The 144,179-nt window shown below is 41.1% G+C and overlaps 1 protein-coding gene, 1 long non-coding RNA gene and 1 pseudogene across 11 annotated transcripts; 2 read left to right on the top strand and 1 right to left on the bottom strand.

Annotated features, from left to right (window-relative positions):
* Positions 1-15,212: 15,212 nt before the first annotated feature.
* On the bottom strand, positions 15,213-108,018 carry CYSLTR2 (cysteinyl leukotriene receptor 2). 10 transcript variants are annotated; one of them, XM_045052852.1, is made up of 6 exons: positions 107,972-108,018; positions 107,649-107,751; positions 107,106-107,260; positions 63,124-63,234; positions 53,101-53,175; positions 15,213-18,772 (listed from the first exon to the last, which is right to left on the bottom strand). In XM_045052852.1, the coding sequence occupies exon 6, from the start codon at positions 18,721-18,723 to the stop codon at positions 17,734-17,736; it is 990 nt and encodes a 329-aa protein (XP_044908787.1). In that variant the 5' UTR covers positions 18,724-18,772; positions 53,101-53,175; positions 63,124-63,234; positions 107,106-107,260; positions 107,649-107,751; positions 107,972-108,018; the 3' UTR covers positions 15,213-17,733. The 10 variants fall into 10 exon arrangements, 7 of the variants coding, with proteins under 7 accessions (XP_044908787.1, XP_044908791.1, XP_044908790.1 ...); XM_045052856.1 differs by adding an exon at positions 24,733-24,803 and having other exon boundaries at positions 107,649-107,989; XM_045052855.1 differs by adding an exon at positions 46,342-46,457 and having other exon boundaries at positions 107,649-107,989.
* On the top strand, positions 55,982-56,661 carry LOC101101100 (annotated as a pseudogene).
* On the top strand, positions 95,876-118,147 carry LOC109497974. The gene is made up of 2 exons (XR_002154472.3): positions 95,876-96,404; positions 116,416-118,147. It is a non-coding gene; the product is annotated as an uncharacterized LOC109497974 (long non-coding RNA).
* The last annotated feature ends 26,032 nt before the right edge of the window (positions 118,148-144,179 follow it).

Here is a 144,179-nt window from a genome sequence, read left to right on the forward strand (position 1 = left end):
CCCAGCTCATCTGCAGGAAGCTCACAGAGTCTAAAGGGGAAGACACTGCCCCCCCCCAGAATTCCTTCGCTCCTCCACCCTTTTCCATCAGCTGAAACAGTGTTCTTACTGTTCATCTGCTTGCCACTCATTCTAGATTTGTGTTTTACCAGAGGATTCTCTTCCCACTGGAGAATTGGCCAATACGGCCTGGCACACCAGAGCAGTTTTGCTCCAGAGAAGTAAATATAGCCTTTTAAGGATGCAAATAAATGCAAGAGGGAAAAACACAGATTGTTTTATGGAGCTATTGGCCGAGTGATATAGTTAGCAGCTATCAGGCCCTTGAAATATGAAAATTAATTAAATTCAATTTGATGAATGACAATAATCACTTCAAATAGGATAATGTGATAAATAACCCCTTCCATACAGAAAGGAATCATTTTAGTGCTACAGATGCCTTGTTTCGAGGATGGCTGAAATGCAAAAAAATATGAGCTTATGATGTAAATGGTACTTATTATAATAAAATGCTGCCCTGTAGGCCCCACCAGTGAGATTTCTGCTTCTCGATACTCGGTTTGTTCTCACATTCCAGCCAGCTGGGGTGTTTTGATCCCCAGAGGTAAATACTCCTCTGAGATTCAATTCCTGTTGCTGCTGTAAAAAATTACCATAAACCTAGTGGTTTGAACAAATACAGATTTTTGCTCTCTTTTGGTTCTATAGATCAGAAGTCCTGATGTGGGTCTCACTGGGCTACAACGAAGGCAAAGTCGTGTTCCTTTTGGAGGCACTAGGGGGGGAATCATTTCTTTGCCTTTTCCAGGCTTTAGAAGCCATCTATATTTCTGGCTCATGGCATCCTCCTCCTTCTTCAAAGCCAGCAATGTAATAGCTTCAAATTTCTATCTCACTCTGACCCCTCTTCCAGTTTAGTATACATGCATCTAGCGTGCACACATTTGTCAAAACCTATAGAAAGTACAACAGTAAAAGTGAGTCTTAAGGTGAACTGTGGACTTCGGGTGGTTATGATGTGCCCATGTAGGCTCGTCAATGATAACAATTGTGCCACTCTGGTGCAGGATGTTGATAGTGGGGGAAGCCACACGAATCTGAGGGAAGGGAATGCATGGGAAATCCCTGTACTTTCTGCTCAATTTTGTTGTGAACCTAAAGATGCTTTAAAAAAAATTAAGTCTTTTAAGGAAAGAATGAGGTGAACAATGTTCTTGTAAGGGTTTAAGGCACTAGACCATAAGCTCCTTGAGACAGGAGACCGAACATTTCAACTTTATATCCTGAGAGCTGCATGAATGCCTGCCCATGGTGGCAGCTAAATCCATGAGAGAAGACCAGAGGGTGACCAGGGTGTGGTGAAGCTGCATGCAGCCCACGGCCACCCTCAGTGACAGCGACTCGTTTTGCATTGTGAGGGCTCTTCCTGCAGCCCAGAGTGGAAGTGGGAAACCAGAAACCAGCACTGGTCATTCAGCCCTGGGCCAAGTACTTCTGATTGTCCCACCTCAGGCTCAAAATAACCCTACAAGCTAAATATTAATATTTCTACTTTTGAAATTAAAAGAGTGGGGCTCCTACAGGTTAAGTAACTTGCTGAGCTACAGGTTAAAGGGCTTGCATTAAAATCTAGTTTTGTGTGGGTCCAAAGCTCATGCCAGGCTTCCTCCTCAAGAGACAAGTGTAGAGAAGAGCAGTTTGAGTGTTTTGAGCTCGGATGCAGGGGAATGATGCAGCAAAATGGACTTGAAACCAGGAGAGGTTCCCAGGGAGGATTCACTGTTGAAGGCAGCTTCATGCAGTCACGTAAAAAGACTAGTTGCCACTGGAGTAATTCCCAACACTTTTAAGATGCCGGCAGTGCCTGTGGGCCCTCCCCGTCAGCAGGAACCAGGCTAAGGCCTCCAGACCAGAGCAAGCAGTGCTGGAGCAGAGAGGGGCCAGCAGAGGGCGCTGTGCATATGTGGTGGCCCAGGTCTTTCCAAGGCCTGGCCTGGAGCACGTCCCCAGGGCTAAGCCAAGGGTAGAGAAATGTCTTTTAAAACTAAGTCGGTTTCCTTCCCTTGAGACAAAGTCATGCAGAGAATATTTTTCAGAAAGCATTGGAGAGTGAAGTTTGCCTCTTGCAGATAGCAATTGTGGTTTTCTTTCTCTGACATAAAATGTCCTTTTGCTACAGTAGATGTCAGGAGGCAGTGCAGAAAAGTGAGTATAGCAGCGAGTGAGCATGTGCAAACCTAGATCTGTCTCTTATTAGAGGTGTGGGTTTTGTTTTCTCTGAGGCTCCTTTTTGTTTTCTTTTTTAAAAATGTTTATTAGGGCGCCTGGGTGGCTCCGTTGGTTAAGCATCTGACTTGGGCTTAGGTCGTGATATCACAGTTTGTGAGTTTGAGTCCCGTGTGGGGCTCTTTGCTGAGAGCTCAGAGCTTGGAGCCTTCTTTGGATTCTGTGTTTCCTTCTCTCTCTGCCCCTCCTCTGCTCACACTCTGTCTCTCTCTCCCTCAAAATAAATAAACATTATAAAAACATTTTTTTAAATAAAAAAAAATAGAAATGTTTATTTTGATAGAGAGAGAGAGAGAGAGAGAGAGAGTGTGTGTGTGTGTGTGTGTGTGTGTGTGTGTCTGTGAATGAATGAGCAGAAGGGGGGCATAGAGAGAGGGAGAGAGAATCTCAAACAAGCTGGGTGCTGTCAGCACAAAGCTGGTCATGGGGCTCGAACCCATGAACTGTGAGATCATGACCTGAGCTGAAATAAAACCAAGAGTCGGATGCTTAACTGACTGAGCCACCCAGGCTCCCCCTCCATTTTGTTCTCTGTATGCTGGAAATCAAAGGCTTTATCTGGGGGGGTCTGTTCTGTAGGCTAAAGATAATGTACAGAAAAGATAAGTACATGATCTTATGAACTTTGCAATCATTTCGGTCTTACAATCCCTTTACGCTCTTGCAAGTTATTGAAGACTCAAAAAGCTTTTGTTTATGCATATTCTACCAATCAGTATTTTCCACATTAAAAACTGAAATTTACTTTTCAATTAAATTTCTTATTAAAATATTTATTTCAGTAGAAAAAATAATAATAGTGAACCCATCACATGCTCACTTTCTTTTAAAGTTTTTATGAAAAATAACTATATTTTCAAGATAAAAAAAAAACTGGAAGAATGACAGTGTTCTCCATTTTTGTAAATCTCTTTAAGACCTGTCATTTGCATATATGTTCTCAGATTATGATATCACACATTGTGTAGCCTCTAGAAAACTCTTTTTTTTTATTTTTAAAATATTTATTTATTTTTGAAAGACAGAGCACAGTGGGAGACAGAGAGAGAGAGAGACAGAGAGAGAGAGACAGAATTCGACGCAGGCTTCAGGCTCTGAGCTGTCAAAACAGAGCCTGGTGCAGGGCTCAAACCCATGAACCATGAGATCATGACCTGAGCCAAAGTCAGACACTTAGCCAACTGAGCCACTGAGGTGCATCTAGAAAACTATTCTATACTGTCATTGAAGACATCTTAGTGTTCTACGAAAATAGTTTTGATCCAGGCAATCAGTAAGGGATGGTGATTACTTTGTTTGCTGAGTGAGTTCATTACAAATTTCTACGTAGCAACTCCTGACTGAGCTCACAAACCTTCCAGTGTATGCCAAGGTGAAGTCTATACTGAATATACAAAATCGAGAAGTCACTCGGAAAGCAACTGGTTAACTAGACACTTTACTTCAAACTTACATAAAATCTGCCTTTCAGTGACTTCCAAAATGTTTCGTTTCCTTCCTGCTTTTGATGATGAGATGCATTTACTGTGTTTCCATCTCCTCCCCAGCAGGCATCCAAGTCTGATGAATCCTTGTTAACGAACTTCTGCTTCCTGCAGAGACCTGTGAGACTTCCATGGGCCTTAATTGCCCTGCCTCTGCCCAGGTGGGCACGGGGCTTCCCCAGGCGCCTTCTGCAGGGGTGGGGGTGGGGGTCACGCCAGCCAGAGGGGTCAACGCTTCAGCATTGAGGCGGAAGTTTCCTCCGTCCGCCCTGCCCGAATCCTCCCTCCTGACCCACTGCTCTCTCCCTGTCCAGTGCCACCTCTCCATTTAGCCCCTTCCTCTTCCCTCCCCTCTTCTCCATGCATTGCAATAGAACACCTTCATGTGCTGGGGCCATGCTGGGCTCTCTTGCATGTAATTCAGATCCAATCTACAAAGTAAATAGCATTTGTACTCACTTTCCCAGATGAGAAATAATAAGATACAAAAGAATTAAGTGGCTTACCCAGGTTCCCATAGCTAGTTACTGCTCAAACCAGAGAGCGACCCTGTGGCTGCCTGGCTTTCCATCTCATCATTGATGAATTTTTAAAGTAGCTTCTTCATTTGAAGCTGTCTGTGTTGGCTGTCTTTCTCACGTGCCACTTTTGCTACGTCTCACCACACACACCCCTACAATGTGCCCTCTGGATGCGTCTTCAAATAAACTACAAATTCACCGGGTACCTGTGATGTACCGGGAGCTGCTCTAGTCTGCAGGGAGAGGGCAGTGAGCGGGCCTTATCTCAGGGCGCTTTCACTCTCTTCCTTTCTGCACCGATAGTTGGGCCTGTTGAGGTTTTTTTGCTTCATCTGTCTTCTGTCTTTAGCCCAGAAACACTTTTATCTTGGGCACAAAATTTTGCTTTGTGCTTTGTCTTTGGCAAGCCCCTCCCAACTTTTCTTCTTGCAAGGTCACTGTCATGCAATTTCCCATTTTGTTTCCAGCCTTGAAGATGTTAGCTGGCCCCGAGCCACTCTTCTCTTCTTCACCCATGCCCTCTGTACCATTTCAGGGTAGATGTCTTTTCTGGAACCTCTCATGTGCTCATGGCAGCCTACCCCCCCCCCCCCCCACTGTCTGCTGAAAGCCGGCATGGCTATAGGAGCTGCAGGGTTGATGGCACGTTGGGGTCCACTGAGACACCAGTACCCATGAGGTCAAGGGCAGGACAAAGACCCCTGAGGGCCGGGCCTGAGAAAGGAAGAGCCAAGTTGGGAAGCAGTGCTCATTCAAGTCATTCATTCAAAATCTGTATTGAGTCACTTCTTTATTTCAGGAACTGATCTTGGCATGGTCTGTAGCAATGAATGAAACTAATGAACCTACCCCAGTGGAGTTTGCAATATATCGGGAAAGACAAGCCACAAACAGATAAATATATATAATAATGTCAGACGGTAATAAATATTACAAAGAGGAATAAAGTAGGATCTAGGGATAGACCTGATGGAAGAGAGGAGTGGGGGCCATTTCAGATAGTATGATTAGAGAAGAACTTTCTGGGAGGGGCAGCATTTAAGTAAAGTAATAAATGAAGTAAGAGAATGGGCCAAGTGAATACCTGAGGGAGACATTTCCAGGCTGAGGAAACGGCTGTTGCAGAGGCCCTGAGGTAGGAAGCATGCTTGTTGGTTTTGAACAGAAGCAGGAAGCCAGCATTGCTGGAGGGAGTAAGAGAGAAGGGGATAAGGGGTGAGGTGGGGAGAGCCAGAGCTTCAATCATGAGGGAGCTTATAGGCCAAGATAAGCTGTTGGGATTTGAACCCAGGACGTCTGATTCCAGCTATAGCGCTCTTTATGTTGCACCACACTGCCTCTTGAAGGGGTTTTCCTAAGAGATAGTCTAGTTTTAAAGGTCAGCAAAAGTGATGGTTTGGACTCTGTTGCCATTTACTTTCCTTCGGTTTACTCACAAGCCAGCAAACAATCAGAGGGAAAGTCATGTACAAGATCAAGAATACAAAGGTCAAATCTTCCTAACACCTCTCTTATTTTCCCCAGAGGTGTACCCTAAGTTCTGAGTTCTGAGGAGAGAAGAATCTTCCATGAGGAGGAGGCCAGAAGCATTGGGCCGAGGAGGGTCATGTTGTCTCAGGTGCATTGTATTCTTCTATGAACCCAACTGTGTCACCCCCAAAATTTATGTTGAGGCCCTAACGCCCAATGTGACTATATTTGGAGATGGGGCCTTTAGGAAGGTAATAAAGGTGATAAGGGTAGGGTCCTAATCTGATAGGACTGGTGCCTTATAAGAAGAGGCACCAAAGAGAATTCTCTGTCTCTGTTTCTGTCTCTTTGTCTCTCTCTTTGTGCACACAGAGAAAAGGCCATGTGAGGGCACAGTGAGATGGTAGCTGTCTCTACAAGTCTGGAAGGGACCTCATTAGTAACCAACCCTGATGGCACCTTGACCTTGGACTTGTAGCCTCCAAAACTGTAAGAAAATAAATATCTTTGTTTTAAGCCACACAGTCTGTGGTATTGTGTTATGGCAGTCTGAGCAGACTAATATACACTCTAATGAGTTCCTTCTGTTTTCTGTTCTTTATTGCATCAATGGGCCTCTAGCAGGCCTGACCAGGGCCTATGTCACCATCAAATTGGAGAGGAGCATTGCCTCTGACTTCTGGGAAGCACAGTTTTGCTTACAGAAGGGCCAGGAAGGGATAATTCAGAATCTAAGATGTCTTAACTTGTTTATGACTCTATTTCTTCATCTGTAAAATGGAGATCATCATATCATTGCTCTGGGGGAAGTTTTAGGTATAAAGTTCAATGTAATAAATAGTTGCTGACGTTCATTATGCATAAGGTGTTGTACTGGCAAGGATATAAGGGCACATGTGTATGATCCCTTATGGGAAATTTTTCTTCATAATAATGTACATGTATAAATCAGTTGTGAAAGCATTTTGGGAGTGTCACATTTTTATTATTATTTTTTTTTAATTTAATGCTTATTTGTTTTTGAGAGAGAGAGAGAGAGAGAAAGACAGAGCATGAGCAGGGGAGGGGCAGAGAGAAAGGGAGACACAGAATCCAAAGCAGGCTCCAGGCACTGAGCCGTCAGCACAGAGCCCAATGTGGGGCTTGAACCCACGTGACATCATCACCTGAGGTGAAATCAGAAGGCTTAAACCAACTGAGCCACCCAGTGTCACATTTTTACATAAGGAGGGGTTTTTTCTTACCATGTTAATAATCTTGTTACTTGTTTAATGTAAGTGCACTGATTTTTGTAATCATTATAATCTTCTAAGTATTATCTCTTAAGGTATTAAAATATTTATAAGATTAATGTATTTGTGAATTTAATTAAACATTTAGAAGTAGTGGATTAGGTTTGCAATATTTAAATATTTAGAAAAAAATTACTTTATTAAATGTATATATTTTGATTTATTATGTACCTAGTCTAAGAATATTTGGAGGGTCATTGACTAATGTTCAAAGAATTGCTAATTATTTAATAAATGTATACATAAGATTACAGCATTATGCACCCCTCCAAGGTAACAAAAAAGTGGAGGGAAGTAGGGGCTGTTAAGAATGCAGAGCAGGGTGATGTAGAAAGGCTCGGGAGCTGCTGCCAGATGTTTGAGAGATACAAAGAGAAGGAGAAAGATTGAAGGTGGGGATGGGGTGGGATAGGTTTCTGTATGCTAAGAAAACAAATCCTCTTGGGCATTTTCTTGAAGGGATGTATTAAAGATTCTAATTGCTTAATTATTCCTTAGTTGCCAAGCTGTGTTTCTTTGAATGTACCTCCATGCTATAACTGGAGCACACAACTACCTGACTTCACACAGGTTACAGGAGCAAACATGCAAGGTAAATGCACAGAATTATTAAAATGAAGCAGTTTTCTCTGCAGTATCATTCAAATAGAGCCAAAGTCTTTCCTCCTGGGAAGTCCAAACAGCCTATGCTTAAACCTTCTGCAAAGTGACTTGTCCAAGTTGGCTTACGGATGAAGGATGGTGTGTTTTCGGTGAAAGCATCTTGGAGAGGTCTACTCTGTACCCAGTACTTTGCCAGTTGCTTTTACATGTGTTGTCTTACGTAATTTTCACAACACTATGAGATAGATCTTAATAGTTTCAGGTTTACCAATTAGAAAATTGAAATTTTGAGAGATTGCTTCCCTTGCCTGGGAACTCCAGAGCCAGAGTGCACACAGGACTCCCAGACTGTGAACCCACAGCCTCCCTGTTGCACTAAAATGCTTCCCAGGACCTTAGCCTTGAGTCTTGTATGTTACCCATAGTCCAGTCCTCACCGATCTGTGATTTTCTCTTTCTTGTAGCCTTGTGGCAAAATGAAAACAAACCAACACAAAATAAAACCCCTAACCTTTAGTTTAAGCTTGTGAATTTCAACCATCCCTAAAAAACAGGTGGTCAGGACTGAGCTCAACCAGATTTGGGATATCCTTGATTTCTAGTACACATTTTTGATGGTCTAACATTTAACTTTTGAGATTATGGCTTTGTTCCCACATTTCTGGATATAACAAAATTTATTTATGTAAAAAGCTTTTTATAGATGTCTGCATTTGAGAGGTTAAGGAGACCCAGAGTTGCTTTGAGTCATGATGAATTTGCTTTCCATGACATCACTTCTTAAGCAGAGGATTAAAGTCCTTTGTTCCAACAGCCCCTGGGAGGGTCACCTTGGAGCAGTTCCCAGATGCTTGCTTCTCCCTCATCTCAAGGGTGAATTCTGACTTCTGGCAGAAGCGCTACATTATGCTCAGCATAATCACTGCATTCTTTTAATTTTTTAAATGTTTATTAATTTTTGAAAGGGAGAGAGAAAAAGAGAGAGAGTGCTTGTGCGCGAGCGAGTTGGGGAGGGGCATGGAGAGAGGGAGACAGAATCTGAAGCAGACTCCAGGCTCTGAGCTGGCAGCACAGAGCCCGTCGTGGGCTTGAACCCATGGACCATGAGATCATGACCTGAGCTGAAGTGGGACCCTCAACCTACTGAGCCACCCAGGTGCCCCACTGCATTCTTGTAAGTAGGAATAGGAGTATACCATTTTCAGAACACTCAAAATAACAAAATCCAAACGTGAAGAACAAATTAGGGACCAACTTATAATTAATTAAAACTAAATAATTAATAAAAACTCAATTGAGACAAAATATCTAGTAGCACATGATAGTTTGCATTTCTGTAGAGTTTTATAGGTTCCAAAAGGATTGGCATATGTTTTCATATTTTATTTTGTCCTCATGACTACTTTGCAAGATGGGGCAAGTATGTCAATTCTCATGTTACCGAGGAGAAAAACCAGGGCAAAGACAGCCAAGTCCTTTGCCCAAGGTTACATAGCTGGAAAGTGTTAAGAGCTGAGGCTAGGTCTCAGCTCATTTGACTCAGTGTTAAAACACTCTTTCCCTTATAAGCGCGCTTTTTCAGATTTATATTTTCCCTTGCAATAGAACTCAGATACTCAGGAGCTATTTTGACATGTATTCAAATTTGAAATGGAGAACAGTTTGTAAAAAATGATCTGACTTTTTCCAAAGAGGGTAGTGGGAGGTCTGAAATATTCTGAAAAGAGTCTCTGAAGATATATACCATCAAGAAGCACTAGCAAATCTTTTAAAAAACACAGATAATCAGGTCTGACTACAAATATATTCAATAAAAATTTCCAGGTCTGGGTTTGTTTGTTTGTTTGTTTGCTTGTTTGTTTTAGAAGCTAAAGAGTTGATTCAGCCCTAATTAAAAAGCACAAACTCAAATGTGGCCCACATGAGGCAATCTGAGGACTGGTGAAAAGGGTCATCAATTTTCAAAGTGAATGGCTCCTGTGCTCAAAGACTTATGCTATTTCCTTGCAGCCAAACCTAATAAAATTAATTTGTACTTATCTCCTCAAGCAGAGAAGAATATAGAATGAATCAAGTACAGTTGAAGATAATCAAGAGTAAATTCCGTTTGGCTGCAGGACATTGTTCTATATTTATACTGAAGATCTACTCTTCATGTTCCTTCTAGAGTAATGTTCCTCAGATACGAATGACTCCAGTCATTATGTAGTCTTCCTCAGAAGTCTCCCATGACTTCCCAGTGCCTCTTGAATCATGTTCACAATCCTCCATGATCCCACCCAACCTGCTTCCCCAGCCTTTATGCACTACCATTGCCCACCAGTCCACATCAGAGTGTAACAATTTTCAAAAAGCACTAGATTTGGTTGGGTCTTTATCTAAGTCCCTCAACTGCAATACCCTTCCTTTCTTCCTTCCTCATTGTCTGTCTGCTAAACTCTGCTCTTTCTTAAGCTCTGGCCTATTTTCCATAAAACCGTCATTTGAACTAGAATTCTTTATACTCTGTGTTCTGTTGGTGGTTCATCTGTCTGTTCCTTGTTTGTAACATCCATCAGTTTCTGACTTATGTCTTCGTGTTATGTGGCATAAAAAAAAAAAATCAAGTAGTAAATTTAATTTAATGTAGTCCCAGGGTTGGAATTCATCCAAGAACCTGGCGGAAATAAACATAAAACCTCTCTGGAGGAGAGCCAACATAAGCTTCAAAATATTCCCACTGATGAAGTTCCAAAGAACAGGGGCCCGGAGTCAAAAATCACAAAACATACCAAATCACCATGGATGACAGGCAGCAAAGATGATATAAATCATAATAATATTTCAGAATACAAAAGATAGGAGACCTCAAGACCAACCAGGAAAAAGTCAACTCACTTATGAAGCAGTATCACACTCCAGTTTAGTGTATGGTACTTAAGAAAATAAGGTATAAGTGGCAAGTGTAGTAGCTAAGAGCATGAGCTCTGAAAACACATTGACTGGTGGTTCTATCATTTGTAAGTACATTTTGGCAAGTGACTTTACCTCTCTGTGACTTAACATTTTCATCCGTAAAATATGATTAATAACATTTTCAGTTTCTTGTATTTCATGAAAATATGCACACATATTTCCTAGAAAAGTATCTAGCATTAATAAATTTTTTTAAGTTTATTTATTTATTTTTATAGACAGCACAAGTGGGAGAGGGGCAGAGAGAGAGAGAAGGAGAGAGAGAATCTCAAGCAGGCTCTGTCCTATTAGTGCAGAGCCTGATTCGGGGTTCAAACTCACAAACTGTGATATCATGACCTGAGCCGAAACCAAGAGTCAGACACTTAAATTACTGAGCCACCCTGGTGCCCCTGCTAACTGTTATTAAAGGAATGGGACAGCTGACTTCTCATTAGCAACAACAAAAAGCAGAAGATAGTCAACCTAGCTATCAGCCAAGAACTCCTGATTTACCCATATATTTATCTACATCTTTGTTTACTATTCCTTCTTGCATTTCAGAGTGTCCATCTGTTATCATTTTTCTTTTGCCAAAAGTAAAATCTTTAAGTTTCCTTTTGTGAGGGCTTATTGCTTGTTAACTCCTTAAGTGTAAATAATATATGAAAATCACAGTGAAGTATGAACGCCACAGTGGAAGTCACTTGAAACTCACCAGGTTTCAACAGGTTAAAAGTCTCACTATCTCAAATGCTTCCAAGGAGGTAGATGTATGGAGGTTCTTATACACTGCTGTCAGGGGGTTGAACTAGTAAAGCCAATTTGGAAGAGAGTTGGGTATTACGTAGAATGGTTGATCATGAACACATTCCTAAGTATATTATCAGACAAGCTTTAACATGTGTGTACTGAAAGGCACATTATGAGAATATTTGTAGGAGCGTTGTTCCAAATAGCCAAAATCTGACATTAATCTAACTCTTCATTAACAGAAGTATGGATAATTAAATGTTACATTCATATGAGCAGCAGTATCATGACTGAAGTTCAAAAAGATAAAGCTAAATGGAAAAAAATAGTTACTAGATTATTCCATTTATAAAAAGTACAAAAACATGCAAAACTAAATACAGTTGACCCTTAAACAATGTTGAGTATTGGGGGTGCTAACCTCTTACACTGCTGAAAATCTATGTATAATTTTTGACTCCCTCAGAACTTTACTAATAGCCTACTGTTGACCAGAAGTCTTACTGATAAAATTAAACAGTTGATTAATACATATTTTGTATGTTACATGTATTACATACTATATTCTCACAATAAAGTAAGGCAGAAAAAAGAAAATCTTATTAAGAAAATTGTAAGGAAGAGAAAATACATTTATGGTACTATACTGTAGATAGAAAAAAAATCTGCATATAAGTGGACCCAAGGGATTCAAACCTGTGTTGTTCAAGAGTCGACTATAATATGTTGCTTGGAGATATATTTATATGGTAAAAAGAGTTACTAACACAAAATTCAGAATAATGGTTACCTTCAAGATCAGGGGTACATAAATATGTGTGGTGGTACTAATAAGATTCTATTTCTTAGGCTGGTTAGGGAGTAAGAACAGAGGCAACAGTTTTATTCTTTAATTCAGACATTTTTATTTGTATGAAAGTCTTGTGAATAAAGTGTCATGCTTAGTTTTAAGAAAATTAATTTACATCAGACTCTAAGCATCCATTGCACAAGGCTAATAGGAAATTCAGTCTTGGCCATTACAAGGGTTATCCATTTTGAGAGTTATACAAGAGTTTGTTTTTCCCTAACTTGAGGGTTATGCAAAGGTCCTGATGTTCTACATGAGCCAACACATCAGGGAGGCCCTTCTGGTCCACTGACCCAGGCTGTAGCTTCCATTCATGTCACACGGGCCCTGCTATGTCCACTCTGCACTTGGAATGCAGGAATCTTTGGGGACAAGAGCAGGGGAGCAGGGAGGGGCCAGGGATCCCTGGGCTTATAATTTAGCCTCCTCAGCGGGTGCCTGGGTGACTCAATTGGTTATGCATCCAACTCTTGATTTTTGCTCAGGTCATGATCTCATCATTTGTGGGTGCGAGCCCCGTGTCAGACTCTGCACTATCTGCTTGGGATCCTCTCTCTCTCTCTCTCTCTCTCTCTCTGCCCCTCCCTTCCTCCACATGCTCTCACTCTCTTTCAAAAATAAATAACCTTAAAAAAAATAGCTTCCTCATAACATCATACAGCTAACCCTGCTAAGACATTTCCAACTTCCATGTAGTCTCCATTCTAAGCTGTCTATCTTTGAACTCTGGATTCTTATGTCAGTGCCATACTCTTTATTTACTAGAGCTTTAAAATACACACTAATTTTTTTAGAACAAGTTCTATTTCATTATAATTCTCCTGTGGCTTTTATTAGCACTAAATAGCTGCCTCTATCTACTTGGAGACAAAATGTTTCAGAGGAAGGATCTGTATCACCATATTCCCTGAATTACCCCCTCCCCACCTCACCCCCATTCTCCCTGGACAGGGCCTCTTTTTTCAAGCTCTTTTCCAGGAATAAAAATGAATTCTCTATAGAAAGCCCCCCCCCACCTGTTTTTGGCCAAGTTTGACATAATCTCTGCTTCAGAATAAATTGTAAGTCATCCTAATTAAATTTAAAACATAGAATTGGTCATTTAAAATAGTTATGAAATATAATGGCATTTGTTCTTAGGCCTCTACTGAAATAGCATGGTGTCCACTAAAGTTGACACAACAAAAATCCTTTCTCCCAGTTGAACAATTTATGCACTTGCTTGAGGGGATATCTAATCTCTCAAACAAAAAAAGAACTATATCTAAAACCTCAGGACCTTCTTGGCTTTAGCTTTGGTAAATAAAGGCTTCCATTTTGTTTTCTTCCTGGAGGACAACATTCTTTACCAGATGAGATGTTTCATCCTGACTAGAGAAAGGAAAAGTCTTGGAAAAAGAAAAAGTCATTAAGCATGCTCTCTGTCTCTCTGTCTCTCTGTCTCTCTGTCTCTCTCTCTCTCTGTCTCTCTCTCTCTGTCTCTGTCTCTCTCTCTCTCTGTCTCTCTCTCATGCACACACATGCACACCCACCAGAGATTTAAAGACACAAAGAACTCACAACCCCTCCATGACCGTTCATCCCAAGGACCTTGGGTGCTCTCGGTTATCACAGCTTTATCTGGGCTAGCTTAACCTTGGAGAGTTGTTGAGATTTCTAATCACCCTTCGAAAATCCCTGTGACTTTACAACATAAAGTCCTATTTTAGCTTTCATCCTTCTTCCACCAGCACATCATTCCCTCACCCTCCTCAGCTGCTGGGGCTGCTGCCTAGGTGCTGGCCATGCTGAACTTGGTTGGCTGTCTGGCTGGCAGTTCTTTTCCACTTCACTTGCAATGCAGAATATGTGGCCTCTGCAAATTCCATTTCAGTTTTCTCCCAGCTGAGGTTTCAGTGGGTTTAACCCTACTGCAGGTGTAGACTCTGATCATCCTCATTCCATCAGAGCAATCCCTTCTTTGGTCTAGTAAACTAGAGCTAGTGTGTAATCTGAGTAGGTCTGATAAAAGGGAAGCCCTATAACTTTATTAAATGCTTTGAGCAGGAGATACCCTGTTTCTTCTCCTGGAAATAATAAGTAAGGAAACGTAGCCTCAGGCTGTTTGCAATCGGCTTATTCCCACGAGGGGATTCAGCCATGGGACCAAGCCGATAACTGGAGAATAAGGCTCACAGAAGCCCCAGGTGAATAGGTCTGAAGTTTAACTTTTCTTTGGATATTACAGTTATGTGAGATAGTGACTGTTTAACTCACTTGGAGTTGGGTTTTCTGTTACATGTGACTAAAAAATATCCTGATGTACCTCTGACCCCAGGAAGTGACTCCATTCATCCCAAGAGGGGTCTCCCCTCCCATGGCAGGGCTGGGCAGGCCTCCCTCAGGGGCCCAAATCCAAGTCTAACCATTTCCTGCTTTCCTTTCTTTCCTTCTTTTTTTAATAAAGTTTATTTATGCATTTATTTAGAGAGAGCAAGAGAGAGTGCAAGCAGGGTAGGGGCAGAGAGAGACAGACAGACAGAATCCCAAGCAGGCTCCTTTCTGACAGTGCAGAGCCAGACATGGGACTCAAACTCACCAAACGTGAGATCATGACCTGAGCCAAGATCAAGAGATGGACACTTAACCAACTGAACCATCCAGGCACCCCACCTGCTTTCCTTTCATCTGTCAGTGTTCATTCAGTGTCCATTTCTGGTGGCCTTTCTTTTCTGTCTTGTTTCTTTTTTAATATATATTTTTCAATTTTTTTAATGTTTATTTTTGAGAGAGAGAGAGCTCAAGCAGGGAAGGGGCAAAGACAGAGGGGGAGAGAGAGAATTCCAAGGAGGCTCCATGCTGTCAGCACAGAGCCAGATGTGGGGCTCGAACCCATGAATCTTGAGATCATGACCTGAGCCGAAGTCATTGCTCAACTGACTGAATTACCCAGGTGCCCCTGTAATATTTACACAATATTTTTTTTAAAAAAACAAACAAACCAACAAAACCTGAAGAATTAATTTAAATTTTTAAATTTAATTTTAACTTAATTTTTATTTCAGCAATACATATTTACAAGTTAGATGATTAGTTCTTAAAAGGGAAAGAGAAATTGCCACCCTTTTTCCCACTCCAAACTCCCCAGAGGCCAACCTTGTCTGTTCTTTTCATTGTTTCTTCTGGGCTGTAGCCCCTATTGCTAAATAACATTTTTATACAGCTTTTATCATTCTTTAGCTTTAGTTATTGTGCATTTTCTGTGATTGAAGATGGGGACCTAGATTTCTTACACCCCTCCCCCACATACATATCCTCTCCTCTCATTTCCCAAAAAAAGTTATATCACAGCATTTTGTTATTTACATTATATTGTGTAAACATTAGTCACAGCTGAGCCATGTAGTGTACTATGATTATATTTCCTTTCTTAAACAACAGTTTCTTTTTGCTAGCATTCAATGATCACAGTGTCTTTTCCCATGCTTACTTTTCTATGTACTTTCACTAGTTCATCCCAACTTCTTCAAGAAAAATATAAATCTCTCCAAATTGATTGTTCAAATCAATTAGTTTGTTTTTCTGCTACCACCAACATCCTGCGTTGTTCACCTTTCCCCTGTACTGGATTCCTTGTGTCCTAGATGTCATGTTTTCCTCTATCTTGGCTTAATCACTTATTTTGGAGGAGCACATCCTCACAGTAGGTTTCTGATAAAAAGTACTTGGGTAATAAAAGTGTTGAGACCTTTCATATTGAAAATGTCTCTATCCTGATTTGTTTGTTGGTATTTTTTATGTTTGGACCTTTCCCCCCTGCCCATGTGTAGTGGTCATTGACTATTCATAATTAATAATGAGGCTCTAACAGGTTGACTAGATGCTCTCTGAATAGATTAGTTGCAGTGTGGGCTTCCCTGTCAGGTAGGTAATAAGGCAGATGCTGGCTTTTATGTTGGGGAATCCTCAACAGTCTGTATCTGTTAGTCTTTTTCTTGCATTTCCCCATAGGTGAATTCTCCAGTCTATTGTTTTGACAGGATATTCTGTCAGCATCCAGACAGAGGAGTAAGAGAAGGGTTCTGGGACTCTTGTTTACAATGAAAACATTCACTTCTTCCCTGACTTTAGAACACTACCTCCCTCCCACACTCTACTCTGCCTGGGATCAACAACTCTAAAGAGAAAATCTCATGACAGTGAGGAGGGGTAGGTGCCTGGTGGGGGGAGGGAACTCTTATTCAGATTTTCAACCAATTTGCCTGAAGATTTGTAGGAAGAGCGGTAAAGTAAGCACCTGGCCAACCCTTCTGCATGGAGATTTTTTAAACTCTTACAAGCTGTGTGAACTTGAACAAGTTTCTTAATTTCTCTGAGCTTCCGTTTCTTCATTCATAGAGTGAATGGCTTTAGTGTGAGGGTTAAACGGGGTTCCTGAATGTCAAGTGCCTGGCACAAGTCTGCCCAGCGTGGAGAGGGCATTCAATTGTTGGTGGTACAATGTTCAGGGAGGTAGTAGTTGGTAGTCTCCCTAGCTTTTTTCAGTGGACAGAAAGGATCCCTTCCCACTATCCAGTTCTTTTCTATACTCCCTCAAAAGGAAAGCCACCCTACGCATGTTCTGCCAAGATATTAATAGAATTTCAGGGGTACAACCACCTTTACAACTTACCCTCTACCCCACTCTCTCTTTCAGTGCCCAACCAAACCCTTAAAGCAACCTCCTCCATTCTGGCTCCCATCCAAATGGATTAATGAGCAGGACTGAGAACTGCAGTGCAGTCCAAACCCAAATCCTAAGAGTAATATTGACCCCCTCTATTCTGCTATTTCACACATAATCCCTCCACCCCCTAGGGTAATGCCCCAGTTCCTCCTCCTAGTCTTCTTATCCTTTCTAGCCCCCTGGCAAGAGAGACAAAGAGAACCTTCTTGCCTTCAGTGTGCTAGAGCCTCTCTCCCGTGCAAAATAAAATTTGTCTTTCTCCCTACTTCTAACCAGCTCTTTCTTGCCCTAGTCCTTCTCTCCCTTTTTCTCTCACCGTTCTTTTTTGGGACCCTGACTGCCTTGTTAAAGGACAGCCTTCTTCACAAAGTCTTTTCACTGATTCCTTAGGATACTTTTCTTATCTGCTCTGGAATCTCCTTTCGCTCTGGAACCTGGCTATATCTTAGGGGACTGAAGATGAAAGAGGAGCTGGAGAAGCTGGGGAAGTTGTTGTCTTAAAGTTAATTTAGATTGGCTGGTAGAACAGAGATCTGGTACAGAATCTGAAGAAAATAAGCACCCAGTGTGCTCAGCATTTTTTCACAGTCTAACATTTTAGGTTGCAAGACTAGTAGAGATTTTGCCTGCTACATTCTCATTTAGACTCAACCACTGAAAACACACCTAATAAAATGTTTGAAGTAGGGCTTATTAACAGAAGTCATGGTCAATTAAATGTTAGGAATTGATCTTTGTTGGAAATAATGTAAATACATGGTCATGTGACTGGGACTACGTGTGAATGAAGGTGGACACAAGTATACAAGAACAGGCCTCATTTAATAACCCCTTAAACTTGTGTTTCCTCTTTCAACCATATGCAGACAGGAATGCTGCACTTTGTCTTCCATGGGTGATCTTTTCTGAGTGCAGACCTTAGTCTGTCCTTAAAATTTTCCCCAGCAAAATAATAGAGCAAAGGATTGAGGCAGCTATTGGTTGCTGCCAACGTCAGTGTGATGACCACAGCTTTATGAAGATTGTCTTCGCATTTATCCACTTTCCACATGACCAGGTGGAGGGTTCTCAGTATGTGATAAGGCAGGAAACACAGAAGGAAGATGATCAAGGCAATGATGATGGTGATAAGTGCTTTCTTGTGAGAAACCCGCAGCCCAGATTCTGGGACCTTTACCTTTAACAGGACTCGAATGATTAGCAGATAACAGATGCTGAGCAAGCAGAATGGTAGCATGAAGCCTATCACCAAGGCAATGTAGTTCATCGTCTTCAGTTTAACAATTTTATTCATATTCAACTCTAAGCATAATGTGGTATTGCCATTCTGCTCAGAGCCATTGTTCAGAAGCACTACTGACGAAGCCATGATAAGGACCCATATGACCACACACAGAATCCAGGCACTCCTGATACTAGCCACATGGAGGAACCGGAAGGGATGAACAGTTGCCAGAAAACGCACAATGCTCAGCACAGTCAGGAAATAAATGCTGCTGTACATGTTGACATACATAGAATAAGACATAATCCTGCAGCTCAGGTCCCCAAATATCCAATTGGAGCCTCTGATGTAATAGTCAACTCTGAAGGGCAGTGTACTTGTGAACAAAAAATCTGAAATGGCCAGGTTTAGCATGAAAACATTCACAGACGTGGACTTCTTATAAGGCTGCAGGAAAACATATATGGAAAATCCATTTCCCAAGGTTCCCCAGACAAATATTATCAGGTACACGATGGGGTAAAAATGCCTTTTGAAGTTTTCGATTGAACAGTCCGTGTTGCTGACATTACTGCTGAAGGTGCCATTGGGTTCCATTTATGATGTGGAGATGTATAGAGGCAAGGGCATAAGTTTTCTCTCCACGCTGGATTTAAAAAAAAAAAAAAACACAGACACAAAAAGTTACTTCCTGCTCACTACTTACATCTTTCCAGGTTTTAATGAAACAGGGAGAAATACTAGCTTTTCTTTGAAACTTGAGTCAAAAATATCAGCAAAGTTTTTACCATATGCTCCATTATATTTCATGATACATTTCTAAAATACAAAATAAACATTCATTTACTTTGTTGAAGCAGAAGCCTCAAACTTGGGAGACCTTTGGTCCAGTGCTTATGTTCATACTGCAGTCCAAATCTACCAGACAGCAGGTGTCTCAACAAAATGTATGGAAGACAAAAGGAAGTGGCACAACATTTTCAAGTGCTGAAAGAGAAGTCTACCAACATTCTACTATGTTGAATAACAGTGGCAAGAGTGGACATCCCTATCTTGTTCCTGACTTTAGGGGGAAGCCTCTCAGTTTTTCCCCATTGATGATACTGGCGTGGGGCCTTTCATATATGGCTTTTATGATCTCGAGGTATGATCCTTCTATCCCTACTTTCTTAAGGGTTTTTATCGAGAAAGGATGCTATATTCTGTCAAATGCTTTCTTTGCATCTATTGAGAGGATCATGTGGTTCTTGTCCTTTCTTTTATTGATGTGATGAATCACATTGATTGTTTTGTGGATACTGAACCAGCTCTGCATCCCAGGTATAAATCCCACTTGGTCGTGGTGAATAATTTTTTTAATGTATTATTGGATCTGGTTGGCCAATATGTTGAGGAAGAAAAGTCTACAATTCAGAGTTCTATAGCCAGCAAAAATATCCTTCAAATATAAAGGAGAAGTCAAGGCATTCTCAAATGATGGAAAACTAAGAGAATTTGTTGGCAGCAGACCTACCCTAAAAGAATGACTAAAAGAAGTTCTCATATCAGAAAGGAATCAATAAAAGAAGGAACCTAGGAACATCAGAAAGTAAGAACATGATAAGCAAAAATATGGGTAAGTACAATAGGATTTTCTTCTCTTTTTTGAGTCTAAGTTATGTTTGATGATTGAAACATTGTCTGGTGTGATGAGCTTTAATGTAGGGGAATTTTTAAATTTTTTTTTTTCTTCAACGTTTTTATTTATTTTGGGGACAGAGAGAGACAGAGCATGAACGGGGGAGGGGCAGAGAGAGAGGGAGACACAGAATCGGAAACAGGCTCCAGGCTCTGAGCCATTAGCCCAGAGCCTGACGCGAGGCTCGAACTCACGGACCGTGAGATCGTGACCTGGCTGAAGTCGGACGCTTAACCGACTGCGCCACCCAGGCGCCCCTGTAGGGGAATTTTTAAAGATAATTATAACTATATTATAAATGGGGAAAGGTAAAAGGATACAAAGGAGGTAAGATTTCCACACTTCACTTGAGTTGGTAACATGATGATGCCAATAGACTGTGGTAAGTGATGTATGTGTAATGTAACACCTAGAGCAGCCATTAAAAAGCTATACAAAGAGATAAGCTCAAAAAACTAGAGATAAATCAAACCAGAATACTTAAAAGTGTTCAAGTAGCCAACAGGAAGATAGGAAAAAGAAAATAGATAATACAAATAGAAAAATAAAATAAAATGGCACAGTTATCCCTAAAAAATAAATAATTACAATAAATATAAATAGTGTAAATATACCAATTAAAATATAGATTGACAGACCAATATATCTATATCTGTCTATATATGTGTATATAAATTATATGCTGTATATAAGAAATTCAGAGTATTGACATGTTGAAAGTAAAAGGGTGAAAAACATATATGTCATGCAAACATTAATGAAAGGAAATCAGGAGTGGCTCTTAAGACCAGATAAAGTAAACTTTAGAACAGAGAAAATTATGCAAGGGACAATATATAATGATAAAAGAGTTTATCTACCAAAAAGACACATCAATTCTAAATGTGTATACACCTAACAACAGTTACAAACTATGTGAAACAAAAACTGATAGAACTGAAAGGAGAAATTGACAAGTTCATAGGTATAGTTGGTAATTTCAAAACCCTCTCTCAGTAAGTGATAGAGCAGCTAGACAAAAATCCACAAGAATACAGAAAAACTCAAATATAACATCAACCAACAGGAACCAATTGACATTTATAAAAAAATCCATTGAACCAAAGCAGAATACACATTCTTTTCAAGTGCCCACAAAACATATACCCAAATAAACCACATCCTGGGCCATAAAAAGAAAACCTCAACAGATTAAAAAAAAATTGAAACCGTACAGAGTGTGCTCTATAACTACAATGAAATCAAACTAGATATCAACAGCAGAAAGATAATAGGAAAATCTCCAAATGCTTGGGCACTAAACAACACTCTTCTAAATATTCCATGGGTCAAAAAGGAAGTCTCAAGGGAAACCAAATAATATATTGAACTCAATAAAAATGAAAATGTATCATATCAAAATTTGTGGGGTATATCAAAAGCATTGCTAAGAGAGAACTGCAAAACACTAAATGCATACATTACAAAATAGTTTTAACTCAATCATCTAAGCTCCCATCTCAAGAAACTAAAAATTTTTTAAATGAGATAAATCCAAATAAAGAAAAAGGGGGCAAATAATAAAGGTAAAAGCAGAAATCAAGGAAATTGAAAACAAAACAAAACAAAAATCAAGGAGAATTGATGAAAGAAAGAACTGGTTATTTGGAAAGATCAATACAATTGACAAACCTCTAGCAAGACAGACAAAAGTAAAAATAGAGCAGACACAAATTACCATTATCAAGAATGTGAAACAGGGAACATCATGATAGATACATCAAAAATATAATAAAGGAATACCATGATTACCTCTACAAGAATAAATTTGATAACCTAAAGGAAATGGATTAATTTCTTTAAAAAAAAAAACTACCCCAACTCACCAAATACAAAATGATAAATTTAACTACTGAGAAAATTAAATTCTTAATTTAAAGCTGTAAAAGGAATCTCCAAGTCCAGGTGGTATCCCTGGAGACTTCTACCCAAATCTACCATATTTAAATAAAAACACCAATTCCATGCAATCTCTTCCAGAAAACAGAAGAGGAGGATACATATCCCAGTTTATTTTACAAAGCTAGTATTACCTTGATATCAAAACCAGACACAGTATAAAACAAAAGACTACAGACCAATATTCCTTATGAATATAGACACAAAATCTCTTAGCAAAATATTAGCAAGTAAATTTTAGCAATATTACAAGAAGAATTATATATCATGACCAAGTATGGTTTATTTCATGCATTGAAGCCTGGTTCAATATTTAGAAAACAGTCAATGTAATTCATGTTAAGAGGCTAAATGAGAAAAATCATGTGATCATATCAATGAATGCAGAAAAAGCATATGAACAAAATCCAATACCCACTTTTGATCAAAACTCTTAGAAACAGAGGCATACAGGGGAACTTCCTCAACTTGATAATTATCAACAAAAAACCCCCGCTCATAGCTAACATAGTTAAGGGTGAAAGACTGCATGCCTTCTCCTTAAAATTGGGACCAATGCAAGGATGTCTACTCTTACTACTCTTATTTAACATAATGCTGTAAATTCTAGCCAGTGAAATAAGGCAAGAAAGGAAATCAACATCTTACTGATCAGAAAGGAAGAAAGAAAACACTCCCCATTTGCAGATGACATGACTGTTTACACAGAAAATCCCAAGGAATCTACACCAAAAAGTCATAGAAGTAACAAGTAAATTCAACCAAGTCACAGGATACAACACATAAAAATCAATTGTATTTTTATATACTAGCAATGAACATATGAACACATTGGAATAAGAAATACAGTACCATTTGCAATCATTCAAAAATAAAATGAAATACTTAAGTGTAAATCTAACAAGACATTCCAGAATTTATATGTTGAAAACTACAAGATGCTGATGAAAGAAATCAAAGTTCGAAGTAAATGGAGACACATACCATGTTCATGGATTGGAAGGCTCAACAGAATAAAGATGTCAATCTTTCCCAAATTGGTTTATAGGATTAATGAAATTCCTAATTAAATTCATGCAATACTTTTTTTGTTGTTGAAATAGATAAGATTTTTCTAAAATTTATGTGGAAAGGGAAAGGAATTGGAAGTGCTCAAGACTGTGTGATATTGAAGGGATAGACACATAAATTAGTGGAACAAAACAGAGTACCTAAAAAAAGAGTTACACAAATATGCTTAAGTAATTTTTGACAAAGGGCAAAAGAGATTCAACAGAAGAAAGATGGTATTTTTGTAGTGCTGGAGCAAGTGGACATCCATAGGCAAAAGAACGAACCATGACTTAAACCTAGTACCTTATACAAAAATTAACAAAAATGGATCATAGACCAAATTAGTCAAATGTGAAACTATAACTTTTTTAGGAAAAAAAGCATATGATAAAATCTTTGGGATTTAAGGCTAGACAGAGAGTTCTTGGACATAACATCAAAAACATGATCCATGAAAGGAAAAATTGATAAATTGGAATTCATCAAGATGGAAAACTTTTGCACTGCAAAAAGTTCTGTTAAGAGGATGAAAAGATAAGCTACAGACTAGGAGACAATATTTGCAAAACACAGATTCGACAAAGGACCCGTGTCTACAATATATAAAGAACTCTCAAAACTCAACAGTAAAAACCAAACCAACCAAACAAAACAAACAATCCGATTAGAAAATAGGCAAAAGACATGAAGAGATATTTCAGGTGTGTAAGATGACATATAGATACATAAAAGTTTGTCCAATAGCATTAGCCATTAAGGAGATGCCAACTATAACTACCATGGGATAGAACTACACATCTATTAGAATGGCTAAAAAAAAAAAAAAAATAGTGATAACCCCAAGACATTCTAGTTACCAATCAGACTTGTAAATGTAGTAAATTGTGACAATTGTTTCCTAAACTTCTAATACCCATTGTATAGTCTGTCTATTGTCTTGAGTGTTGTTTGCCCCTCAGAGGAAAAGTTTATAAGGAAAAGACAAGGAAAGATCCCACTAGTCCATCTTCCAGCTGCCCCAGGGACTGAGTGTTCAGAAGGACTGGCATTCTTTGCACAAATTTTGTCCTTTGGATCAACTTGGTGTAAGGTCATCATTTCAAAAATTGGAATGACTTCCTCTGTCATATCTTTGTGACCCTGAGATCTGCTTTGTTGTTTATTCAGCCCTAACTTGAGACAGGTGACCTTTGCCCAAATTTCAGAGGCAGAAGTGCAGACAAGCACCATCCTTACACCACCGCAGGTCTCCTGGGGCCCACTCAACTTCAAACTGCACATCTCCCAGGGCCAAGAGGTTTTTTTCAGCATTTCCTCCCTGTAAAGCACTCGTGCAACTGGCACAATATCACCAGGGACAATTCAGAATTGTAATGGCCGCTTTGGGGAAGTTTTGACATAAACAAGATTGTTTACATGAGAGGCACTCTAGAAACAAAAAGTGAGGCAACTTTCAAGAGGAAGTTGTCTAAAAGAAAGATTCTTTTATTTAATGTTGGTGATACCCCTTCCTTTACTTCCATCCGTTGGGGACTAATAAATGCTGGATTTTTTTTGTTTTTTGTTTTTTGTTTTTTTTAAATCAGTCATTGACAAAATTGGCAAGGATGTAAGCCAATTTTGATGTCACTCCTTTTCATGTATATATTTTGAAATATGTTGGGTTTTTTTTTTTTTAGATTTTATTTTTAAGTAATCTCTTCACCCAATGTGGGGCTTGAACTCACAACCCTGAAGTCAAGAGTTGCATGCTCCTCTGACTGAGACAGCCAGGCACCCCCCAAAAATTGTTTTTCTATATACAACCTTTCTTCTCAGAGGGAACATAATTGTCTTTTTTTAGTGTTAATGTCATATTCATCTAAAGGAGTTTCCTCTTCCTTTTTGTTTTTCATTTCCTCTTTCTCATTTTCCTTCTCTTAAGAAATAATGATTACTTGATTAAGAGTCCTTCACTCTTTATGTGTACATTTGAGGAATGTATAGTCCAGATAAATAGGTGAAATATCTGAAATGTAAAAAAAGACAAAGTTATTAAGATGTATTCCATTTGTGGACCCTAAAAGTATATTTACATAATAGCTTTGTTATTACACTTGTGAGAAAAGAAAGGGCATTACTTTCAAGTTAAAAGAAGATAACATTTTTAGCATGATTCAGAGTCTTTAAAAATTAGTTTAAAATATAAAAACTAATGTCAGCACAATATTTTGGTTTGTACAAAGCCAGGATTAAATTTCTTTTGATTAAACTGAATTTCCTGCATTGTTTATGAATTAAGCAATATTCCACTACTTCCATAACTTGTTTAAAATTCAAAATTATACATATAAAATTGTATTTAACTAAAATGACCGATAACAATGAATGCCTTTTTAAAGGTTTAATTTTATGACATTCTAACTTTGGGACAAAGCATAAGAATTTAATATTTTAACTAAAATTATAATTTCCTAAAATTATGATTATAATTTATAATTATAATTGTAAATCCTTAACTAACTTTAGGACCTTAGACAAATAATTAATAAATAATCTTTAGATGCCTAAACAGTTTCTAAATAAGAAACAGATACAAAACAGTGATCATTACATGTAATTTTTTCCTTAGTTTTTACAAGGGCAGTAGATGAACAAAATTTGTAAATGCCTTTGAATTATACTTTTTAATTATATTATACTTTAAAATTGTTTAAATTGCATGACATAAATGCTAGTAGATAGAAAAATATCTGAATTATTCTTTATTTTCTCTCCTCTAAGTTTTCTTATGCTTAATGAAAAAGAAGGTTGATTATTTTGGTTAAAGATGATAATTAATATAAATAGTTAATACAGAGAAATACAAATATGCATAGAAGATAATGATATGATTTTCTGTTTGTTTATTAAGAAAACTAAAATAGTTTATTCAGAGGGTAAATTTAATTTGATACACCCTTTGTTTTATTTAATAGATTTAATTTTAAAGCTATAGTTCAATACTTTAAATTCATTACTATTTGTGTATTTATACATTTGTGAATGCCTAAATGCATACATATGAGGGCATATTAATAAATCCTTTATTATAGATTGTTTTAGGAATAATGTACAAAAAAGTAATATTAGAATTAGTCTTTTTAATATAAAATACTTAGGTTATTTTATACTCATTAATAAAGATTTTTGTAAATAAAATATTCTGTTAAATTTCAGTGCTTCTGATATAATTTTAAATCATTTTTAAAAAGATTCCTTGCTTTCAAGATAAAGTTTCTAATAATTATTTTTGAGTATTTTTATAATGTTGCCTATAGTTATTTCTTGACTCTGAGTTATATCTTCTCTCATCAAACAATTATTCCTGATTCTTTCCCAAATCCAGGCCCCCAATTTAGGATAAAGCTATTTATATGCCATTTGTGCCTAAACCATCTTTGGGTTTTACTACAATGGCCAAGGGGTAACACAAGATTTGTTCTTTCATCCTATGAAAGAAAGAAAAAATGAGAATAATTAGATTTCTAAAAATCCTTTGAATTTTGATTAATATAAAGCATTATAAGAGTGTATTTATTAACCAAACTTAGTAATAAAAAAGCTCATAAATTACCATAAAAAAGGTTGAAGTCCCTAAGTTAATTACACTTAGGTAAAATATGCTGATACAAATATCTTTGAGGGATTCCATACTGTTTAAGTTAAAAGAAGCATGCATATGTTTAAATACAAAGATTTCTATAGCTGAGTATAAAAAGATTTTTTCCAGGGTTCTAGGCTCACAAACACTTTTTCCTTTTTTGGCATGACAAATCTCAATAAGCACTAGACTTTCTGAGTCAATCACATGGGAATCATCAGAGACCAACTGTTGATTTCAGTCTTTCATTAGATCTCATTAAGCCATCTTGTTTAAGACTGATAGCAACTCCAGCAGGCTTATAGAGGCCTTATATCCACTTAGTCAACTTAGTTCAATGGTCTCCACTAAACTTTTAACAGTCTCCCTGTCGGTGGTGTCTGGCTGACTCAGTCAGAAGAATATGTGACTCTTTTTTTAAAAAAAAATTTTTTTTTTAACATTTATTTATTTTTGAGACAGAGAGAGACAGAGCATGAATGGGGGAGGGGCAGAGAGAGAGGGAGACACAGAATCGGAAGCAGGCTCCAGGCTCTGAGCCATCAGCCCAGAGCCTGACGCGGGGCTCAAACTCACGGACCGCGAGATCGTGACCTGGCTGAAGTCGGACGCTTAACCGACTGCGCCACCCAGGCGCCCCGAAGAATATGTGACTCTTGATCTCTGGGTCATGAGTTCAAGCCCCACATTAGGTGTAGAGATTACTTAAAAGAAATAGTTTTCCTGTTATACAGACTCTCCTATTGATAGAAATAACCTGGGACTTCTCAGCCAATCACATAACTTCCTATATGATTTTGCTGGTTTCCCTTAAAACATCATCATCTGTTGCTTTAACACTAAACTAGCTACCCTCCTTTCCTCATCTATTAAAAAAAAAGCCCATGATGGGTTACCTCAGTAATGGAGGTATCCATACTTTGCATGGACCTTTTAGATTCTCCCTTGGATATCCCTGATTTAATTTTGTTTGTTGGTTGGTTCTTACTTTGGAAGAAAAACTAAAATTTCCAAGCAGGCTATGCTTGAATTTACCCTTGAAATATGAGTTTTACCTTGAAATAAAATCAATTCAGATGACTAAATTAATTGCCTTTACTCAGACTTGCTGACAAAAGGATAAAAGAACCAATATTTATACTTATACATGGAATATGATTTTGGATCCATCCATGAATTCAAAATAGTTTAGAAATAGAGATTTCCTGACACTACAAGACTCCCTATAAAGTAGACAATGAATCAAAGAACCTTGAGATGTCTTGCTCTTACCCAAAGAGAAAGAAAGCCATAATAAAAGTAGAGTTTAGCAAGCCCATTTCATGATTTACCTACAATGGCAGAGATAAACTGGCAATGATATTGAACCAACACTGGCAGGGAATTTGAAGGCTATTGCTAAGGACATTTTTTTTTTTTAATATATGAAATTTATTGTCAAATTGGTTTCCATACAACACCCAGTGCTCATCCCAAAACATTGTCAAATTGGTTTCCATACAACACCCAGTGCTCATCCCAAAAGGTGCCCTCCTCAATACCCATCACCCACCCCCCTCCTCCCACCCCCCATCAACCCTCAGTTTGTTCTCAGTTTTTAACAGTCTCTTATGTTTTGGCTCTCTCCCACTCTAACCTCTTTTTTTTTTTCCTTCCCTTCCCCCATGGGTTTCTGTTAAGTTTCTTAGGATCCACATAAGAGTGAAACCATATGGTATCTGTCTTTCTCTGTATGGCTTATTTCACTTAGCATCACACTCTCCAGTTCCATCCACGTTGCTACAAATGGCCATATTTCATTCTTTCTCATTGCCACGTAGTATTCCATTGTGTATATAAACCACAATTTCTTTATCCATTCATCAGTTGATGGACATTTAGGCTCTTTCCATAATTTGGCTATTGTTGAGAGTGCTGCTATAAACATTGGGGTACAAGTGCCCCTATGCATCAGCACTCCTCTATCCCTTGGATAAATTCCTAGCAGTGCTATTGCTGGGTCATAGGGTAGGTCTATTTTTAATTTTCTGAGGAACCTCCACACTGCTTTCCAGAGCGGCTGCACCAATTTGCATTCCCACCAACAGTGCAAGAGGATTCCCGTTTCTCCACATCCTCTCCAGCATCTAGAGTCTCCTGATTTGTTCATTTTGGCCACTCTGACTGGCGTGAGGTGATATCTGAGTGTGGTTTTGATTTGTATTTCCCTGATAAGGAGCGACGTTGAACATCTTTTCATGTGCCTGTTGGCCATCCGGATGTCTTCTTTAGAGAAGTGTCTATTCATGTTTTCTGCCCATTTCTTCACTGGGTTATTTGTTTTTCGGGTGTGGAGTTTGGTGAGCTCTTTATAGATTTTGGATACTAGCCCTTTGTCCAATATGTCATTTGTGAATATCTTTTCCCATTCCGTTGGTTGCCTTTTAGTTTTGTTGGTTGTTTCCTTTGCTGTGCAGAAGCTTTTTATCTTCATAAGGTCCCAGTAATTCACTTTTGCTTTTAATTCCCTTGCCTTTGGGGATGTGTCGAGTAAGAGATTGCTGTGGCTGAGGTCAGAGAGGTCTTTTCCTGCTTTCTCCTCTAAGGTTTTGATGGTTTCCTGTCTCACATTCAGGTCCTTTATCCATTTTGAGTTTATTTTTGTGAATGGTGTGAGAAAGTGGTCTAGTTTCAACCTTCTGCATGTTGCTGTCCAGTTGTCTCAGCACCATTTGTTAAAGAGACTGTCTTTTTTCCTTTGGATGTTCTTTCCTGCTTTGTCAAAGATGAGTTGGCCATACGTTTGTGGGTCTAGTTCTGGGGTTTCTATTCTATTCCATTGGTCTATTTGTCTGTTTTTGTGCCAATACCATGCTGTCTTGATGATGACAGCTTTGTAGTAGAGGCTAAAGTCTGGGATTGTGATGCCTCCTGCTTTGGTCTTCTTCTTCAAAATTACTTTGGCTATTCGGGGCCTTTTGTGGTTCCATATGAATTTTAGGATTGCTTGTTCTAGTTTCGAGAAGAATGCTGGTGCAATTTTGATTGGGATTGCATTGAATGTGTAGATAGCTTTGGGTAGTATTGACATTTTGACAATATTTATTCTTCCAATCCATGAGCAGGGAATGTCTTTCCATTTCTTTATATCTTCTTCAATTACCTTCATAAGCTTTCTATAGTTTTCAGCATACAGATCTTTTACATCTTTGGTTAGATTTATTCCTAGGTATTTTATGCTTCTTGGTGCAGTTGTGAATGGGATCAGTTTCTTTGTCTTTCTGTTGCCTCATTGTTAGTGTATAAGAATGCAACTGATTTCTGTACATTGATTTTGTATCCTGCAACTTTGCTGAATTCATGTATCAGTTCTAGCAGACTTTTGGTGGAGTCTATCGGATTTTCCATGTATAATATCATGTCATCTGCAAAAAGTGAAAGCTTGACTTCATCTTTGCCAATTTTGATGCCTTTGATTTCCTTTTGTTGTCTGATTGCTGATGCTAGAACTTCCAGCACTATGTTAAACAACAGTGGTGAGAGTGGGCATCCCTGTCGTGTTCCTGATCTCAGGGAAAAAGCTCTCAGTTTTTCCCCATTGAGGATGATGTTAGCTGTGGGCCTTTCATAAATGGCTTTTATGATCTTTAAGTATGTTCCTTCTATCCCGACTTTCTCAAGGGTTTTTATTAAGAAAGGGTGCTGGATTTTGTCAAAGGCCTTTTCTGCATCGATTGACAGGATCATATGGTTCTTCTCTTTTTTTTTGTTAATGTGATGTATCACGTTGATTGATTTGCGAATGTTGAACCAGCCCTGCATCCCAGGAATGAATCCCACTTGATCATGGTGAATAATTCTTTTTATATGCCGTTGAATTCGATTTGCTAGTATCTTATTGAGAATTTTTGCATCCATATTCATCAGGGATATTGGCCTGTAGTTCTCTTTTTTTACTGGGTCTCTGTCTGGTTTAGGAATCAGAGTAATACTGGCTTCATAGAATGAGTCTGGAAGTTTTCCTTCCCTTTCTATTTCTTGGAATAGCTTGAGAAGGATAGGTATTATCTCTGCTTTAAACGTCTGGTAGAACTCCCCTGGGAAGCCATCTGGTTTGTTGGGAGATTTTTGATAACCGATTCAATTTCTTCGCTGGTTATGGGTCTGTTCAAGCTTTCTATTTCCTCCTGATTGAGTTTTGGAAGAGTGTGGGTGTTCAGGAATTTGTCCATTTCTTCCAGGTTGTCCAATTTGTTGGCATATACTTTTTCATAGTATTCCCTGATAATTGTTTGTATCTCTGAGGGATTGGTTGTAATAATTCCATTTTCATTCATGATTTTATCTATTTGGGTCACCTCCCTTTTCTTTTTGAGAAGCCTGGCTAGAGGTTTATCAATTTTGTTTATTTTTTCAAAAAACCAACTCTTGGTTTCGTTGATCTGCTCTACAGTTTTTTTAGATTCTATATTGTTTATTTCTGCTCTGATCTTTATTATTTCTCTTGTTCTTCTGGGTTTAGGCTGCCTTTACTGTTCTGCTTCTATTTCCTTTAGGTGTGCTGTTAGATTTTGTATTTGGGATTTTTCTTGTTTCTTGAGATAGGCCTGGATTGCAATGTATTTTCCTCTCAGGACTGCCTTCGCTGCGTCCCAAAGCATTTGGATTGTTGTATTTTCATTTTCGTTTGTTTCCATATATTTTTTAATTTCTTCTCTAATTGCCTGGTTGACCTATTCATTCTTTAGTAGGGTGTTCTTTAACCTCCATGCTTTTGGAGGTTTTCCAGACTTTTTCCTGTGGTTGATTTCAAGCTTCATAGCATTGTGGTCTGAAAGTATGCATGGTATAATTTCAATTCTTGTAAACTTATGAAGGGCTGTTTTGTGACCCAGTATATGATCTATCTTGGAGAATGTTCCATGTGCACTCGAGAAGAAAGTATATTCTGTTGCTTTGGGATGCAGAGTTCTAAATATATCTGTCAAGTCCATCTGATCTAATGTCTCATTCAGGGCCCTTGTTTCTTTATTGACCATGTGTCTAGATGATCTATCCATTTCTGTAAGTGGGGTGTTAAAGTCCCCTGCAATTACCACATTCTTATCAATAAGGTTGCTTATGTTTATGAGTAATTGTTTTATATATTTGGGGGCTCCGATATTTGGTGCATAGACATTTATAATTGTTAGCTCTTCCTGATGGATAGACCCTGTAACTATTATATAATGCCCTTCTTCATCTCTTGTTACAGCCTTTAATTTAAAGTCTAGTTTGTCTGATATAAGTATGGCTACTCCAGCTTTCTTTTGGCTTCCAGTAGCATGATAAATAGTTCTCCATCCCCTCACTCTCAATCTAAAGGTGTCCTCAGATCTAAAATGAGTCTCTTGTAGACAGCAAATAGATGGGTCTTGTTTTTTTATCCATTCTGATACCCTGTGTCTTTTGGTTGGCGCATTTAGTCCATTTACGTTCAGTGTTATTATAGAAAGATATGTGTTTAGAGTCATTGTGATGTCTGTAGGTTTCATGTTTGTAGTGATGTTTCTGGTACTTTGTCTCACAGGATCCCCCTTAGGATCTCTTGTAGGGCTGGTTTAGTGATGACGAATTCCTTCAGTTTTTGCTTGTTTGGGAATACCTTTATCTCTCCTTCTATTCTAAATGACAGACTTGCTGGATAAAGGATTCTCGGCTGCATATTTTTTCTGTTTAGCACACTGATGATCTCGTGCCAATCCTTTCTGGCCTGCCAAGTTTCAAAAGAGAGATCAGTCACGAGTCTTATAGGTTTCCCTTTATATGTGAGGGCACGTTTATCCCTTGCTGCTTTCAGAATTTTGTCTTTATCCTTGTATTTTGCCAGTTTCACTATGATATGTCGTGCAGAAGATCGATTCAAGTTACGTCTGAAGGGAGTTCTCTGTGCCTCTTGGATTTCAATGCCTTTTTCCTTCCCCAGTTCAGGGAAGTTCTCAGCTATTATTTCTTCAAGTACCCCTTCAGCACCTTTCCCTCTCTCTTCCTCCTCTGGGATACCAATTATGCGTATATTATTTCTTTTTAGTGTATCACTCAGTTCTCTAATTTTCCCCTCATACTCCTGGATTTTTTTATCTCTCTTTTTCTCAGCTTCCTCTTTTTCCATAACTTTATCTTCTAGTTCACCTATTCTCTCCTCTGCCTCTTCAATCCGAGCCGTCGTGGTTTCCATTTTGTTTTGCATTTCGTTTAAAGCGTTTTTCAGCTCCTTGTGACTGTTCCTTAGTCCCTTGATCTCTGTAGCAAGAGATTCTCTGCTGTCCTCTATACTGTTTTCAAGCCCAGCGATTAATTTTATGACTATTATTTTAAATTCACTTTCTGTTATATCATTTAAATCCTTTTTGATCAGTTCATTATCTGTTGTTATTTCCTGGAGATTCTTTTGAGGGGAATTCTTCCGTTTGGTCATTTTGGATAGTCCCTGGAGTGGTGAGAACCTGCAGGGCACTTCCCCTGTGCGGTGGTGTATAATGAGTTGGTGGGCGGGGTCGCAGTCAGTCCTGATGTCTGCCCCCAGCCCACCGCTGTGGCCACAGGCCACAGACTGGTGTGTGCCTTCTCTTCCCCTCTCCTAGGGGCGGTATTCACTGTGGGATGGCGTGGCCTGTCTGGGCTACTTGCACACTGCCAGGCTTGTGATGCTGGGGATCTGGCGTATTAGCTGGGGTAGGTAGGCAAGGTGCACGGGGGCAGGAGGGGGAGGCTTAGCTCGCTTCTCCTTAGGTGATCCACTTCAGGAGGGGCCCTGTGGCAGCAGGAGGGAGTCAGATCTGCTGCCTGAGCTTTGGCTCCGCAGAAGCACAGAGTTGGGTGTTTGCGCGGAGCGAGCAAGTTCCCTGGCAGGAACTGGTTCCCTTTGGGATTTTGGCTGGGGGATAGGCGAGGGAGATGGCGCTGGCGAGCGCCTTTGTTCCCCACCAAACTGAGCTCTGTCGTCCGGGGGCTCAGCAGCTCTCCCTCCCTTTGTCCTCCAGCCTTCCCGCTTTCTGAGCAGAGCTGTTAACTTATGACCTCCCAGACGCTAAGTCGCGCTTGCTGTCCGAACACACTCTGTCCGTCGGGCCCCTCCGCTTTTGCCAGCCAGACTCAGGGGCTCTGCTTGGCTGGTGAGCCGCCCCTCCGCCCCGGCTCCCTCCCGCCAGTCCGTGGAGTGTGCACCGCCTCGCCGCCCTTCCTACCCTCTTCCGTGGGCCTCTCATCTGCGCTTGGCTCCGGAGACTCCGTTCTGCTAATCCTCTGGCGGTTTTCTGGGTTATTTAGGCAGGTGTAGGTGGAATCTAAGTGATCAGCAGGACGCGCGGTGAGCCCAGCCTCCTCCTACGCCACCATCTTCTTCCCCCCTCGCTAAGGACATTCTAATGCGTGCCCTACCTGCCATCAACACAATTCTAGCAAGTCTGTAAAGGTACAACATGGACAACAACAGCCCCAAGGCTCCTTTGAACATCCCCAGAAGATCTGTGAATGTGTTCTGGTTATTGTTTATTCTCAGAGTGTGTTAAGGCTTTTCTTTGCTAGAGAGCTCTGGCTGTATGGTAGAAAAAAAAATTGCTTAATTTGGGAATCCCAACCTGTCTCTTCAGTAAGAGACACACATTTCACTGACATAGTCATCAAAGAACTGTAAAGCTTTACCCTTTACTTAGAAACAATACTCCTTATCCACGGACAACAGGGAAAGTAACAACTAATGGAATTCTAAAATCCTCAAACTTCTAATGGTTGAAGTATTTCCATTGGCCTTGATTGCAGACAATGAGATCAGTCCCCTCTAGAACCAACAAAGTATCTCCTCCTGAGTATATAACAAGCTGCCTTGAGCATTTGGGAATTACTTCCAATCTTTGATCCTATCCTATTGCCATCTAACGTGATGACTATAGGAAAGCTGCATTTCCAAAGTATTCTCCAAAGCAGTCTCTGATCAGAAACCTAGATATTTGGTCTTCTGGAAAAGACCTCAGAGAAAAACTTTTCTTGATCCCAGATGGAAAATACCCTATTGTTATCTTTAACAACTGACATTGTATTAACAGTCCAATATTTTAATTTTTGGACTCATGTCTCCCAAGTAAAAAGACATTCAGAACTCCCCCCCCCCCCCCAACTACTGGAAGTCCATTCCTTTGAAAGACCTCAAACCCGGGGTGCCTGGGTGGCTCAGTTGGTTAAGCGTCCGACTTCAGCTCAGGTCATGATCTCACAGTCCGTGAGTTCGAGCCCCGCGTCGGGCTCTGTGCTGACAGCTCAGAGCCTGGAGCCTGTTTCAGATTCTATGTCTCCCTCTCTCTCTGCCCCTCCCCTGTTCATGCTCTGTCTCTCTCTGTCTCAAAAATAAATAAACGTTAAAAAAAAATTTTTTTTTAAAAAAAGAAAGACCTCAAACTGAAGATTTTTAGAAATTCTCCAGAAGTTGTTGATTTACAGAAGTGGGAAACTTCTGCCCAAAGCAGTGAAACAAATACTGACTGCAGAAGCAGATGGCTTTCACACAAGACAGAACAAAATTTTCTAATTCTTTAGCACCCTCTTCTTTCCCTTTACTAGTCATCTTGTTCATCATTGTACTTTTACCATATTAACTAATGTAATCTCCCTTATCTTCATCCTTTGACCTATTATAGTCTTTGCCACTTAAGAGAAAACAAAATTCTCTGGGTTGTTTTTTCTTAGGCCATAGCCACTGTTCTGAATTTAACTGATTACTGACAAAATTTAACAACTAAAAACTAGCAAACGGGTGGCTGGGTGGTTCAGTCCATTAGGCTTCTGACTCTTGGTCTTGGCTCAGGTCATGATCTCACAGTTTATGAGATGGAGTCCCACATCAGTGTCTGTGTTGACAATGGAGAGCCTGCTTAGGATTCTCTCTCTCTCTCTCTCTCTCTCCCCCTCTCTGTCTCTCTCTCTCTCTCTCCCCCTCTCTGTCTCTCCTTGGCTAATGCGAGCTCTTGTGATGTGCACTTTCTCTTTCTCAAAATAAATAAATAAGCTTAAAAAATAAAAAAAAACAAGCAAACAAAAAACAAAAAAAAACACTTCAAGAGGTAAATTTTCTTCTATATATCCCTTCTGATATTTAAATTTCCCTTGCATAATTAACCCCCAATTTCAGGCTTATTAAATTGTACATTGGCCCCATAGCAACAAAATGCTTCTGCTGAATTCCTTACAACCCTATCAGCAAAACCTGACACTTTGGGAGTAAGAACAAAGATTTGGTCTAACTTGGATAGAAATTGCTACTTTATTTTCTTTCACAACCTTCCAGCTTGCTGTGCAGGACCTGTTTGACTCCACTGAAGGAGAATCTGTCCATCTCAAGTGACTTTCCACCACAGATGCTCAAATAAAGAAAAAGGCTCATTCCTGTTTTGATAAATGATTCTTAAATTCCCAGTACCACCAGGTTACTTCTTATGTGGACATCAGGCTTACACCCACCTGCCACACACTGCCCTATGTATTCAAGATCATCGTTAGAGAACATCAGATATTTAAAACTACCACCCCTCCAGGAATCATGTTTCCCTAAAAAGAATACACAGAGACATCTGAAAGAGGCAGGCACAGGCTTATGAGAGAACTGTCAGGAAAGATTACTAAGTCCCCGGCATGCATACTGTGCAAGCAACAACTACCAGAATTGAAATAATCTAACTGGAAACAATTACTCATAACTTATCTCTGACCTTGGCAAAAATCTTAAAGGGTCCAACTTCTTCTCTGGAAGCTGACAAAAACTCTCTCCTTGATCAAACTCTAGCCAGGCTCCTCTGAGCCCTCTTCCTGACTGGGCTTCTACCTTGGTCTGTAAGGACTTGAATAAAGGACTAACAGGTTTTTTTTAACAGCTCAGGGTCATATCTCTAGGATGACCATAACCTTCCCTTATTATAGAGCCTGAAAAAACTCAAGGATGTCAAAAGAATTTACTATTTGTTCCAGCCAACCTGAAGATAGGGCTCCTGGCCTCCAGGCTCTGTGGGAGGGTAGAATCCTAAACTTCATAAGTGTCAGTTAGCAAATTCAGATGCAGTTTCCACTATTTGCAATTTTTTACTTCCCTGACTCTGCTGAGCTCCTGTTTACCACCCCCCGCCCCCCATTCCTTCATTCTTCCTTAAAAACATCCACTCATCTCTGTAAAAATCGAAGTTGAGTTCAGTTCATGTTGGAGTCTTTTCTCTACTGCAACAGTATAAAATCTGTCCTTTAGTATCTGGCTTTGCTTTATTTTTGACAAATCCTAGGTTTAAATGTAAATTCATGAGGCAGAGTTGTCACAGATAATAACATAGTCCTTAATTTCTTCTTAACTAGCCAAAGAGAAATTTATGCTAGAATAAACAAACACTTATTACTGCACCTGTAAATATTACATAACAACCTATGACTGGAGGTGTGTGTGGAGAGAAGCTTCCTGGAAGTCTAGAAAAGAACAGCTGGATTTGGGTAGGGGGGACATGTTTTCATTGTCTGAGTATGATGGTATGGGTTTCTGTTTTTCAGAGTCTGTTATAAGAACTAATAACCATTTTTGTTCCTACAAAGTCTGCTTCCTTCAATCTTACTCCCAAATTATCTGATGCAAGCATAAGTCCTATTATAATTCCTAACATCTTCTTTCTGAGATTCCCTAGTTTCCCTTTATGTGCATTCTCCTTTAACACAAGTCAATAAACCCAACTTTGTTCAACTGTAGGTGTGTTCCCAATTGCCTTTGACTAGAAGACACTGACTCTGAGAATCCACATAATGATCTAAAGGTATGGCAAAATATTAGTTAAATTAACATATCCAAAGAGATGGTTTGTAAATATATTTCTGAAGCAGCAAGGATGTTTTTCAATTCTCCTTCAGACACTTACATGAAAGTGTAACTCAGAAATCACATAAATGATTTCAAAAAACGAAAACCTTTTTTCTTTAATTCAGCACTTCCCAAAGTATCTTCCACAGAATATGAATTCCATGAGATGTTCTGTAAAAGACAAGGCTTCCATGTTTAAATCAGTTAGAGAAACACTGCAAGCTCTAGTATTCCTCTTTTGGAGATTCATAATGGAATTAAAGGCTCTATGGGGCTCTGAAGAAAGAAAAGAAAAGAAAAGAAAAGAAAAGAAAAGAAAAGAAAAGAAAAGAAAAGAAAAGAAAAGAAAAGAAAAGAAAAGAAAAGAAAGAAGAGGAAAGAAAGAAAAGGAAAGAAAGGAAGGAAGGAAGGAAGGAAGGAAGGAAGGAAGGAAGAAGGAGGGAGGGAGGAAGGGAGGAATGACCTTTTTACAAGAACAAGTCATTTGGCTTAGGGCCCATCTTAATCCAGTAGGACCTCATCTTAACTAATTACATCTACAAAGATCCTATTTCCAAATAAGGTCACATTCACAGGTACCTGGGGTTAGTACTTGGATATATTTTGCGGGGGGCATAATTCAACTCACAACAAGGATATATAACATCAATTTCATGGGGTTGTTGTAAACATTAAATTAGAGAGAGAGAGAGAGAGAGAGAGAGAGAGAAAGAGAGAGAGAGCTTCATAGAGTAGTTGGCACTGGGTAAGTGCTCCTCAGCTGCTTTACTGTCATGAATGAATGTAGGAATGACCTAGCTTCAACATCTGTCATCCCACTGACCATGAGGATGAGTTGATGACCTCAGTTCTCAAATTCATTTGAAGTGTAAAAAGTAGATTCCTGTTGGTATTTGCAAGAAAGGCATTCTGTACAGAAATACTGATAACCTTTAGATTATTCTGTTTATGATGAAAATCTCTTGATTCCACTTCACTCCTTTGCTTTCAGTCTATTCTTACCAGGGAACCTTCTAATAACCCATCTGCTTCATCAGTCCTTTCTGAAACGATGGACTTTGAATGGTGAACTGGAAGATTACAATAAAGGGAAAGTATAGTCCCCCCATTATACATGTGCAAACCAGAATAACCAGAATTCTGGGTTAAAAATGAATTCTCTGTGAGTTTGGCTTGTGTGAATTGATTTCTTGACAAGATGAGATTTCTTATACGCAGAGCTGAGGGCCACATCTTATTTTTGAGAGATGGTAGGGGCTTAGTTATGATTACACGGATAATGGCTCTCTGCTTTTGATCCATCTCAACCGCAAGTCTGAGGTTTCTAGCTCGGGTTATAGGGAGAATGGTGAGGCTATTAGCTAGGATGAGGAGCACACACTCTAGAATTCAGGAGACAGGTCAAGGATGTACATATGGTTCAGAAAGATCATCCCACAGAGGCTAGAAGTCTGTAAGCCTGACTTGGGAAAGGGAATACAGTAAAATGAGGAACTGGAGATAGTGTCTTAATTCAATGTTATAGAGAATTAAAGTATCTACTGGTTTGCAAGGCCAGGACAGAAGGATCGAACTTTGAATCAGGAAATGCTAGAGGTAGTACAGTCAACACAAATCAAGTCCATGAAGCAAGCATGAAGTTGGATTAGATGTCACAATTATGTCAGCTCTGGATGGGTGCAGCACTAGAACCAGGGTCAACAAACAGAGCCTTAGGGGACAAAGATACAAGACATGGTAAATAAGACTGGTATACGACCAGCTAGAGGAATTACTATGGAAGGCTTCCATTACAAATGACATTTTTTTTTTTGGAAAGGATGGAATTCTACCCATATGACCATACAGAACCTACTTTAGTCTTAAACACCCTGACTTTGGAGCCCAAATTCTGAAAGAATCTTCAGGAAATCTCATATCTAACAGACCAGGGAAGGATCTCAAAAAGGAAAAATGGACTTGAAAGCAATCAAGTCCTTAAACTTTTTGACCATGAAGACTACCACTTCTCCCATCTCAAGACTAACATGGCTTGTGAATTGCAATGAGAAGGGCAGCCTGGGAAGGTTAGGAAGCAGCCTGCACTCTTCCCTGACTAGGGTGTGGCAAGCCTTCAGGGACACTGTCAGCTATGGATGCTGAGAAAAGTCCCATCTCATAGGTAGAGCATGGAAGCCAGCAGGTACAACCACAGACAAGATGTCTCAATAGATAGTAATAAATGTTCCATCAGGGACTTGAGATGTTTGGGGGGACCAAAACCAGACTTCTAGCAACAGGGATTCCTTGAGCAACTGGGAAGCAAGGCAGAATTCATGGGGAAGTCCATCTGTAAGCTGCAAGACCCTTTACAGCCAAGCCACAGTGCAAGGAGAGGGTTTGGGGCCTGAGAGGAGGCCTGACCAGTGCAGGCAGGCCCTGAATCCTGGAGGCCCTGAGTCCTTGAGAGCCTTGGGTCCCAGAAGCCCTGGATTTTGGAGGCTTTGAGTCCTGGAGGCCCTAAGTCTGGAGACCTTGCGTCATTGAGATCTTGGGTCTTAGAGAGCCCAAGGGCTGTACAAAGCCTTGGACACAGAGACTCAGGCCAGAGATGCCAAGGCAGGGGTCCATTTTCCCTATTGAGGTAGAGACAAAATTTCAGGACAGGAAAGATGCCCAACTTCAGAGTCATGGCACAAAGTCAGGATCAGATCAGCCTAAGGGTAACACCGAGTTCCAGAATTGCTTCCATTCCTCTGCCTGAGATTGAGGTTGTTTCTGGGTCCTATAGGGGCCTGGAGGGGAGTGGGAGCGGTCGATGGCTGGCAAACAGCCTGTGCTTCAGGGAGACAATACCTACAGAAGCTGGAGCTTTGAGTCCAAGAGCATCTTAATCCATGGAATGCTAAAGAAAGAGAATACACTAATACCCTTCCTAGAAGCCTCATTTACCTAACAGCCACAGGCTAAATGCGGGACCAGCTCAGATCCAAAATTCCATTTAGCTCAACACTTTCTCTTGAGAGTCCTTTAAAACATTGATTGTTCTTTTCTGCCCACATAAAATATACCTGACCACATCACACTTCAACCTTTCACTAGAATGTAAAAAAAAGGAAAACGAAAAAAAAAAAAATGCCTGCTATCTGTGGCTGTAAAATCAGCCAGACCAATTAAGTACGTGACAGGAAGCTGAGAAATACATGAAGAGGTAAATTCAAGGAAAATTAGGAAATAAATTGACAGCCTAATTTCCACCGCCTTGGCAGGAGAAGAGAAAGAGCATGTGTACAGCTTCCTGTACTGAGAGGGGGCTTGAAACAAGGAAAGAATTAGGGCTTTGTCTCCTGCAGCTTTACTGGTGATCCAACAACAAAGAAGAAACAGTGAGAAGCAGCAGCAGATGGGGATTCCATATTTTAGTTACGAAGAAAACCAAATGTGCTGCATGACCAGATAAATCTGACCAGGATGAATAGCTTCCATTGATGCTTAGAATGTTTTCATGGTTGTAGCAAAGCTGCAACTGTCCAAAACGTCACAGAAAATATTTTCATCTATCCTTAGAAAAATACACATTTTTAAAGAAAAATACATTTGTGACACATTCACAGGTGATCATTAGACCCTGTCACAGAGTGCCCCCCCCCCACCCCAGTCAGCATTACTGTGTGTCACAGCTGCACTCACCTTCAGTTCTGGACCTGTCTCAGAACCTGAAGCCTGAGGCACTCAGACACACTGACTGTAGGTATACCCGGCAGAGCAGCAAAGGGATGTGCATTACACAACAGGATGCTGTGAGATTGTGATAAACTTCTAAAGAACAGAGAATCTTCTGGAGAATAAATGCCTGTGCAGTCTGCTTGCATCATCTTTACAAGGAACTCATGATGGGATTTTCAGCAGCACCTAATCTGTCAGCGCCATGTCAGGAGAGCTAGACCGGCCTGCCGGCAGCCTCCCATATTGCCACTAGGTGACGTTCTGGGTCCTCTGTTTGGCCACTGTCTCTGGAACTTCTAACTCCCACACTAAGAATGCTTCTGGCAAGTTAACATCAGGCCCTTGGCTGTCTGATTTCATCAGGCAACCTCCCTGCCCTCACTTCAAGCTACCCACCTTGGCCAAACCTGCCTAAGGGCTCTGGGAAAGCACACTTCCGCTGTTAGCCACCTCCACCTCAAGCCACAGATGTTTGTTCATTCGAAATAAGCAACAGCCAACCTGTATTGTGTTTACTCTGTGGTAGGCACTCTGCAAAGCTCCTTATGTATATTAACGCAATTAGTCCTCAAACAGCCCGAGGTACTCTGCATCAGCTATTGCACAGAGGAGAACAACGAGAGGGCAAAGGCGTAGAATAGCGTGTGTGCCCAAGGTCACTTGTGATTTAGTGGTGGGATGGGGCTGAAACCCAGTTCCCAGCTCTCTGTTCCAAAGCTGTTCTGTCTCTACTTGAGCCACAAATACTGGGTCCTGTGTATCTGACAAAGAAGAAAATACAGTCTCAGACCTACAGGAACCTCCACGGTGCTGACTAAATCAGATAAGTTAATAGATAAAGCAAGGTGAGAAGGGCCATCCAAATGAATGCCATAGGAACGGCCTTGGGGAACAAGGGAATTTTTAGGGTACTAAGGGGGAAAGGTTGACTAGGGAAAGGGGACAGGGGTTCCAGACAGGGGAGCAGGATATATGAAGACTGGTTGCTAATAGCACATGGCATGTTTGGGGAACAGCAAGTGATACAGTATAGGAGAAGCATGAAAGGGAGAATGAGGTGAACAGAGGGTGATTTGCGAGTGACCTACATCCACACTAAGGAGTTTGGGTTTTACTCTGAGGGCAATGAGAGCCCTCGAATTATGGAAAGCAGATCTGTACTTTAGACAAGTGATTCTGGCAGCAGATGGGAGGGCAGTTTGGAAGGAGGCAAGCTTAAGTTCAGAGAGACTGCAAAGGACACTCCTGTGATTGTCCAGGGCAGAGGGGGTGGACATAGTTGGATGGGACCAAGAGATATAAAGAAAAATGAGAGATGGCCAGAGTTGCAGATGGACCAGTTATAGAAGGGGGGACCAATCAAGGGAAGGGGGGATCTTCTCAGGTATTTGCAGTGAGAATGTTGCCTTACACTAATAAAAAGAATACAAGAGGAAGATGTTGTTTGGGGGAAAATGAGTTCAATTTGGGACATTTTGAGTTTGAAGCTTTTGTGACACATGTAAATGGAACTGTCCCCTTGCAGTCTAGAGCAGGGCCATCAGTGCTTAATGCTAACTGAAGCCAGAAAAGTGGATGACCTCACAGGGGTGTGAGAACAGAAAAGAATGTCAAAGACGGGACCTTGCAGGGACATCCACAATTAAGGGGCAGGCAGAGAACAGGAGCTGGAAAGATAATTGACAAAGGCTGGCCAAACCGTAAGAGACCAATCAAGAATGCAACATCAAGGAGGCCAAGAGAAAGACTGGTTGAAAAACCAGGTAGTTAGTGGAGATAAAGTCTCAAGGTTATCAGTGACCAGAGGGGTGGGGTGGAAGTCCAAGGACAGGGAGCTGATAGAGGTGCAGCAGTCGAGAAAGTTACCGCTAAGATGGGAGAGGACACTCTCAAGCTCTGTAGTTATGAAGGGGTGCATTGCCAGAGGAAGATTTTGAGTCAGGGAGGGAAGATGCATGTCTTCTTTTCTTTGGAGACATCTTGATTGTTACTCTTAGCCAACCTCCCTCCAGTGACTTCAGTCTCTTCCTCTCTTTGTTTCATCCACCTGAACCTCTAGACTAGAATGTACACTGTGCCTGAAGTGTAGCAGACCTGCTCTGACTCCCCATTCTCCCACATTCTAGTTGTAGAACTCTTACCCTTTGAGCTTCAGCTTCCTCACCTTCAAAATGAGGCTAAGAAAGCCTGTAGGACTTGCCTGTAGTTGCAAGTGAAAGAATGTGTTCACTATGCCTAGCAGGTGGTCAACCAAATGCCAGTTCTCTCTTCTCCTACTAATTCTGTGACCTATTCAAGTTTTCGTTTTGCTTGTCCTGTTACACCTTAACTCTCTGTACTACTGAGCTCACTGTTGTCATTTCTTTTTCATCTTCCTCTTTTTAATTTACAACAAGAGCTGCCCTGCCCCATCCCCACCACCTCCTGAGAGCCCCCTCTGAATCATACATGACTAAGATAAGGTCATCTGCGCCTTCTCACCAGCGCGTACTACTGCTGCCTCTCAGACTTCCTTCTCAGTCACTGTAGAATTTGTTCCTCGTGTCTTGTCTATGAAACATCCACTTCTCTAACTTCTGTGGTCCTGGGTACTTGTGGTTTTCCATTTCCTGATTGTTCAGTAATCCACTGTTAGTTCTTCTTTACCAGTTGTGGACAACCACTGGAGCCCCACCAGCCATCCTCAGCTCACCTCTCTCTAATCCCCCAAGAACTCACCCACGATGAAGACTTTACTCCATCTCTCTGCCTCTGACTCCCAGATGTCTTTTTCATATGAAAATATCATATTTCTAACTTATAATTTGCAAAAAAAATTTCCTCAGTTATGTCATTTGCTTCACTTGGCCTATCTTGTGCGATAGGCTGAGTTAGTATTATCTCAATTTTATAACTAAAGGAAAAAACCTCTGAGAACTAGAAAATTTTTAAGTGTTTTTTCCTGACTTCTAATCTAAGCCATATTCCTACATTTCCAGTTGTCTACAGGATAGACTTATTTGGAGACTCTGTCTCTGCTCACATCTTCCTTGGGTTTCTCCTCCCTCTCAAACCAATCCCACTCAGCTGGTGTTATTGGGCTGAATGTTTGTGTGCCCCCAAAATTTTTATGTTGAAGCCCCAGCCTCAAATGTGACTGTATTGGAGACAGGGCTTTTATGGAGTTAATTGATGTTAAATAAGGTCACAGGGTAGGGTTCTGATCCAATAGGACTAGTGTCCTTAGGAGAAGAAACACTCTCTGCCATGGGAGGACATAGTCAGATGGCGGCCACCTACAAGCCAAGAGGAAAGGCCTCAGAATAAAACCTACCTTGTCAGCACCTTGATTTGGACTTCCAGCCCCTAGAACTGTGTGAAATAAGTTCTTGTTATTTAAACCTCCTGGTCTGTGGTTATTTTGTTATGGCAGCTTGAGCAAACCAATACAGCTGGTGGCCATTTGGGGGATGTTTTCTTTAATTTTTCTTTATTGTATATCTTACATCCAATCAGTTGACAGAGTTAGCTCTACTACTTTTGTATGACGTGCCTTGAATTCTCTCCGTGTCTTACTCTCCATGTACAAAGTCATCACGGTCCTTGGATTTTGTTCACTGATGCTTAGAAACTGTTAGCATCTCCTGACCTGTATACCATCGTGAGATTAAGCCATCACAGAACCGTGGGATTTGATGGTCCAGGTGAATTCACAGCCCCATCAGACCTCTCCCTTTCCTCCTCTCATACATCTACGTCCTCACACTATGTCGCCGTGGGTTTGTAGTTCTCCACCGCATGCAGCTTCTACTTTAATAGCCACCCTGCGGTTCACTACTCCCCGACAATAATGCCCTTTGTTTCCTCTGTCAACTTTAGAGTATAATTTGGATTTTAGCTCCCAGGGCTACTGCAGACTGTGGAATAGCAAATAGGACATTCTTTTTATAGTTCATGGAAATGTTCAGAGGAGGGAGTTGGTATAAGATCGTGGAGCCAAATCTGCCACTTACAAGCCTGGGGATCTTGTGCAAGTGATTTATCTTCTCTGGGCCTCGGTTTCCTCATCTGGAAATGGCACAGGGAGGGTGGAGTATCTCACACAGTGAGAGCACTCAACGATGTTGACTATTATGATTAAACTTCAAATTGGGGGCCCAGAGAAATGATTTAAAAGGTGAAAAGGCCCTGGGGACATGAGTCACACTGGAAAAGCGAGGCTGAGAGATGATTTAAGGATAAAAAGAAATGTTGCCTCTGCAGGGAGGAAGCAGTGACTGAGCACTGGTTCTTTCACTCACTGGCTTTGTGAGTTACCCTGGGCAAGTAACTTCATCTCCCTGTGCCTCCATTCCTCCTCAGTAAAATGGGGGCAGTGATAGCACTAGTCATTCCGCCACGGGGCTGCTGTGAGGATGAAGTGGGGTGATGCACAAATGGCACCCAGGCCAGGGCTGGGACGAGAGAAAGCACGGTGTGGGAGCTGTTATTACTGCAAAGGGCCGCAGACTGAGCCCCCGAGGTTGTGAAGAGAGGATGCAACCCTCTGGATTGGAAGAGTCTGCAAAATGTTTGTCCCTTGAAATCCCAGAGGCCCCAGAGTGCTGACCAGATATGTCTCCCTGACTCCCAAACAGGGACGTATCATTGAGTGCCTGGTTCTTGAGATCCAAGACTGCTAACTTAATAGTTGGAACTGGCCCCAAATGTCATGGAAGGCATGTAAAGCTTCGTATACTTTCTGGCCTCCTGGGAACAGTTTTGTACTTTCAGATTTTTTCCAAAGGGATAACGTAAATTAAGTTCTTGGAGACCAAAACAGAAATACAGACAAAAAGAATGGAGGTGACAACATCTTTTGATTGAGGAGCTGGGCTGGTCCCCAGGTTTCCAGAATAAATGGGGGCAGGAAGGCCCCTTTTCCTTGGAGTCAGCACTTTGGAGCATTCTGCTGCTCCAATCCCTCCCTTTCCCTTTCTCCCCGCAAAGTGCCTCAAGGTGCCCCAAAGTGCAAGTCACTTCGCAAACCACCAGGCTAATGCCCTTTGCCTTCCAAATGCCATTTACCTCCCCAGGCCTCATAGCTGACAAGTCAGCACCTTGACCCAGATCTGTAAAGCAGTAAATGTTGAATAGTATTTATGGCTCTGGAAGTACCCTGAGGAGGAAATTCTCTAATTCATTTTCTCTGTACTGTAGGGATTCTCCTTAACAGCTCTGGGGCCAGAGGGACTTTTCAGCCAGAGTCCCGGGGCCTGATAATTCACCCTGAAGGATAATTGGAGTTTCTGCCCCATGGCCTACGCAGAGTTTTATTGTCTAATTCTTGTCCTCTAGTTAGGACTCCACATTTGGAAGTTGCAAAGCTCACAGAGCCCTGTCTTCCCAGGTCCCACCAACCTGTGTCTGATTCACCCTGGAACTCAGCAGGCAGAAAATTCAGTGTGTTGTTCATAGGCTTGTTGTGGGTTTCTGGAGTAGCTTGAAACCTCTGAGGAAGGGTCTTTGGATCTGGCCTGTGTTCCATACAGAGAAGACCTGAGTGAGCCCTTGCAGCAAGAGCGGGGAGGCTTTCACAAGCAATCGTCACAACAGACAGAGGATCTCTGTGGTGACCGAGTGCACGGAACACTTTCTCCCTTGTATTTGCCTAAACTAAGTGGTTTATTTTTATTTTTTTATTTGAGAAAGAGAGAGAGAGAGAGAGAGAGAGAGAGAGAGAGAGCGCGCGCGCACGTGAGCAGGGGAGAGGGGCAGAGGGAAAGGGAGAAAGAATCCCAAGCAGGCTCCATGCCATCATGGAGTCTGATGCAGGGCTCAATCCCACGACCCTGGCATCATGATCTGAACCAAAATCAAGAGTTAGTCTCTCATCTGACTGAGCCACCCAGATGCCCCCTAAGTGGCTTCTTTTATAACCAAAATTTCCAGCCCCCCATCGCCATCTCTCCTCAGATTCTTCAGGAACCCACGGGGATACTGAAGGAGGATACTGCGAATTGGTCAGTCTCCCTGACCTGCCTGCTGACTCAATTCCAGAATGTTCAGAGAAAGTTCAGAAACCCCCAAAATAAAATTTGAATTTCATTAATTTGATTTCCTATTTTAGCTCTAAAGACTAAGCACCTTATGATATCAAGCTTCCTAATCAGAATATTTTCCTAAAATCCTAGCAGTTGGATTGCCAACTTTTCAGTGATTTTGTCCAGCCGCTGATCCACATGTGCCCTTCAGTCTGCATCGGCCTTCCTCTCCTTTTAGCACCTTTCCCGACTCCTGTGAGCTTAAGGGAGCCGCCAGAGCTTTCCTGGCCCGGGCTCTTCCTAAAGCTGCTGGGCCCTCTTGAACTGTTGACTGTTAGGTCCAGTTTGGGAGGGGGGCTGGATATGTAGCACACACTGGCTGTGTTCCCACTGAAAGGGGAACTTTGCTCAGACCACAAAATGTGTGGTAAAATGACATCCACCGCCACAAATGCACAGGGACAGACAGAAGAAGCACCATAAGAAAATGTGTATTGCTAGGGCAATAGCAAATTGCCACTAGGGCAAAGATCTGTATGGATGAAAAGTGACCATTTGGAAAGCACTAGTGTGGCAAAATGTCAGAGGTCAGATGTCAGCATCAGACTTAGAGGTGAGCAACAGTTGCCTTTTTTTCTACCCCTTGCAGGTAAGCTTTTCTCCTCTGTTTGCTTGGTTGCTTTTCTCCTCTTGTTTATACATTCTCCTGTGACGTTCCTTTCTGGATAATTTTCCTGTGCAAAAAGGTGCCTATGAATTTTGGACACTTTTGTGGATAATTGCCCCTTCAAATTGGACTTTCTTCACAATTTCATTCTTTATTGTGTATTTGGAGGGTACAAATGCTTCCAGAGAGCAAATTATCCCCAGAGGCATAGCAGGAGCTGAAGCCTAGCAGAAGGTCGGCATCTGAGCATGTGAAGGGGCCTCTCTCTGCCCCCAGGAGTGAGATGTGTGGCACTATCTCTGACGTCCTCCTTCCACCTCTGTCTTTGCTTAATTTCCTTGTTTCATTCTCTACTATTCTCCCAAAGCTAGTTTTTCTTCCATGTTCTTCCTAACCAGTAACACTCAGCCAGTACAACAAACAAAGACAAATTGAACACAAAGAACCCCGAACACACAGGGACTACTCTGGGCTCCTTAAACATATAACTTCATTTTTTTAAGCATTATTTTGACTACGTGCTATCTTTTCTCTGGCTCTTATAACTTTTCTCAGCTCTTTGTTAGTAATAATGTTAATAATGTAATAATTCTATGACACGGATTGTGGATTTAATTTTATAAAAATACCTTGACAAATTTTTGTCCCCAAATGCCCTTCACCAGTGTATGCAGGAAGAATGGTGGTCTCTGTGATTTGCCCAGTTCCTGGCCTCAGGAAGGCCGCAGGGCCACTTTGCATCTGTCTCTGGTTCTCCAGTCTTCGAGTTGCAAAGACAGAAGAAAGACAGAAGCCAGCAAGTGTCATCTCAGAAGCCATTGCCCAACTCAGTCCAATAATTTCCTCATGACTGTGTCAGCATTAGGGACTTTCCTTGCCTGCAATGAAAGTGCCTAAGAGCCATGACTCAGAGGCTCCCTCAAAGCCCACTCGTTCAAAATTAAAACTCCCTCTCTTTCTCTTCCCTCCTACCGAGGCATCTCATATTTCACCATCAAATTCACTCCTTAGAGCCAAGAAATCATTTACAAAGGGAGCTTGTTAAATGTTCCTTGTTTCCTGGAATGATATCGAGGCATTGTGATGTCATAGAAAAACTTCAAATTGCAACAGGATCCAAATCCCAGCTCTACCCCTTGCTAACTGTGTGAACATTAGCAAGTACTCTACCTCTCAGAGTTATCCAGAAGACCAGGAGGCAACACAGGTGAAAGAAAGCCTCCGACACGAAGCTGCCCTGAGCCTGGCACAGTCAATGCAGTGTCATGACTAATGCAACTCTGCCTGTTGCCAAGGGAAGAAAAGCCTGAGAACTTTTTAGTATGCCGGATGTGGGATAATTGATAACAAATAGATAACAAATTGATAACAAATAGATAAATAAAAATAACAAATAGATAATTGATAACAAATAGGTGTGTTTTGATATGTATGGAAAAATGGAAAGCCAAGGTAATGGCCCAGGAAGGTGCCCTAGAAAGCTGCCAGTGGCACGGGGGCAGTGGACACCCGTAGCCTAATGAGGAGAGGAGCCAGAGCAAACCACGGGCTTTCCTCCTCCCCTGGCCTGTCCTGCTGTCCAGTGTCTTCTCCAAGGCAGGCCTGGACTCATTACCCTCCCGTCTATGCTCTGGTATAGACATTACAGAGGAGCTGATGGCGGTCCCAGTACAGGTTGTCATCTCTCATCTGCACAAAGGACACAGTCTCCTGAATGGCTCCCTGCCCCCACTCTTGCTGTTCTCAGTTCATTCTCTACACAGTGGCCAGAGTGACCTTTCCAAAAGGCATATCTGACCATATTACTCTTCTGTTTATCACCATCACATCAGAATCAAGTTCAACTCCAGGCACATCACAATATGGATCTTGTCATCTGGCATATTCTCTCCATTCCACTCCCCTCAGTAAAGTCCATTCCAGCCTCGTGGAACTTATTTCAATGCCCCCAACACACCTGGCTTTCTGTTGCCTATTCACTCTGAGCTCCAGCTCATCACCTGGCCATCTTTTACCCAATCTCAGGTTTCTTTATGACATCATTTCTTCCAGAAAAAGCCTTCTCTGCCCCCTGGAGGTCTTGGCTGGCTACTGCCCCACCTGGCCCTGCTGCCTCATGGGCTTTCTGTCCCAGCACCTACCCCATGGGCCAGCCATAGCTCCTGTCTATCCCCACCCACCAGAGTGGTCACCACTAACGGCAGGAGGAAGCCTCACTTGTTTACCACTGTATCCTCAGGCCCTAGCACGGCTTGTGGCACATAAACATGCTCAAATAAATGACCACTGAATGAGCTAATGAAGGTATTATTCACCTCCCTCATTTTATGTCTCACAATAAATAGCTTCTAAGGAAAAGAATCCCGATGGTCTTTTGTAACAAAATGACGTTTGCACATTTTTCCTCACCAACTTTCCACTTCTTAAATTCAATCTAGGCTCTGGGGACAGGCATACAGAATCAGTGGCATGGGGGTAGAGGGGTATTGACAGAAAGAACCCAAATAGTGCTCTGTTCTAAACACTGTAGAAAGGGACACTGTATCTCTGAGGGCTGACAGTCGTTTTTCTCACTTTGTGCCAAGTTCCCCGTAGGGATTTGTGTCTGCCAGGAAAACGGACTTTAATCCTCTCAGAGAATTTATAAGAGAACAAAGTTATCGTTAAGGTAAAACTCAAAATACAATGAAACCAACATCCTTTAAAGAATCGGCAATGCCCCCACGTACTCTGTAGACCATCATGTGTTCTGTACTAAACATGCAAAGACGGGAAATTGTTTTTTTTTTTAATGATAAAAAAATTCTTGTTTTTATAATGTACAATAAAGGTATGTATACTGGATCCTTTTAAATTCTTCCAGCTTAATTAATCTTTAAACCCCTGGAGCAAAGAGGCTGTGCTCCCCGCTTTCCCTCCACTTAATTCTTCTGTCTATCCCCCACCCCCACCCCTGTCCTGTCCTCCCTCCCTTCCCCTCTCTTTTTCCTTCTAGTTCTCTTCAAATCTCCTTCCCCTTTTCCTTGAAACCTCTCTTCAAAACACCAGAGAAACAAAAAGTTTACTTTCCTGACCCTGGCTCTTCTCAAGGACCCTTCCAACTTTTGAGATGCTTTGGTTCCCACTCACTGCTCCAGCTTCTACTAGCTCCCTTGTCAAGGGCATCAGCCTACACTGCCACTAAGTCATCTATCCGATAGGAAGAAGTTTTGCTTTAAATACTCTCAAACCTTGTACCGTTTTCTCCATGGGTCAGTTAATGATATAAAGAGGTTAATAGTTCAACAGAGATAAACATAAGCTATTAGCTAAACTCCACATTCATTAATGAATTAATATATTTATGCCTTCCCATCTAGTCTTTAATTTCATTTATTTTTGAGAGAGACAGAGAGCTTGAGTGGGGAGGGATAGAGAGAGGGAGACAGAATCAGAAGCAGGCCTGGCACTGTTAGAGCAAAGCCCGATGTGGGACTGGAACTCACCAACTGTGAGATCATGACCCGAGCCGAAGTCAAATGCTCAACTGACTGAGCCACCCAGGCTCCCCTACCTTCTCATCTATTCTTAACAGAGCTCATGTACTAGGTTTTCTGCAAGGACTCCATCCTCGGGCATTCTTGGTCAGTAGAAGGGTTGAGACCTGCACATAACTAACTCCAATACAAAGAAGGCAGTGGTCAGTGCCCCCAGTGGCCCTAGCACAGATATGGTGCTGGAGGTTCTGACATAAATTTGATAAGGTGCAATGGCAAAGCTGAGCAACCCAGACAAATGTTTGTCTTTCTCTCTTTGGCTGCTATGTTAAGGAGAGCCCACTGGGTAACTGTACAAGCTCTTGTTAGGCTTTTATCTTCCAGGCTTAGCCTTGGAGGACGAGTGTGCCTCCCAAGTCTGGTGTGTAAGACAAACTTGAAAAATGGGAGTCTCTGAATCCAGAATACACATGAGATACTAAAAATGCCCACGGTGATCCTGACACAGAGCAATGAGAACATTGCAAAAATATGTTATTTTTCTTCCAGAACAGGTGTTATTTATGTTGTCTTGTACCCTGATAACCCCAGGTGGGTAGGAAGGCAGAATGCAAACAGATGCTGGGCTTAATTTTTATTCATTTGGAACATTCTGGAGCCCCAACCTCCCTAACTTTTAACCAATGCACTGGAAAAAAATCCATGTCTTTATAGCATTAGTAAGTTGAAATTCATAAATAGCTTCTCATCTTAAGAGTTTATGTGGGTGAGGTGGATGATAGAAATTTCTAGAGGTTTTGTTCATTTTATGTTTCCCACAAATTACTTCTGCATTATTAATATAGTATTAAAAGAAAGATCTGGGTGGCTTGCCTGAAATTGTACCTCTCCTTCCCTTAATACATATTGATCTCAGGCATGGGTCAGAGACAGGAAAATGTTTCAAATGAGCTATGTCAGCTATGATTTTGCTGGCCACCCATTAGAACAATCTGGGAAATTTTTGAAAAACAAACCAAAACAAAACAAAAGACTACTACACATGACTGGCTTACCTCTAAAATCTAGGTTTTAGTTATTTTAGGGATACTTTTTAATTGCCTCAGAATCAGGTGATTTTGGCTGAATGTGCAGCTAAACCACTGAATCAGGTCCCAAAGAGGTAATAAACAGATTATACACATATGCTCTCAAACACACACACACTCTCTCTCTTTCTACCTCCAAGTAAAACCACTGACACCTACATTCTCAAATTTAACTTCCTCTCCCCCAATATATTGCCTCTCCCCTGAATGGGAAAAAGATACATTTTACATAATAAAATGACCCAGTTGCAGGGTGCCTAGGTGGCTCAGTTGGTTAAGCGTCTGACTTCAGCTCAGGTCATGATTTCATGGTTTGTGAGTTTAAGCCCCACGTGGGCTCTCTGCTGTCAGCGCAGAGCCCACTTCGGGTCCTCTGTCTCCCTCTCTGCCTCTCGCTCTCTCAAAAAATAAACATTAAATGTCCCCGTATATAAAAAATAAGAAAGATGCTCTATGGCCAAAAGCAATGGAATGCTTGAGTGAGATGTAGCAAATCTCCTCAATGCAACAATATCCAGCAATTTAAAATTACCATTATGAAGAATTTACAGCAATGTAGAAACAATTTATGCTCTAATGGGAAAAAAAATGATCATCAAGCAATCCACACTGTATGGACACAACAGTGGAGATCAAACTAAAACTATATGCAGACATGCAAAAAAAGAATGAAAAGAAATACCCCCCAAAATGTCAATAGAGACTAGCTCAGTAGTGGTTTTTATTTCCTTCTACTTTTCTGTACTTTCCCAACATCTTTTAAACTGCCATGTATATGGTAGGAAAAAAGTTTACACTAGAACAAAATTAACATACTTTTCAAAAGTCATTCTTCCGACTATGAAGTGATAAGCAAGGTCTAATTCTCAGTAATGAATTAACAAAGCAAAGATGAAAATGCTCACCCAAAGGTTTCTGTTTCAGCTGGCTTTGCTTCGGTCTTCTCTATTCCTCCCACCTTCCTCCTCCAAGTAATCCAGCTTGTTCAGAAGAAAAGTGAAAGAGCAAATTTAGTTTATAAACAGTTTCAGCTCACAGCAAGAAGATAAGGAACTTTGGTCAGCTGGTGTATCTGTGCTTTACAAGATTTGGTGTGGGTGTTGGTCTGGCTTCCTTCTCAGGAAGAAGAGGGAAATATTTCAGCTAGGGACTACCTCTAAAAGGAAGAAACCTTTTAGGGATTAGCCCTGTCTCTCTAACACTGTTTTTATTAGCATCTTTTCCAACAGATCCGGGGAATGTGAGGCGTTAGAGTCACCAGTATTAGGCAGCTATTGGTTCTCCTAAATGGTTTTTGTTCCCATGACAACACTAACATCAATGTCACCTCATATGCCTTAGAGGTATAGCACTTTAGAGTTGTTTAGAGCATTTCCCATTACCCACTTGCTTTTCCGATTTATCTGCACATGGGTGGAGGCCTTCCCCATTCTACTGCAAATACTGTGTTGGAGGTCACCAATGACACTCATGTAAAAGGTCCTTGCTCAGTCCTCATCTTCCTTCCCCAATTTGTTGCACAGTTAACCAAAGCCACTTTCTTGCAACTTTCTCCTTTTTGTTTCTCTGACTCTCCTTGTTCTTTTTCTACCCCTTCAGTTGCTTCTTCATTGCCTTCCTTTCTGATTCCTTTTCTTCTACTGCTTTTCTAAATGTGAGCTTGCCCCAAAAGTCTGTCTTCTGACCTCTTCCTACCATATTCTCTTGCTTTTATGTATGTTGTCCACATCCATGGCCACATTTAATATGGCCTCTCCCAAGCATATACTCCCCCAACTACCCCATCTAATAAATGGCACCACAATGGTTCAACCAGTTATTCCGTCTGTAAACCTAGAAGTCATTCTTAACTCCTCTCTTTCTCCCACAACCATATCCAAGCCAAACAATTCTATTTGTTCTAGCAACAAAATGTGTCCTCAATCCAACCATTTCTCACTTTCCCAGCCCCCATTAAAATTCTCATAGTTTTTTGGATAGAATGTTGCAGTAACATTAGACAAGAAATAACAGACATCCAAATTGGAAAGAAATAAGTAAAACTATGTCTGTTTGCAGATAATATAAAATTATATGTAAAAAACCCTAAAGATGCTACATACAAAATAAAATCTGTTAGAATAAACATTCAGCAAAGTTGCAGGATACAAAGTTAACACACAAAAATCAGCTTGCATTTCTATATGTTAAAAATGAATAACCCAAAAGGAAATTAAAGAACAATTCCAATTATAATAACATTGAAAAGAATAAATAGGGGTGCCTGGGTGGCTCAGTTGGTTAAGAGTCTGACTTAAGCATCCTTGGCTCATGGGTTCGAACCCCGCATCAGGCTCTGCACTGAAAGTGTATAAACTTTAAAAAAATAAACATTTTAAAAAGAGAACAAATAAATAAGGTATTTAGGTATTAATTAAGGAGACTTATACACTGAACACTACAAAACAGTGCTGAAAGAAATTAAAGAAGACATAAATAAATGGAAAGACATCCCATGTTCATGGGTTAAAAGACTTAATATTATTAAGACATCAATAATATCCAAATCAATCTACAGATTCAATACAATCCCTAATAAAATCCCAATGATATTTTTCTCAGATGTAGAAAAATCTATTCTAAAATTCATATGGAATCTAAAGGACTCCCAAATAGCCAAAACAATCTTGAAAAAGAACAAAGTTGGAGGACCAATACTACCTGATTTCAAAACTGACTACAGCACTACAGTAGTGAAAAACAGTATAGTCTTGGCATAAAGATAGATAATAGCCTAATGAAGTAGAATAGAGATCTCAGAAACAAACTCACATATAGAGTCTAATAACTTTTAATAAGGGTGCCAAGACCATTTATAGGAAACGACAGTGTTTTCAACAAGTAGTTCTGAGAAAATTGGATATTCACGTGTGAAAGAATGAAGTTGGACCCTTACCTAACACCATATACAAAAAATTAACTCAAAATCGTTCAAAGATCTAAGCAAAGGAGCTAAAACTGTAAAACTCTTAGAAGAAAACATAGAGGAAAGCTTCGTGGATTTTGCAATGATTTCTTGAGTATAATACAGATTTTAAAAGAAAAAATAGACAAATTCGACTTTATCAAAATTAAAAACTTTTGTGCATCAAAGGACACATCAAGGGGTAATAAGTCAATCCACAAAATGGGAGAAAATATTTGCAAATCACATATCTGATAATGGATTAATATCCAGAATAAAAATAGAACTATAACTCAACAGCAACAAAAACTAACAACCCAATTTAAAAGTGGGCAAAGGACTTGAATATAAAGAATATAGAGGGGCGTCTGGGTGGCTCAGTCAGTTAAGCGTCCGACTTCAGTTCAGGTCATGATCTCACGGTCCGTGAGTTCGAGCCCCACGTCGGGCTCTGGGCTGATGGCTCAGAGCCTGGAGCCTGTTTCGGATTCTGTGTCTCCCTCTCTCTCTGCCCCTCCTCCGTTCATGCTCTGTCTCTCCCTGTCTCAAAAATAAATAAACGTTAAAAAAATTAAAAAAAAAAAGAATATAGAAATAGAAAATATACAAATGGCCAACGAGCACATGAAAAGATATTCAACATTACTAACCATGATAGAAATGCAACTCAAAACCACAATGAGGTGCTACTTCACACCCATTAAGATGACCGTTACCCAAAAAAGAAAAAAGAAAATAACAAGTGTGAAAAGGAAGTGAAGAAAACAGACTCTAGTCCATTGTTGGTAGGATGTGTGTGGTTTCTCCCAAAAAATTAAAAATAGAATTACCCTCCATATGATATGGCAATTCTACTTCTGAGTATATGCCCCAAAGGATTGAAAGCAGCTATTGCACAACGAGGTACATTTTAAGAGCCATTTGTACACTCATGTTCATAGTAGTATTATTCACAATAACCAAAAGGTGGAAGCAACTAAAGTATCCATTGATGGATGAATGGATATGCAAAATATAATATATACATACAATGAAATATTATTCAGCCTAAAAAAGGGGGGAGGGTTCTGACACATGCTACAACATGGATGAACCTTGAGGATACTATGTTAAGTGAACTAAGCTAGTCACAAAAAGACAAATACTGTGTGATTGCACTTTTATGAGGTATCTAAAGTAATCAAATTCAGGAGCCTGGTGCGGCAAGTTGGCACCAGCTACATATTTGTGCCCCTTCTCCAAGCTGCTGGCTCTAGCCAAGTCTCCCAAGCAGCTCTGCAGTGCAATCAAAGTTCTACATTTGGGAGCCACCACATAACAGACCTGACTGGCTGCAAGTTGGACTGACCTTGGGCACCTCCATCTTCTTGTGAATCTATCTCATCAAACAACATAATGAAGGTGTTTTAGAGTATCAGAGAAGAAATGGGCTGGAATAAACCTCTGAAATACTAACACAGTATGCTCTATATAGTGATTATACCAGTTTCTTTGGATTCACCAATCTGTTGAGTTGTAAATATGAGAGAAAAAGTTATCTGTGACTGTATGTCAAATCAGCATTTGTGTTTTGCATCATTAAATGAAAAAACAAAAATACTTCCGTATTCTTAAATGAAATAAGTCAAATTCATAAAGACAGAAAGTACAAGGGTGGTTGCCAGAGGCTGAAGGAAGGGGGAAATGAGGAGTTATTGTTTAATGCGTATAGATTTTTGGTCTTATAAGATGAGAAAAGTTTTGGAGGTGGATAGTGATTGCATAACAGTGTGAATGTACTTGATGTCACTGAACTGTAACGTAAAAACGGTCAATTTTATGTTACATAGATTTTACCACAATTTTTAAAAATAAGTAATTTTTAAAATAAATTAGAAAAAGTCCAAAAAAAAAAAAAAAGAATGCTGTATAACATCCTACCTAGTTGTCTTCCTGTTTCCACCCTTGTTATTCTACCCTTGTTTTTCAAGAGTAAATCAAATCACATCGTCTCCTGCCCAGAACTCTGCAATGGTTTCCCAATATTCTTTTTTTTTTATATATATGAAATTTATTGACAAATTGGTTTCCATACAACACCCAGTGCTCATCCCAAAAGGTGCCCTCCTCAATACCCATTACCCACCCTCTCCTCCCTCCCACCCCCCATCAACCCTCAGTTTGTTCTCAGTTTTTAACAGTCTCTTATGCTTTGGCTCTCTCCCACTCTAACCTCTTTTTTTTTTTTTTCCTTCCCCTCCCCCATGGGTTCCTGTTAAGTTTCTCAGGATCCACATAAGAGTGAAACCATATGGTATCTGTCTTTCTCTGTATGGCTTATTTCACTTAGCATCACACTCTCCAGTTCCATCCACGTTGCTACAAAAGGCCATATTTCATTTTTTCTCATTGCCACGTAGTACTCCATTGTGTATATAAACCACAATTTCTTTATCCATTCATCAGTTGATGGACATTTAGGCTCTTTCCATAATTTGGCTATTGTTGAGAGTGCTGCTATGAACATTGGGGTACAAGTGGCCCTATGCATCAGTACTCCTGTATCCCTTGGATAAATTCTTAGCAGTGCTATTGCTGGGTCATAGGGTAGGTCTATTTTTAATTTTCTGAGGAACCTCCACACTGCTTTCCAGAGCGGCTGCACCAATTTGCATTCCCACCAACAGTGCAAGAGGGTTCCCGTTTCTCCACATCCTCTCCAGCATCTATAGTCTCCTGATTTGTTCATTTTGGCCACTCTGACTGGCATGAGGTGATATCTGAGTGTGGTTTTGATTTGTATTTCCCTGATAAGGAGCGACGCTGAACATCTTTTCATTCCCAATATTCTCAGAATAAACATCCTTATAGTCAAAAACAAAGCAAAACAAAACAAAACAAACAAAAAAATCCTTATAGTCCACAACGGTCTGACCTATCAGCCTGTCCTATGTATCTCTGCAACTTCATCTCTATCCCTGAGGACTTTCCTACTGCTATTCCAGGCACCTGCCAGAATGTCCCCTGTCCCCTTACTTCCTCACTTCATTTGGGTCTCTGCTTAAATGCCACCATGACTTTCTTGACCTCCCTTTCTAAAAGGCCCCTCCCACACACACACACTCTACCCCCTTAACCTGCTTTATTTTGCTTTACAGTGTTCATCACCACCACTATTTCTTATAACATCATATATTTGTTTGTGAATCGTTGGACTCCTGTAGTATGTTGTGTAGACATCTCTAATTCATTGGGGTTCTGGTCACCACAGACATCGGCAGCTGCCCGTGTTCTTGTCCCACCCTTGGCTCCCTCACACGTTATCAGGAGCCCCACACTTAGGCCTGTGGATATTCCAGCTTTCTTGTCCATTCCCCGCCCCTGAGAACAGCTGCCCTTGACCACCGCTAGGCGGAACAGCTCCACAAATTGTATGCTCTGACACATCTGAGGAGGCGGCCACAAAGGAGTCCCCGGGGACATCTGGGTGGTGAATTCTCAAGTATCCTAAACACGCTATAGAGAGTGAAGTTGGAGGAGGTTAGTTCCACAGCCTCCCTGTGCGCTTGGGACAGGAAGTACTGGAGGAGGACCAGAGAGGGATCCTCCGATGCATGGTGTCAAGGCCAGTGGTTCCTCATGCCCACATCCGCGAGCAGTCTGCCTTCATGGACCCATTTCAGCCTCCCTTTCAGGTCACGTTTCCTGTTGGTAGCTCTCTTTCTCCCTTCCCAGGCTCCGGTCAAACTGAACTGTTTATTCATCTCCCAAAATAAAAGGCACTATTTTAGGGCCTAACAGTAGCATGAAATGGTAAGTTGTGTTGGATAGAAAACATCAGTTGCTTCTTTGAAGATAAACAAGGAAGGCTTTGTTTGTTTTGCTTGTTTAGAATTTGTTCACTGGACCTGGAACAGACCCTAAAAATCATCGTGATTCTTCCGAAGAAGTGCAGGCTCAGACGTGCAAAGGCTCTCAGTCCTGGCAGGTGGCTACGCAGCTGGTGCCACACCAGGCCTAGAACCTGGGACAGGGGTCTGAAAAGCTGCTAACAGTCCCCAGGGCCTGTGCACCTGACCCCACTCCACTAGGGTCCTCTGCCAGCCCAAAAACCACAGGAAAGACATGCTGGGTCTAGACAGGTCTAGGTCTCCTACAACCCTGGAAACCACTGATTCTGCCCCTGCCCCAGCCCTTCCCAGCCTTGACTCTGGCCAGGTGATAGGAGCCAGAACCACAAATCCTTCCTTATCCCATCTGTAGTTTCCACAAGTGACGAAAGTCTTGAAACTTGGAGAAAAATAAAAAAGTGTGACTTCCTCAAAAGTTCTGGGCTGCTGCCGCTATGAAGATGACGAGGAAAGGGGCTCCTGGAACTACTGTACAAATGTCCCACAGCTCTCCCACAATGACTGTGGCCAGGACAGTGTGGTGACGTGACCTTCACACCACAGAACCGGGGGTACGGCGGGTGGTTAGCTGTACTGGCTCTTCATGGGGCTGTGGAGAAGGGGCTGGAGCCAAAGCTGCTGCTCAGAGAGCGAGGTTCTTGCTGGGCCTGGAACTCTGTTTCTTTTTTTCAACGTTTTTTTGTTTTGTTTTGTTTTGTTTTAATTTTTGGGACAGAGACAGAGCATGAACGGGGGAGGGGCAGAGAGAGAGGGAGACACAGAATCGGAAACAGGCTCCAGGCTCTGAGCCATCAGCCCAGAGCCCGATGCGGGGCTCGAACTCACCGACCGCGAGATCGTGACCTGGCTGAAGTCCGACGCTTAACCGACTGGGCCACCCAGGCGCTCCTGGAACTCTGTTTCTAATATTGGATTGACCCAAGTGGAAATTAACAGTGGACAAATATCACAACATTACTGTTCTCACCTTCAGAAAAGAAAAAACAAAACAAAACAAAACAAAAAACGCTTGAGAAACAAAGTCTACAGGCAATCATTATAGGTGTTCCTTCTCCTCCCCGAAAAATTCAGCAAACTGGCTAATGTCCAACTCATTAAAATAAAAGCAGTGGAAAAAATTTCACCCTGCACACCCAGAACTAAGTCTTGCCTATCAGGTTTTCAAGGAGCAGAATAAGATTCCTTTTGATGGTTAGAAAGATGAGTGAGGAGGGAAAACTCCCCTTTTCCCCCTCTACCTCTCAATCTGTAAACCTCAGGGAGGGAGAGGAGAAATCTCTTAAGACTTTCTTTTATTTTTAGAACAGTCTGGAATTTCTAAGCATTCCAGAGGCAGGCAGTCATTCACTGAGAAGGATCCACTAAAAAGTCTCTTTTTTTGGTACAATTTGGCCTGATAACACAAAGAGATGAAATCTTACTATAATCCAACTTTCCAGGATGGCAAATGAAGGCATTTGTTTAGTGTAGAAACAGAAAGGATCCATGACTTTAAACAAAAATGTAATCCTAAAAGAGCAGAGAAATAAATCAACACATTTTTCTAATTTGTTTTTCCTGACAACCTCGAGAAAAAAACAGGAATAATGTCAGCCTGTTTTATGTGTAGCATGTTTCAGGCCACAGAGATCTTCTCTGGAACTCATAGATTTTCTTTTTAAGTTTATTGATTTATTTTGAAGGTGGGGGGAGCGTGAGTGGGGGAGGGGGAGAGAGAGGGAGAGAGAGAGAAGCCCAAGTAGGCTCCATGCTGTCAGGCACAGAGCCCCACATGAGGCTCAATCCCGAACCATGAGATCACGAACCATGAGATCATGACCTGAGCCAAAATCAAGACTCAAATGCTCAACCGACTGAGCCACCCAGGTGCCCCAAGGACTTCTCTAAAACTCTTAAAGGCCTGCAGAATTCCTTGAAAGATGAGAATCAGCTCTGATTTTGAAGGAGATCTCAGTTGGTCCTGGATAACAAAGTGAATTAAGGAAAATCAGGGCCAATTTCTTGCTGATTTTATTGATACACCAGTCACAGAAGTTTTACTCAGACTTTTAGAGACATTGACTTGAATCTAGCAGGTATATTCTTGTAAACACAAACCTGGGATTCTTAAAAAGTCAGAACTAGTATTAAGGGCATCAGGGAAAGTGTTTATTTTCATAATGCAAGATTAAACAGCAAGGAAGAAGTCAGTATGAATCATGTTTCTATTTAGGTCATTAACAAAGGGAAGGAATGGAAACAAAACTTGAAACCTCAGGAAATTTAGAAAGCAGCAAAGTTTATGCATGGGAGGGCTCATTCTGTGATAAGACAAACAGATAAAAGAATTAGCCAGTGTAGTGGGCTGAATGGTAGCATCAAATGTATGTCCAGGTCCTAATCCTAGAGTCTGTGAATTTTTTAAGATGTTATGAATTTATTCTGAATCAGAGTAAATTGTGTTCACTGTGGCTCAATTCCTTACAAATCATAATCCTTGATAAACACAGTTAAGCACTTTTAATGTTTATTCCTTACTTATAGTGGATACACAGCAGTTTATACACAAGGCAAAGCCAGCCTGGTTTACTGGGAGTGGAAGTGTGGTGAGGGGATCCTGCCATAGCCAGCTAGCAAGGGGTAAATCCACCTACACCCTCTAGGACCTCCTTCCTGCTGAGCCATCACTTGATGGTAAGGGGAGAATTTATAAACATGAAGTTTAACATGGCAGATGATGGAAAAGGACTCTTGAGAAAAATAGCAAATGAGCTACCAGAAAACCCTAAGGAATGTCCTGTTCTCAGCTTTCCCTGGGTCAAGTCTGAGTTTGAAGCTGGAGCTTTAAGAATTAACGTAGGGGGTAAGGGGCAGGGGACTCTCCTGATCTCCCAGCTCATGGCCAGGCTCTGTGCCAGAGCACCTGGGGCTCCCTGAGAGACCCTGTGAGCAATTTCCACCTAGTTCCAGGCAGAGCGGCAGAAGTGGTGGTGTTACCCTGATTTCCCTCTGTGCTTGGTCAGCCCAGGCACTGCTTGTGCCCAGGCATTTAAACAGCAATCACAATGGCAACAGGCTGAAGGCCTGTGCCTCCTCCTTTCACATCTGTACACAGAAGGATGACCCATCTTGAGCAGAAAACCTCAGGGACATTTGGGAAATAGAGATGGGGAGGCTGGGGACAAGGACAAGACAGGGGGAGATAGTTGGAAATGGACTGTCACCCCAGATGAAGACCTCCGAGCAAGACCATTCATCTGGTTCCTTTACCAGTGAGGCAGGATCTGAGGCCCACCTGGCAGCCTGGGGCTTGGGCTTGCTTACCCAAGCAAGTTCTGCTCCTCACCACCACCCCACTTCTCCTCTGCTCTCTCTGGGGTGGGGTGGCAGGTTCATCCCTAAAGGATGCATATCTCAGACCCCCAGGTCAGCCCAGCTTCTGGCTGGATTTGGAGTGTGGAAGAAGGCAGTGAAGAGGCAGGGTATTTCTTCTCATTCTCCCTTCCTTCTGATGGCAGCTATGTCTCCTCTGTGGCTCCAGTTCCTGCCTTTCTGACCCACCATGGCCCCAGATCCTGCAAGGAGACCCCTGGGCTTGGGGAAGGCCATGTCCTCCCTTTGTCCCTGCAACCACCATGGTAATCACCTCCCATTGTAGGTCATCTCTGTGTTACCTCATGCCTCTCTCAGTCAGCTCCTCCATCACAGCATAAACCTTCCCTGTTGTAAATACTCAGAGTGGGCTCTGTGTTCCCGATTGGACTCTGGCAACTACTCCACCCCAGCCATGTGAGCTGATGGATGGGCTTCTCTGATGAGCTCTTTACTCTATGAGGGGCATGTGTTGATCACACTCAGATGCTCCCACAATCAGCCACTAGGCATCCTCCATGGGCCCAGCCCATGCAGGCACTGCCACACACATATATCATGTACATTGCAATGACCCTTTGAGATATTGTCAGATGACACATAGCCTAAATAATGAGGTGGGCACATTTCAGAGATGCTGAGTAATTATGCATCCTCCGACCATTAGCAATGTCTGGGATACAAACCATAGATCCCTTTGACATGATAAACCCATCTATCCATATTAAGTGATTTCTACTTACCAACAGAAATGATGGACTCTTCGTAGTATTACTGAGCTTTTCCACGGCACTCCCATTTATTTGGCACTGTAGTTTTCTTAGTTTCTCAGGCTTCTCTCCATTTCAACAGCCCTGAAAATGGGGGCAGAATGTTCTTCTTCAATTGGGCATGCTCAGTAGAATGAGCACAAGCTGATGGCCCAAGAAAACAGTAACACAAAATGCATCATGCATCCAAGTATCTAAAGAGTACTTTACAATTGCTTTAATAGCTGGAGACCTCAGAATTCCACTTAGCCCAGGACATCTGAGTCATTAGGGAGGTCACATGCACCAAGCCACTTAGGAACTGTCCAGAAGAACCAATTCACTTTGCGTTTCACAGATGAGCCATGAGACTCCTGTTGATGACTTCCCAGGGCCCAATTGGCACTACTTTCTGCTCCAGTGGGGAGGGAAAGATGCCCCAGGAGGAAAGGAGCTTTGGCTGGCAGTCTAACCTGGGCTCTGTCCTGGTGGAGTAGAGGGAGGTGGGTTTGGCAAAGGAGTAGATGCTGTAGAAAAACAAACAGATGGGAAACATGCAGTGAAGAAGGCATTCTGACATCTGAATTTTCCACACTCCAGGAATGTCAGTGTTTATAAATTCCTTCCCCTGGCGTACATAAAAAGACTCTTCTGTTTTGAACATGTTAGGTAATTAGGAGCCTGGAAGGATGAAACCCCAGGAAACCTAGTAGGATACATTAAGGAACCAGCTTGCTGTATGGCTGTTGTTTTTCCTCTCTGTATAGAAGAGTAGAAAAGAATAAATGAATTTCTCCTATGGGCCAGAATTAGAAAAATCTCACATGTCTTTGTAGCACCACTGTCTATACGGCCACTGACACATAGTAGATACTTAGTAAATATATGTGTATGGATGAAGAAAGAAATGAAATAATCTTGCCAACTTCAAAAAATACATCTTTATTTATTCTTTTTTTTTTTTTAATCCATTTGTCCAACAAACATTAAGCAGAGTTGGGAATGCAAGCTGGTGCAGCCACTCTGGAAAACAGTATGAATGTTCCTCAAAAAACTAAAATAGAACTACTCTACGACCCAGCAATTGCACTACTAGGCATTTATCCAGGGGCTACAGGTGTGCTGTTTCGAAGAGACACATGCACCCCCATGTTTATAGCAGCACTATCAACAATAGCCAAAGTATGGAAAGAGACCAAATGTCCATTGAGGGATGAATGGATAAAGAAGATGTGATATATATATATATATATATATATATATATATATATATATATACACACACACACACACACACACACACACACACACACACACACAATGGAGTATTACTCAGCAATCAAAAAGAATGAAATCTTGCCATTTGCAACTACATGGATGAAATTGGAGGGTATTATGCTAAGTGAAATTTGTCAGTCAGAGAAAGACAAAAATCATATGACTTCATTCATATGAGGACTTCAAGAGACAAAACAGATGAACATAAGGGAAGGGAAGCATAAATAATATAAACACAGGGAGAGGGACAAAACATAAGAGACTTAAATATGGAAAACGAACAGTGGGTTACTGGAGGGGTTGTGGGAGGAGGGATGGGCTGAATGGGTAAGGGGCATTAAGGAATCTACTCCTGAAATCATTGTTGCACTATATGCTAACTAATTTGGATGTAAATTTTAAAAAATAAAAAATAAAATTAAAAAATACATTGTTGCTAAAAAACAAACAAACAAAAACATTAAGCAGAGCTGTGTCAGTCCACATAGGATGAAGATATACAATAACACCTAAGATGTGGGTCCTGCCCTCAAGAGGGTCACTGCCAGAAAACAAACATTTCTGAGTACTTGTGCCAGTGGGGGCCAGTCCTAGGGCTCAGCGAACACTACAGGTACCTCTTTTTTAAAAAATAAGTTTATTTATTTATTTTTGAAACATAAAAAGAGAGAGCACAAGATGGGGTGGGGTTGCAGAGGGAGACACAAAATCCAAACCAGGCTTCAGGCTCTGAGCTGTCAGCACAGAGCCCGAAGTGGGGTTTGAACTCACGAACTGTGAGATCACGACCTGAGCCAAGGTCAGACACTTAACCGACTGAGCCACCCAGATGCCCCTCTACTATAGGTAGTTCTGTGTGAATGACAGCCATTCTGGCTTTGAAGATTAGGATAAGATGTAGCTTCATCAGTTCCCTGCCATGGGAACTCCCTGGTGTTCCCCCTGATGTCCTGGTGAAGTAGAGACCCCCTCATCTGGCTCCCATCAGCTGGCTCCCATCAGCTCTTCTTCCTAAGGAAGAGCACAGCAGAAATGGCCTCTCAGAGGCTGTGGGGCAGGAGCTGGCTCTGGAGAGAAGTGGCTGCCCCAGATGGAAAGCAGGGCCTTCATGGCAGAGGGAATCTTGGAGAAACACCAGGTACTCTGCAGGGAACAATAGCCAGCCTTAGCTCCACTCTGCCTCACTACTTCCAGCTGTGTGTGTGTGTGTGTGTGTGCATGTAACTTACCCTCTCTGAGCCTCTTTGCTCCCTGTGAGATGATAACAATGATGTAGCAGTCCAATGGGGATTGTTCTGCAGAATAGCTAAGTTAATGCATGTGAAGCACTCAGCACAGGACCTGATAATACACCAGTATACAATAGTGGCTAAGTTTGGGGAAATGATGGAAAGAGGAATGGAAAATAGTACCTATTAGCAAGAAGCTGAAAGAATAATAGCTCGGATAAGACTTTCACAAAAATTATATATTTGATAGACTATAAACATTCCAAAGAAAAAACCAGATGAATTAAATTCCTTTAGTGTTGATTATCTTCTAGGCCAGTGCGATGGTCAATTTTATGTGTCACCTTGACTAGGCTATGGTGGTTTGGTCAAACACCAATCTAGAGATTGCTGTAAAGTATTTTTTAGATGAGATTTACACCTAAATCAGTAGACTTTCAGTAAAGCACAGCGTTCTCTGTCATGTAGGTTGGCCTCATCCAGTCAGATGAAGGCCTTAAGAGAAAAACTAAGGTTTCCCAAAGCAGAAGAAATCGTCAAAACTGCAAAATAGAAACCCTGCCTGAATTTCTGGCCTGCTGCCCTGTGGAATTTGGACTTCAGACATCATCACTGCTTAACAGGATTTCTAGCCTACCAGTCTGTCCCATGGGGTTCATTTGCAGGAGCCAATTGCTTAAAATAAATTTGTGTACGTGCATGCCTTTGTGTATCCTATTGGTTCTGTTTCTCTGGAAAACCCTACTATAGAGGGAAATACGACAATTTTATGAGGAATCAGTAGGATTATACACAAGGGGAAAGACTTCATTTGTAACAGTTCTGTTTCGGGAATAAAGATTGATGGCATTTGAGGAAAGGTGAAAACTACCAAACAAAGCATGTATCTATTTGCAAGTTGTCTGTTTGGGGGCCCTTTCAGTCTCAGCTCCACAATGTATTACAGCAGGCTTTCCTGCGACCCTACAATTTCAAACAGACCTCTTAAGAAATTCCCTTCTCTGAAAAGAGGAGGCAAAGCAATGTATTCATTCACTGTTTGGCACTTAGCAGAAACTGCCTGGCAGTTTAACGAATGGTTTATGCCTTCTCTCCAACTTGATTATAACCTTTCCTAGGTACTCTCAGCACAGAGTCTGCCATTCTAAAGATATAAGGTTCTCGATAAACATTGCTCAGATTGAACTGAGTCAAATATGTCTTCCCATGGACCTCAGATTACTCCATTAGAATATATTAAACACCTATAAATGGCAGCATTCTAGGCAGAACCAAGGGGATAGGTGATCATGTAGAGACTACTCTTACCTCTCTTACTTCCCCTCCCTCCATCCTGCTCCTTGTTCACTTGTACCTGGCCTCATGCCCAACATTTAGTCAACAATTACCATGGACCAATGAGACACAAAGCCTGTGCTTGATGTCTAATGGGAAAGGAGAGGAGAACTCTAGCCTCTGGTTTCTTGGCCTCTAACTCCAGTGGCCACTTTCTCCACCCCACCTCCACCATCTGCCCCCTCTGGCATAGCCTTGACTCTGTCTTCACCGTTAAGCACACCATCTCCAAATTCTCTATTTCAACACCCTGCCCATTCTTGGCCACCACCTCTTCACCTCCTGATTCACTCATTTGAGTTTCCCCACTCCAGCTACGCTTCAAAACCACATGGCTCTCTAATCCCCAGGACACGTGTGCATGCACTCACGCATGCATGCATACACGCACCATACACTTCCCTGGACTCAGAGCCCATGGTCCAGCACATCAGCCTCACTGCTACAAACACCCTGGGCCTCCTATCTCTCCCGCCATTTAATTAACCTGGCAAAACCCCAACCCTCATTAAACCCAACTGTCTGCCTGCTACATGGCTGCATTGCAGCAGCAGAAACTGGGAGAAGAAAATCAAACAATCCTGCTGCATGTTTTTTTTTTTCTTAAAAAATGTATAAGATAGCTTTTAAATGGCCACATTTCCCTGGTAAATCAAGTCCCCTCTTCTCAAGGAGACTTTGTGGCAACTTCTCCTCCCTCCTCAAACCTACAGGAAACTTTTTTCTTCACTTTCAGCTTGCGACCTCATTTTATACTTCACTGAGAAAATACATACAATTAGATGAGAACTACCTCATCTTCCCACCACTGAATCAGAACCTGTGTGAAAACCCACAGCTGATAGTTTGCCTTCTCAACCTGCTCTTCTCCAAAGCCAGACCCCCTCTTGTGCTCTCCAGCCAATCACCTGTCCCTACTCAAGCTCTTGCCTCCTATGGCATAAATTTCTTCCTCACTGGATCATTCCAATAACATATTGATTTGCCTCAATATGACCCATTTAAATAGATTCCTCAGTTCCATGCCCCTCTAGCTATTTTTCCATTTCTTTGTTTTCCTTTAGAGCAAAGAAATTGTCTTTTTCATTCTATTCCCTCATCCTCCATTTTCTACACAACTTCTCCTCCCAGCCAGGCTCTCGTCTTCATCAACCCACTGAATGACTCTTTGTTTTTAAGTTTATTTATTTTAGAAAGAGAGTGAGAGTGAGTGGGGGAGGGGCAGAGAGAGAGAGAATCCCAAGCAGGCTTCATGCTGCCAGGGTGGGGCCCCATGTGGGACTCGAACTCATGTATCATGAGATCATGACCTGAGTTGAAATCAAGAGTTGGACGTTTGGGGCACGTGGGTGGCTCAGTCGGTGGAAAATCCAACTTTGGCTCAGGTCATGATCTTGTGGTTCATGGGTTCGAGCCCTGCATCAGGCTCTGTGCTGACAGCTTCAGATTCTGTGTCTCCCTCTCTCTCTATTCCTCCCCCAATTGCACTCTGTCTCTCTCTCTCTCTCTCTCTCAAAAATAAATGAAAAGATTTTTAAAAATTAAAAAAAAAAAGAGTTGGATGTTTAACTGACTGAGCCACCCAGGAGCCCCACCCACTGAATGATTCTTAATGGGAATCCCAGCGACAGCTATTTTGTCAGCTAGAGGGGTCAGCTCTCTGCCAACATCTTCTCTGTCCTCAGAAGCACTGGCCATTGCCCACTATTTTCATGAAGCATGTTTTTTCCTAGGTTTCTTGACACCACAATATCTTGGTTGTCGTCCTACTTGAGTGGCCATTCCTTTTTTTTTTTTTTCTTTTCTAATATGGAAAGTTTTAAATATGTCCAAAAGTCAACAGGATAATATAATGAATTCCCATGCTCTTATCACTCAGTGTCAATTCATGACCAGTCTGGTTTCATTTATCTCCTACGTACTTCCTGCTCCCAAATTATTTGCAAGGCCCAGACATATTATTTCATCTGTAAATATTTCTGTATGTTTTTCTTTTTTTTTTTTTTTTAATTTTTTTTTTTCAACGTTTACTTATTTTTGGGACAGAGAGAGACAGAGCATGAACGGGGGAGGGGCAGAGAGAGAGGGAGACACAGAATCCGAAACAGGCTCCAGGCTCTGAGCTGTCAGCACAGAGCCCGACGCGGGGCTCGAACTCACGGGCTGCGAGATCGTGACCTGGCTGAAGTTGGACGCCTAACCGACTGCGCCACCCAGGCGCCCCTCTGTATGTTTTTCTAAATAAGGACTCTTTTTATAAAAAACATAACCACTCCATCATTGTCACACCTAAAAAAATTAACTATCCTTGATATCATCAAATATCAATGGCTCCTTCCTTTTAGCTTCCTTTACTGGCTTCCCTTCTCTACCTGACCTCTAAATGTTTGAGTCTCAGGCTGTGTCCCCTGTTCTCTTCTCTTTTTATTCCACTTCCCTAGACAATCTCATCCAACCATAGACCTTTGAATGTCATCTATATGTTTATGACTCCCCTGAGTTCCAGTTTTCTGTAGTCAATGGTTTAACTTAAATTTCTAATGAGAACGTCAACGTTGGTGTGACAAAACAACATCTTTGATTCTTTCTCTATCCACCCCTGGCCCCAAGCCTTCTCAACTTCCAGCTTTACCCACCCTAATAAGTGGCACTACCATCTATATTTTGCTCAGTCAGAAATCTGGCAGTTATCCTTGATTTCTTGATTTTGCTTCTAATTCATGTAGTAGGGACTGCTCTTTGGTTCCAGTGTTTTCTGCTCTTCCATAGTAAGAGAACTTTTACCAGGCACATGTGCCCCCAGAATAAAGATGGCATTTCTCAGCTTTCCTTGTACCTAGTTGTGGCCCTATGACTTGGTTCTGGACAATTGGATGTCAGTGGAAGTACCAAAGGACCACTTTTTGTCTCTCCCTTATCACTTTCTCTATCTTGACATCTTGAATGCAGAGGCTGCCTTGGACCACGAGGATGAGGGTCACACCCCAAGATGCCCTAATAGTGAGCTGTTAGTATGTCTATCATTCAGGGTCTAGTCTGGAAGTAGAACTTAAACAGGCAAAGTTTAATATAAAGAATTACTGTTTATAGGGGATTGGGTACTAAAAGGGGATAAAAGAAAACTCTAAAGGATACCTGAGAGCTGAGAAAGAGTAGGCAAAGAAGAAACAAATTTGAAGGGGGAAAAGGTTCAAAACTTGTTGAAAAGGGCATGGCTGCAGCCCACCAGAGGTGGAGAAGTTTGCTGGGTTCCCTTAGGCCAGTTACCTTAGAGGAAATTCACAGTCAGTGGACTAAAGGTGGTGGGTGGGAAAATGGGCCAAAGCTGGACAGTGATGGCCATGGGATGCCCCATATGCATGCCATTGGAAGTCACCTCATGGGAGCAAGTGGAAGAGAAAGAGAACCATAACCAAGAAGAGAATCTCCTTCTTCCTGCCATATCCATATAGTACCATCTACTGACAAAGCTAACATCATGACAACCAGCAAAGGAAAAACGTTTACAGATTCCAGCTCCAGTGCCAAAACAACACAATGAAGAATGGATTTGGAGTTAAGAAGCAAAGCCTGTATTAGTTTGATAGGCTGCCATAACACAGACCAGGAGGCTTAAACAACATTAATTCTCTCACAACACTGAAGGCTAGAATTCCAAGATCAAGGAATTAGCAGATTGGTTTCTCCTGAGGCCTCTCTGTGGCTTGCAGACGGTCCCCTTCTTGCTGCGTGTCTTCATGCGGCCCTTTTTCTCTGCATGTGCACATGTATTCCCTGGTGTCTCCTCTTTTCTAAGTGCACCAGTCTTATTGTATTAGAGCTCCACACTTATGACCCCATTTAACCATAATTACCTCTTTAGAAGTCTTGTTTCCAAATACAGTCATACAGCCTCCAAATAGAGCTTTGCCATGTGAATCTGGGAAGAACACAGTTCAGTCCAAATGACTCCACCCTTTGGGCCCCCAAATTTATGTCTTTCTCACAATCAAAATACATTATTCCCATCCTAACAGCCCCAAAAGTCTTAATGCATTTCAGCACCGACTCCAAATCCACAGTCTGTTCTAAACGGCATCTAAATCAGGCATAAGTGAGACCCAAGGTATGATCTGTTCTGAGACAAAATTCCTCTCCATTACAAACCTGTAAAACCAGGGAAGTTATGTGTTTCCAAAATACAGTAATGGGACAGGCACAGGATGTACATTTCCATTCTAAAAGGGAGAGATTGGAGAGAAGGAAGGCTTCCTTTCCTTGGTAACAGGCACAGTGTGTGGTGCACTGGCCCTGGATTTCCTATGCAGACTTTGATTTCAGAGAAAAATAAACTTCTGTCCTATTATTTTGGATGCAGCAGACCCTAATCCTAACTAAGCTGAAATACACATACAGTTCAGCAGCAAATCTTGTTGGCTGTGCATCTGAAATATAGCTCACCATCACCATTGCTCTAACCCTGGTCTGAGACACCACCATACCTTAGCCTTCTGCCATGCTGTGCTCTGGAGATGCTTGCCTAAACTGCTGTTTGTCTGTTCATTTTGCTATAACCCATTGCTATAAGGCATGACATGGGATACCTGATTTAGGGCTGAAGATTAGGATGTGCACTTGGCATCTAAGCACACCTCCCCATATCCTGGCTGGAATGAAGAACGTATTGCTCTCAGGTGGCCTGTGAGGACCAGAGCAGCCCACAGCCCCACATTCTGCTTGGATATAATAGGACGAGAAACAGAGAAAACCTCATCACTCTGCTTCTGATGGGAAAGCGATGAAGCATAGGTGAGTAAAAAAAGAAAAAAAAATCCAGATGAAGAGTATTTAAGCCAGAAAACCAGGTCAATCACTCAAAATCATTGTGACTATACTAGTTAAACATCTTGGTTGCAAAGAGTGAAAACCAGCTTTAGCAAGCTGGGCAGGAAAGGAATCTGTCAGAAAGCCACTGTCCCCAGTGGGGGGACAGCTGGGGGTGTGGGCACAGGGAATGCCTGGAAGACTAGAGAACCAGGTTTGGAAGAAGGCAAAGAACGAAGTGAATCAGGCCACTGACCCTGCCAGTGTCATGCCTCGGGACAGCCTGGGTGGGATGCTGCTTCTGGGACCGCACTGCCCTGCACAGCCAGCACTGCCCTGGCACCCCAGCCGTGGCCTCATCACTGCTGGACACGGGCCTTCTCCACTGCCAGCACGTCCGTGGAGCCCCGGGACAAAGACAGCCACTACTGCCACTAGAGAAGATTCTGAGGAGCCCTTGCTTGTTTTCACACCTCACGCCAAATCTGAAGTCCTTGGAAGAGCCCACAATGGGCCACACACCGCTTTGGAGCCTGTTCAGGGCCAGGAAAAACAACCACTGGTCTTTCCAGCTTGCCTGGTGAAAGGTGGAGCCCTGGCCCCCAGCAAAGTCACCCAATGGTGGGAGGTTTCATGAGAAAGGTTTCAGATAATGGGTACCCTCTACGCTAGTTTTCTTGGGCTGCTACAGCAAAATACCACATATGGGGAGGGTTAAGCTACAGAAATTTATTTTCTCAGAGTTCCAGAAGTTGGAAGTCTAAGATCAAAAAGTCAGCAGGCTTGGTTTCTTCTGAGGCCTCTCACCTTCTCACTATATCTTCACATGACACCTCTTTCTTCTGTGAGGTGCCTCCCCAGCTGTCTGTGTGTGTCCAAATCTCCTCCTTCATAGGGACAACAGTCCAACTGGATTAGGGTCCACTCTTCTGGCCTTGTTGTAACTTAATCATCTCTTCAAAGGTCCTTTCTCCAAATACATCACATTCTGAGGTCCTGAGGGTTAGAGCTTCAACATAGGATGGGGTTGGGGGGGCACAATTTGGCCTATAACACTCCCTGAAATGGAGAACATCTACCCCAGTGAACAAAAACAGAGATAGTGAGTGGGGACTAAGTCAACTACGTGTTCAAATACAGAAGGATTAACTTGTTAGAAAAGTTCCAGCTGAAACCTGCCGTTAACAAGTGCAATCAAGAGTCAGGTGTCCTGGGCCCTTGCTTCTTAGTCTCATGGGCCAGCAGCAGAAGCATCACCTGGACCCTGCCCCTGAGTCAGTGCCTGCATGGTAGCTGCAGCCCAGGTGATCTTCTGCCATAACAGTTGGAGACGCTCTCCTGTAGGCACTCCCTTAAGTAAGAAGATCTGCTTGCTGCTGATGAGAGAGGGTGGGTCCATGTGCCTCAGTGCTCTACCTGCATTCTGATACAGAAAAGGGACCGAGTGGCAACAGGCCTCCTGCCTTAGGGCCTGGCCATTGGCTGGAGCAGGCGTGGGAAGCCCTCCTTCTGGGCCACCATCACAAAGGTAGCAGGGACTCTCTGAAGTCTGTTTCCTGACTTGGGAGGGTAAACTCGATAATATTGTGACACTTACATTTAAAATTTGTGTAGTGGACTCAGAGGGGTAGGGGTGGGGTGGGGAGGTGGTTCAAGCTTTTCTGGCTCTATTTTCTCACCTAAAGGTAGGGATGATAGTATGTCTCCCGAGGCTGTGTGAAGATTGGATGGGTCGGTCTTCACAGAGTGTGAGAACAGTGGCTGGCGCAAAGTAAGTTAGCTATTACTATTATTATTTCAGGAAAGGTAGAAGAGGTCCTATGACCACCTGTTTGGCTTTATGTTATCCTTAGAAGGAGTTAACATTCAACCAGAGAATGTATTCCCTATTCTCCACTTGCATACCTACATTTTTTGCCAGAATTTAAATTATTCACACAAGTGTTTTCAAACTACACATGCTTCTCTGGCTTTAGGGTCAGTTTCTGAAGCTGTTACAATCTGGCTGGTGAATAAATTTACATATAAAAAAAAAAAGTTGAGTTAATGGAATCAAATAGTCAACTCCTAGCCTGAGGAAAAAGGAGACACAGAGCCTTAGTTCTTCCACAGAGGAGAGCACAAAAGGAGTCCACTCTGACCAGGGGAAAACAATGCAGAGCATTTTATACTTCCCTTGCAGAGAGATGTTCTGTGTCTTCCTTAACAGGAATACAGAATGAGAGACCCTAGAGCAGGAAACCAAAGAAAAAAGACACACATTTTTGCTACATAAACATACCAAAGGCAAGTAATTAGCCCACATTTGCTGGTGTGGAAGCCAGTCAGCCCTTCCCTGAGAAAGAAGGAAACCTGAAGCCTACAAAATACAAAGTCGGGCCAGGAGAGACTGTCACACCCTGCCTACAGCCTAGAGAGTTCGCTGAGAAGAAGCCAGCAAGCCCTGGCACCTGGTCACCACCACATGGCAGAAAGAACCATTCACATTCAAGTCCGAACTGCGTGGTGCAGGAGAAATGTGTTGGTAGGGGTTGGTTTGGTCTTGTGTTTCCCTGAACTCGACACCCCGATAAAATGGAGTAAGGCCAATCCATGGGCAGGGATGTCCCAAGCCAGAGGCTCTGGGAATCACGGAGGTGGCAGCAAAGGTTAGGGTGAGCAGGCTTGTCCTCTCTTGTGAAGGAAGGGTCTGGATCTGGGGACTCCTCACTCTGAGAATAGGCTCTACCTTTTTAAAAATAGGTCAGGGGGCGCCTGGGTGACTCACTCGGTTGAGCGACCGACTTCGGCTCAGGTCATGATCTCACAGTTTGTGAGTTTGAGCCCCGCGTTGGGCTCTGTGCTGACAGCTCAGAGCCTGGAGCCTGCTTCGGATTCTGTCTCCCCCTCTCTCTGCCCCTCCCCTGCTCGTGCTCTGTCTCTCTCTGTCTCAGAAATAAATAAACATTAAAAAAAATTTTTTTTAAATAGGTTGGGTCCTTACATATCTCATATAATTTGTAATTATAGACTGCCAAGGAGATGATTAAGTGAATACTCAAGGTCTCAGTCCTCTTCTCTGGAACTTTTGCTGTGTGTCTTTTTTTTCCATTGCTTTCCTTAGAAACCTGCTTTGGTGTCCAACTTGGGAAGTGGACAAAATTCCCTATTTCAGAAACTAGCTGACTAGCTTTGGACTAGAAGTAGCTTTGGCATATGATGCCACAACCTTGGTTCCAGCCATTATTCCTTTTTTTTTTTTTTTTCTTATTTACTGACTTTGATGGCAGGTGATGGAAGACATATCACACTTTACAGAAGGTGACGCTGAGGCCAGTATCGTCTCCCTGGAATGTTCTTCTCACTGCACACTTGATTTTTTCTCCTCCTTTAGACCTCAGTTTAAATATCACCTGCCCAGATAGTCTTCCCCAATCACCTATCTACTGTGGATACCCTCTGTGACAGTTAATGGCTAGGCCACCGTCCCCAGATGTGGACAAATGCTATTCTGGATGTTCTTGTGAGGGTGTTTTTGAATGAGATTTACGTTTAAGTTAGTAGGCTTTGAGTAAAGCACCTTGCCCTCCCTAATGTGGGCGGGCCTCATCCAATCTGTTAAAGGCCTAAATAGAACAAAAAACTGACTTCCCTTGAGCAAGAGAGAATTCTGCTAGCAGATAGCATTTAGACTTCACTTACGAGATCAGCTCTTCTGGTTCTACAGAAGACTGCTTTTGAACTCAAACTGTGGTTCTTCCTTGAGTGACCAGCCTGCTGGCTTTTCCCATCAGATTTTGGACTCACCAAGCCTTCACAACTGTGTGGGCCATTCCTTAAAGTAAAGCTGTCTCTCTATATAAATCTCTTTCTCTGGAGAACCCTAATACACCATGCACGTACACATATTTATCCTTTTCCTCAGAATTTACTGAATGTAAATTCCATGACAGCCAGGCGGATGTACCTTGCTCTCTCTGTGTCATGTTCTCAGCACTTCTGAGAAGTTCTTGGCACACGGCGGATGCTAGCAGATCTTGGTTAAATGACAGAATGGCTAAGGTTCTCCAATAAACCATGGGCTAGGGGAACTCCTGTGTGCAAACCACAGTTCTAATGTGTGTGAGAATATTGTGTAGAAAATGCTCACAACCACAATAAGCCTCACTTCAACCCACTAGGAGGGTAGACACACTCACACAAAAGACAGTAACAACATTTGGCAAGCATGTGGAAAAAATAACTCTCATACTTTGCTGGCAGGAATGATGCTGCCGCTGTGAAAAATGACTTTATAGTTCCTCAGAAAATTAAATGTGAATTACCCTGGGACTGCAGAATTCTGTTTTTAGATATATATCAAGAGAAATGAAAACATGTCCCTAGTAAAACGTCTGCACAAATCTTCATAGCAACATTGTTCTTTTTTATTTTTATCTTTTAATGTTTATTTTTGAGAGAAAGAGAGAGTGTGAGTGAGGTGGGGACAGAGAGAGAGGGAGACACAGAATCCGAAGCAGGCTCTGAGCTTGTCAGCACAAAGTTGGCACAGGGCTCGAACCCGTGAACTGTGAGATCATGATCTGAGCCAAAGTCGGACACTTAACCAACTGAGCCACCCAGGCACCCCATAGCATCATTGTTCTTAATGGTCAAAAGCCGGAAATCACCCAAATGTCCATCAGCTGATGAATGGACAAGCAAGATGTCACATGTCCATACAATAGAATATTATCCGGCAACTAAAAGGGATAATAATGAAGCACTAATACATGCTGCAATGCGGACGAACCTCGAAAATACCGTGCAAGTGAAGGAAGCCAGACACACGAGGCCACTTATTGTATGCTCTGTGTATATGAAACGCCCATAACAGGTAAATCCATAGTGACAGGAAGTAGATTAGTGGTTGCCAGGGGCTTGGGGGCTGGGGGAACTGGGGAGTGACTGCTAATGAGTATGGGGGTTCTCTGGGGGTGATAAAAGTGCTGTGGAATCAGTGATGATAGTGGCACAACCTTGCACACACACTAAAGGTCACTGCATTGTACACTTCGAAGTGGTGAGCTTTATGGTGTGTAAATTATATACATTTATTGTTTTTAATGCCAAAAAAGATGCTCTCAAGAGATGAGCCGTCATGGGCTAGCAGTGGTGCAGAATGCAGCCTCAAGCTGAGAGAAACACACAGCATCTCAACTACTCCCCTGCAAAACCTGCACCATGCAAGCAAGGACATCTACAAATGAGGGTTATATTTATAATCATGAGGATATTAATATTAATACTGTTCTCTTTTTTATGTTTTTATTTTATTTTATTTTATTTTATTTTATTTTATTTTATTTTATTGAGAGAGAGACACACACACAGTGAGAGCGGGTGAGGGGCAGAGAGAGAGGGAGACATAGAATCTGAAGCAGACTCCAGGCTCTGAGTTGTCAGGACAGAGCCCGACATGGGGCTTGAACTCAGACTGCGAGATCATGACCTGAGCCGAAGTCGGACGCCCAACCGACTTGAGTCACCCAGGCACCCCTCTATTTTTCTTTGTGGCATACAAATATGCTTGTAGATTATTTATCATTCTTAAAACTCACTTAGCCATTATTTAAGAACCTGGAGGCATAGCCCCCTTCAAAACCATGTGTCAAAAACACTGGTCAAGTGCCTGCAGTGTCAAATGTGGCTCGTATGAAATGATACTTCTGGCTGCCACAAAAAAATAAAACTCCCCACATGTCAGCTTCCTGGAGGAGGCTGTGAATGGTCATTCATCACGAGTCCAAGCTCGACCACAAAAGCCAGATCCCCTTCTTGTCACCACCCTCTTAGCCACGTGCTCTGGCTACTTCTGGTTTCACTTCCTGTTGCTGACACCTGCTCCATGGTAGCCTGTCTGTTGTTGAGGATACACTGAGTGGGAGGCACTCTCCCCCACAGAAGACCCACAGCCAGCGACGACTCACAAAAGAAGCCAGCAGCATCTCCCATCCCACAGTCACCTGTCTAGTCTCGGGGAGAGCCTGGTGAAGGAAGAGAGGGTTACTCTGCAGAGATGTGCTAGAACACATCTCCCACCTACACGGAAGGCCTCATATGCTTGACGTATCTGCTCACGTCACTGAGAATTTCAGAAGAAAGTGCAGTGGAGCACATTGGCACCCCTTCCTCCCCTGGGAAAGCCAAGGACACAGAAAGTATTAGGAAAAATTCGTCTGAAGAAAAGCAAGGGATAGCCTGGAAAGACCGCAGCCTACTTGTGAGCACATGCTCATTAAGGCTGTTTTTGCCAGATCTAGGACAAAGAGCACTTGGCCAGAAAGCACCTACGTTCTTTAAAAAATAAAAATCAACCGATCAGTTCTGTAGCTTTTCACTCCCTAAAAATGATAGGTGGACACTAAAATCCCATTTTGAGGGGCATCTGGCTGGCTCAGTCGATTAAGCGTCCAACTCTTGATTTCAGCTCAGGTCACGATCCGAGTTCATGGTGTCAAGTCCCACATTGGATGCTGCACTAACAGCCCAGAGCCTGCTTGGGAGTCTCTGTCTCCCTCTCTTTCTGCCTCTTCCTCACTCACAGGCATGTGCTCTCTCTTTCAAAAATAAATAAATAAATAAATAAATAAATAAATAAGCTTTAAAAATAAATAAAATCCCATTTTGAATGCTATTCGGGAACAATCATTGGAAGCCTGAGGTTTTTCAAGCAAACTAATTTTGGGTAATCTTCTGAACTTTGAGCAGGGCTGTGGGTACCAGGAATAGTGCATGGAGGGCCAAGCATATTTGCAGGAAGTTTCCACCCAAATTAAATGAGTAGAAATAGATCTGGTTCTACTAGATAAGTCCCTAGAATTAGTCCTCTGATGATGATCAACAGCTTGTTGCATTAAGGGAATGGGAGGGAAAGGACCTTCAGTGTAGTCAGTACAAAAGCTGGAATATGTGGAATTCTGAGTGTGGCAACAAAGTGGCCGACAAAACCAGCCAGTAAGTCAGGAATGTTCATGTTAGAATTCTCCGCCCAATGGGGCTCATCGACATGTGCCTCCTGAAGTGAAGTACCAAGAACTGAGCATCATTGCTGAGTGGTGTGCATAACCTGACTGATCACCAGGAAATATCAGCCAAACTCAGGCTGGGGAGAGTCTACAAACTCATTGACCTGTACTCATGAAATACAAAGACAAACTCAGGAATAGTCATAGATTAAAAACAGACTCAAGGGGCGCCTGGGTGGCGCAGTCGGTTCAGCGTCCGACTTCAGCCAGGTCACAATCTCGCGGTCCGTGAGTTCGAGCCCCGCGTCAGGCTCTGGGCTGATGGCTCGGAGCCTGGAGCCTGTTTCTGATTCTGTGTCTCCCTCTCTCTCTGCCCCTCCCCCGTTCATGCTCTGTCTCTCTCTGTCCCAAAAATAAATAAACGTTGAAAAAAAAAAATTAAAAAAAAAAAAAAAACAAAAACAGACTCAAGAGACAAGACAAATGCCTTGGATTTTCTTTTGCTGTAAAGTATATTATTGAGTCAACTGACCAAAAATGCACCTGGGTGGCTCTGTTGGTGACTCTTGATTTCAGCTCAGGTCATGATCTCCAGATTGTGAGATCGAGCCCTGTGGTAGGGCTCTGTGCTGTGTGTGGAGCCTGCTTGGAATTCTCTCTCTCCCTTTCCCTCTGCCCCTCCCCCATTTGCTCACATACTCTCTCTCAAAAAAAAAAACAGACTAAAACAAAAAAAGAAAATATACACTGAAATATTTAAGAATGAAGAGACACCATGTCTGTGTCTTGCTCTTAAACAATCCAGAAAAATAATGAGAGAGAAGAAAGAGGAGACTTTCTTCATGAGCAAAATCATGATTCTGCTAGCAAGGAGGATGGGAAGAATGGATGTTGTATCTCACAATAAGCACACAGATCTTAATAAGGTGGCTTTTGTGTTGCTGAAAAACAACTTGGGTAAATTCTACCCTAAACTATTAAAACATGCAATTATATGTAACAGACCATCAAGTGAAATTTTTCCCATAGCCCTAGAATTAACCAGATGTATTAAGCACCCCACATTCAGAGAGTTGCTATCAGTTGGGGGCATCTATGCACCTCAGGTTCAGAGCCAATCCTACTTTCCTACCACACCCCCACTCAGTGACTATAAGAAAAAGTTTAAGAGGTAAAGGTGTCCTCAGGTTTTTGACTAATGTAGTGTTTATGAAAAGAAGCTATTTCCTTCCATTCTCTAAAACCCAGGGTAAGACCCCAAGAGAATCAGCTATAAATGTTTGGGAAAACTACAAGGAGGGGAAAATTGTATTTTATTCCTTGGTTGAACATCACTCTATCTAGTAGAGGTCAAATCTGCCCCTGTTAGTTGAGCACGAAGAAGAGAAACTTCAGGATGATTGCAAGACGGAGAGAGGTCTCCACAATGGAACAGCTTATACACTCGACATTTGACAAGACAAAGATTCATATTCTTCCACTATGTCAAAGAGACTCCAGTGAAAATCACTAGGTTTAGGTCACATTGCGGATGTCAGATCAAAGACAGTTAACCTGAAGGAAAGGATAATCCCCAGGGTCAAGAGGTATGGGAAGGACAGGGGCAGTGAGAAGGGGGAAAAGAGAAGCCAGTACAATTACAGAGCCATGTGGTCTGGAATGTTGCCTATTAAATCAAATCTGAGCCTGTCAAGGGAATCAAACCTGCTCTCAACCACACTTGTACAAACCACGTTTAACCTCATAAACTCCGATAACTAAGAAAGGTCTAGTTAGTCCTAGGAAGACAAGGAAAAATAGCTTGAATGACTTTTGAGGTGGAAGTTTGGAAATGAACAGGAATGAGTCTTAAATATCAAAGTGAGAGTGTTCTCAAACAAGAATGCCTAAAGAATTATAAAATTTGGAAAAGATATTAATAAAGAATGACAGACCCATTGGTAAATGTTGGCAAGCCTGGTCGGACAAAATTACTAGAAAAAAACATTAAACATTTTTTTTCTTTTTAAAGTTTATTTATTTATTTTGAGAAAGAGAGAGCACACAAGCAGGGGAGGGGCAGAGAGTGAAGGCGAGAGAAAGAATCCGAAGCAGGTTCCTCATCATCAGTGTGGAGCCCGTGCAAGGGCTGGAAGTCATGAACTGTGAGATCATGGCCTGAGCCAAAAGCAAGAGTCAGACACTCAACCAACTGAGCCACCCAGGCACCCATAGACATTTTTGTTTTAAACACATGAGTTTAGACTCCTAAATAACCTGGTTATTTATAGAAACTAAAATAGGATAAAACATTGGTCTTGAGTCATAATCCATCCCGATGTAACTCACACCCCTCCTTTTCATCAGCCCTGTCCTTGTGGTTGACCAAGCAGCAGAGAAATGGCAAGAAACACTTCTAGGCGCTGTGGCAAGAGAAGGAGAGCCAACTCTTCCTAGGACATGTCAAGGGAGTGAAGTCAGAAAATCCACATCAAGTAGCCTCTGAGGGTGTGTTCTCCGGGGTCTGCCACTGCTAAGTCACCCTGATTGGTAGTTGGTCAGTGAGCTGATGCCAAAGCTGACCTTCTGTCCCCTATGTGACATGATCCCTGTGACCCCACTTTCATGGGGCCACCACCTTGTTCCAAATCTATTACTGGCAAAAAAAGAAAGGTAGGAAGAAAGAGGTCAACTAACTATAGCAACAGTCAGAATAAGACTTTATTTACCTTAGGCTTCCTTATCTAAATTTGAGTGGGGTATTGACACAAGTATTGATGTATTTTCTGGTTGCGATTCTAATTACCATTATACCTATTGCTTCCAAAGAAGACACTGCATGGGACAGGGTATGGAGGGAGAGTGCCTGGGTTCAAATGCCAGCTATCCCATCCATCAGCGTTATGACCGTGGGAAAATTATTTTATCTTTCCATGCTTCAATTTCCTTATCATAAAAGATCATTTGTACCCCCACTGAATTATTGTGAAGGTTAGAAAAGTTATTATATGTGAAGCCCTGAGCACAGTGTTTGGCACATCATGAACACTTACTAAATGGCTATTTGGGTCCTAGCAGCCATAGTCATCATCAGCTGAAAGGTGATGGGTCTTGAGGCGACAGCTTAGTAAACATTCTTTTCTGAACACAAAAGTGTTTAACCTTGCCCACGGGAACTTCAGACACACTCTCAAAAATGAGGGGTTGAGGGTGCCATGATGATTCTGTCAGTAGCGCATGCAAGTCTCAATCTCAGGGTCATGAGTTCATGCCATGTTCACGTTGGGCATGAAGCCTACTTTAAAAAAAATAGAAATGAGGCATTAAGGGTTATCAAAAGTTAAGAATAGGAAATTAGAGGTAATTTGAGAAATTGAGAAATGCTTTCCTAAGAGAGCTCTACACAATGCATACAGACACTTGTAAGGTTAAATAGCACAGTGTTCAACATCTCCAATTCCACTCTCAGACAAACGTGTGTTTGAATCTCCACTGTGCCACTCAGAAGATGGATATCTCTGAATGAGTTACCTAACCACCTTAAAGTTAGGTTTTCTCCTTTGCAGTTGAGACTAGAGACAATACCAATCCATCTCAAGTGGTTATTGTAAGCATTGAATGAAAGAGCTTACAAAATAAATTCGGCATGTAATAGGAGCTCAATAAATGTTACCTATTGTCTTAAGTAAACAAGTTTCTTTGTCATATTCCTTTCCTACAGAAGGATAAGTGACTTTGAGGGTTTTGTTAAGAAACCTGGCAAATGCTTTACTCTTTCACAGCCTTTTTCTTTTTTTTTATGTTTATTTACTTATTTTTCACAGAGAGAGAGAGAGAGAGAGAGAGAGAGAGAGAGAGAGAGGAGAGGAAGAGGGAGAGGGAGAGAGGGAGGGGGAGGGAGAGAGAGAGAATCCCAAGCAGGCCCTATGTTCAGCACAAAGTCTGACATAGGGTTTGATCCTACAACCCTGGGATCATGACCTAAACTGAAATCAAAAGCCAGATGCTTAATCAACTGAACCGCCGAGGCTCCCCAATTTCACAGCCCTTTTTGACATCAGAATAACTTCCAGATATCCAGCTGTAGCTTTCAAGCAAATATTTTCCTGATATGGTGTCTATAGAATGGGCAAGATAAGGAGCTCATTGTCTATATGCCCACAATTCCCAATTACATCTCTAGTTCGGGCCTCTCCCTGAACTACTACAGACTTGATTATTTAGTTTCCTACTCAACATTTTTCCTGGATGTCTGAAAGACATCTTAAATGAAACATGTTGAAAATAGAACACCTGATCTACATACCCCAAGTCTGCTCTCCCCACAGCCTTCCCCGTTTCAATCAATGATATCTCTAATCTTCCAAGTGCTCACATGAAAAACCTTGAGACGTCCTTGATGCCTCCCTTTTGACTTCCAATATGTCAGGAAATACTTTTCGCTCAGATTTCAAAATATATCCGGAGTCAGACCACTTCTCATTACTCTTCTACTACAACTTAGATCCAAGCTAACAATCTCTCTCTTACCTGGGTTGCTGACATTGCTTCTTAGCTGGGCTTCCTGCTTCCACCCTTGATTCGTTCTGTGGGTTGAACTGTGTCTGAGGTAAAGATATATTGAAGTCCTAACATCAGTATCTTTGAATATGACCTTATTTGGATATAAGGTCTTTGCAAACATAATCAAGTTAAGATGAGGTTGGATTAGGATGGGCCCTAATCTAATGACTGGTGTCCTTATGAGTGAGAGAGTTAGAGACACATAGATACAGGAAAGAAGGCCATATGGAGGGCGCCTGGGTGGCTCAGTCAGCTAAGCATCTGATGTCAGCTTAGGCCATGATCTCATGGTTTGTGAGTTCAAGCCCCCTTCAGGTGAGCATTACTCCTGCTTTGGGTAGAAACACCAGCCCAGCCTCAGGTGAGCCCTGCTTCTCTCTCTCTCTCTCTCTGCCACTCCTTGGATTTTCTCTCCCTCTCTCCCTGCCCCTCACTCACTTGCGCCCTCTCTCAAAAAAAGAAAAAGAAAAAAGAAAAAAAGAAGGCCATGTGGAGATGAAGGCAGAGGTTGAATTTATGCTACCACAAGCCAAGGAACATCAAGGAATGCCACTGATGGAACCATTAGGAACTGGAGGAAGCCAGGAAGGATTTTCCCCAGAGTCTTTAGAGGGAGCATGGCCCTGATGACAACCCCTGGATTTCAGACTTCTAGCCTCCAGAATGTTTAGAGAATAGATGTTTGTTGTTTTAAGCCACTCAGTTTATGGTATGTTGTCACAGCAGTTCTAGGAAACTGACACGCCTCTCTACAGTCTTATCAACATAGACCCAAGTGTGATCCCTTTAAAGAATGGTTCTAATCTGATCAGTCCTCCAGCAAAAACCCTCCAATACCCTCCATGTCCATCCTTACAGTTGCTGATGAGATCCACTATGATCTTTCCCTACCTTTACCTCTTCTACCTCCCCACTGGTGACCTCGCCTCATTTACTCTATCCTAGCTGCTGTTCCCGCTGTTCCGTACAAGCCAAGCACCCTCCCACAGTAGGACCTCTGCTCCTGCCTGGAAGGCTCTTCCCCAGAAGCCCACATGGCTCCTCCCTCACCTGCTGTAAGTCTTTGCTCAGGTGTCATCTTCTCAGTGAGGTGTACCTTGACCACCCTGTTCACCCCCACACTCCCAAACCTTATCACTCTTCTTTATTTTTCCCATCCTGCAAATTATCTTTTCATATAGCATATATATTTTGCCAATCTATTATGTCTTCTCCCCAAGCTAGGATGTAAGCTTCACAGGGTAGATATTTCTGACTGACACATAAAAGGCACTTAGTAAATATTTGTTGAAATAATGAATGAAAATGAATGAATGATTCTGTTGGGACAAAACTGTGGTTCTTTATCAAAAAAGTATCTTTTAAAGGCAGATAGTCCTTCTCCTCCAGTCTGGGAAGGCTGAGTTCTTTGTTCAATTTATCTGCAGGCCACATCCCCCGTATCTAATTTAAGCTAGGATCTTTCCAACTTAATCAAATGAGGATTAAATGCATGAGAACAAAATGTATGTAAATGCAGCTGCCTTTTTCCTGGCACAGAATAAGTGCCTAATAAGTTAAGTTTCTATCCATCCCCCCCCCCCATCCATGCCAGTGAATACAGGATTTGCTTTTCCTGAAGGAGTGGGCTGGGGGCTTCTTTACCATGAGTCCTTCTAGTGACAGGGACAAGTGATCTGGGGCCACGGTGGTACCTACATCAGAGACCGCTCTTCCAGACTTGTGGGTAAGCAATGACATGCCAACATGCCAACATACCAGAGAGGCAAAAGCACAGATGTACATTATGGCAATTCTGGGCATAAAGCAATATGCCTTTTCAGTCCATTTGGGAATAAGTTTTACTGTTAAGGATGTAGTTCTTGCCCCTCAGTGCCCTCTGGCACTTTGTGCTAAAGCACAGCATCAACACAGAGGACCCAGAGGAAAGAAGCAGGGGCTGTGTTCACCACCTGCCCTGGCATAGTGAGCGTAGCTTAACACAGCCCCCCAATCTGGGACCCCCCCAGACCTTGGGACTTAGCTTTCCAAGTAACAAAGTCACATAGCAATTGCTGTCATAAAGGGAAGGAGAACTCTTAAAGCAGAGCCTAGGTAGCTGACACTTATTCCAATTCATGTTCCCCTTTACTTATTCTTTTGCACTGGAATCATATGAGATTTCATAGAATTTTTCTCTGAAGTTCATCTTCCATTGAGTTTATAGTCATACTGCCAAAAAAATATAAAACTATTTCCCAGAATCCCCCAAAACAGTATCTTTGTGAAGCATATGAGAATTTCTAGGAAATAAATATTTTGAATTAGAAAGACTTCTCGCTGTTACTTATACATGATCTTGTTTAATCCTCTCAAGAGGTGGCTATCACTGTCGTATAGATGATACAGACTAGATGAGTTCAGAAAGTGGCACAAGGTCCCTGTATTATTTTCCTGGCCCTGCAATAAAACATTGCTACAAACGTGGCAGTTGAAAACAACAAAAATGCATCCTCTTACAGTTTTTGAAACCAGAAATCTGAAATCAAGTTGTCGGCAGGCTTAGCTGCTTCTGGAGTGTCTGGGGAAGAATCCTTTCTTGCTGCTTCTCGGTTCCTAGTGGCGGTATCCATGCTGGCATTGTCTGGCTTGAGGCTGCGTTGATCCATTCTCTGCCTTCACATCCACACAGCCTTCTCCTGTGTGTGTCTCTTTGTGGTTAAATCTCCTTCTCATCTCTTAGAAGGATGGGCTCGTGGCCCACCTTAAGTACAGGATGATGTCATCTCCTGATATTGAATCTAATTACATCTGCAAAGACCCTATTTCCAAATAAGGGCACATTCACAGGGACCAGGGTTTAGGACTTGGACGTATCTTTTAGGAGATGACACAAGTCAACCTGCTATAGTCACCAAGAAGTGACAAAGCCAGGACTCAAGCTCAATTCTGATGTTAGCATTCTAATTCCATACTGCCTTCCTAAGGAATCCCAAAAGAACTAGCATAACCCACTCTAGACTTAATAGCTGTCTTGAGAACAAGTATCTCTTCAGTTGTCTTCTTTTCCTAAGAGAAAGTTTTAAATTTCCCACAATCTATTAGGAGTCAGATGGAATGTAATCTCTGAGTCCTTGTCAGAATTCCTTGGGAAGTATACAGAAAGTTATTCTAATGCTAAGCATGCTTTGTACCATCTGTCTTCCTACTAGATGTTGAAGCTGTTCTGAGACAGAGTCCCAGCACACACTACAACAGAGAGCTTCTAGCAACAGTGCCTAGGCAAATATTGCATTTGTAAAGATGCTCCTACATGGGGAGGGGTGATTTAGACTTTACTGTAATGTCTGATTTTTATTAATGTTTATTTTTGAGAGAGAGAGAGAGAGAGAGAGAGAGCACGAGCGGGGGAGGGACAGAGAGAGACACACACACACAGAATCCGAAGCAGGCTCCAGGCTCTGAGCTGTCAGCACAGAGCCTGACACTTGGCTCAAACTCACAAACTGCGAGATCATGACCTGAGCCAAAGTCAGATGCTCAACTGACTGAGCCACCCAGGTGCCCCTGTCTGAATTTTTTTTTTTTTTACCAATAAGAATGCATTTGTGTTCTGTGTAGTGAAGGATTATTTCAGCAAGTCTGTGTTGTCCAAACATGTACATTTCCTGGAAAAGTTTGGCCCTTACTCAACTCTTAAGAGATAACCTCTGGGTCATTGGAATATCCTGCCTGATGAAAGTATCTTTGTTTACCTAAGTTTCTTGGGCTATCCCAGATAGTTTACACTAACAATGTGACTTATTGAGGGCCTTGGGCCACATGTTATTACCCTGAGGGTCTGGAGTTAGGTCAACCACATGCGCAGTCACCCATACATATGTAATAGAACCCCAATAAAACTCCTGGACTACAAGGCTCAGTGAGCTTCCCTTGTTGGCAACACTTCATGTGCATTGCCTTATAACACTGCCTGAAGAATTAAGCATTGCCTATATGACGCCAATGGGAGAGGACAGCTGGAAGTTTGTGCCCAGTCTCTCCTAGACTCTGTCCCATACACCTTTTGCTGTTGTTGACTTTAATCTATATCCTTCCACTGCAATAAGCCATAACCATTACTGTAACAGTTTTGTTCTTTCTCATCCTACTGAATCATTGAATCTGAGAGTGGTTTGGGGAAATACCAAACACAGGAACTATCGCCTAATAAAACTCCATAATTTTGTAAACAATGCATGGTTGCTTCAACATTCAATTCTGGCAAAGTTCTGCTGAATTATAAACTCCATCACAGTGAGGATTGTGCCTTTCTATATTCATCTTTACCTCTGACCCCCAGTCCCACAATACTCCTATGGAGCTTGGCATGTACTAGTTATTCAGTGGAACAAATGGGAATGACATTGAAATCTGAGACAAGGCTGAAGAATCTCCTATAACCAGAGCTGACTTGCAGGCCCTTGATGAGCACTGTTGTAAATGTAACTCAAACAATGAAGATCACACAAGGTTGAGTGATGTGAGCCTCCATTTGATGGATTTTGAATGATAAACTCTCTTAAGGTGGCCTTTCTCCTTGAAGCCTCTGTTCCCTCCCTCTGTGGCTTGGCAGACAGTGCTTGAACCATGGGCAAGTCTAGTATATTTGAACTGATCCTGGGTTGTTAGGGAGTACACATTCTCTCTTCCCTTCCCTTTCAACAAGAGATCTGTTTGCAAGGACAGTATTTTAATTTCAGCTCCTGGATTTTCTGACGCTTTTAACACTGCTATGCCATTATTATAAATGGGCAGTCTCCCTGAATCCAGAGCTTTAGTGGGAAGGCAATCCTGGGACTGAGCAACTTCTTCAATTGCAGCCTTGAAAAAGATGCCATGATGCCACAAGAAAAGCAGCAATGTCCTCAACAGGTTTAGTTTATAACTAAAATTTTTGTGGGCTCCCAGGTTGGTCAAAATCCTAGTCTAAGAAGAAATATAGCTGGTTAAATTGTGGCAAATGTTAAGGTCTACCAAATTGTCTAGAGCCAGCATCTTTTCAGGAGTCTCTGTTTGGTTTGCTTTGAAATAGAATAAAATCTTTTCAGCACATGATGCCAAGCAGCAAATAGACAAACCAACCAGCATGCACTAAAACAGACAATAGTAGAAGCATTTAACGCAGGATGGAGGCCATTCTCCACTGCCATCCAGAAATAGTTGAAGAGTCTCCACTGCTTGCTTTTGTTCAATGCACCTGTCTGTTCATGTGTTTTTTGTTTTGTTTTGTTTTGTTTTTTGTCCCATATCAATATCTACACCAGCAAAGTTTTTTGGGTAAAAATTTGAAATGAAACAAAGTTGGTGGACCAACTGACTTTTTGACAAGGATGCCAAGACAGTTAAATTGGAAAAGAAAAATCTTCCCAACAAATGGTGCTGGGGCAACAGGATAACCATCTGCAGAAGAATAGAGGAGGACCCTCACTTCATGCCATCACTAACAAAACTGACTCAAATGGTCAAAAGCCTAAATGTAAGACTTAAAACTGTAAGTCTTAGAGGAAGACATAGGATTAACCTTTGTGATCTTAGATTAGGCAACCATCTGTTAAGTATGACACCAAGGCACAAGTGACAAAATACAAAAGGATTACAAAATAAGATATCAAGATTAAAACTTTTGTGCATCAAAGGACAGCAAGTAAAAGTAAAAAGACAGCCTAGGGGTGCCTGGGTGGCTCAGTCAGTTAAGCATCCAACTTCAGCTCAGGTCATGATCTCATGGTTCATGGGTTTGAGCCCCGTGTCAGGCTCTGTGCTGACAGCTCAGAGCCTGGAACCTGCTTCAGAGTCTGTGTCTCCCTCTCTCTCTGCCTCTCCCCTGCTCATGCTCTGTCTCTCTCTAAAAAATGAATAAACATAATTTAAAAAAAATTTTTAAAGTAAAAAGCCTACAGAATGGGAGAAAATACCTACAAATCATATATCTGATAAGGGACCTGTATGTATAATATAAAAATAAAATATATAATAATAAATAATAAAATATACACATATTATAAAAATAATAAAAATATATAAGCCAGTTGTAAAATAGGAAAAGGACCTGAATAGGCATTTCTCCAAAGAAGATATACAAATGGCCAGTAAACACATGAAAAATTTTTCTACATATTAACCATCAGGCAAATACAAATCAAAACCACAACAAGATAGCATTCCACATTCACTAGGATGGCTGAATTCAACTAGTCAGATAGATAATAAAGTGCTGGTAAGTATGTGGAGAAATTGGAGCCCTCATACACTGCTGATAGGGATGTAAAATGGTGTGGCTGCCTTGGAAAACAGTCTGACAACTCCTCATGGGTTTAAACATAGAGTTACCAATATGATCCAACAATTCCATTTCTAGGTATCTACTTAAGATATAGTCAGTTCAGGCTGCTATAATAAAAATACCATATGCTGAGTGGCTTAAACAACAAACATGTTTGTTTCTTACAGTTCTGGAACCTGGAAGTGTGAGAACAGAATGCTGTCATGGTGGGTTCTGGGGAGAGCCCCCTTCCTTGTTTACAGTTAGCATCTTCGTGTGTCTTCATGTGGCAGAGAAAGAGAAGGAGCCAGGGATAGAGCTAGAGCTTGAGATAGAAGAGAGAGAGCATGGAGGTTTCTTCCTCTTCTTGTACGGGTACTAATCCCATTCATGAGGGCTCCACTCCACCCTCATGACCTAATCACCTCCCATAGGCCCCACCTCCTAACACCGTTACATTGGGAGTTAGGGCTTCAACATATGAATTTAGGGGAACACAAAACATTCGGTCCATGACAACATACATCTGCACAAAAATTTGGACACAAATGTTGATAGCAGCATCATTCATAATGGCCAAAAGGTAAAACAAAAATCAAAAAACAACAAATTCATCAATTGATAAATAAATAAAATGTGATATATCCATACAATGGAATATTATTTGGCAATAAAAAAATGAAGTACTCATATATGCTATACAATGTGGACGGATTTCAAAAACATTATGCTAAGTGAAAAAAAAGCCAGTCACAAGGACCACATACAGTATGATACCATTTATATAAATGTCCAGAATACAGAAATCTATAGAGACAGAAAATATATTAGTGGTTGCCTAGAGCTGTGGGCAATGAGAAGATGGTGGGAAGGACAATGGCTAAGGGATGTATCCTTTCTCTTTTTAGGGTAATAAAAAATTGCTAAAATTGATTATGGTGATGGACGTACAATTTTGTGAATACGCTAAAAGTCATTAAATGATGCACTTCAAATGGCTGAATTGTAGGTATGTGATTATATCACAAAAACATTTTTAAGGCTGTTTTTTAAAAAGGGATAAAAATTGAGCAAATTTTTCTGAAGGGCATTGACCTGTACAAAAAAAATCGCACATAGGTCAGCTCCCCGTCATATGTCCCAGCACTTACTGAGCATGTCATTGGTACCAGGCAATCCTGTTCTAACTCCAGCAAGATCGCACAACCAGGAAAGTGGGAGGCTATGTCCCCATGAGAAAGTACCTTGCTACACTGCTAACAATCTGTAGCATCAATCTTCATCCCAGCCTTCCCCCAAAGGGAGCTTCGGCCATTTACGAGGGTGACTGTGCACCGGAAAAGAGGAAATCATCAGACTTTTGGGGGCTCACTGGACACTAACTCTGAACTGACACTAATTCTAATAGGCCCCAAACATTACTGAGCCAGTCGGAGTGGAGGCTTATGGAGGTCAGGTGATCAGTGGCATTTTAGTTCAGATTTATCTCACCATGGGGGCAGTGAGGGCCATCCCGTGGTCACTTCCCATTTCCGGCATGTATAAGTGAAATTGGCATACACACCAGCTGGCAAAATCCCCACATGGGTGGGGTTCTGCACTGAAATCCAGGTCTATCTGCCTCCAGAGGCCCGTGTTCTCTCCACCATGCCAATGCCAATGAGAGCAAAAGATCAGATTACTAACAACAGGCTCCAGCAACCCTAGAATGTATTCCTAGCTTCTGCATAATGAAGTTATGGCTGGTGATCTGGTTTCTCAGTACAGAGCTGATTAGAAGCAGCAAATGTGAAGGGAATACAAATTAGAGACATTCTGATGCCAGCCATGAGGAATAAACACTGACAATCCTCGATGAGACAGAACCTACAAGAAGGAGGCAGACAATCCTCCTGCAGAGAGAGAAGCACCCCTTGGGGATGGCGTACAGATGCTGCCCACTGCCACAGCCCCCAGGCGGGGGGTTGTCCATGTCAGTCCCCAGTGGGCGTCACAGTCACCTGGAGGCCTTGATACAGCAGATTTGCTGGACTCCACTTCCAGAGTTCCAGATTCAGTGGGTCTGGGGCGGGGCCTGAGAATGTGCATTTCTAACAAGTTCTGGGGGCTGCTGATGCTGCTGGTCCAGGGACACACTTTGAGAACCGCTGGTCTATAATTGAGCCCAGGGCACTACCACGTGTTCCCAATAATTGAATCTTTTTTCTAAAAAAAAGAAAGATTATTTTTAAGAAATTTATTTGTTTTTACCTTCACTGTCTTTCTCCTCACAAAAAATAAGCTTCTTGGTGTCATTGTCTTTTGTTCACCATGAATGCCCAGAATCTGGAACAGGCCTGGCACTTACTAGGGTCCTAATAAATAATTATTGAACGAGCAAATGAAAAAAATATATTGTTTTGCTATAATGTTGGTTAAAAGGAAGGGTTGTGTATGCCTCTGTGTGTGTGTGTGTGTGTGTGTGTGTGTGTATTGTGTGTATAGGGCATGTGTGTATATATTGTGTGGGGGGCATGTATGTATTATATGTGTGTAGGGCACGTGTGTATGTGTATACATGAATTGTGGGGGGGGCGTGTGTGTATATAGGACATGTGTGTATGTGTATATACATATTGTGTATGTGTGTGCATATGGCATGTGTGGGTATGTATTGTGTGTGGGGCATGTGTGTATGTGTATGTATGTATTGTGTGTGTAGGGTGTGTGTGCATAGGGCATGTGTGTGTAAGGCATGTGTGCATGCATGTGTATGGCATGTGTATGGGTAGGGCATGTGTGTGGATGGGGTGTATGTTTGTGTGTGTTGTGTATGTAGTGTGTGGGGGCGCTGGGTAGAGAGGATCAGAGCACAGGAAAGCTAATTGTTGGGCAGGAAAGGAACCCTCCTGCCTTCACCTCCTTTAAGAAAACGGAACTTGAGGAGCACAGTGAGTGGGAGGAGTGACTGCTGTTTGTGAGAAGCTGATTTTCTTCTCGGTGCAGATGCTAAGAGCGCAGGTCCAGCCTCAGGACGGGTTAGAAGCCCACCGTGAGCACACACTCGGGTTTGCCTCCACCAGGGCCGCAGGCTGGGCCTACACTGAACCGTGGACAGCGGGTGCCGGGATGGAAAGCAGGCTCAGTTTATCTCCTCTGAGTCCTGTGTGTGCTGGAAGCAGGAGCTCCCTGGTGAACTGCCTGCACGGTGACTACCCGGTGCTGCTGAGAAAAGATGGGCGTTTCTGGTGGTAAAAAAAAAAAAATATATATATATATATATATATATGTATGTATGTATGTATTTATTTATTTATTTATATGCACACACACACACACACACACACACACACACACACAGTGTCTGAAAGTTCCCACCACACACCTTTCTGACACAGAAATGTTACACCAGAAAGCCAGGAGATCAGCTAGTCCAGCTTCTTGATTGCAGAGGAGGGTAATTACAGCCCAGGAAGCAGAGATCACTCATGCAAGTCAATAGCAGACCCAGAACTGGAATTCAACCCTGTCCATCAAGAGAGCTTTCCACTACACGCCCTGCCATCACCCTGCGAAGAGATGTTGCCGCATTCATCCCCTGGGCAGGGTCTGCTATAGAATAGGTCTCCAGAAATACCTCAGCAATGAATATGTGAATAACTCACTTCTTTCTGTGCCTACATGTGCTCTCAAGAGGTAGTATGATTATATATGACATATGAATATCTCTGTTGAGGTTAGAGAAAGAAAGGGATGTGACGGGGAAATGATAAAAGGAGATTTAGGCCTGGTGTGGCTATAGAGAATTAACTTTATGGGGTCCGTTAGTTGTTCGAGTCAGGAAACCCAACTTCACGGTGCACTCATGGTTGAGTGTTGAGGACTACTTCAAGCTAACCAAAATCTTGAGACCAGAATGCAATTAACTTTTATTGTGCCAAAGGGACTGGGTATTTGAATTAGCTAATCAATCAGTCTTGCCCTATGGAAAGATCTAATTGGGAAGCCATTTCTTTTAACTGTGAGTCCCTAGAGGGCCAGTCTTAGCCTTTATCACCATCACTCCAACCCCTAGCAGAGTGAATAATCACTCAAGAAGTTATCTCTTCATAGATGATAAGCTCCAGGAGGGCAGGCAATTGCCTTTCTTGTTCATTACTGTATTCCAAGCACTCAATAAATATTTGTTGAATGATTGAAGAGTTTTTTCATCAACATAAAATTAGGACAAAAAAATGTGTTTTATTGTCCTATTGGTGTTGATAAGCTTACATGGACTGACACAGCCATTTATGCTAAGAAAATGCAGGTGCCAAGCAGCTGTAATGGGCCTGTGCCCACTGATATCTTCACTGGATGGTATTGAAAACACTGATAACATTTTGCTCCCTGATCTCCCTTTTACTTTGAAGATCTGCCCTTGGGTTGGCACACTCCTTCTTCAGACAAGGTACATTCCAGTTGCAACTTTCTTGGTTACACTCACCTTCTAATCACTCCTCTTGATAACTATACCTTGGCACCCTGGTCACCTTATTTGAAGTGGGTGAGCTGAAGTCTCCCCAGATGCTTGTATTTCTTGGGAGGAGTCCTATTCAGCACATGTTGATTCAACTCTGTTTCCTCCACAAAGGGCGACTGAGTTTCCAAGCCTCCTAGGAGTCTAACCATAGTCTGTAGCAAACATTCAGAAGGAGTCATAAAATGGGCAGGCAGCTGGGAAGTAAAAAACCCTGTGCTCTGTCTTCAAATATGAGATCCTCCTGAGCAACTAGCTGTCAATACCATTCACTGTCAATTCTAATTAACATGTTTGTGGGGCTCCTGGGTGGTTCAGTTGGTTAAGCATCCGTCTTTGGCTCAGGTCATGATCTCACGGTTTGTGAGTTCAAGCCCTGAATCAGGCTCTGTGCTGACAGCTCAGAGCCTGGAGCCTGCTTTGGATTCCTTGTCTCCCTCTCTCTCTCTGCCCTCTCTCACTCCTTCTCTGCCTCTCAAAAAAAAAAAAATAATAAATGTTTAAAAAAATTTTTTAAAGAAAAAGAAAGGGGATGTAATTGTTGGCTCAGCAGTGGACATTCCCGCAGTGGTGTAATGAACATTTTAAATATAGATTGAATAAAAAATATGATATAAGTTTACTGGTAGCTGTGGGTGAGAGGAGAAATAAGGTTGGGGATATACAGCAGCTAAATCTTCATCTATCAGAACAGGACAACAATAGCTACTATCTGAAACTGATGAGTCAGGAAACAGCGTTGTGTTTACATTCCTTAAAAATATGGAGTTAAATACCAGAAAAATGAAAGGGGTTTAGAAGGGTTGAGGTGATTGCCATCAAGGAGCACGAACAAGGAGGTGGAAAGACAGAAATGTGAAACAAGTCACCCTTGGTATTTATCTTTTAATCTTTTAGCACTATTAGGCTGTGTGTGTGTCTGTGTCTATGTATGTCTATGTGTGTCTGTGTGTCTATGCATATACATTCCACTGACAAAAGTTAAAAATGCTAAGAGGGGCGCCTGGGTGGCTCAGTTGGTTAAGTGTCTGACTTTGGCTCAGGTCATGATCTCCTGGTTCCTGGGTTTAAGCCCCTGCATCGGGCTCTCTGCTGTCTTCCCAGAGCCCACTTCAGATCTTCTGTCCTCCTCTCCCTCTGCTCTTCCGCCGCTTGTGCTCGCTCTCTCTCTCTCAAAAATAAACATTATTAAAAAAAATGTTTAAGACTGTGGAATGTGGTGCATTATAGAGAGATTTCCTTTAAAAATCCTGCTGTCAATAAGCACCTACATAGGATCTAAGATGCAAGCTTTAGCTATTTGGAAAGTGCCCTCATGTGGCCCCCTTCGCCCCAAACACTCAGTTCAGCGCAGTTCATGATACCCTCAGGCCTCCCTTCAGACTCCTACCTCGTAAGTCACCTGGGCAAACAGAGGCTGTTTACTCTGCTTATCCAGGCACTGAAGGTTTTCTCCAGAAAAAAGGTGCCTGTGCTTTTCTGTAGCTGATAAAGCGTGTCTCTTAACTCCCCACAGAAAAGGGATTTTGGTGGCTCAGCCCTTCTGGCCTTTGCCAAAAGGCAGCTCAGGCTTTTAACTCACTCTCAGAAGTGAGTTCCAAAACTTCTGTTTGCATCATGACTTTTCAGGCTCAAGGCTCTTTTGCCCTCCAAGTCCCTTCCTCCATAAAAAAAAAGTATCAAACGTTTTATCTGACGACTGCACCAGTAAAAAAATTACTACAATGCAGGCTAGACTCACTGTTATGTATTCATTAATATGTGTTTTTTCCTTCTAATTTTAAGAGAAATTACAATATTATCGTGAGTCCCTAGAAGTCTCATGGACCTTTTGCACCGTGTCTGTTGTGACTAACGGGGGAGATGGGCCCTTGAGAACCTGAGGCAGCAAGAAGGTGGAGCCTACCGAAGCGCTCTGCCGCCCTCTGCAGGTTCTGAGAGCAAAGTGTCAAAAGCAAAGAAGTGCTAGAACCCGGATGGGACGAAGTAATGGCCACATACTAGGCGGTCTTTGTCAGGCAGTTATTATATGTGGACTGTGCTGAGGAAGTTGCAGACACATCCTGGGAGCCTCAGGTCGCTAACATCCGGTGACCCCAGAGGTTAGGTTTCGTGCCCAAGTTCGCCCAGCCGGCGGTGGCAGGGCCACGTGACCACCAAGCTTGGCTTTTCCGCCTGTCCATCAACCGCTCCAGGAGCAGGCTGTCTGCATCTCCTGTCAAGCTCTGAGTCCTCCCTCCCCATCTCACTCGGCGTTGCCTGGAGAAGAAGCATCGTGACCAGTGAGAGTGAAGTCAGAGTCCGATATACTGTAGAACTCCGTAAGTACGTGCTCCTGTGTATGTACACAGATCAGAATGTTGGTAACACTTTTGCCTTGTTGGGGCCCCGTGTTCCTATTTCATTAGTATTGTGAGGCGGCCTGAGTGGTGAAGGCTGAGCCTGCACCTCGGATGGTTACCCTCTGAGAGAGGAGATTCAGATGAAGTCACCGCCAGCCAGTAATTCCAACGCACCTCATTTTCCTCATTTCTGGGCCTAAGGGGGACTCAGCAGGTGGGGGACGTGACGATCTGCGTTTATACAGAATCCTGGCTTTAAGGTAACTAGCCAAAATATTAAGCTACCCCAACAAATCCTTCAGTGAAAGCCAGAAAGCTAATCCCTGGTGCACCTTGTTTGAAATAAATTCTTTGGGCTGGGGCAAAATCTTGCAACAGGCCTCCTAAACCTCACGACCTCTCACCTGGGGTAATTATTCTCTGTAGGAAGACCCACTCATTTATTCCAGCAAGGCGATTTTCCTTTCCACTTTTCCTCCCCTCCTATCTACTGCTACACCCACACCCTCCCTCAGCCCAAATGCAACCTGATTAAAGAAGGAAAAGGATGCAAGGATGCATCGAATGGGTGGGTCGATGCAAGGATGGGTCGAATATCCAAGCTGGCGAGACCCCAGCGCCCACACCCTTTGGGCTTCCGTGACCCACTGGAAAGCTGTAAATCACCCAGTGAAGGAAAGGCAGGCCTATGGCAGAAATTGAATCAATAGCCACAATAAATACTGGGATTGGGCCCCCAACTGTTCATAAGTAGCCACCTCAGGGAAATAGTTACCTTGGGGAAATAGAGAGGAGTCAGTCACACATGCAGACAGCTCCGCTTTGTATTCTTCTGAAGGTTCTTAATGTTTGTTAAACAAAGAGCATGTATTTGTTTTACCACACACACAGACACACAAGATTATAGAAAATGCATTATTGTTTTCAGCTGCTGCATAAAGGAAATTAAATGATAGCCAGGGGAAAACTCCAGGAGGAAAAAAAAAATGAGAGCAGAGAAGCCAGAATCAAAAGATTTGTATCCCCGACTCAGCTTTCTTTGCCTGACATTCTTCATGCGAAAAATGGAGGAAATTATAATATTCATCTGCCGTGGTCACCCCACGAGGATTAAATGAGATGAGTAAAAAAAAAAAAACAAAAAAAAAACAAGTGCAGGGTTCCCCCCCCCCCCCCCCCCCGCTTAGTCCCTCATCCCTAAACCCCCTAACTTTGCCCAATGATGGAAGTTTAAATGCTCTGTTTCCAAACACAATTTGCCAAGAGGCTTGCCTTCAGGTGGTGTCCTAGGCAGCTGTGAGGCCACCAGCCTGGAGGAGCTGCCCAGCACAGGTGAGAAGGGGAGAACATTCCGAAGAAGCGTCTGGTGGTGATAGTTAATGTAGAAGCATCTAAAGCTGAGTGGTGAAGACGTGGGTTGTTGCTGATTCTTAAACCACCCCGCAGATTACCACGCTAGTTTAAAACCAGAAACTAAAAGAAGGAAAAGAAAGTGTCTTTTCCAAATGTTTAAACTAAACCGTGAGGGTCATCTTTACTTCATACAAGTGCCACTTAGCAACAGAAAGGGTAATATGTACAGGGTGGCCGTTCTATTACTGGGTTCAGAACTCAGGGGCCTAGGTAAACCATATAGCTAGAGGATCTGAGAACTGCTGTCTTTCACATTCCAGGGTTGAAATAAAGGATTTTTCCTTTTTTTATTTAAGAAGGTAAGACAAGCGGTGCTAGAGATGCAAAAAAAGAGCTAAAGCCTGAAAAGAAATAATTATTGTATCAGAAAAGAGAATAGTCAAACCTCAAGACACTCGTTAATGAAAAGTGTGTTATTCATAACCTTTCTCAGGGGGAAGAGTGCATGTTCCTTTTTTTTTTTCCTTTTTTAAAATTTATTTTTATTTTAGTTTTTTAATTTACATCCAAATTAGTTAGCATATAGTGCAACAATGATTTCAGGAGTAGACTCCTTAGTGCCCCTTACCCATTTAGCTCATCCCCCCTCCCACAGCCCCTCCAGTAACCCTCTGTTTGTTCTCCATATCTATGAGTCTCTTATGTTTTGTCCCCCTCCCTGTTTCTATATTATTTTTGCTTCCCTTCCCTTATGGAGAGTGCATGTTCTTTTTAGGTAACTAAAATAGTTCCAGGTTGTGCAGCATTATTTCCTCCTATGAGGGATAAACGGCAGAAACAATGGATGTAAAAATTAGGACGTTTGAATCCCTGTATAAAGTCGCCAACAAGATATCCCATTATATTCAATCTCAGATAGGTAAAGAATAATTTTTAGTATAAGTATGTCCCGTGTGTTGTACATTCAAAAATCCTTTGCTTTTTATCTGAACTTCAAATTTAACCGGATGTCCTATATTTGCTAAATCTGACATCCTACTATTGCAGAAAGAATAAAAACTCTCACCACGCTTGGCATGAGAAAGGCATTTAGAACATAAGAGAAAGGTTCATGAGAGGTCAGCCAACAAACACCACAAAGGGTTTTTATAGAGGATGTTGGAAAAACATGTGGTAAAGCACCAGCTTCTCGCTCCTATGAAAGGCTGGCTTTGTTTCTTAGCAGGATGGAGGCTGCCCTCACTAACCCCAATTTACAGACAGACTGAAAAACTCTCCCAGAGTAGAACTGGTCTCCATGGGAACACCCTGCCTGCCAAATACTCAGGTGCCAGGCGTACAGAGCTTGTAGTAGGTGCTCAGTGAAGATGGGCAGGTTGGGTAAGAGACTCGGCAGGTGAAGTCTCTAAACTTTAGCATCTAAAGATTGGATGACTCTTCAATAAGACTAATTAGCAATCCAAAGGGTCCCTATCTAGATGCACTTGTTGGCCAATGTTCAATTTTTTAAGTAAAAATGGACAGATCTTTGGGCGAAGTCACTCAGCTGGTTAACAGCAGAGCTAACAAGAAGCTTCCAGGCAAGAAACTGTTGTTATGTACCATAAGGCTTGGCACACATATCCATTCCAGAATTTGCTCTCCCACTCAATAGCTAAGATCATTCTTATAATGTAAAATGAAACCACAATAGGCATAATTCTTTATGCATTGTATGTAAGACAATTTACATGGCTCCCATTTTCTGAATTCTTTAATTTGTCTGAGTTGATTTGTATTTGGATAACCACTGTCTTCCAGAACCATTCCAGTTACTCTATTTATTTGAAGATTTATGAATATCTAAATGAGCTCAGCCCCTGCCAATTTAGATATGACTTGGGTGGAAATTTTTCATCCCTCATTCTATTCTTCATTTATTCTGTCTCCATGAAGTGATGGTACATGACCATCATTTAAATCTAAGCCACACATTTAATTGGGGGTTTGAATATGCTGAGTGAGTTACCGTGAAGTTTGATGTTTATCTCATGATATGTGTATATCTTTGATAAAATTTGGAAACATTCCCAAAGATCTTTGATACTTGGCATGTTTTAAAACTATCTCAATTAAGAAATGAATGTGGGTCATGAGCAGAATAACTCCTACAAGAGGCAGGGTGGCGGGGGGAGATGCATGAGCCCAGACTGAGCTCCTGTATGCACCGTTAGTCATCACCAGACGCAGTCTATTGACCTCGAAGCACCGTGTGGTGCTTTAGAAATGCCACCCAAAGTGTGTCATCATCCATGACAAAATCCCCGATTACATTAATAATTTCCTTACCCTCACAGATGTTTTGTGCTGGAACTCCAGAAGTTACTAAGTTTTAGAACTCATCCCATCATTCTTCAGGTGTGTGATGAGAAAAAGTACATTCTTTGGAGAACATAGAATCTGTATTTACTTGGAAAGTATATTTTATAAACTCACACAACAGCATCGTGGGGTGGACCTGGGGCCTGAAATGCTTTCTGATTACCTGCTCTATACCAGATCTTGAACTAGGCAACTGGGAAATAGAAGGATTAATTTGCCTCTCACCTCAAAGGACCATGAGATGTGAAGTTAAATAATTATAGCATAAGGCAGAATACAATACATGCCCTAAAAATAGTATAGAATGTTACAGGATTAAGAGAAAGGAGAGAGGCTTATACCAGGGAATAATCAGGAAAGAGTACTTTAGCCTTTAAAGACACTTTGACAGAGCAAGATGATGGTCAAAGCAAGTCAGACAGAGGGAAGGGTACAGGGTGTGTGGGGAAGCCCTTTGTATTCCCATCAGTGGGATGCAGGGTGCAGCAGGCGCGGAGCCTGAAAAGGCAGTGCAAGACCTACTAGAGTGTCTTAGTGTGGCATTCAAGGGGCTCCAAGGCAGACCGGAGATCATCTTCACATCCTCCATCCCAATCCCATTAGGATTTCCTGCAAGGAGGAAAGAAGACAGCTCCCTTTGCTTCGCTCTCCTGTGACCCTTGCTCTTAGATCTGAATTTTCTTATGGTGCTGTTGTCTGGTGCATGTTCACACACCAGGACGGCGTACTTAGTCAAATGCAAGATGACAGAAGGTGCATGTCTTTCTTTTGTTAGGTGGGAGAAAGGGATTGTGACAGGGGAGTGTTGACAAGAGGTGAGTGGGCAGCCCAGGGATGGAACTACCACAGGCACTTTCCCAGGCATTTGGTTTTAGGAACACAGAAGTCAAAGATGTAGCCGATTTAAGTCCTGCAGTGCTCAGACGGCTGACTTGATTCACCTGAAGAACCCAGGAACCTGAGCGCCCCACTCTGGCCACTTCAGGGTCCAAGGGGCCATTTATGTTAAGGAGGCTCTCTTTGTCCCTCCACTTTTGCTCTGGCCTTTACCAGACCACAGCTTCCCTTCAGGGTTTCCTAGAGTGCAGGACCCTCATGTGCCTCTGTCATGTTTTCTAAAGATTAGGCCTCCTGGAAAAGAATTCTTCCTTCTCAGTCTCTCTTGAGGTCTTGAAGAGAAGTTTTGGTCCCCAGTAGCCTCTGAGCAAAAGGTACATGCCACCTTACAGCAGCTCTCTGTTTGTATTGACAAGTCAAGAGGTTCCCCATCTGGTGGATAACAGCCAAAAAAATTGCCACCAAAAACCAGTTACACTGAATGGAGAAGGATCAAACTTTTTTTCCTGTCAAAAAGCAATTCTAATTTGATTGATTGATTTGGCAATGAAGGCTGTTTTTACCGTGAGGTGATATAGAAGGTATTTTTCATAAGTTTGATGAGCTCAGTCTGCATCTATTTAAACTTTTTTTAATGTTTATTTATTTTTGAGAGAGAGAGACTGAGACAGAGACAGAGCACAAGTAGGGGAGGGGCAGAGAAAGAGGGAGACACAGAATCCGAAGCAGGCTCCAGGCTCTGAGCTGTCAGCACAGAGCCCAACCAGGGCTTGAACTCACAAACTATGGGATCATGACCTGAGCTGAAGTCGGATGCTTAACGACAGACTGAGCCACCCAGGTGCCCCAGTTTGCAACTATTTAAAGCACATAACATATGTGGGAACGTTCAACCTTCACAGCTGTGAAATTGATGATACAAATTCTTACGTCAGTGTTTTCAAAAATATGCAAGAGGGCACATGATTGTTCACAATTATTTTAGGGGGTTTATGAGCGAAGTCTCAGGGCCCCTGGACCTTCAAGCTCTCTCCAAAGGAATCAATGTTGAGAAGTTTGTACACACTGCTGAGTTGAGATTCCAGGTTTGCCCTGCAGGGAGCAGCATTGGTAAAATGTTATGAGGCTGTAAAAAAAAAAAAAAAAAAAAAAAAAAAATTTTTTTCCTAACCGCTGTTTCTAGGCAAACTTTCCTCTTTTGCCTTCAGGTAATTTTAATTAGAGTAAGAATGAGCGTCAGTGTTTGTGGCCTTGAGGAGAGTAGCTGTTTGACCAGAACGGAAATACAAAAGGCCTATGTATCAAATACCTGTTTCTAGGGCTGACAGTATTCTTTTTGCTTTTCATTTTTTACTAATTTTTTCCCCCAGCGTCTAATAGTTCCCAACACCAAATGGGTGCTCAAAAAGTGTCTGATGGAAGAACAGTTACACTAGTTCCAGCTCCAGGGAAGCTTTTGGCTGAACACACAGGATAATTGCAGGTCTAGAAGACAGTGGCAGGGCTCACCTGGTCCCTAAAACCCACCTTGCTCAGACTGCTTGAGTCCAACACTCCTCAGGGCGGGCATCATCTATGATTTAAAAGGACTTTGCACCGGGTGGCCCAAAATGAGACTACAGCTGTTTATAGTTCTCTCGGTGACTCCAGGAAATTATTTTCTGATGCATTCCTCTAAGAAAATCATGTCATTTCCTTATTGCCGGTTAATTATTGCCAGGCCTTGAATAAATGGCCGAAAGTTTAAATTTAAAGCACAGGTAAAGCACGCAGACAAATATTCCGTGATTCACTTTGTACATTGCTGTGTCAGCATTTGAAAGCTTCTTTCAAAGATGAGACCGGGAAGGGAGATCAGGTTGAAAGAAAAAGCATGACTTAATGAGCTCTGACTCTGAGGTTCTCAGTTCCTCTTTCCAACAACACACCCACTCCCTGCGGTGATCTTCTCCTTCCCGCCCCTTCCTCTTTCTCTGGAGGTAAAAACTGCCTTCAGGCAAGTTTTAATATGTGGGTGTTTGTTGCTTCCACTAGGGCATTGGAATATTTGTTTAACTGCAATTGAAATAAAAGGTTATGCTCCTAAAGAAGGAATTCCAGTATCAGGGAGAGGAGACTGAGGCAATTTTTCCACACGGCAGGCTCTGCAGCTGTTGCGGAAACCACCCCCTTCACTCCCCTGTGACCCCCCCACCACCCCTCCTCTCACGGCAGGTGTAAAAGGAGACCTTCTTGCAGCTGCCCTTCACCACCATGGTATCTGCAGAGTGTTAATTACAAGGGACCTAGTGCTTTCAAGGGATTGAAAGTTACAAATAAAATATACAATAAAAACCACAGATTACTTTCTACTACCAACCAGTCCCCTTGTTTTTTCTAAAACAGGAGCCTATCAAAGTACCTGTGTACATATGCATATGTATATATGTACATATGTGTATATACTATGTAAGCATACAGTTAACTGCAAAAGTATAAGGCTTACTATATCAGGAACTGTATAACCTGCCAGAAAGGATCTATCATCACCACCACCAAAGGCAAAGAGTTATTGATTAAACGCTCATATTCACATGACATTTCCCTGAGCAAACAAAACAGCTGGCAGCTCTCGCTGAGTTTACCACGTGTGGTAACACCAGCGTGAGCCCTTCCATAGAGGGAAAAGGCAGACTGAGAAATGAACAGTAGGGCCAGGCAGCTGACTAAATCAATGAAGACATGCTCACTCTGTGGTTGAATCTACAGGATGCGAGTGTCCACACTGCATGACATCACGGACTTAGCTCTGCCCTTTCTCTTCACATCCTCAGGGACATAGACTAGTTGTGATCCTGACCCACCGGCAAGCTGGCTTATTCAGGCATTGGCTTATTCCAAACTAAACCCTTGGCTTCCTATTTCTAGAAGCTAACACCAGGACTCTGGTAGCAAGGTGCAGTGGGCTGAATACTTGTGTGCCCCTCCTCCATTCATTTGTTGAAATTCTAACCCTTGGTGCGATAGTATTAGAAGGTGGGGCCTTTGGGAGATGTCATTTTTCTTATATGGTTGTGATGGTGAAGCCCTCATGAATCAGATTCATGCCCTTATGAAAGAGACCCCAGTAAAGCTCATTGTCCCTCTGCCAGTGAGAAGAGGGCCATCTATGAGCTAAGAAGCAGGCTCTCACCAGACATTATACCTGTAGCATCTTGCTCTTGGACTTGCCAGCCTCCAGAACTGTGAGAAATAAATCTTTGAGTGTTTAAGACACTCAGTCTCTGGTATTTTTGTTAGAGCAGCCCGAATGGTCTAAGACACAGATAAAGGCAGTGTTCAGGGTCCCAGAAACCAATGCTGTCAGTCGGATACTGAAGAAAGTGACCACAAAACTGGTGAAATGGAAGTTTACAAAAAAAGTTGTTTCCAGTTTACTGTTAACTGGAAAACTCAGCCTTGGCCCACCTTAAAATGGAGGCATTGCCTGAGTGTTCTGTAAGTCAGGAGGGTGAGAGGGAGGAGAGTCAGAAAGGGCCACCATCTGTGTTCAGTTTCTTACTTGCTTTGCTTCACCCCCTATAAACAGAGGGTTAGTTCCAGAAATACCAGAGAGATGGCATTTAAGGTCTCAGGAGGAAACTCTGAAGGTTAAAACCCACATCCTATGCCTCAGCATCTGCCAGAGACTGCCCAGAATAACCTGTGTCCATAGGAAGGGGCACCACCTGCCCCCCGAGACAAGGGGTCTCTAGGTGCTTTCTCCGTGGGTCAGACTCAAGGAGGTTTGGTGACCCTTGGGTGTGATACTGGTTTTGAAGGTGTAGGGATGAGAAATTAGTTGAAGAAGAAAAATGTCACCCCCATATACCCTCTCCCCAGAGGAATTAAAACCTAAGAAGGGGCTCTAAAGAATACAAGTGTCAGAGATGATAAGACACAGACCTTGAGCTTAGCATTTGATTCTTGCTTTGTTTTGTTTTGTCTTTTTTTTTTTTTTTTTGGTTGTCTATGGTTTCCTTAGACCAGACTCTCAAAGGGAGACTGAAATTCACATGAATTCTTAAAATAAAACCAATTTAATTCTATCATATTTAGAAAAATTAGTGTATGTCTTACAATATTCTCAGAAGGACACAGGGAAGTCTCTTTCTTACCCCCCAAATAATAAAGTGATTGAATTCACCAAAGACCAGGAATCTCTTTCTCTCCCCCTCACTATCTCACTGTATATCTATCTATCTATCTATCTATATATGTATATCTATATATCTATATATATGTATATATAGATATATCTGTATATATATACGTATATATATATATCTGAAGATAAAGGATGTTAATGAGCAGTGAGCAGCACCCTCAGTTACTCCTATGGGGCATTTTGCGTCATTATCTCCCCTAAACCTAAACCTCACAGAAAATCATGTGAGGAAACCAAAGCTTAGAGAGGTTGTGAGTTTCCCAAAGTAATAAGATCAGGCGAGATCAAACCTAGATCTGTTGAGCCAGAAGCCCATGGCTTTAACTGACTCTGCTACACCAGTTCCCTGGACTCATTAAATGTTTGTTGAGCAAAATAAAATCCCGTAGAGAGCTTCAAAAAGAGGAAAAGGACGTTGCATCCCGCTGCTGTCAGCCTCTGTAAATGAAGATTACTGGTAAATACACTATCTGTGGTATAGTTAACATATTATTTCCATCTGTGTCTTTGAGGGAAGAAGGGAAGGAGGCAGGAAAGGGGAGAGGGGAGAAGGACAGGCCCTAAAACAGCTTTGAGCTCTCGGAAGTGTGTGCAGTTTTCTTTCCCACTAGGTAAATGGACAACATGTTTTTTGGGAGAAAAGTCAAGCCATTCCCCCATGACATATCTCTTCCCCTTAGAACAGCTATTTCTTTCAGAGGGAGAAGAGTTATCCCTGCAGGCAGGGTTAAGCACCTGGTCTCACAAAGGATTGGGAAATCAGAGATGTAATCTTCCTCATTGTGAAGACCCTTGGCAGGGCAGGTGCATGAAGCAGTTCCCTGGTTTGCAAACTTGAAGAATTTGAGTGCTGGCCAGAATACTGCTGAGGAGCTTCCTCTTTCCTGATGGCGTGGCTGAGTGCCCTTACTCCGGGGATTCTGGCAGCCTGGTTTCCTGGCCAGATGTTTCTCATCCACACCTGTAGACCTTAGGAAACCAAGGGTGACCTCAGTAGGCGTGGCGTTGATTTCCTTCCCACCACTGCCCTTGAGATGTGGTAATTGAATGAACATCCACACCAGGACCATCCACTCAAACAAGCAGATCAGGGAGGGAAACTTCCTCACTTCAGTCAGCAAGTCAACTGTTGGGTTACCTCCTGTCACATCTGGTCAGAGGACAGGGTCATCCATCCAGTGGATCAGGCTGTGTTCTCACAGCATGGTGTGGTTGGGCTTATATCTCATGGCTCACCCAGAAGTATGGATTTGATTCTTAAGTGATAACCCCAGAGCCTGTGCGAGACCAAGGAAGCCACCCATTTAGGGTCATTGGACATTGGATTAAGCCAGACCATTGAAGAGCTGCCTTTGTGCACTACATATTATCCTGGCCTCTCTTAAAACCTATTTCATATACTGCCACTTTTGTATCAAGGGATGTTATATCAGCCACACGACAATTTCTGTGATAACCACTGTACAGATGCTTTTGAGGATGTGGCCAAATGCACCTGACAGCACTGATCCTCCTTCTCAACCTCATAGGAGAAATGTTTCTCAGTTTAAAGAACCAGAAAAATGTATATTTCTCCTAAGTGTTAACATGTGATTCTCCTCAGCATTGTGAATCTTGTAGCTCGTAGAATTCCCCTCTTTGCTTTGGATGCTGGGAAACTCAAAGACATATTTTGCCTATTCCCAACAACTTGTACAGCACCTTGTAGCATACATTTTCTGTACATGCTTTGCACTTGTGTTCATCTTATTTCCTACCCTTGTTTTCCTTTTGCCCTAACTGCTTCATCTCTAAGTTGTTGCTTATCACATGAGATGTATTCTAAAGGTTTCCTATATTAGAGCAGATAACTGCAGTAAAAAAAAAAAAAAAAAAAAAAAAAAAAAAAAAAAGACTCTAAATGACTGCAGTGACTGCAGTGAAAAAGGTTGACTTCCGCTTACCTGAAGTCTAATGTGGATGTTACTTGGTGATTCCCTGCCAAGTGGGGGACACAGGAACATACGTTCTTTAGCTTTGCCATCTTTAGCATGTAGCCCTACAGTGACTGCCAGAGGTAGAAAGATGGGAAGCACGTCAGGCCCTTCACTCCTTCAGCCTGGAAATGACACACACCATTACCTCTAACATTCCTTTGGCCAGAATTAGTCACTCAGACATAAAGCACTGGGAAATATTGTTCCCAATTGGGCAGCCACTTCCCCAAAACAACAGTAGATGGGAGGGAACACAAATCCTTGGTGGTCAGCTACTGTTTCTGCCACACTCTCTAAATTCCCTCTGAAAACAAGAAGAGTAAACAAACTCAGTAGACTTTAGAGAAAAAGGAAATCTCTCTTCTTGCCAAAGAACAGGATTATCAATTAAGAAATAACCAAAACTGGGAAGATCTATGGTGGGACTGACTCTGTGCTGGGTATTAGAGGTGGCACAAAGCATGAGTTATAGTTCTTGCCTTCAAGTTGATTATAGGGTTTCACACACACCTTCCACACTTCTGCTTCCATGGTTGGAGATGTGGCAGTTCTCAAAACCAGTCTGTAGTGGAGACATCATTCTATAAGGTCTCTCCCCTGCCCTCACTGAACTCTGTAAAGAAAAGGGTCAGATGCAGCAAGGAGCTGGCTCTGCCTGTGGAATAAAAGCAAGCCCTTTGGTAGCCACCTTTGAGGTGGCCAGTGGAAAGTAAGGAGGCAGGGACTCTTCATTTCATTTCTAGTCTTCACTCTGAGATGACCTTGGTTAAGGGTTTAATTTCCTCCTGCCTGGATTCCTAGTTTGCAAATTGGAGGTAATGATATTTGCCTACCTTGCCTTCAGGATTAATTAGTGGTTGTGTTGCACTTTGAGCCTGCAGATGAAAGGCTTTTATGTGATCATAGTACATCATCATCATCATCACCATCATCATCATCATCATGACCATTGTCATCATCACCATCATTACCTTGTGTCCTAAAGATAAAATGATGGACTTCCCACTCAAAGTTTCCAAGACACTTGACCTTTCTAACTTTTCTAACCTCTTCTTCTATGCTTTTTTAAAGGATTAATCCACTTTCCCCTTCTTCTTGGCCTTGTTGCCAAGGACTGAGAAAGTGGGAGCTAATCATACCTTCTTAGAGACCCATGTTTCACACACTCTAACGTGACAGTGCCTTTCTCCCAACAATCAAGCCTAGACATTTCAACTATACTCCAAATCCAGAATATAAGAGATCCATCAGAAACAGAAGGAAGGGAAAATTTTTAAGGAAACTTTTAAAAATCTCAGAACTCCTTAAAAAGTAATTTTTCCTCCCAGAACGTCTCGCTAAGTAAATTGACCTTTTCTCCTTGCTAGATTACATTATAAATAAGAGAGTTATTTCCTTTCAAGTCAGTACTCTGGGCTGATCCCATATCCTCTAGAGCTTCTCAGTCTCTAAACTCAACAACAGTTCAAATTCTGACTCAAAAACTGGAACCTTTTCCTGGGGAGATTGGAGGACTTTCGGTGACATTCTGCTTTTGAAAGTGGGGGTAGGACCAGAGGTAGTGTGGGCTGTGAAGTGATAAAAGCAGAACCAAGCAGGTACGTTCAGTTTCCCTGCTATGTAGATTTAGTGTTCTGGATCTAAGACCAAGGATGGTGAAATAAGTGGGGACTTTACTAAGCACTTCTAGTCCCCAGGATGAGTTTAACTGAGGTCTTGTTACTTGTGGGAAACCATTAAAATGGAATTGTTTCCCAAGCTGGTGGAAGCCTCTTCACTTTTTGATGCAGGTGCCACTTCATTTCACATTAGTGTTGAAATGTGAAAGCTGGTCAGGGTTGGAAGAGCTGGAATGACTCAGTTACTCCTATGATCCCAGCCCCAACTTGTCTTCAGCAAACAATGGCAAGTTGCACAAGGGGATTGAGGTTTTGATTTCGAGTTTGTGACTCACATGCTTTGTCGGGCAATAATGATAATAACCAACATGTTTACAGCCCTTCCTGTGTGCTAAATATTGTTCCAGTCCCTTTCTATGATATAAGTCATTAATTCTCAACGGACCTTAAGGAAGCAATTTCTATTATAACCTCCACTTTAGAGACAAGGAAACTGTGACAGGAAAGGTTTAAATGTCTTATGCAAGGTATCATGGCCAGTCAGAGGCAAAGGTAGGATTTGAACACATCACTGTAAAGAAACAAATCTCAGGAGGGGAGAGAGTTTTGTCTCTTTAGTCCTCTGATATGTCCCAAGAGCCTAGAATTATTCTTGGCATAAAATAGAGTTCTATAAAACAATATTAGGTGTTTCAGAAAGAAAAGGCAGACTAAGTGGAAAGGATGAGTTTATCAAGGAAATAATACAAGAATATTTTCCAGAACTGAAATATCTCCAGATACAGAAAAATGAAAGAGAAATGGCTCAGCAAGACATGCCACTGTAGAGGTTCAGAATACCAGCAATAAGGAAAAGATCTTGAAAGTTTACAGAGAGAACTAAGAAAGAATGGCCTTGGATTTCTCAACAACACCAGAAGCTAGAAGATAAGGTAAAATGTCTTCAGAATTCTCAGGGAAACTTTTTCCAACCTAGAATTCTGTGTCTTGCTAAACTATCAATCAAATATGGAGGTGAAATAAAGTCATTTTCAGGCACCCAAGGCTTTAAGATTTCCCTCCACCAATTCTTTCTCAGGAAGTTCCTGAAGGATATGTTCTAAGTAAGAGATTAAACCATGAAACAGGAAGACACAGGGGCTCTGACACAGAGTGTGGCCAGAGGGGAGTACAGGGTGGTAGTGAAGGGAGGTGTGGAATCACAGATCAGCAGCAGACCCAGTCAGCAACCAGTCCAGATTGGAGCAAGAGGACAGAGAGGTCTCCACTCAAAAAGAAAAAAAAATGTGTACATATTGTCATAGTAATGTAAACACCAGATATTGGTTTAACCCCAATTTAAGAAATGTCCATATTGGAAGGTAGAGAGTGGAGGGGAAGATGGAAGAGAACTATAGTCTCTTGTTCTAGAATAAAAAGCCAACAGACGATGCTTGCAATTAAAAAAATTAATAAATTGCGATATAAAGCATATGGTGAGAATATGGAGGTAAATGCCTGGAAAAAAAAGAATCAGGAGTTTCCCATAGGGAGAAGGCCTCAGGGTGGGGACTGGGAGCAGAAATCTGCTGGTCCTTATTAGAAACCTTGTGTGCTACTTGCCTTTTGAAGCTAGCACATATATAATTTTGCATAAATACAAACTCAGAGTAACAAGGGAAGAAGGGGAAAGTCGAAGGAGGGGGGTGATAGTAACCCTGGAGGCATGCAGGTAGGTCCTTGTGGGGCTTCCTGTCTGCTGTGTTGGGGACGTCCAGGCCATGGGCAGGTGGCCCATCCCAAATCCCTCTCTTTCCCAACAAGACACAGAGCCCAGGCTGTGTCTGGGGTAGCTGAGTAAGGTCATTTTGGTGCATCAGCAATATCATTTTCGGTCTCCGTTTCTGTGCTCTCTGCATCTCTGGTTTTGAATCCTTGCAGGTTTGGAAAATGCTTTGAATCATACCTTAGCACTAGGGGCAGATCCAGATTTTATGGGACCGAAAACTTAAATGATTTGGGGGACCTTTTCTAAGAAAAACAGTGCAAAAGGATGCATCCAAAATTAGGTATGAAAGTGAATATTTATTTAGAATGAGAAAATGTATCATAATAAATTACAAAATTTTAAAAGCTGTTAAATACCAAAATTCTAAAAATCCAGAGAAGCGACAAAATGTTTTACTAATTAACTACCTGAAGCATCTCTATGCTTTTTTCCTATATTGTTTTGGAGGTATAATCTTTGATTACCTCTCAATATGACAAACTTTTGTCATATTTTCTATAGAGAGAATAGAAATATGATTCAGTTTTCCCTCTAGCAGGGTTGATTAAAATCTATTTTCCACAATTGATTGTTTAGAAAAATTTCTCTTTGGTTTCCAACTCATTATTGGTAAGTCATGTACATTTTTAAGATTGTTGTCCTAAATTTTGAAACTTCTCTCTCTTTCTTTAAAAATTATGAACTGCTACAGACACCTCGCTTTTGTAGTATTGCTTCAGACTTGTTGACTGCAAACTCAGGAATTTTGATAAATGTTGTTGCATGTAATTTCTGTCAAAAAAAATCGAGAAAAGAAATCTCAGGTGTAATCGTCCATACTGCATTTTCAAGGGTATGCCTGAAAGGGAAGAGCTTGCATTTTGACTCTGCTTCTTTGGGAACTGAATCTTCCATTGAGTGCTGATTGGCAGAATGTTCCACAGACTGCCTTCTGGCTCCAAAGGTTTCAAACCTTGTTTCTCTTCCACTCACCTCGTACTTCCAGTGCCACATGCCATCCATGTCATGAAATGACCTCTGTTCCCTGCATCTTCCTGTCATGACTCCCAGTGAGCAGGCAATAGGAGTGTTCCTAACAATAGCTTAAGTGCATGCATCAAGTATATCCCACTGAGCCCAGACTAAATGCATCTCCAATTCAACTTCCCCCCAAATGCCCATGGAAACCCACAAGGCCCCTAACAGATGGGGAAGCATGCTGGAAGGGAAATCAGAGTAGAAGTAACAGGATCTTCAGTGATTGTGGTTAAAATACGTCTTGCAAATTTTATAAAAAAAACCGTATGACCATGAGAACATAGGCCTAGAGCTCAGAAGGGCCAATGCAAGTGAGGCACCCTGCAGCTTAACTGCATTCCTTCTGACTGGCACTCAGGCAGGAAATTGTGCTCCAGTCCTTCTGCCCTGACATGCCATGTGATGACCTCTGCCCAGAGCTGGAGGGGAGAAAGCAGCCAAGGGAGGGAGAGGGGGTGGAGGGGGAAGGCTGGCACCTGTCTCCCCAGAGCCACCTTAGTTAGCTATGTGGCTTAAGGGGTGTGAGCAAAGGGCAAGGGAAGGAGCATTTCCCAGGAAGTGCTTTCTCTGCCAACTGGCAAGGGAGGGGTGTGGACTCTGGTATTTATTGAAGGGAGGCAGGAAAGAAAGGAAAACCAGTCCAACTCTTCTGGGCTCCAGCACTTACTAGTAGGCACCAGAGAAGGTCTCTGCTTTATTGAAATCTTTTTATCACCTCACTAGGATAATTGATTTCTTACCATTTTTTCCAAAAACAGTCATCTCTCCTTTATCTGCATGTATTTATGCATTCTGTAGATTATAACTATAATGGCCTGCCACAAATTGTCTCTCCCATCATCAGTTATATTTGCAAAAGAAGTAAAGATTGATATTGCTGGTAGACCAAGCAAAACATAATGAGAAAGATGATTTAAGGCAGAAAGATAACAATACATTCCATAGCCAACCCAAATTATTCTTGAAAGTCTGTTTACTGTTACTTAAAAGCAAACATTTTTAGGGCCCCATCTTGTGCCTTTCATATTATATCCTTTAATTCTCACAATAATCCTGAAAGGAGGTATGATTATTCCTAATTCACAGGTAAGGGCATGAACCCATAGTGGAGAAATAATCCAAGGAGAGGAATTGGGGCCTGTCCAAGACAATATGCTAACAAGGGTTTTCAAGTCATGTTTTTTTTCACCACCCCACACTGATAACTGAAAACCACCCATGGAATCAATCTCCCCAGATGGCCAGAGTCTTCCCCACTAAAGGCCTTGGTGTCCAGAATTGTCACACTTGGGCATCTGGACACTTAAGAGTGCAAAGAACCTTGCACAATATCTTCCTTGTACTTTATAGGGCTCCTCAGCACTTGCTGAGTGCTCCAGACAACTAGTCAACATATTTTATTATTTTCCAGATTCGCCATTACCTTTAGAGGAAACTCCTAGAGCTAAGAAAAAATGCAAAAAAAATTATTCTATAAGTACTTTAAAATTCCATTTTCAAACTGTACATTAGGAACCACTGAAGGTTAATAGTGCTAAGTCGGATGAGTAAAAAAAATTGTTTTTTCATTTTTGGGGCCTTTGCAAACATATGGAGGCATATTTTCACACTATACCCCGAGGAAACAGCCAGCCAAACATTTGCTTCCTCTAGGTTCACGTATCTGAAATGAAAGCTGATATTTCTTGGTTGCGTGCTTAGTTTCAAAATGAAACCAGAACATTCCTAGCCTTCAGGCAGCTCTGGTAGCCACAGACAGCTGGAAATTCTGCAATCACAATAAAGTAGGTTAGGGAGAATCTCCCAGCAGCTCCCATACAAACATGGGGTATTGATGTGTGTGTGTGTGTGTGTGTGTGTGTGTGTGTGTGTGTGTGTGTGTGTATTCATTTGTCAAAACTTTAGAGATGTTTCTAAAATAATAAGCATACTACCTCTTTTTCCCCTTAAAAAAAAGTACATAAAATATATGGCAAGGAATAGACACTGTTGCTTTTTCTCCAAGCATACATATTTTAGTATCTGTTGGAAGAATGTCCTTGAACTGTGTTGTCCCATAAAAGAGCAGAGGTAATCATGATGCTAGACCCATACCTGCAAGTTTTGAATGACTTTTCAAATGACAATAATGGTCACATTTGGGTAACATTTTTCCTAAGGGGAGCCTATAGCATTAGACCTTTCCCTCTGAGACCCTAAATCTCATTCTCTACAGAATTGTGAGGCATCTGCTCCAGTCTCCATCTTTTAAAATTTTTTTTAATGTTTATTTGTTTTTGACAGAGAGGGAGAGACAGAGCATGAGTGGGAGAAGGGCAGAGAGAGAGAGAGACACAGAATCAGAAGCAGGCTCCAGGCTCTGAGCTGTCAGCACAGAGCCCGACACGGGGCTCGAACTCACAGACTGTGAGATCATGACCTGAGCCAAAGTCAGACGCTCAACCAACTGAGCCACCCAGGTGCCCCGTGTCTCCATCTTTTTAATCTCCCTCTCTCCCTCCCTAGTGTCCCCTCATCTCAATAGATGCCCAAGGCTCTCTGGTGGCTCTGGATTGCTCAGATCCCCCAAAGCAGGGCACAGGGCCATCTACAGCCTTTCTACTCGAAGCCCAGCACCTCGGAGCTGGTTAGAAATGCAGGATCCCAGATCCCAGCCCAGACCTTCTGAATCAGAGCCCATATCCTAGCAAGATTCCTGGTGACTTGTGGGCACATTTACATTTGTAAGGTATTGGTCTACACATTCTTATGGGGTACCGTTGAGCTTGGTCACCAACTTGCATGTGACCTGGAGCAGATGAGGACACCTCTCTGGGCCTCAGTTTTCTTGTTTGTGAAATGAAGACATAAAGCCATCTCCAGATCACACTGTGATAGAGAGAGCTGGCTCCAGAGTCAGGCCATCAGTTCACCTCTGAGTCAAATGAGTCAACCTCTGTAAGCCTCATCTGCAAAATAGCAGCATTAAGTACTCATCAGATACAGCTGCTATGAAGGTGCAGTGAGAGCACCTGTATTAGTGCCCTTCTGCTGCTGCAACAAATGACCCTAAGTTCAGTGGTTTAAAGCAACATTTATTTTCTGTGTTACTGTTCTGGAGGTCAGAAGTGTGAAATAGGTTTCACTGGGCTAAAGTCAAGGTGTCAGCAAGGCCAGGAGGCTCTAGACAAGAATCTAGACATCTGTTCCCTTGCTTTTCCAGCTTCTAGAAGCTGCCCACATTCCTTGTTCCTTCTTCAAAACAGCAACAGCAATTGGAGCCCTCCTATCATATCACTCCAACCTCTGCTGTGTCCTCACATCTTCTCTGACACTGACTCCTGCCTTCCTGCTTATAAACAACCCCTGTGATCACACTGGGCCCACCAGATAATCCAGCGTAATCCCTCCACCTCACAGTCAGCTGCTTATGACCTCAACTCCATCTGCAACCTTAATTCCTCCGTTGCCATCCACTATAACATGGTCACAGGCTCCAGGGATTGGGACACAGACGTCTTGGTGGGGGAGGCAGTTATTCTGCCCACTACATGGCATAAGGGGTTATTACTGCGCCTGGCAAGTAATCAGCACCCAGTAAATATTTGCTGTTTTTATGGTGGTCTGTGATTCTGAAGACAGCCCGCCTTACTCTGTAGGAGCAGAGCAGTGGGCTGGCTGTATTTTTGTGATGAAATGCCCAGCACATGTTCTCCAGAAGTATCATTTAGTTTTGGCTTGTCCTACCCTCTACAACCAGTGGCTGGACACACACACCGCCCCCCCCCCTTATTCGGAAGCTCCCTCACCCCTGGCAAGCCACCACAATGACCCACATCCATCCTTCCACATCTAAAGCTTGAGAAACCTTTACATATAAACTAGACATGCCTTACAGCCTCATGATGTCGTTACAGAATCCACTGAACCCATTTATCTGAATTCTCTCCTGCAGACCACCTACCCTCTGTTGCATTCATTCATTTAGGAAATATTGAACAGCTCTCACGCGCTGGATGAGTGGGCCTATCTCCGTCTCTCAGTAGAGCCCTATCTCCCTGCAGAGGTGCCACCAATAACACTCAGAGGGAGGCTGACTGGCCCTGGGTCCCCCAAGCCTTGCTTCAGTAGGACAGCTTCAGCTTTTCTGTTTTACATATTGGGGTTCTGTGTAAGATTTCGTTTAAAACCAAGGTCCACTTTCCAGTCCCTGGCACACAGTGGACACTCATAAATACGTAGATCTCCAAGTGTCTGAGAGCCACTGGTCTAGGAGGATTATCAAGCCCTTTCCAGCTGATTCTCCATGTTTGGCCTCTTTAGTCCTAAGCCTGGAAATGCCTTGCCTCACCCTGTTGTGCAGGTCCCCTCGAGCCACAAGCAGCCGCCATTCCTCTGCCCTTTATCAGTCTCCGCTTACTCTCTTTCCTTCCACTTCTGGGTCACGTCTGTTAGTCCACTTGTAGTTTTTCAGGACCACAGTTGTCTCTCCCACCACCTGTCTGTCTCTTGTTAGTTAAATCCTGTTTCATGATCACAGTTCTCAAAACCCTGTGATGTTACTTACCTTCTCCAGAAAGTGCGTCAACTCTCCCCCACATTGATGTGGAGGAGAGGAAAGGCACCATATTCCTCACTCCAGCCCTGCCCCCTCTCCCCTTACCGTAGAGCAATAAAAATATCTAACACTCTCACACAGCTCTGCTTGACCCCAAGGCATTTAAAATTACTTAAATTAAGCTGTCTCATCATTTACTTTCAACGGCATCTAATAACACCTTATATTTACAGTTCTTTAGAGTTCACAAAGCTCTCTGACCTTATCGCGTTTAATTTGAGCCTCAAACGCCCTTATGAGGTAAGCAAGGCGGTGACTTTTATTCTCCTTGTGCAGAGAAGGAAGCAGGCTCAGAGAAGGCCAGCACCTTGCCCAAGGCCAGACGGCCCAAAGCAGCAAAACCAGCCAGGAACAGAGATTTCCTCAAGCACGGCACTCTCTATACCGGGTGTTCAGCCTCACTTCCAGAGACTATGAAGAAGGCTCAGGGCCTGCTTCGTTTTTGTTTCAGGAATGGATTTCACAAAAGAACAAGATAGTACACTTAATCCTGGCTGCAGCTGCTGGAAAATTTGCTGTGGCCTCCTCATGTTAGCTGCATGTTGAACTTGGACCGTCAAACAAAGCACAGCAGGAGAAAGACAAAGAGATCTTCCGCTGGTGGCTGGAAGTTCATTTTGGTTCCCCCTTTGACTTCACAGAAAGAAAGAAGCAGGAAACCTGCATTTCTGTCATTGTTACAGTCACTTGAACTATGCAATGCCACTTGAAAATTGAGCCAGCTTTGTTATGAAAAACAATTGTCTTTTGATGAAATAGAGCAGCCTTTTAGAGCCAATGAAGATACAAAGGTCAGCAACATTCTTTGCAGCAGCACTTGACCCAGAAAGGAATAGAAGGATAGTTCCATTCCTTATCCTATTCATCTGGTAACAGAAATAAGCTCTCTGAGTCTCAGACTCCACACATCAAGAAAGGAAGTTAGAGGTTGTAAGAGATCATGAGACAGTCAGCCCCATCCTTCCTGTTCTCTCTGCTGTTCTCCCTGGAGGAAGTTGTAAAAATTAGACCTTGGAGACATGTGAAGTGTTTAGGATTTGGGGGAAGTGGGGGCTTTTTGTTTTGTTTTGTTTAATTGGTAGTAAAAGAAATGGCAAGTCCTTCAGAGCCAGGCAAAAGGAATGGAAACTGTCGTATGCTGTTTGGGAAAAGTGGTCTCCATAAATGCTAAACAGCCTTCAGATCAACAGCTTTCCCCTCACTGAGTCATTCTACCAGAAGAAGAAATAAACAATTCCAAACTCAAAAGCAAAACAAGAAACACACCTGACTAGAGGACACTGATTTGCATGTGTGTGGTTTTGGATTAGGAACAGAGGACGCAGTGTGATTCAGCCGTGATGTAAACAAATAGATATTCTAACTCTCTCTACTGCAGGGGCCTGGAAGCAATGATACCTCATAGCGAAAGACATACCTTTGCCCAGATATTGGTTTCTAAATCATTCCAAGTCTCCTTGAGAAAAGGAACAGTTTCAGAGCTGGGGGAGGGAAACTTCAAAATGAGCCTGTGCTTTACCAAAAGGCAGGAAACACTCAAAGACTTACAGGCTTCTGGGAAAAACATCGTGCAAAGACATGCATATTGCTAAGTGAAAGAAGCCAGTCTGAAAAGGCTACGTACTGTGGGATTCCATTTCTATGATACTCTGGAGAAGGCAAGACTATGGAGATGGTAAACAGAACAGTGGTTGCCAGGCGTTTGGGGTTGGGGAGAGGGTAGAACAGGTAAAGCTCAGGGGATTTTTAGGATGGAGAAACTGCTCTGGAAAGTAAAGAATCATTGATAATATGAAAAGTCACTTTGAGGGTTATCTGTTTTTCAACTTCAGATTTTATTGTCCTGGAATTTTTAAAAGGAAAGAACACACATTGTACTTATGTATATATGTATTATCGAATATAAGAAGAAATGAAAAGTGTGTGTGTTGATGTATGAAGTCTATAAGTGTATATAGGTAGTCACTTTGATGAAAAGAGTATAATAAAGTTCCAATACATATTGTAATTTTGTTTTGATTAACATGTAACGTGTCTCTCTCCATCACACTCTGCCGTACAGCCACAAATGACTTACTAAAGGACCTATGTGTCACAGAACCTGAGGCACAAAAGGCCAGAATATCATTGATGAGGCTATTACTGTGCTAGCCCCTACTCAGAGGTCCAGGGAACCCACCTGTAGTGCCTCTGAGAAGGAGGACATTGAGATTTAATGTGACAAAGTCAAATAGGCCACATTAAACCTTAAGAAGCCACCTTTCACGGGTGACTGGGTGGCCCAGTCGATTCAGCATTTGACTCTTTATCATGGCTCAGGTCTTGATTTCAGGGTTGTGAAGTTGGGCTCTGTGCTGGGTATGAAGCCTACTTGAAAAAAACAAACACCAAAAAAACCACCCTTCGTGTTCCCCATTGTGAGAATACCTGTAAAATATAGCAGTAAGATGGACTATCACCTGAAGTCTACAGAAATTAAAGTCTGATGCCTCGTGGGGTATATGTGCACACACACTGACACTCAACATATACACACACTTATTTCCCCCTTTCCTTCCTACTCAATTCTAAGATAAATTCTGCATTGCCAGCAAGATTTGGTTTTCTTTCTTTTTTTCTTCTTCTTCTTCTTATTTTTTTTTTTCCTAAATAAGGAGCATGGGACCAAGTGTACTGATAACTGCAAACTTATGCAGAGTCAGTATTTGTAAAAGCCCTCCAAGTGCCTCTTATCGCTGTCGTAATAGATAGGTCAGAAGACCAAAGAGGAAGTAAATCACAGACAAGGAAAGACATTCTTTTTAAACTGGTGTAAACATCCTTTATTTGCCATGGCTTCTCATGATCATCACTTTTTGTCTGCTATAATAATAATAATAATATTTTGTGTGTGTGAGCTGTTACTGCCAATTACCCCAGAGAAGAGATAGCATGCATTTATCACTCTTTATTTCTACATTAAAATAAATGTGAGGATATTAAGGGCCCTTCCGCCTTTCTGGTCCCAAGTTTATTTTCCATCTCTTTCCAAGATGTCGGTTGGCAACTGTGTATCATGTCTTCCCTTGGACACTTCTTTTACTACCAAACTTTAAACAGTCTAAAACACTAACAGGATCTATTGCTTTTCCTGGTGACTCAGTGTATTTAAAAGTGTATCAAAGCCAGTGCAAGCTTGAATGTGTTGATAGTGGATGAAACAGACACAGGAAGTTTTTCTAACCAAATGAAGGCTCACATAGGTTAAGGTTCCTTTGGCCATTGTTTCTTAAAGTTCAAATTTTTACATTTAAATGTGATATTGCCTTTAAACAACTGAAGCAAACCAGGTTTTGCATACAGAGCAGCCAGAAAATGGGATTGATAATTGGAAACTTTATAGAATAGTGAAAGAAAAGATTACCACCTCCATACTCTGCGGGACTAGGAAGTGTTGAGGCAGGGAGGGACTTTGGGAATTTATCTCACTGAATCCTTTTGTTTTATGGATGAGGAAGTTGGGAACCAGAGAGTCCTAGTGACACGTAAGGCCAGCAGTTAGCTGCAGGGCAATACAGACATTGCCGAGCATTAACTCCATTAAATCATTAAATCATTGATTTAAATTATCTTTGGACATTGGGACAATAAAAAATATATTTTTTAATTAAGTTGCATCCTCATCATAGTTGTAGTGCTAAGTATCATATGCATCTTGTAGAAAGAAGTGTGCAAAACAGAGAGGAGCAAAGAGCATATGGCTCCTCTAGGATTTATTTATTTATTTATTTATTTATTTATTTATTTATTATTTTTTTAGTGTTTATTTTTTAAGAGTGCAAGTGGGGGAGGGGAAGAGAGAAAGGCGGACAGAGGATCTGAAGCAGGCTCCACACTGACAGCAGCAAGCCTGATGTGGGGCTCTAACTCAGGAACCTTGAAGTCACAATCCAAGCCAAAGTTGGAAGCTCAAACAACTGAGCCACCCAGGCGCTCCAACTCTAGGATTTACACAATAATTTCTGGGAACATTTAGCTATTAGTTACATGTCAGTTCAGTGAGGGACTCAGAAGAAGAGAATCAAGTCCATCGTTTTCTGATTTCATTGAATAGGTAGCAGTTTGGTCAACAGAGAATGCAATCAAGTATTGCTGGAAATAAAATATTTTCTGTCAGTTGCTTTTGGTTTTAGCAACGTTTTTCTTCCTTCTTTTGTTGCGATACAATTTACATATAATATTGCATTAGTTCAAGGTGTACAACACGATTTGATGTATGTATATATAGCAAAAGTATAACCACCATAGGTTTAGTTAACATCAATCACCTCACATAGTTACAAATGTTTTTTCTTATGATGAGAACTTTTAAGATTCTGTCACGCAGCAACTCTCACATATATAGTATGGTATTGTTAACTACAGTCACCAAGGTGTACATGACATTACCAGGATTTACCTTATAACTGAAACTTTGTACCCTTTTACTATCTTTACCCATTTTGCCCATCCCACGTCCCTCACTTCTGGTAACCATCAATCTGTTCTCTGTATCTTTAAATTCAGTTTTATTAGAATCCAAATATTTCACGTATCATACAATATTTGTCTTTCTTTGTCTGACTTATTTCTCTTAGCATAATACCCTGTGTTGTTGTAAATGGCAGAATTTCCTCCCTTTACAGTGGCATAATAGTCCATTTGTGTGTGTGTGTGTGTGTGTGTGTGTGTATGCACACACACCATGTTTTCTTTGTCCAGTCATCTGTCAATGGATTAAGGTTGTTTCCATGTCTTGGCTACTGTAAATAACGCAGCAGTGAACATGGGGGTGCAGGTATCTTTTCAAGGTAGTAATTTCATTTCCTTTGGTTAAATACCCAGAAGTGGCATTGCTGGATCATATGGTAGTTCTAATTTTTTGAGGAATCTTCATACTTTTTCTGTAGTGGCTACATCAATTTACCTTCCCACCAATAGTGTACAAGGGTTCCCTTTTCTTTAGGTCCTTGCCAATACTTGTTATTTCTTGTCTATTTGAAAATAGCCATGCTAACAGGTGTGAGGTGATTTTTCATTGCAGTTTTGACTTGCATTTTCATGATGATTAGTGATGTTGAGCACCTTTTAATGTACCTGTTGTCTTCTTTGGAAGAATGTCATTTCAATTCCTCTGCCCTTTTTTCAATTGGACTGTTTGTTTTTGCTATTGAGTTGTATAAGTTGGCTTTAGCAATCCTGAGTTGAGACCCCACTGAGAAGGAGATCTAATGGGGAGAATTCAAGGCAAAGAGACCATTGTAGTTAACAGGTCTATCTATCATTCTAGATAGAGATGGAAAATGGCATTTCCTAATATCTAAGTTACATTAGAGGGCAGAAATAGTGGCCAAGAGGGGTGCCTTGGTGGCTCAGTCAGTTAAGTGTCAGACTTTGACTCAGGTCGTGATCTCGCAGTTTGTGGGTTCAAACCCTGCATTGGGCTCTGCGCTGACAGCTCAGAGCCTGGAGCCTGTTTCGGATTCTGTGTCTCCTCCTCTCTCTGCCTCTCCCATGCTCATGCTCTGTCTCTCTCTGTCTCTCAATAATAAACGTTAAAAAAATTTTAGAAATTGTGGTCAAGAGCTCTCATTTGTATCTTCCGTTAACCTAATTATCATTAGGTTCCTTTTCCTATTACTCCAGATAACAGAACCACTTAAAAATGTGTTCTCTCATATTTTTTCCAAGTCTAGGCATATAGTAAAACGTTAATTTGTTATTATGGCTTTAAGTTTGGTACAAATTATTTACTTGAAGAGATTGTACCAAGTTTGGGTCTGCAACGTGGGTCATGAGGTTAACTACAATAGTGGAAGAGAAACCTATGCTTGGAACCTCCCACATTGTCCCAATGAAGCCACACTTCTTGTGAATATCTACTTATGTGGCTCAGATCCCATTCTCACTGCCTCTTACTGAACCTCTCTTGTGCGCATTTTCTCTTTCTCTTCCTCTGAGGTCAGTGGTACTTCCTGCAGATAAGGTACTAAATATCTCAAGTCAGATTACATCACTTTTTCTATAAGATAACATTTAGGGAGGAAGACACTGGTCAGCATAAATTCTATTTGCATTAGACTTGTCTGATTTATCAGCAGCAGCAGAAGTAGCATTGTAGATTTGCTTTCAACAACAGATTTGTGTGTACAAGTGTATGTGTATACATTTGTCGGTAAAACCATTTCAAAGAACTCTCACTAGACACCTTCATTAAGCTCACTGTCCTGACAAACACTGTAGAAAATATAGCCTTTTCAGGTACTAGTAACCTGTCATGTTATTGTAATTTACATGTGTTTCCTATAAGTTTCTTAGGTTGTTTTGTGTCTCTCAGCCACCTTCTTTTGTGAAAACATCACAGCAGTAAATGGTGCAATCATTGCTTAAGTTTTTTTTTATGCACTTGAGTCTTCTGCTTAAGAGCTTGTAAGTTCACCAAATCGGATGCTAATCTGTCATGGTCTGTGTTATGTAGTAAAAATTAACCAGAAAATAGTAATATCAATATTTGCCAACACTTCATTGATGATGTCAATCTTGTCCCGACTTTATGTATTTTAAAAACTAAATATCACTGTAAACAGTGGAATCATAAAAATTCCTGAGCATTTTGGCTTGGACTGTCAAAGTCTTAAAGGAATGAAGCAGCCTGGGTTATCAGCAGTCATCTTTCAAAAACCAAGGTGCTTGGAGAAGAGCCAAAATTGTAATGAGCTTGAAGCAAATTATCAAATTAATCCTGGTTGATGCAACTGTCATAACTTGCGAAGATACCTGCCTCCATTTGAAGATGTCAACATCAAACACCGAGCAGCATTTACTGAGTGCCCACAGGGCTGCAGGCAGTGAGGAGAAAACCAAATGAAAGAGCCTCATTCCAGTGATCTTGTAATTATAGGAGAAGTAATGGGTAGGGTATCTTAAGGCATAAATAAATAGAAATCACAAGATAATATTGAGCAAGAAGACATTTTAGGATGAGCTCAGGAAAACACTCCTATCAAACTTCCCAGTATAATCGCTGGAGCCATTATACTATATAATGTTGTTGGGGCTATTAGTATTAATAATAGTAATCATCATTTATCACAAGTGCAGCATAGAGAACAATTCTGCAGTGGTAGGAAGATAGAACTGATAGACTTGAAGAGATAAGTCTTTTCAATTCTGTGATGCTGTGCATGTTATGAACTCTAAGAACAGAAGGTCTGAGCCATTTCATTATCAAGTAAAGTACTCCCTGACCACATCCAAGGCAAGTGTATTCTTTATAGCTCTGTTCCTTTAATTAAAGAAGATGATTCTTAATATGACTGACTCAGTTGCAAAAACACTAGAACCAGGAGTGATCTGCTGACTGTTTGTTAGTTGGGAGTGGATTTATCCATCCTACTATTTTCTTTCATGTTGAAGAAATAATCTACAAAATGAGCTTATCTTGTAATTGTGTCCAATAAATAAGGTAAAGGATAAGAATGAAACTTTAGTAGAAAAACGAAAGAAATTGATTATTTAGTAAGGCATTTTTAAATTGAATTTCTTTTATATCTTCTACCCAGTTCCTCCAAGGGTAACACTCTGTACCTATCTTATTCATATTGCCCCAGCTTAATATGTACATATTCGTGAGTATTTAGATCTATACAATTTTATCACATATGTGGATTCATATACCATTCAGCCCAGTCAACGTATAGAACATTCCACTACCACACGATCTCTCCTGTTGCCATTTTATTTTATTTAGTTTTAATTTTATTTTTAATGTTTATTTATTTTTGAGGGAGACAAACAGACAAAGCATGAGTGGGGAAAGGGAGAGAGAGGGAGACACAGAATCTAAAGCAGGCTCCAGGCTTTGAGCTGTCAACACAGAGCCAATGCAGAACTGGAACCCACTCATGGCCTGAGCCAAAGTCTGACACTCAACTGACTGAACCACCCAGGTTTCCGTCTCCTGGTACCCTTTCATAAAAACATCTAATTATCCCCTCCATCCTTACCTCTTGGCAACTGCTAATCTGTTTTCCATTTCTAAAATTTTGTCATTTCAAAAGTAGTTCATAAAGGAGTCATATAGTATGTAACCTTTTTTTTCTTTTTTTTGTTTTTTAATTTTATTTTTTAAAATTTACATCCAAATTAGTTAGCATATAGTGCAACAATGATTACAGGAGTAGATTCTTTAGTGCTCCTTACCCATTTAGCCAACCCCCCCCCCACAGCCTCTCCCGTAACCCTCTGTTTGTTCTCCATATTTATGAGTTTCTTACGTTTTGTCCCCCTCCCTGTTTTTATATTATTTTTGTTTCCCTTCCCTTATGTTTATCTGTTTTGTCTCTTAAAGTCCTCATATGAGTGAAGTCATATGATTTTTGTTTTTCTCTGACTGACTAATTTCACTTAGCATAATACCCTCCAGTTTCCATCCATGTGGTTGCAAATGGCAAGATTTCATTCTGTTTGATTGCCGAGTAATACTCCATTGTATATATGTACCACATCTTCTTTATCCATTCATCCCAATTGCTGGGTCATACGGTAGTTCTATTTTTAGTTTTTTGAGGAAACTCCATACTGTTTTCCAGAGTGGCTGCACCAGCTTGCATTCCCACCAACAATGCAAAAGAGATCCTCGCCAACATCTGTTGTTACCTGAGTTGTTAATGTGAGCCATTCTGACAGGGGTAAGGTGGTATCTCATTGTGGTTTTGATTTGTATATCCCTGATGATGAGTGAAGTTGAACATTATTTCATGTGTCGGTTGGCCATCTGGATGTCTTCTTTGGTAAGTGTCTATTCATGTCTTTTGCCCATTTCTTCACTGAATTATTTGTTGGGTGTTGACTTTGAAAAGTTCTTTATAGATTTTGGATCCTAACCCTTTATCTGATATGTCATTTGCAAGTATCTTCTCCCATTCTATCGGTTGCCTTTTAGTTTTGTTGATTGTTTCCTTCGCTGTGCAGAAGCTTTTTATTTTGATGAGGTCCCCATAATTCATTTTTCTTATGTTTCCCTTGCCTCTGGAGACGTGTTGAGTAAGAAGTTGCTGTGGCCAAAATCAAAGAGGTTTTTGCCTGCTTTCTCCTTGAGGATTTTGATGGCTTCCTGTCTTACATTGAGGTCTTCCATCCATTTTGAGTTTATTTTTGTGTATGGTGTGAGAAAGTGGTCCAGTTTCTGCATGTCGCTGTCCAGTTTTCCCAGCACCACTTGCTGAAGAGACTGTCTTTATTCCATTGGATATTCATTCCTGCTTTGTCAAAGATTAGTTGGCCATGTGTTTATGGGTCCATTTCTCAGTTCTCTATTCTGTTCCATTGATCTAAATGTCTGTTCTTGTGCCAGTACCATACTTTCTTGATGATTACAGCTTTGTAGTATAGCTTGAAGTCTGGGATTGTGATGCCTCTGGCTTTGGTTTTCTTTTCCAAGATTGCTTTGGCTATTCAGGGTCTTTTCTGGTTCCACACAAACTTTAGGATTATTTGTTCTAGCTCTGTGAAGAATGCTGCTGTTATTTTCATAGGGATTGCATTCAATATGTAGATTGCTTTAGGTAGTATCTACATTTTAACAATATTTGTTCTTCCCATCCAGGAGCATGGAATCTTTTTCCATTTTTTTTGTGTATTCTTCAATTTCTTTCATAAGCTTTCTATAGTTTTCAGTGTATAGATTTTTCACCTCTTTGGTTAGATTTATTCCTAGGTATTTATGGTTTTTGGTGAAATTGTAAATGGGATCAATTCCTTGATTTCTCTTTCTGTTGCTTCATTGTTGGTGTATAGGAATGCAACTGATTTCTGTGCGTTGATTTTATATCCTGCAATTTTGCTCTATTCATGAATCAGTTCTAGCAGTTTTTTGGTGGAATCTTTTGGGTTTTCCATATAGAGTATAATGTCATCTGCAAAGAGTGAAAGTTTGACCTCCTCCTGGCCAATTTGGATGCCTTTTATTGCTTTGTGTTGTCTGATTGTAGAGGCTAAGACTTCCAATACTATGTTGAACAACAGTGGCAAGAGTGGACATCCCTGTCTTGTTCCTGACCTTAGGGGGAAAGCTCTCAGGTTTTCCCCATTGAGGACGATATTAGCGTTGGGTCTTTCATATATGGCTTTTATGATCTTGAGGTATGCTCCTTCTATCTCTACTTTCTTGAAAGTTTTTAGCAAGAAGGCTGTTGTATTTGTCAAATGCTTTCTCTGCATCTGTTGAGAGGATAACATGGTTCTTGTCCTTTCTTTTATTGATGTGATGAATCACACTGATTGGTTTGCAGATATTGAACCAGACCTGCATCCCAGGTATAAATCCCACTTGGTCATGGTGAATGATTTTTTTAATGTATTGTTGGATCTGGTTGGCTAATATCTTGTTGAGGATTTTTGCCTCCATGTTCATCAGGGAAATTGGTCTATAGTTCTCCTTTTTAGTGGGGTCTCTGTCTGGTTTTGGAATCAAGGTCATGCTAGCTTCATAGAAAGAGTTTGGAAGTTTTCCTTCCATTTCTATTTTTTTGGAACAGCTTCAAGAGAAAAGGTGTTAACTCTTCCTTAAATGTTTGGTAGAATTCCCCTGGAAAGCCATCTGGTCCTGGACTCTTGTTTTTTGGGAGGTTTTTGATTCCTAATTCAATTTCTTTACTGGTTATGGGTCTGTTCAAATTTTCTATTTCTTCCTATTCCAGTTTTGGTAGTGTATATGTTTCTAGGAATTGGTCCATTTCTTCCAGGTTGCCCATTTTATTGGCATATAATTGCTCATAATATTCTCTTATTATTGTTTTTATTTCTGCTGTGTTGGTTGTGATTTCTCCTCTTTCATTCTTGATTTTATGTATTTGGGTCCTTTTCTTTTTCTTTTTGATCAAACTGGCTAGTGGTTTATCAATTTTCTTAATTCTTTCAAAGAACCAGCTTCTGGTTTCATTGATCTCTTCTACTGTTTTTTTGGTTTCGGTAGCATTAATTTCTGCTCTAATCTTTATTATTTCCTGTCTTCTGCTGGTTTTGGGTTTTATGTGCTATTCTTTTTCCAGCTCTTTAAGGCCTCAGGTTAGGTTGTGTATCTGAGATCTCTCTTCCTTCTTTAGGAAGGCCTGAATTGCTACATACTTTCCTCTTATGACTGCCTTTGCTGCGTGCCAGAAGTTTTGGGTTGTGGTGTTATCATCTTCATTGGCTTCCATGAACTTTTTAATTTCGTCTTTAACTGCTTGGTTAGCCTATTCATTCTTTAGTAGGATGTTCTTCAGTCTTCAAGTATTTGTTACCTTTCCAAGTTTTTTCTTGTGGTTGATTTCAAGTTTCATAGAGTTGTGGTCTGAAAATATGCACAGTATGATCTCAATCGTTTTGTACTTGCTGAGGGCTGATTTGTGTCCCAGTATGTGGTCTGTTCTGGAGAACGTTCCATGTGCACTGGAAGAGAATGTATATTCTGCTGCTTTAGGATGAAATGTTCTGAATATATCTGTTAAGTCCATCTGGTCCAGTGTGTTATTCAAAGCCATTGTTTCCTTGTTGATTTTTTGATTAGATGATCTGTCCATTGCTGTGAGTGGGATGTTGAAGTCTCCTACTTTTATGGTATTACTATCGGTGAGTTTCCTTATGTTTGTGATTGATTTATATATTTGGGTGCTGCCACATTTGGTGCATAAATGTTTACAATTATTAGGTCTTCTTGGTGGGTAGACCCCTTGATTTTGATATAATGCCCTTCTTCATCTCTTGATACAGTCTTTATTTTAAAGTCTAAATTATCTGATATAAGTATGGCTACTCTGGCTTTCTTTTGTTGACCATTAGCATGATAGATGGTTCTCCATTCGCTTACTTTCAATCTAAAGGTGTCTTTAGGTCTATAGTAGGTCTCTTGTAAACAGCATTTAGATGAATCTTGTTTTCTTATCCATTCTGTTACCCTGTGTCTTTTGATTGGAGCATTGAGTCCATTGATGTTTAGAGTGAGTACTGGATGATATGAATGTATTGCCATTATGTTGCTTGTAGAGTTGGAGTTTCTGGTGGTGTTCTCTGGTCCTTTCTAGTCTTTGTTGCTTTTGGTATTTATTTATTTATTTATTTATTTATTTATTTATTTATTTATTTATTTTCATCTTTTCTCCCCTCAGAGAGTCCCCCTTAAAATATCTTGCAGGGCTGGTTTAGTGGTCACAAACTCCTTTAATTTTTGTTTGTCTGGGAAACTTTTTATCTCTCCTTCTATTTTAAATGACAGCCTTGCTGGATAAAGAATTCTTGGCTGCATGTTTTTCTGATTCAGCACATTTAATATATCCCGCCACTCCTTTCGGGCCTGCCAAGTTTCTGTGGATAGGTCTGCTGCAAACCGGATTTGTCTTCCCTTGTAGGTTAGGGACTTTTTTTTCCCTTGCTGCTTTCATGATTCTCTCCTTGCCTGAGTATTTTGTGAATTTGACTATGATATGCCTTGTTGATGGTTGGGTTTTGCTGAATCTAATGGGAGTCCTCTGTGCTTCCTGGATTTTGATGTCTGTGTCTTTCCCCAGGTTAGGACAATTTTCCACTATGATTTGCTCACATAACCCTTCTACCCCTCTTTCTCTCTTTTCCTCTTCTGGGACCCCTATGATTCTGGTGTTGTTTCTTTTTAATGAGTCACTGATTTCTCTAATTCTTAAACCATGCTCTTTTGCCTTAATCTCTCTATTTTTTTATTCTTCATTATTCTCTATAAGTTTGTCCTCTGTATCACTGATTCTCTGTTCTGCCTCATCCATCCTTGCTGCTGCAGCATCCATCCGTGATTGCATCTCAGTTATATCATATTTTATTTCATCCTGACTAGCTTTTACTTGTTTTATCTCTACAGAAAGGGATTCCAATATATTTTCAACTCCAGCTAGTATTCGTATTATCATGATTCTAAATTCTGGTTCAAACATCTTGCTTGTATCTGTGTTGGTTAAATCTCTGGCTGTCGTTTCTTTGTGCTCTTTCTGTTGGAGTGAATTCCTTCGTTTTGTCATTTTGAAGGGAGAAAAGGAATTAATGAAGTATTAATATTAAAAATATTAAAATTTAAAAAATTAAAATTAAAAAATTAAACACACACACACATATACACACACACACACAAATCGAATAAATGATGCTAGATCCTAGGTGTGTTTTGGTATAGGTGTTGAAAGTGGTTTGACAGATTAGAGAAAAAAAGGGGGGGGGAGGAAATCATTTGAGAATTTGAAAAAACGAATACACTGAAGTAGACTAAAATGAGATGATGAGAGTCCAATAGAATTTGAAAACATTTACAGGAAAGTAAAGCATATAGTAGAAAAAGTTAAAAGAAAAATATTTTTAATAAAAATTGAAATAAAAATGAATTTTTTCTCTTTCTGTATTCAAGAAAAAGAAATGAAAAAGAGAAAATAAAATGAAGGAAGTAAAATAGAATTTGAAAAAAATTTACATAAAGGCAAAAAATATAGTCAAAAAATTAAAGAAAAATATTTTTAATAGAAATTGAAAGTAAAAACGAAGTTTTTCTGCATTCAAGAAAAGAAATGAAAAAGAAAAAGAGAAAGAAAAAAAGGAAATCGTTTGAAAATTTAAAAAAGTGAATACACTGAAGTAGACCAAAATAAAATTATGGAAGTAAAATAGAATTTCAAAAAATTTACACAAAAATAAAAATATAGTAAAAAAATTAATGTAAAATATTTTTAATAAAAATTGAAAATAAAAATGAATTTTTTCTTTTTCTGTATTCAAGAAAAAGAAAAGAAGTAAAGAGAAAAAAATAAAAAATAAATAAGAAAGAAAATTGATTAGATGGACCTGGTAGCAGATTGAAATACGACTGAAATTACTTCATTTTCCCCTAGAAGTGAGACTATGATGTGCTTTATAGTCCATAAACTAAGCAGGCGGTGAGACTTGTGTTCTTGAAGAGCAAGGTTGGCCCAGTTGGGCGGGGATTAGTGTAACGGCTCTGTTCTCCAGTAGATGGCGCTGCTTAGCTTACTGGGGTGGATTGTTGTAGCGCTCGTAGGTGCGTGTGCGCATGCGCGGGACAAGTGGAAATGGCGTCACCCAGCTACCCAGTCTCTAGTATCGGCACTCTGTTCTCCCCGATCAGCAATCGTGCACCTGTCCTCTGTCTTCAGCTTCTGTCTACTCCCAGCTTCTTTGGTCTCCGTGACCAGGTCCCAGGCAGTACCTCTCTCCTGAGTTTTGTCTCAGATGCGGCTGTTTTCCCTGGCCCCTTACTTCTGAAGGACTGCAGCTTTCACTCGTTCTGCCCCTCTGCGGGAGGGTCTCACCGAGCAATGGCCAAACGGTGGCAAAATGTCAGCTGCACCCAGAAACGCTTGCTGGACCCTGCTGCTGCCGGAGCCCCGAGACTGCGGCCAGGTGCCAGCCCGCCCCAGAAAAAGTTCGTGAGATAGTGTAGCAGCAGCATTTCAGGGATTATGGAAAATCACAACACATATCTGGCACCAGACTTCACCCTCAACGACCTTGTTCCAGCACCAACGAATGTGGCCATTCTCTGGGGTCTGCTCAGACCAGGTGGCCGCAACAGTCTACCAAATGTCCTTCCAGCAGTGGAACCCCTTTTCCCTGTGTGGCCCAAGAACCTCCAAGACCCCACTCCATTCCTGGGGATTTGCCCTTCCACCAGACTACCACCACGTATCGAGCTGTGGAGTTGCATACTGCGCTCCCTTTGTTTGCAGTCTTAATGGAATTTAAACCCTCTCCTTTCTCCTTTCTCCCTTTTTAGTTTAGTCCCTAAGTCTGTTTCTAATTTTCTAATTTCTGTCCAGCTGCTTTTAGGGAGGGGTGCTTTTCCCATACTCCCCCCTCCCCGCGCCCCCCCCCCCAATTCCATCCTCTCTCCGCCTGCAAAAGCACCTCCCTGCCCACTGCGGCTTCTTGCTCCCTAAATTCACCTCTCCATGCCACGTACCTGCTGAATTCTGTGGTTCAGGTTGTGCAGATTGTTGTGTTAATCCTCCAATCAGTTTTCTGGGTGTGTAGGATGGTTTAGTGTTGGTCTGGCTCCATTTCATGGACGCAAGACACACAAAAAACTTCCATGCTGTTCTGCCATCTTGACTCCTCCTGTACATTATGTAACCTTCTAAAATTGGTTCCTTTTAGCCTAATGTCCATCAACTGATGAATGGATAAAGAAATTGTGGTTTATATACACAATGGAATACTACTTGGCAATGAGAAAGAATGAAATATGGCCTTTTGTAGTAACATGGATGGAACTGGAGAGTGTTATGCTAAGTGAAATAAGTCATACAGAGAAAGACAGATACCATATTTCTTCACTCTTATGTGGATCCTGAGAAACTTAACAGAAGACCATGGGGAGGGGAAGAAAAAAAAAGAGAGGGAGGGAGCCAAAGCATAAGAGACTCTTAAAAACTGAGAATAAACTGAGGGTTGATGGGGGGGTGGGAGGGAGGGGAAAGTGGGTGATGGGCATTGAGGAGGGAAGCTGTTGGGATGAGCACTGGGTGTTGTATGGAAACGAATTTGACAATAAATTTCATATAAAAAATAATAAAAACAAAATTGGCACCTTTCTCTTAGCATAATTCCCTGGCTATTCATCCAAGTTATTATGTATGTCAATAGTTCATCCTTTTTCATTGCTACATAGTACTCCATGGTCTACATGAACCACAGTTTATTTAATCATTTACCTGATGAAGGACATCTGGGCTGTTTTCAGCATTTAACTATTACAGAACATGGCTATGAACATTGTACAGGTTTTCATTTCATTTTCCCGAGTGCAATTGCTAGATCATATGGTAATTGTCTTTTAGCCTTATAAGAAAATGCCACTATTTTCAGAGTAGCTGTACCATTTTATATTCCCACCAACAATGTAGGAGTGACCTGTATCTTCTTCATCCTTGCTGGCACCTGGTTCTGTCTCTGTTTTTTATTTTAGTCATTCTCATTGGTGTCCAGTGATATCTCATTATGATCTTAATTTGAATTTCCCAAATGGCAATTGATGATGAACGTCTTCTCATATACTTACTGGACAACTGTAGGACCTCTTCAGTAAAATGTTTCTTCACAACTTTTGTCCATTTTTGTTTGTTTGTTTGTTTGTTTGTTTGCTTTTTAGAGTTGAGTTTTGAGAAATCTATGATGTGATGTAGTTTTTTACAGATGCTGTTTATCAAGTTTGGGTTATTCCCCTTTATTCCTAACTTGCTGAGAGTCATTGTTTGTTTGTTTGTTTGTTTTAGAATTAATGGATGTTGGATTTTGTCAAGTGATTTTTCTGAATGAATTGATATGATCACTTTTTTTTTTCTTTAAACTATTGATACACCATCGATTGATTCTGAATGTTGAACCAACCTTCCTTTCCTGGAATAAGTCCAATTCCAGGGCATGGTGTGTAATTCCTTTATACACTATTGGATTTCAGTTTGTTTAGATTTTGTTCAGGATTTTTATGTCTAAATTTATGAGTGATATTGGCCTATGCATTTCTTTTTTCTTTTCCTTTTTTTTTTAAATTACTGTCTTTGTCAGGTTTTAATGTTAGGGTAATATTGATCTCATAAAATGAGTTGGCAAGTATTTCCACTTCCTCTGTTTTCTGTAAGGGATTATATAACATTGGTATTAATTTTACTTTAGATGTTTTGCTAGAATTCTCCTGTGAAAACATATGGGCCTGGAGATTTACTTTTCAGGAGATTTAAATGGTGAATTCAACTTCTGTAATGGTTATAGCAATTCAGACTATCTATTTTATTGTGGTTGAGATTTGGTAGTTTATGGTTTTCAAGAAAATGATCCATTTATTTAAGTTGTCAAATTTACAAACATAAAGTTGTCTGTAGTATTCCTTTATTAACTTTTTAATAGTCATAAGATATATAGTGATAGCTGTTAGATTATTTATGATTTTGGTGATTTGTGTCTTCTCTTTTTTTAAATTTTGGTCAGTTGCTAGAAGTTTATAAATTTTACTGATTTTTTTTCAAAGACACAATTTTGGCTTCATTGATTTTCTTTATTGTTTTCCTATTCCATTGACTTTTGTTTGTGTTTTAATTATCTCTTTCCTTCTGCTTACTTTGCTTTTATTCTCATTTCCTTTCCTAGTTCCTTGAGGCAAAAATTTAAATTGTTGATTTGGAAATGTTCTTTATTTGTATCGTAAGTCTTTTGTGTGAGAAATTTCCTGCTCAGGACCGCTTTAGCTGTGTCTCACATATACTGATATGTTGTATCTTCATTTCACTCAGTTCTATGTATTTTTTTCTATTGAGGATTCCTCTTTGACCCCAAAATTATTTAGAAGTGTATCATTTAATTTCCATGTGTTTAGGTATTTTTCTGTTGTTTTTCTATTATTGATTTTTAGTTTGATTTCATTATGGGCAGAGAAAATAACCAATATAATTTCAGTTCTTTTAAATTTGTTGAGGTATTATTATTATTATTGCTATGATATGGTCTATCCATGTTGCCTGGGGAAAAAAAGGTATATTCTGCTGCTGTTTTGTGGAATATTCTATATGTGTCAATTTGATCCGGTTGTTTGATTGAGTTACTCATGTTGTCTACATTCTTGATGATTTTCACTTTAGTAGTTATATCAATACCTAAAAAGGGGTAGTAAAGCATTCTGAATCAGAAAATCTAAGCTAGTAGTTAATCTGTTCACAAACTAGTCGATGAATTCAGTAAGCATAGAACTTTGAGAAAAATATTTAGTATTTTATGAAGAATAAGCATTAGCAATTACTAAAATAGTTCTCACTTTATTTTCAATTTCTTGGAAATCTAGATTTTTTTAAATGTTTTTATTTGAGGGAGAGAGAGCAAGAGAGAGGAGGGGAGGGGCAGAGAGAGATGGAGACAGAATCTGAAGGGGGCTCCAGGCTCCAAGCTGTCAGCACAGAGCCTGATGCAGGGCTCGAGCTCATGAGCAGTGAGATCATGAACTGAGCCAAAGTCTGCCGCCTAACCTACTGAGCCACCCAGGCGCCCCTCAATTTCCAGGAAATCTAAAAGTGAAAGGAATCATCAAAACCTAGAAATTATTTTTCGACCTGAAAAAAAGACTTTTTCATAAAATCTTACACGAAATAGACTATTCATATTTTGTTAAATATGTAGCAGTTTCACATCTGACAATCAAACATTTCTCCTCATCTGAATTTACTTTTTGAAAAAATCCATGTTAGGGTGCCTGGGTGGCTTAGTGGGTTAAGCGTCTAATTTTGGCTCAGCTCATGATCTCGGGTTCATGGGTTCCAGCCCCACACGGGGCTCTGTGCTGACAGCTTGGAGCCTGGAGCCTGCTTTGGATTCTATGTCTCCCTCTCTCTGCCCCTCCCCCACATGCACGCAGGCACACACAGTCTCTCTCTCTTTCAAAAATAAACAAATATTAAAAAAAAAAAAAAAGAAGCCGTGTTGTTTTTTTCGACTATGTCTAAAATCATTTTATTTTGTGGCAATGATTAGTCTTGACTTATGTGAACAGTGACTAATGCAAAATCTCTACAGTTGCATGCCTCCCATAAAATTTGGGTACTCTGTATTAAAATCCTGGTTAGGTGAAAAGAATATCACGGTAGAATTAAAAGAACTGAGTTGATGAAGGAAACCTCAAGTTATTAAAATATGAGTTCTGAGGGGGGAAAAAGTAACTTTCTATGTTTTAGTAGATTTACATAATAAGAAGAGTAATGAGAAAAAAAAAATAAAGCAAACTGAAATGAAATTTAAACTCATAGCACATGACTCAGTGGCAACAATAGAAACCAGATGACAATAATGTATTTGAAGTACTAAGAGAAAAATGACAACCTACAATTTTATATCAATGTAAACTATCATTTAAAGGTAAGGGCAAAGTGAAGAACCTTTGAAACTAATAAAAACTGAACTTAACACTCACAAGTTCTTACTGAGTGATCAACTAAGGGATGTAATTACATCAGGAAAAAATTGGACTATGGGGATGGAAGAAGCAAAGAGATAGTGTGTTGGTATATCCATGAAATATTAACTATAAAATTATTTTAAAATGACCAATTTGAGATGTTTAAAGGTAATATAGACCTATAAAAAGATTACAACATGAAAGATTGGCAAGCAGGGAGAAAACTGGAAATAAAGCATAAGAAAGTATGTAATTCAGTATGAGGATCAAGATTTCATTAACATTTCAGTTATCTGTTGTGTAGAAATATACCTCAAGTATCAGAGGCTTAAAACAACAATCATTTTCTTTGCTCACAATTCTGTGGTAAATGTTTTTTTCACTCAGTTGTCCAGTACCTGTACTAGTATGGCTCAACCACCTGGTACTGGCTGGACCACTCAGCTGAGGTCACATGCTGGGACCTTGGTTCCCATAGTCAGGCCATTTCCTCAGTTCTTTTCTGAATAATCTCAAGGCTTCTCACTGTCTATGTGGTTTTTCTGCATGGTCTCTCCATGTGGCTTTCCAGCAGGAGCCAGACTTCTTACATGTAAGCTCAGGGCTCTTGAGAGTATAAAGGTAGAAGCTACCAGGCCTTTTAAAATCTTAGATTGTGATCTAATATAGCATCGTTTCAGCCATATTCGGTTGGTTAAAGACAAGCCAGACCCCAGGGATGGTCATTAAACAAGAACAGGAATACCAAGAGGCATAGTTCAATGTAACAGATTGTCACAATTAACTTCGGAGTTTATTAATAAAGGTCAATTATGTGTGCTAAAAATTTAAGGTAATTAATAGAAGAATTAAAATAAAATGCTGAAGGACCAAGAAAGCTCAATAAATCCAATATTAGAGAAAATCTATAGTAATAGGGTAGAACAAAAGCAAAGCAAGGTAAATGCAAAATAATAAGGCATCAGAAATAAAACCAAATATGTCAGTACTTACAATACATATAAATGGATTAAACTAGCTTATTAAAAAACAGAACTTCACTGATAAAATGTTTAAAATCCAGTTCTATACTCTTTGTTAGGAATCACACTCAAATCATAAGGACACAGAAAGGTTGAAAGTAAGACAAAGAACAAGACAGATACAACAAGTAAATACTAAGCAAAACAAAGGAGATGTAGTTAAAGCAACATTGGACAAAAGAGACTTTAAGTCAAACTTTACTTTTAATGATAAAATGGATTGGTACTTGATAATAGAAATAATTTATCAGAAGAGGTAACAATCTTGACTCTGTATGCAAGGAACAACATAGTCTTAAAAACATATTTTTTAGAAAGGAAAATTTGATAAAATATCAGAATAGATGAACGAGAAGATAAAGAGAAGAGACAGAAAAAAAATAGAAAATGTGAACAATAATATTGAAAGGCTTAATATAATGAGTATATGAGTCACTGCCCCCAATAATTAAAGTTCTGAATACACATAGAGAATTTATAAAAAACAAAAAACAAAAAACAAGCACTGAGGTAGGCCACAAAAGAAGTCTTAAAAAGTACAAATGTTCAATAGCATATAGATCACGTTGACCACAAAGCAATAAAATTAGAAACTGAAACTTAAAGGTAGCCTGAAAATAGAAGAGTCATAATTAAATTTAAGATGTGTTTAGACCTGATAATGATATTGCATTAAAAAAAAAGTCTCGATTTTTCAGAGAGAGATAGGAAGAGCATGCGAGAAAAGGGAGGGAGCAGAGAGAGGGGACAGAAGATCCAAAGCAGGCTCTGCACTGACAGCAGTGGGCCTGATGCAGAGCTCAAACTCATAAACCATGAGTTCATGACCTAAGTCAAAGTCAGACACTTAGCCAACTGAGCTGCCCAGGCACCACATGATACTGCATTTTAAAACCTTTGAGAGGGGCGCCTGGGTGGTGCAGTCGGTTGAGCGTCCGACTTCAGCCAGGTCACGATCTCACGGTCTGGGAGTTCGAGCCCCGCGTCAGGCTCTGGGCTGATGGCTCAGAGCCTGGAGCCTGTTTCCAATTCTGTGTCTCCCTCTCTCTCTGCCCCTCCCCTGTTCATGCTCTGTCTCTCTTTGTCCCAAAAATAAACAAACGTTGAAAAAAAAATAAATAAATAAATAAATAAATAAAACCTTTGAGATATAACTAGTGACACGTAAGGAAAACTTATAGTCTTAACTGTCTACGGTTTTTAAAAAGATTGAAAATAAATGAGCTAAGAGTTCAATCAAAAGTTAGGAAAAAACAAGAGAGTAAACCCCTCCAAATTAGAACTATGTAAAGGCTAATAAAGTGTATGCGAACCTCTCACAAAACTGATCAAGAAAACACAAAGAAACCATATTAAAAGTCAAAGAACTACTATAAAATTTTTTAAAATAAATTATATAAATAAAATAAATTATATATAAATTTTATAATAATACATTTAAAAATTTAGTTTTAATAGATTTTGGTTAAATGTAAGCCATTCAAATTATCTCAAGGAGAAATAAAAACGTGGAACAGGTCTATACCCAGAAGTAATATTTTAAAATATTTGACAACTGGGGTGCCTGGGTGGATCAGTTGGTTAAGCGTCCAACTTCAGCTCAGGTCATGATCTCCCAGTTTGTGGGTTCAAGCCCCGCGTGGGACTCTGTGCTGACAGTTCAGAGCCTGGAGCCTGCTTTGGATTCTTGTCTTCCTCTCTTTCTGCCCCCGCCCTATTTATGTTCTCTCTCTCTCTCTCTCTCTTGAAAATAAATAAATATTTAAAAAAATTGAAATATTTGACAACTGATGTAGGGCAAGCAGTGGTAAAACCAAAGGACAACTAATAAGTCCAAACAGACAATTGTTGAAAATAACCAAAGTAGGCTTACCATGCATACTAAATTACTACCAATCCCCTTCATCTCTGTTGAAGAATATAAAATGTTTCAGATACAAAATATTTCAGGTAATAAAAAAAGAAGAAGAATTTCCCACATTAGAAAGAGGCAAGAGGGGCGCCTGGGTGGCTCAGTCGGTTAAGCGTCCGACTTCCGCTCGGGTCACGATCTCACAGTTCGTGGGTTTGAGCCCCGCGAGGCGCTCTGTGCTGACAGCTCAGAGCCTGGAGCCTGTTTCAGATTCTGTGTCTCCTTCCCTCTCTGCCCTTCCCCTGTTCACGCTCTGTCTCTGTCTCAAGAATAAATAAACATTAAAAAAGAAATTTAAAAAAGAGGCAAGAAAGTATAAGAAGAAAAATTTGTGTGCAAGCTTAGTTATGAATATGGATGCAAATGTCCCAAATAAGATATTAGCAAATGGAATTAATTAAGCAACGTGAATAAAAACTTATCATGACTAATTTGGGGGTATTCCAGGAATATAAGGGTAGTTTAAGTCATGAAACCCTATTAATGTAATTTGCCACATTAATAAATTTTAAAAATATATGTGATAATCTCAATATATGCTCCCAAAATTTAACCAAATTCAACATTTGTTAACAAATGTTAACAAAAAAGAACACTTTAGAAATCAGGGTGAGAAGGGAACTTTTTTCAACTGATAAAGGATATTTATCAAAAATGTGCTACAAATATCATACTCAGTGGTGAAACATTAGAGCATTTTGTTTCAAGTCAGGAACATAACAAGGATGTTACCATTACTATTTCCATTCAACTTAGTTCTAGAGGTCTTAGCCAGAGGTAGAAATGAGAAAGATAAATGAAATGCAAGGGAAAAAAATCATTTCCAGAGATTTGGATGGTCTACACAGAATATCCAAGAGAATCTACAAAGAGTTTAGCAAGCTAATATGTTACTTGAGCAATATTAAAAATTCAATGGTATTCTAGTACACTAGCAACAACCAATTAGAATGTAATTTTAAAAATCATTCCATTTACAAAACAACCTAAGAATACAATAACATAAAAAGTATGAAAGACATTTATGAAAACATTATAAAGTATTATATAGTAACATAAAAGAAGACTTAACTAAGTGGGGAAATAGACTGTGCTCATGTTTGGGAAGACCCAGAATCACACAAATGTCAGTTCTTGTCCCAAATTAATCTACAAATTCAGTGGAAATCCAAACAAATTTTCAGGAGACTTTATTTTGGGCTTTGACAAGCTGAGCCTAAACTTCAAGTGAATAGTAAAGGGCCAAGAATAGCTAAGAAGATTTTGAAAGAAAAAAATATAAGATGGGTGAAAAAAAATAGATTAAAAGGTATCTTTCCAGATATCAATACTTATTATAAAACTAAATAAAAAAAAAACAACAATGTGGCATTGGCAAGGAGACAGAAAAATAGACCAATTAACCAAGAAGAAAATGTCCAGAAAAAGAGCTTGCAAGTGTGGAAATTTGGTACATGACAGAAGTGGCATTACAACCCAGTGTAATAAGATGTCCATTCAATAAATGATGCAGGAGCAGTATGTTACCATATGGAGGGAAAAGGTTAGACCTTCATTGTGTACTGTATACATATTCAACTTCAGATGGATTAAAGGCTTAAATGTGAAAAACAAAACTTCAAGACTTGGAGGAGACAGTGGAGAAGAATGTCTTTCTGACCACGAGGTAGAATGAATTCCTACACAGGATTCAAAAAGCACAAGTCACAAGTCACAAAAAAAATATATAATTAGAGTGTTCTAAAATATATAATTAGAGTGTTTTCAAATTTAAAACCTCTGTAAAACAAGGCATAATGGAAAACAGCCCAGAGATTTGGAGCATATACTCACAATGCATGTATTTAATAAGATTCAGTAGTCAAACTCTTTGAAGAACTTTTAGAAATCAAGAGAGAAAATGTCAAATAATTGTTAAATAACTGGGAATTATATAAAGAGTAAATTCAAAAAAAATGAAGACCTGAATGGCCAATTAATATAAATACAAATAAATATGGGGCGCCTGGGTGGCGCAGTCGGTTAAGCGTCCGACTTCAGCCAGGTCACGATCTCGCGGTCCATGAGTTCGAGCCCCGCGTCGGGCTCTGGGCTGATGGCTCAGAGCCTGGAGCCTGTTTCCGATTCTGTGTCTCCCTCTCTCTCTGCCCCTCCCCCGTTCATGCTCTGTCTCTCTCTGTCCCAAAAAATAAAAATAAACGTTGAAAAAAAAAAAAGGAAAAATAAATACAAATAAATATAAATGATATAAAATATAAATACAAATTGGTCAGTAACCAAAGAAATGCAAATGAAAACAAGGAAACATCTGTTCAGGTTCATCAGATTGGCAAGATTGGTGATGGTGCAAATTGCTTGTTGGTCAAGATGGAAAAATTCTCATACAACGCTGGTAAGTGGAAATTGATGCAAACACTTCGAGAAATAATTTGGCATCGTCTGATAAACCAGAAGTTGTGCGTACCCGAAGACCTACTATTTCTACTTTTCAGTAGATAACCTAGGGGAAACCTTTGCACTTGTACTTGAGGAGATATATAATTGGATTTCCATTACATCATTGCTTGCAATAGTGAAATTTAAAAAAATTTAAATGTCCATCAACTGGAAAATAGGTAATTGTGGTATTTGGTTGAATCATATGAAATTGCTGCTATTCAACTATTTTGACATTGTTCAATCTAAAACTTTATGAAACTGAATATTACATAGGAGCTGAAATGAATGAACTACATGGCTAAATCTCAAAAATAGTGAGGGAAAAAAACCATGCTATAATATATATGGTATGGTCACAAACACACTTGGGCAAAAATCGACTTTTTAAAAATAGAGTATCTACGCATAACAATAACTAGAAGGGTTTTAAAAATTCAGAACTTTTTAAAGATGACAAAAGGACTTGTTGAGGACCATATGCTCTTATACTCACATTGAAAGTAGAAATTCCCCTAAAGGAAACCAAGTGCTGTTGGAATAAGAGAATGAACACTGGGTAGCCAAAAATTTCAAATGTCCACTGTACCATCCTAGTTCCTTACTTTTATTTTAATTTATTTCTTACTTACTAGTGATCCATTACTGGTTATTAATCCAAAAAGAAGAGAGTAAATAATTTTATGCAGAAGACCAGTAAATCTCCAGAGCTAGGGAAAAAATGTTATTAACTGAAAAATTTATTCCAACATTTTCCACTCATTTCTTAGAAATTTCTATTCATATCATATCAATACTAAACTTGTTTTAAGTAAAGATTAAGATTGGTAAATTCACCTCTGTTGCTCCCTTTGTTTTCTTTGCTCATGTGGTTAATGATCTATGCATGAAATTTTAAAAGTTATGTTCTAGTTCTTAGTGATGTAAAGGGAAAATGCAACAGTACCACCACAAATGTGAATGAAATTTTATTCATATCCAAAAATTCATTATTTGTTCCCTATCATATGTATTTTACAAATCTGAATTTCTTAGCATAGAATTCAAGGCCTTCTTGATATTACCTCAATAAAGTAGGTGATGTCTCTATTAGTATCAATTAAAATAGGTTCAGCTACCACATGCAGAGAGCTCTTAAGACAGAAGCTGGTACGACAACTCTATAATTATCAGAGACCCAGGCTCCTTCTAACTTTTTGCTCTGCCATCTTAAACATTTGACTTTTACCTGTGGTCCAAGAGGTCCACATATGCAATCTGGACAGCAAGAAGGAAGAAAAGTGTAGGAGAAGGCATATCCCCCAACTCTAAGGACACTTTCAGGATATATATCACCTTATGCTTACATCTCATTGTCCAGAACTTAGCCATATCCTACACATAGCTTCAAGGGCAGCTGGTAAAAATAGCTTTTATTCTAGGTAGCCAGAACCTATCTAAATTTGAGGGCTTATTGCTGAAGAAAAGGACAGTTAATATTGTGGGGACAACCAGTAGCTTCCACCATACCATCTTCATCCTTTCCTCTTCTCCTCCAACTGAGGGAATAGTAATTTGATTCTAGAACTAATCCTGGGTCAAGATTACTTTTCAGCAGGACCACTATGCACTAAGGTTTCATGAATGGATGCATGGATGTAGCCATTTCTTGGATGATCTGCTCCATTGTTTCTTGCATACAGCTGAACTGGTAAACTGATCAAAACTTGGCCTAAGGGATGACCCAAGCATTTCTATCCCTGGACTCTTTCTCTTCATTTACAAATGTTTGAGCACATTCACTATTTTCATGACAGCAGTTGGCTGATGGCTTGCTTTGGCCACACAAGGGCTGTGAATCACATTCTATTTAACCAGGAAGTCATGCCTTAAGGATTATGGTTTGAGACCACACTTGAACCCCAATGTTTATAGCGGCACTTTCAACAATAGCCAAATTATGAAAAGAGCCTAAATGTCCATTAACTGATGAATGGATAAAGAAATTGTGATTTATATATACAATGGAATACTACATGGCAATGAGAAAGAATGAAATATGGCCTTTTGTAGCAACGTGGATGGAACTGGAGAGTGTTATGCTAAGTGAAATAAGTCATACAGAGAAAGACAGATACCATATGTTTTCACTCTTATGTGGATCCTGAGAAAATTAACAGAAGACCAAGGGGGAGGGAAAGGAAAAAAAAAGGTTAGGGAGGGAGGAGCCAAAACATAAGAGACTTTTAAAAACTGAGAACAAACTGAAGGTTGATGCAGGGTGGGAGGGAGGGGAGGGTGGGTGATGGGTATTGAGGAGGGCACCTGTTGGGATGAGCACTGGGTGTTGTATGGAAACCAATCTGACAATAAATTTTATATTAAAAATAAAATAAAATAAATTGCTACATTGGTTTTAGTTTTAAGGAAAAAGCACTTGAAATAGAAATTAGAATCTCAAGAAAATACTCAAATGATATAAGATGGTAGCTAAATTGTTTATGTAACAGAAGGAACCAAAGGATCTGCAGGTTGTAAGGTAGAAGAATCAGAAGGGAACCACCTCCATTAGGAACGGAGAGACAAGAAACCCCTACGGCAGTTTGTTGGCTATGTGCTGTGGATATATCTTGTCAACCTGTTCTTTTTTTCTCTTCTGTGAAATATTTAGGAAACTTTACATTGTTAACAAGGATTTGTATGAGTAAATTCATGATGGGGCTCAAAGATGAGTGTTGAATGCATGGTGTGGAGAAATAGAAATTGACCAGCAAGATGGTCTAAGAATGCAACTTCTGAGTCAGAAGAAAATTATGTAAAGAACTTAGTTTAGTCTGATAGCTTTTATGCCCAGTTCATGACAGAATACGTTTCTAGATTTCTAAAAATAGGATTAATATGTCAACAATTGTTCATATTTAATGAACTACCAAAATTCAAGTTGCAATACAAAAAAGATGTTTCAATGTATGGTCCCATCAACAGTACATAAGAGTTCCTGTTCCCCACACCTCACCATTAGCCATTAGGGAAATGGAAATTAACACCACAATGAGATACTAGCACATACGTATCAGAATGTCTAAAATTTAAAAGACTTGCCATATTGGGGAAGACATGGAGAAACTGGAATTCTAAGATATTGCTCATGGGAATGTAAAATGGCTTATCCACTTTGGAAAAGATTTTAATAACTTTTATTCCTACTGTGTGATCCAGCCATTCTACTCCTAAGAATTTACTTAAGAGAAAAAGAACTGAGGGGCCTGGTGGCTCAGTTGGTTGGGAGTCTGACTCAATTTTGGCTCACGTCATGATCTTGTGGTTTGTGGGATCAAGCCCCACATCAGGCTTTGTGCTGATGGCAGGGAGCCTGCTTGGGATTCTCTCTTTCCCTCTCTCTCTGGCCCTACCCTGCTTGTGTTTTCTCTCTCTCTCTCTCAAAATAAATAAACTCTTTTTTTTAAAAAAGAGAAAGGGAACTGTATATATCCATACAAAAGCTTAAACACAAATGTTCACAGCAGCTTTATTTGTAAGAGCCCCAAACTAGAAACAATCCAAAAGTCCATTAACAGGTACATAGATAAACAAGTTATAACCATACAACAGAATACTAATGAGCAAAAAAAAAACCAGGAATGAACTATCAATACATACAACAACATGGATGAATCTCAAAATCATTATGCTAAATGAAAGAAGCCAGATTAAAAAAAGAGTA

This window comes from Felis catus, chromosome A1 (genome assembly GCF_018350175.1).
Source record: "Felis catus isolate Fca126 chromosome A1, F.catus_Fca126_mat1.0, whole genome shotgun sequence".
Lineage (NCBI taxonomy): Eukaryota > Metazoa > Chordata > Mammalia > Carnivora > Felidae > Felis > Felis catus.

Bases quoted from the DNA above. Each gene is read 5' to 3' on its own strand.
- CYSLTR2 (XM_045052852.1), bottom strand. From the start codon at position 18,723: ATGGAACCCAATGGCACCTTCAGCAGTAATGTCAGCAACACGGACTGT.